Source organism: Ailuropoda melanoleuca, chromosome 1 (assembly GCF_002007445.2).
Source record: "Ailuropoda melanoleuca isolate Jingjing chromosome 1, ASM200744v2, whole genome shotgun sequence".
NCBI classification, from domain to species: domain Eukaryota; kingdom Metazoa; phylum Chordata; class Mammalia; order Carnivora; family Ursidae; genus Ailuropoda; species Ailuropoda melanoleuca.
Window position 1 is genome coordinate 93803295 of NC_048218.1, and position 127762 is coordinate 93931056.

The following is a 127762-nucleotide window of genomic DNA, read 5'->3' on the forward strand; positions in this document are numbered from 1 at the left end:
GCGCCCCCCACCCCCAACCCCTACCACCACCACCACCACCACCATGCTCCACCCCCAGCTTTAAAATTGCACACCTTCTACTGCTTTTTCTCACAGTCCCAGTTTATCCTGGGGTGAACTAGCCTGTCTCTGGTCAGTCGCACAGAAGATTAGAATCAGAAGTATATGATATGTCATTTACCAAACTGTAATCAAATATGATGGCTCCCTGGAGATGATCAAATGTGAAACTGGTTGAGATTTTCTGCTTGCAGTATAAATTCAGTACAGAAATGCCTATCTGCTGGTTTGTATCTGGTCACTTGCCAAGGAGCTATTTTTTTCTCAGGTATAGACAATTATTCTTTCCACACAAAATCTTTTATTTTGACACATTTTAAGCGGAAATCCTTCTAAAGCGCATAACAAGTTTTCATGACTCTACCAGTAGGGCAAACAAAACAAAATTTAATTCGTTACCATTCTCAAGATTATTAGAGTGCATCCTGGTCTTTTGGATCAGGATGTTTTCTCACCGAAGAGCTGCATGCCTCTCCTAAGTGAATTGTGCCAAGCCAGGCAGCTGCTAGGTAGAAAGGACTCCTGAGTCGAAGGCTAGGGGTGGTCAGATACTTGACCTCAGGACCTTCAACTGGGACCCCGACATGATGTATTCTCAGAAGTTCTGGGAAAGAGTCCTATTTAACTCCTCCAGAGCAAAGACTTGGCATGCGGCTGTAGCTACACCCAGAATTACAGATGGGGCTATCTCGTGATTCTGTGGGAAGTTTGCTTCTTTACTTGGCTTGTGCTGCACAGTATGTCATTTTCTGCCCACAACTTGGTGAAAGAGAACTTTTCTGTGCTCCTCTCCAAGCATGTGTGTGCAATGCAAAGCAAGCCTTGTGCATTTAGATAAAGGACAAAGGAATAAGATTATCTATTCTCCAAAAATACCTTGAGCAATACAACCCAAAGAATGCTATCTTCAAACCTATGCCTATTTCAAGTAAATGTAATCATCACCACTCTCAAATTAAGTGGATAATAGAAGGTTCTAAACATTATGTTTTAAAGTATTAAAAAATAATTCAAACTCAGTCATAGTAATGATTGTTGTATAATTTGGGCGAAGAGTTACTCTTTGAAGAATAGATACTATAAATAATTAAAATATCTAGAAGAGAGATACTAATTAAAACCCATTCACATACTTTGATACAGTTGCTAGAACTATGTTTTGTTGCTAGATGTTGATAATGATATTTAAGAAAACATTATGAACAAAAAGAGATTTACAAAGGTTACAATTCATACCATCTAACCCTCCTTTCCCAACTTCCTGCATTTTAGACAGACTTCACTTTTATTTTTTGAATACTAGGTGTATTATACAACACTTTGATCTGGTTCAAAATCCTGTCCAGGATTTTGGCTCCCTTTTTCCTAACGAAGCTCATATTCATTATCTAAGCATTTATTACTTTATCCCCTCTTTGACCCCAAATTATCTTTCCAACTTAGTTTCCAACCCTCACTATACAAACCTATGCTGTCACATTATTAGACATTTCATCATTCCTTAAGAAAGCTTTTCACTGATCTTGGGCCATTTCTAATGTCATCTTCTCTGTGAAGCCTCTGTGATCCCTCCAAATAAGAGATCGGTCCTTTATCTGAACTTCTGTAGTCCTTTGTACTTCCCATGTGGCATCCGTCACATACAGTGTTGTAGTGTTATCTGTATCCATCTTATCTCTCTTACTATATTGTAAAGTACCTTAAAGGCAGAACAGGAGTTAATTTCTCATAGGACTATCACTGACAATACCTAACATGGTGCTTTACACATACACAGTGCAGGATGATCGAGTGATATTACATATGTATGCGGCAGGTCACTTTCAGTGACAAAATAACAGAAACCTAATTCACACTGGCTTGGTTTCTAAAAGAGGAATGTATTGACTCATATAAATGGCCAATCCAGGGATGCAGCTGACTTCATGTATAAAAGGATTGAGGGGCTCAAAGAATGTCATTACTGTTCTCTCTCCTCAACTCTCTGCTTTTTTCTATATCTCTTTGTCTTCATTTTTCAAGGAGATATTTTCCACATGGTTTTCAAGAAAGGCACATACAACCTCAGGTCACATACCCCAGGGAAGAGAACTATTGGCTTTTCCTGGGTTTCATAAAGTTACACCAGATATAGAACGAAAGCATAGTTTTTAAAGGGACTCAAAGACAAATGATAAGAAAGCATGCTGAACAGTAAAAAAACTGTGAAATTACACTAAAAAATTACAAATCAACTCGCTATGAATCTTACAGACTAACATAAGGGTTAGCTTTATCATTTTTAAATTTTAGTGAAATATCAAACCAGCAAGCATAGATTATACAACTGTCTATTATACTCAATAAACACAATGATATAAGAGCCAAACTTAACTACCGAGGAAATGTAGTCTAGTTGGTGGTTAAAAAAATTTTGATGCATGACAAATAGATGCATATAAGACATGGTATTAACTAAATGTGAAAAATTGCAGCACAGGGGGTCCCTGGGTGGCTTAGTTTGTTAAACATCTGTTTTCAGCTCAGGTCATGGTCTCAGGGTCCAAGGATCAAGCTCTATATTGGGCTTCCTGCTGAGTGGGGAGTCTGCTTCTCCCTCTCACTCTCCCTCTGGGTTCTCTCTCTTTCTCTCTCTCAAATAAATAAATGAAATCTTTTTAAAAAATTGCAGGAGATGATAACTTTAATAATAATTCAGAGAGGTGCCTGGGTGGCTCAGTCGGTTAAGCATCCGACTCTGGTTTCGGCTCAGGTCGTGATTCTGGGGTTGTGAGGTCGAACCCCTCGTGGGGCTCTACATTGACCTCGAAGTCTCCTTGAAGATTCTCGCCCTCTGCCCCTCCCCCCACTCATGCACCCACTCTCTCTGTCTCTAAAATAAATAAATAAAATCTTAGTAGTAATAATAATAATAATAATAACAATAATAACTCAGGAAAGATAGGATGATTGTGGAATAGAATGATCTTTGAAGGTTTTATAGAGGTTGGGAAAACTGTTTTGTTCAGTGAAAGATGGATTGTTTTTGAATTGTTGGAAGAGGGTAGGAAGAAATTAGGGTGGAAGGAAAGAAAATTAAATGGTCCAGAGGTAGGCATTCTATTTGTAGAGACATAATTGTAGACAACAACTCAGTTATACTGGAGAATTCATGTCAAGAATGAGGTGAAATGGCTATAGTGAGGTTAGCTTAAAGCAGATTTTGAATACTGGATCTCTGAGTTTGAATTTGATCTAGTTCTTATTTCTACTATATGTAGGTTTAAAGAAGAATTGAGAGGGAAATCTGGCTGCAGGTCATGATAAAATTGGAGTTCAGCCTTTGGAGTAATATTTCTACTGTGAAATAGAGGTCAACATTTCCATTTATGCGGGTTATGAGCTGCACAGCCCTAGTGGGCACGAATCACATTGTAGTCTCTTGGGGTTGTGCAGTGCACAACACTTGAAACAGTGTATGGCTATTAAAAAGAAACCCACAAGCCCAAGATGGAGTCATCTGACCCCAGAACAAGGGACTTAGTTGCAATTTCAAATTCTCCAGGAGCAGAGTTTTAAGCCAGTCAATTTAGAATTTTGTGGTCAGCACCAATGAGGTAATCTGTTACACGGGCCCTCTCTATCCTCCAAAGGAAGATGAGGTAATCCCCCTAATAAATCCCCTGCCCTTCTCTGTAAGGGAAGGTGACCTTGCCTGGAACAATCCCTTCTTTTCTTTTGTTAATAACTTCTTGTCCCACCCCTCCTTCCTATAAAAACCTTCCATTTTGTACAATTCCTCAGAGCTCCTCTACTTGCTAGATGGAATGCCTCCCGATACATGAATCAATTAATAAAGTCAATTAGATCTTTAAAATTACTCTGTTGAATTTTGTTTTGTTTTTTTTAACATGGTCAACCTGGATGACTTTCAGGAAACAAAAGAACATATCAGTTCAACACTGGTGGAACACAGGTAGGTGTCAAGTAGAACTTAAAGAGAAGGTTAAAAAGTGAGGACTAGATTATGGATTGCCTCAAATTTCAGGCTAAGAAATATGGACTTTGTTCTGTGTTTAATGCAGGGGAGAAATTGGGGAAGCCATTGAACAATTCTGGATAGAATAGTAAAGTTGCAATCAGTGTTTTAGGTGAATTAAATTTAGGCTACAGGTTGGGGACGTATTCAAGGAGTAGAAATTAGCAAACAGTTAACAAGTAAAAGATCATTTGAGTAGTGCAGATGAAAGTGGACCGTAAGCTAGAAAGCAAAAGGGAGATTTGGGAGGTGTTTTATTTTGGTTTGGTTTTGGTTTTTAAAGAAAAAGAAGGAAAGGCAAGAAAGAGGGATTTTATGAATCTCTTATGAAAGAAATATGCTCCCTGAGACCTATTATTATTATTATTTAGGTAGAGAATGAAGGACCAAAATTACATTTCTTTCAGGTCCCTCCCAATGACTCTACTGCTGGCAGTTGTACAGCTTTTTACAGTAATTTCAAATATATTCTTCCATTTGGGTATAGATACTTCTTGAAATCATGAAATTAAACAATGTCCTAAAAAAAAATCACATCTAAAATATATAAATAAAATCACATCTAAAATATAGAAATATAAAAAATATATAAAAAAATCACATCTAAAATATAGAAATTGTGATTCATTACCTACAATAAAGTACAGTTTAGAATTCTAATGACAACTCTCCCTATGTTGATTTGAACCAGAAAAGAATGAATGGGTGGTGGCATCAGCATGTCAAAATCAGACTTTTCATGTGTTTTGGATCCCATTCTTCTTCAGGGATCTTGTTCCCTCTCTTTCCTCCTTCCATCACTGAGTTTCCCTTCAGCATTTCAGAAAAACATTCTTTAACCATCCTGGGTCATCTCCTCACTTTCCATCAGTCCAAGCTGCTGGTAGAGCAAGTGTACATTTCTTGTCTCTATCTCCTTTGCACTCAGTCACTTCTCCGTTCATCCCACCTCTGCAACTTTTCCCTCTGAAGATAACACAAGCCTCCTATTTGTTATTTCTCTTGGGCAGTTTTCAGTATTTACCATCTTTGACCTCTACGGTGGATAATAGTTTTCCTTTCCTTCATTCTTGAAACTCCTGCCTTGGGTTCCTGGTCTCATTCTGTCTGAACTATGTTGCCTCTATGCCCTTGACTTTCTTTTGTCCTTTCATGTTAATAATCCATCCTTCACACTCTACTCTTTCTTATTATACAAGCTTTATCTGGGGAATTTCATTCACTCCTTCTACAGTTTGTATACTGATAGCTGTCAATTCTGTATCTCTAATCCAGATCTAAAGCCGTGTGTTTACAATTGGACGTTCCATAGATGCTCCACAAAACATGTCCAGCACTGAGCTTCTTACCAGTACCTCCAGTCCATTCTTCCTTCCCTATTCTCTTCCAAATTGATGGAACCACCATTTATGCAAGGAACTATGATAGAAAACAGAGAGCTATCCTTGATTCTTTTCTTCTCCATCCTCCATGCAATAGTTAATTTTATGTGTCAACATGATTGAGCCACAGGATACACAGATATTTGATTAAACATTTCTGGTTGTGTCTGTGAGGGTGTTTCTGGATGAGATTAACATCTAAATTGGTAGACTTAATAAAACAGATTGCCCTTCCCGTATATAATCTGTGAAAGGCCTGAATAGAATAAAAGGCTGAGTAGGAAAGAATTCTTACTCTTTGCCTTAAGGTCTTCAAGCTGAAATGTCAGTGTTCTACCTTCAGACTCAAACTCAGCTTGAGACGTACATCAACTGCTCTCCTGGTTCACAGGCCTTTGGACTCAGACTGGAAATTTACCCTCAGCTTGCTGATTGTGGATCTTGAACTTCTCAGTCTCCGTAATCACATGAGACAGTTTTTGGAGTACATCTCTTCCTTTTGGTTTTCTTTCGCTGGAGAAACTGACTAGTTCAGATTTGGGTACCAAGAGTGGATCTACAGGACCACAATTCTAAGGATGAGTTTTCTGAATTAGTTCTGAGGTTTCCAAAATTGGCTCTCTAATCTCATTAGATTGAAAGAGGGTAATGACCCTATTTCCAGTAGTGAAAAGAGCGCTGATGGTCCCTGGCAAGATCTGGCAACAGAGATATGCAAAATATCTTCATTAGATATTCTAATCAACCACTTATAAGAAATAAGGAGTTTGGTGACTGCATATATGATACTTTCAGACATTTTTGGAAATCTAATGAATTTAATGAGGTTCGTTGATTGCTCCTAATGTTGCTGGAGAAGTGATGAAAGAAAGGATGAGCTCAGGGATGTGAATTCTCAGTTCAAGTGTCACATAAATGACCTAAACACGTCTGTGTGTGCCCTAAAGGAGACCCTCATCTCCTGTAGCCTCAGGGCTGAGATTGTTGAAAATCAAACACAGAATTTCATCCTGCAGTTGGCTGAATTACAACACTAGTTGAACTCCCAGCTCTACAGGGTGTCTACTGTTCAAATGAGGTCACTGATTGGGAAAGAATAGAATCTTGTAAATTGGAATGGGGACCTGTAGGAAGAGCCTGATGAGGCTGGGGACATTGAGCCTCTAAATTCTGGCTAGTCTTCTTTCCCAGTGGAAGTGGCCTCCTCACTCCCAGTGGTACTGGCTTCTCTAACTCGCCCTTCCTCCCCATTGGAGGGAATTAACTCTGCATTGCCTGAGGAAACTGCAATGTATGCAAGACAAAGCTTATTCTCCTTAGGAGCCACATCTACTGCCCCCCTTTGCTTCTAGATCTATAACTAGACTCAAATTCCAGAAGGTCCCTAAGGATGAGATACGAAGTGTGACCTATGAGGAGGTGTGCTACACTCCAAAAGAATTATATGACTTTCCTAACTTATATAGATTAAAATCTGGAAAACATGTATGGGAATGGATACTGAGGGCATGGGATAATGATGGAAGAAGCAGAGTTGGATCAGGTTGATATTATCAATACGGGCTTACTAAGCAGAGACCCCGGATTTAACGTTGTAGGGAGTTGGAAAGGGTTTTAACAGTTTTAGCTGATTGGATGAAACGTGGACCAAAAGGTGGCCTACTATGAGCACTTGACCTACCTTGCTTAAATGTAGAGGGAGGGATTCAAACACTTAGGAAGTTAGGAATGCAGATTTGTCAAATTAGTGGATTTGTCAGTTAAAACTTACCCACTCTGAGAGTCCAGGTGACATACCAGAGTCCAGAAGACACCTTTCACCACTACTCTGAGAAAAAAATTGTGAATAGAGCCCTAGTATCCTTAAAGAGCTCTGTAATCACTCTTCTTTGTAGGCCAGTCCTTATAGTGGGGACTACAGTCACAGAATTAGGAAACCTAAATGCAATGGGAGTAATTGGATCCTGGGGTAGCAAGGGGCAAATGGTAGCACTCAACTACCAAAGGCAAGGTGGGCATGGTTACCATAATGGATAGCAGTTAAGCAGCAATCAGAATAGTCTGACTTGCATAAAACCGTGGCATTGGCTGGTTGATCATGGTGTTCCAAGAAGTGAGATATGTAGGAAGCCTGCTAAATTCTCACTTGATCTATCACAACAGAAAAGTTTTAGGTCAAGTAGCAAAAATCTAACCTGAATCATAAAAATAGAGTCATGGCTTCTCAACCAATTCCTGGACTTGATCAGTTTTTAAACCCAGAACCCCTTGAATAGAGAAGCACTGAGTCCCCTTGAGACAGAGTCCCTGTACACCACCAAAAATGTATAATCTTTCTTTAACCCTTCACCCAAAGGACCTCCAGGCTTTTACTAGGGTAACTGTGCATGAGGAAAGAAAATAATGAAAACTTTTAGGGACGACTAGACACTGGCTCTGAACTGACACACTAATTCTAGAAGACCTGAAATATCACTGTGATTCACCGGTTGGAGGAGCGGCTTATGGAGGTCAGGTAGTCTGGGGACTTTAGCTCAGTTCCCTTACAGTGGGTCCGTGGGTCCTTGAACCCATCCTGTGCCTATTTTTCCAGTTCTGGGATGTTAACTGGAATAGATATAATTAGCAGCAGGTGGACTCCCCACACTGGCTCCTTGACCTGTGGAGTCAGGACTATGGTGGTAGGAAAGGCCACGTGGGACCCTTTAGAATTGACTCTAACTAGGAAAATAGTCAACCAAAGCAATATTGCATTCGTGAAGGGGCTGCAGAGCTTTGTGCCAGTATCAAGGATGCAGGTATGGCAATCCCATGACATTCCCATTCAACTTACCTATTTGGTCTATGCTGAAAACAGATGGATACTGGATCATAACAGTAGATTTGTAAGCTTTAACCAGGTGGTGACTAACTGTGGCTGTTATACCAGCTATGGGTTCAAATTGCTTGAGCAAATTAAAACACCCCCTGATGTCAGATATGCAGCTATTGATTTGGCAAATGCTTTTTTCTCCGTACCTGTTAGGAGAAACCAGCAGAAGCCACCCTTCATGAACTGGATGTTATCTGACCCGCCAAGCCATGAAGTTAACATGTACAGCACTCCACCAACAAATAGAAATGGTATGTATGTGGTGTGTTTTAAATGTACTGAGACTCATTTTTATCTCAGAATATGGTCCATTTTGGTAAATGGTCCATAAGCACTTAAAAAGAATGTGATTCTGTTGTTGAGTGGAATGTTCTATAAATGTCAATTAGGTCTTGTTGGTTGATAATGCTGTTCAGGTCTTTTATATGCTTACAGATTTTCTGGCTACTCCTTTCATCAAGTACCAGGAGAAAAGTGCTGAAGTTGTGGATTGGTTTATTTCTCTTTTTTCTATTAGTTTTTGCTTCACATATTTAGAAGGTCTACTATTAGGCACATAATCATTTAGGATTATTAGTTTCTCTTGATAAATGGACCCCTTTATCATTATGAAATATTTGTCTTTATTCTTGATAATATTTTTTCTCTAAAGTCGACTTTCTCTAAAAAAATTAAAAAGTAAAATAAAATCTCCTTTCTCTACTATTAACATAGCCACTCCATCTTTATTTTGATTAGCATTCTCATGGTCTATTTTCTCTCTTTTTGGGATTTTAACACTTTTTATTTTGAAGTAGTTTTAGACTAACAGAAAAATGGCAAAAATCATTCTCACGTACCCTTTACCAACTTTCCCTAACACGGAATGTCTCTTCAGTCCCCTGGGGTTGTCTCCTGTTGGGGAGATGGCCGCACCCCACCTGGGCTCCTCCTTCTCTGCGGTAGCCTTCTCTTGCCAGACAGTAAGCAGTTAGAGCGGCCATCAGGTTCACCTCGTGTGTTTCTTCTCTCTCTAAAATCACTCGTTCCAGATGCCTTAGGGCTGAACCATTGTGTCATGTATTTTGTTTAGTTTTTTAGTTATTTCAGGCCATGGTGTAAATCTGGACCCGTTAAACAGTACTTTGCACCTTGTTTTTTCGCATTCAGCACTCATCTTATTACGGGGCATTTTTTACAAACACCAGTTCAGCAGGTATGTATGTCACCGCCCCACGCATATTTGCTGGAAAACCTTCGCCATCTTCCTTCCCCCGGGCTCTGGTGTGCTTCACTCCTGTGGTAGCCAGTACCTGGGACTCGGGCTGCTGTGGCCACTTTGCTATTTGCACAGAGGACAGGGAAATTTCTGGGACTTTATGCCCCTCAACCGAACCCTTAATTAATGACTCCGTGGAGCAGTAATATAAATATGCCAGCTCTCTTGCTCCCTATGGGAACAACTCTGAGGTGTGATCTACGCTTTTTCCAGAGCTCTTCTGAGTGAGCAAAAGTTACCTTGGGACTGCTCATTTGCCATCCTTCCTGCTATCCTGACTTTTCATGAGAATTCTTCCTAATAACCTTCTTCCACATGAAAGCTTTCTTCAGGGTCCCTTTCTGAAGATTCCAAGCTAAACAACTAGTTTTGGTATCTGCTTAATATTTCTTTGAGAGATTTGGGACCCAATTCCAGCATGGAGGTATGCTCCTCCCAACCACAACACCAAGCAATTCTTGGACACCAGCAGGCAATCCGAGAATTCAACTCAAGTCTGATCCTATCTAGGGGTGCCTGGGTGGCTCAGTGTCTGCTTCCAGCTGGGGTCATGATCCCAAGGTCCTGGGATCAAGCCGGCATCAGGTTCAGCGGGAAGCCTGCTTCTACCTGCCACTCCAAATGCTTGTGCTCTCTCTCTCTCTCTGTCAAATAAATAAAGAAAATCTAAAAAAAAAAAAAAAAAAAAAACTCTGATGCTATCTACCCAGAGATAGTGTCGGATTTCACAGGTTGAGGGCTCAGTCCCACAAGACTGTACCCCCAGTCCCAACCCCTTCAGATACTTGGCTCAAGCCTCAGGCTATTACATGTGTTTCTGAGCAACCTGTTACAAATCGAAGGTTCCAACAACCTCCTCCTTAAATTTGACTAATTTGCTGGAGCAGCTCAACAGAACTCAGGAAAACACTTAGGTTTACCAGTTTATTAAAGGATATGATAAAAGATACAAATCAACAGCTAACTGAAGAGATCCATAGGGCAAGGTATGAGGAAAGGGTGGGGGGCTTCCATGCCCATTCTGGGTATGCCACTCTCCCCAAAGCTCCACCTGTTTACCAATCAGGGAGCTCTCTGAAATAAAGGACCAAAAAGCTGTCTTAGGTTTTTCTGGAGGCTTCATTACATAGTCATAATTGTCTAAGTCATTGCCCATTGGCTGATTCAATCTCCAGCCCCTCCCCCTGACATTGGGGATGGGATTGAGAGTTTCAATACTTTAATTACACATTTGGTCCTCCTGGCTACTAGTTCCCTACTTTTGACCTTGGGTTGGGCCCAAAAGTCACCTTCATTCTTAACAAGACACCCATTTCACCTTTATGGCATTTTCAGAAACTGTGGATGGAGACCAAATATACCTGAGAAATATACTTTGGTCATCTGAATGACCAAATGTATATTTCTTATAAATCATTATATCACAATAGTCTATTCTTTATATACCATTTATACTATAATTTATTTAACCATTTCCAAATAGTTCAGCATTTAGTTTGTTTCTACTTTTTTTGCAATAACTAATTTTGTGATAATTACCTTTGTTTCATTGTTATTGTTGTTGTTTTAAGTTTATTTACTTATTTAAGTAATCTCTGCACTCAACATGGGGCTCAAACTCAGGACCCTGAAGTCAAGAGTTGCATGCTCTACCAACTGAGTAGGCCAGGCACTCCTTGTGATAATTATCTTTGCATGCAAAAATTTTTTCTTGAGTTCTAGATTACTTTCAATGGATAGATTCCTAGAAGAGAAATTATTGAAAAAAGGTATGAATATTTTATGGTCCTTGATCTGAATTGCCAATTTGCCTTTCAGAAAATGTATCAATTCATAGTTTCCTTTGCAGAATATCTTTGTTTAAAACATTTTTGAGGGGTGCCTGGGTGACTCAGTCAGTTGGGTGTCTGCCTTCAGCTCGGGTCATGATCCCAGAGCCCTGGAATCAAGTCCCGAGTCAGTCTCCTTGCTTCGTGGGGAGCCTGCTTCTCTCCCTGTCTATTGCCCCCCATGCTTGTGCTCTCTCTCTCTGACAATTAATAAAATCTTTAAAAAAATATATTTTTGACTACATGAAGCCAATCTTAATGTAAACTTTTTTAAAAACCTTGCTTTTTTTATTAGTTATGAGATTATTAGTATTGTTTTCATTTCTGTGATTACTGAGATTGAATCCTTTCTCACATATTTACTGGTTGTTTACCTGCCCATGAATTATCTGCTTATGAACTGTTTCTGAACTATTATTTGTTTATGAACTTTGCAACTTTTTATTATCTTAGTGTTTTAGCAATATGGATACAATTATATAAAGTTGTTAGATCTGTGTAATTTATGCAATCTATCTAATCTATGCAAATATTCTCTGTACGTGTCTGCTTTTAAACCTCTTAGTAATGTTTGAAGTGTGACAATTTTGAATTTCAAGTAATCCAATGTATTTATTTCTTTTCATTTCTGATTTCTCCTAAGGCTTCCCTACTTAGAAATTACGCTACATTTAAAATCAGATAAATTTTATTCTACATTTTTCCCCAGATTTTTTTCTTTCTTTCCTATCTCTCTATCTTATAAATTCCTCTGTTACGTATTTTGATCTTTGTCACAGAACGACAATAGACAACATTGTATGCTAAGTTTATTCACTCACTCAGTTAAAACGTGATCAGTGTTTACTAGGTACTAGACATAGTGCTAGAGACACTGTTGGTAAAGGCAGATGTTGAAAGGGACACTGAAGTCACATCTGAAGATGATGCAGGCTGGCTGGGTCTGAGGACCCAGAGGGCTCCTGCAGGACCAGCCAAGAACATCCTTGACTTCTCAAGCAGAATAAAAATCAACATAAGCTGAAAGGAAGTGAAAGCAGATTTTATTAAAGATAGAGAGAGAGTGTAGAGACAGAGCATCTGAGAACCTCAGAAAGGAAAGAAGAATGAATTTTATCTCTACTTGGGGCCTGGGGTTTTACTGAGGATTGTGGTCCAGTGCACAGTATCTTCTCAAGCATCCAGGAACACAGACGAGGGTTTAGGTCCTCTCCATAAGTCACATATGCCCTGGACCCAAGGGTCTTGATGGGTGGGTGGTCTTGGAAAACATTCATGATGACCCCACCTAGTCACTCCTTAGATGTTATTTATTGTGCTGGAAGACTCAAAAAAAAAAAAAAATCATTACATCCTTGACTTTTACAAAGAGGACGTACACTATCTGTTTTATAAGGCACATGTAAGGTGGGGGTGCAGGTCCTAGCAAGAATAGAAGCAGAAAAAGAAGAAAGAAGCAAAAACAGTTTTCATGGGGTTGCTTTAGTTTCCCTGTCCCAAAGTCACTCAGTGAGACAATTCACTTAATTCATTACTGACGGTGGAAGAGAAGGAGGGAAGATGTGTGTGAAATGGCTGCCCAGGGCTGGGTATTTTACCCACCTTTTCCATGGTATATCAACTCACTCCTTAATAGAAAAACAGATCTTATGATCAGGGATATGTTCAACAATGTTAAAACCAACAAATGAGTGGAAAGCATCATTATCCTGAAGCAAATAGATTTTCATGAATTATTGAAAATATCCACCTTTTTTCCCTCTTTATCTGATTACTTAAAAGTAGCAATATACAACAAATTATTTTTTCTATAAACATTTTTACGTGATTGCAATAATATTATTTATGCAATTTCACATTCTCCTTTGTGCATTTAGTGTTACAAAACATTTGTAAAAGTCATAAACTACTTAGTAAACATATCTAACGGTTATACATAAAATGTTTTAAATGGACCAATTACTGTTATTCAAAGCAGAGTCCATTTTTCTTCTTAAATAAATACATACTGTTTTACAGATTCTCTATTTGGGATATTATCATACAATCATGTCCATTTTGGGGGGTGTGCACATTTAATCAGAGTGAATTAATACAAGGACACACCATCTTAGGCCTTCAAACAAATTTCTTTTTCAATTAGCCAGGCAATCCTTTCAATTTTCTTCCTCTTAGTGACTCTTAAGACCATTCATTCCATAATTTATTGAGCCTCTAAAATGGAAAATGAACTATAATGGGCATTGCCTTAAGAAATAACGTTCCAGACATTCCAATGTATTTAATGTGGCACTTCAAATCGTTAACGTTTTCCTCTCTACTAGCTCCTTGAAGAAATTCTTGTGTGTGCTAATCCAAAAACAAAAGCCCCCACAGCAAACTTTCCCTCAACCCCTCCTCAGCTCCACCCAATCTATCTTCCTTTGCAGGCAAACTATCGAAAGCAGAGTTCACCTTCCTACTCCTCTTCCCTTATTTACCTGGCACCCATTTATTCCCCAGCGCACTGTAATCTTCCACCCCAGCCCTTATCAGTTCCTTCTATGGCCTCCTTGTAGGCTTTATTTCAACGTCTTTTCAGTAGTTGTATCAACAACACTCAAAGTTCTCTTCTTAGTACCTTTGGTTTCCCTGTTACTTCTCTCACATACCTTTTCTTGACCACCAACTCCTCCTTTTACCTCACTAGTCATTTCAATGTACGGTAGAAGCCCATAACTTCATTTAACCAACTCACTGGATGACTGGATGACAGGAGACTTTCCCCTCTGTCAGTCAGCCTCTCCCCTGTGCACTTCAGGGCTGAAGACTCCTGGCGCTTACACTCATCTCTGCTCGACCCGCGACTGCCTACTGAACTGAAGGCCTCATAGAGACTAGTGGTTTGTTCTAAAAGCAGTTTATGCAATTGCACTTGCTATTTTAATTATGTAATTTAATCAACTGCTATATAAACTAATGAAATATGAGAGTGAAAAAAATAAGAGTTGTTTCTATGAAAATTGAGATAAGTGATTTGGAAAAGCTCCATAATGGCTGGTATCAGAAAGAAAAATCACGGTCAAATTAGGTGAAAAACAAAACCAAGAAAAAACTCCTTCCAATCTAGACATACTGACATTGAATGACCTTACCATACAAACATCCTGAAGATCTTGCCCCACTCACAGAAGCTGAAGCTGGAATCTGAATGATGTTCTTTGGCTTAAGTGGCTGAGCTGAGCTCCAGCCAGCAACAGATCTGCACACAAATCAAAGGCCTTGCCCTGCATCAAAAGAGAATGAAAGCAAAGTAACATTTCTATGTTTTGAGGGGTCTATGCATCCCTTTTCTTTTTTCCAGCTTGAACTACCTCTACTGATTAAGCGATCCCATTGCCTTGTCTAACAGGCCTCCTTCTCTAGAAATCATGATTACAACATGAGGCCTCTTGTTCTCTTGCTCTGCTCTCTCCTTGAGTAATTGAATTTCCAACCAGAGCTTCGATTTAGCCTTTAAATAAACAAGTACCAGATCCATGAGCTCTTCACCAAAAGGGTCCATTCATCATTATAGCCTCCACCATCCATTTCCCTCCCCGCATTGTGCCTTGCACACAATAACTGCTTGAGAAAATTATTGACATATAAAGCATAATGAAAACATTAGTCCATAAATTATAACCCAAGAATTAGAAATCTAGCTTGAATAAATGGATTACAAGAAAAGTCCTTTGTTTTAAGGTCATAATTCATCCCTTCTCAACTATTAAAGAAGCTCAGTTAATAATTATGATTGGAAAATTACCATTTTAAACTGGGTAGCTGATTTTTTTTTTTTCTTAATCAACTGTTAGTTTCCCAGAAATGTACAAACAAATTTAGGTCAACAATGACAAGTATCACTACAACATTCAGTTTTATCTAAATGAAGTCCAAAGTTTGCCTTCTCTCTTGAATCCCATGGGCTTATTCTCTCCGAAGCTAGGCAGCACAGATATGATTACCCCTTGCATTTTACAGATGAGAGAATTAAGGTCCTAACAGTTACTGATTTACTGTGGACCTCATCGACAGTTTGTAACTTAAATGGGATTTGTATCCTGGCCGTAGGTTTCTTGAGTAACCTCTTGAATGTTCCTGAACACCTTTACAATTGGGCAGAAGAATCAGGAACTAACTAGCAGAAGGTGAAACTCTTCTGTCCATAAGTATGACTCATCTGCTCACCAGCCTGGATTATGCCATTAGAGTTCAGTCCTTCGGCTTAACATATTTTCTCACAAAATTCTTGAGAGTAATATTAAGTTAATAATTCATCCTCTAATATCTTCCTATTAATTAATGTATCCAATTCATTTTCCTTTGAATAACTGATTACTTGAAGGACAGTAATAGGTATTTTGAGGAAGATTATTTTAGGTTTTTGTCCTTTGTCTTCAAGAGGGGAAGGACAATGTTTCTGTGTGTAGGTGGATGTTAGGGAGTGAAGGGCATAGTCCTACACAAGGATCCTGGGAAACAAAAGGAGATTACGAGGATGTTGGATGCCAAGATTTGAAGAGTTGACTAGAGAATAGAATGAGAAGGGGCGGAGTGAGGGAAGACATGTGTTTTTATTTTACAATTTTAATGTGAGTTGAACTTAATGCTGAGGTAACTCGGCTCTTAATGATTCCTTCCTTCCTTCCTTCCTTGGTAAAACCATTGATAGTATATCCCTTTGTTTTGACTCAAAACATCTCTGTAACTAGAGCATAAAAAACATTTATGGAGCAGATTATGATTTCCCCTAGGAACAGTTCTGAAATTGAATGTTGAATTTCTGACCCAGGACTTCGCATTGGCTATATCATAAATATGATCAGCCATGTCTCATGACAATTAAGAAATTACTAAACATGCCTATCATATAACGTTAAAATTTAATTACCAATTTTATAAAATGGTCATGGATAAACCAAGCACGTCTTTTATACAAAGCAAACCAATACACTATGCATTTTGGGGAACATTAAAAACGTCATGTTTCACTGGCTGCTGATCTTCCCACGGTCTGTTTGTCTGAAGTCTCTGAGTTACCGAAGACAGTGAGCTGGCGAAAAGCTGCCTGAACGAGCCAAAGGAAGATTTGGGAAGTCCACCAGAGTCTTACATGTGGTCCCTTTCCATATATTCTAACATTCTATGCAACTATTTTCTTAAAGTAATATGTTAGCTATAAAAACATTAAGCAACAAATTCAAACAATTGCTTTTGCACCTTAGAATTTTCAAGAGTTTATGGTATGCTAGATTGTCCTGCTTTAGAAGGATATTAAAGACGTTTGAAATGATAGCTCTTATTTCTTTAGTCTAGCTACACATCTACACATTTAGGGCCTCCTAAGTAATTTTCATTTTTTAATTATGAAATAATTTTCATACTTTGTTAGTCCGCTAACAATTACTACCTGGTCATTAGCAAAATTTTGTGGAAATGGAGTTTCAAAACATCTCTCAAAGGATCCTCAAAAAACAGAATACCTTGAACGTAGCTTCCTTTACCTCTCAAAACAAAGTACATACAGGTGGCAAGCAGGAAGCTATGTGTTAATTAGGTGATAGCAAATGGGTGAAGTGGCAAAAAGGCAGAGATGGAGAGTGTAGCTTTCTACAGCAGAAAAAGGATAGTTGATTTCTGCAAAATTTACACAAAAAGGTTAAAGCTGTGCTTTATGAATACTGAAAGGCCATTTGCAATTTTATTTTTTTATTGAGATATAATTGACATATAACACTATATTCGTTTCAGGTATATGACATAATAAATGAACACCACAATAATTCTAATTAACATCCATTGCCACAGTTACAAATTTTTAAAAAAAATTATTTAACATTTACCACCTTTTCTTAGGTGTTGATGTCTTTTGCAAATTATTGAATTCAATTTGAAGTAAGGAGATTTAATTGAAAAATTTCACAGACAATAGGAACTCCTTACTCTAGATCATCTATTTTTACAAATTATATCCAACTATGTGTTTCTTCCCTTTCCCTATTTCGAAAATGAACAAATTTTATTGAAATGACAAATTTAGTAAAACTGGAAAGAATGCTAAGGTTCCCAAATATTACCTTAGTCACTCTCAAATGTAAGACCTCGAATCTTCAAGTTAATTTCTGCCTGCCTTAGAAAGAAAATATTAAACTGGTGAAATACCTCAGGATATATAATTTTTAAATTATATATATTGTTAAATATATGGCATATAGAAATATATATATTTTAAAAATGATAAATAAAAATAAAATAGAACTAACAACGGACCTCACAGGACCAGTAGAAATAGCTCATCTATTACAAGTTCTACCCAAAGGCAATGTTATGTAAATTCAATTTATAGGTCCTGGGTAGCTTCCCCAATGTCGGCCTCTCAAAAGCTTTATACTGATATTTTTAAGAAACTAGCAGCATACTTCACCTTGGAAAAGTAATTTTATAAAAACACTGCCATTAGTGATTTTATGTACTTCTACATACCCTTCCTGAATTTGAAATAATGGATAAGTCCAGGTAATAATTTTTGTTCTCTTTCAAATTTTATGACTAAAATATTGAGTTGTGTTTTATGGCCTACATTTATTATATTCTGTAGAGTCAGCCAGCAGCTTTAGGCAAAGAATACCTTTGGAGTCTGAAATCAGTTGCAAAGGAATCAGAGGTTTAAAATGAGTTATCATGTATTCCAGAAGCATAAGAATTTTCCAAAGATTTTGCAATACAACTAAATGCTGCATACTGTGTTATGTATGAAATCCTCTGTACAATTTCTTCCTTCCTTCCTCTCTCTCTTTCCTTCCCTTCCACCCTCCCTTCCTTCCTTTCTTTTCAGTTAAGAATTTTCTCTCCTAGTATGGGCCAGGATTATTGCTATAAAACTTCATTTCCACCAGAGTATTTTTGGTAGTATTTTTGGAGGAAGAGTTTATTTAGCAAACTGTACATTGATAATGTTAAGGACTTTTTATAAAGAATTTTAACAAGATCGCAGGAATTATCCAGTCTCATTTTTAAGAGTAAAACTGAAAGAGGGAAATTCAAACAGTGGTAGATTGAATAACAAGTGAGGCTGTATATCTGCATGACAGAACAAAATTCTAAAACTTCCTTAAATCTTTTTCTTTTTAAACCAGGTTCTCATTTTAAGGGACCAGACACAGTTGTTAATATCACTTATTTAAAAAGAATGAGAACTTGGCTTCCACAGGAGAAAGAGATAAAAACAGCAGGATTCTAACCTAGATCTAACCCTAACTTTCTTCGTGTGGTAGGTCCTAGAGCTATCACAGTCCCTTTAGTAAACTTTCATTTTTTTACCAAACTGTGAGGCCAATACTTAATCTGGGTGTGATAAGTGTATTTGTAAATAAAAGCATTTTGAACAATATAATTATTGTTATATTGTAAGTTATTACTTATTAGGGAAAAGCAGATGCCAGGCAAACTTTGTTTTCATGGTACTGTAAACGTCATAGGCTAGCTAGGTTATAATGAGGCTTACTTTATGGTTTTAGCACTCTCTAATTTCAGAGTCTACCTAAAAAAGTTCTTCACCAGGGACCATCTTTATGTTTAATTTGGCTATGCAGATCTACCCTCATTTGGAGCGCTCATTGGCTTTTATTGATAGTGATAACTAAAGTCTGCTTAGAATATCATAAAAATTATGCAGTATAAAATAAATTCCAATGGCACTTCTGAGGCATTTGAGAAATAATTTACTTTCTTAGAAGTCAGGTCAAGAGCAGAAACAAAATTATCATTTATGCCTAACCTCAATTTTCCCCCTCAAGTACATAAAAAGAACAAAAGCACTGTTTTCTTTGAATTTGATTTTCTTTGAAGAGGGTTGTGGTTATGACGTTTTACTTAGTTTTACATAGGAAACCTTTGTTGGCCTTCAAAATAACTTAGCAATGTAACTGATGTATTTTTGCTACCAGTCAAGCAAATACATATGACCAAATGTACGCATACTTATTTCAGCCTCTGAGATTTGTTTTTAAATTATTGTTTGGAGCCCGGGGAAGAATATGAGATCATTTCTTTCCCCTCTGCCAAAGGCAAGCTGATTTCCCCAACCCATGTGGACAGTTGAGCAGTAAGTCTAGCGTGTTAGCGTGCCTGAGTCTCCTGACTCGCGTCCTGCCATCCGTGAGCACACACGCATTCACGCTAGCACGCGGGATGGGGCAAGAGTCAACTGGCAAGACATCTCCGGTCGGGCTAGGCAGATTATGCTGACGGTGTAGCCGTCCCGTGTGTCTGCCGCATCTGCCCACCGGCTGGGGAAAGAAAGAAAGGGTATCCGGTAGAGTGTAAGCAGTTGCTTCCACCCACTCTCCCGCTTACGTACACTGTACTCCTCTCCCCACGTGCATTCCGAGTGCTGGATCACACACACACTCACTTGCACTCTCACACACGTGCGCACCGTACCTCGCCCAGCCGCAAGCCGGGACACGGCGCCCCGGCACCCCAACCTCCCCGCCCCCAGCTTCGCGGCCTCGCCCCATCCACCCGCGCTCCACGTGGGCGCACCCCGGCGCCAGGCGGCCGCCCTGCCCACGGAGCCCCTCACGGGCCCCCGCGGTGGGAGGGAAGGCGCGGCCCCGGGGTCGGACGGACATAGCGGGCGTCCAATCGAGCCCCGCACTGCCTCCCCGAAGGGAGGGAGCGGCGGCTCGGACGGGCCCAATGAGCAGGGAGCCCGAGTGGGACTTCCTCCCGGAATCCCGTTGGCCAGAATAGCGGGGCCGTGGGTGACACGTAAGTTGGGTGGGAGGTGGCGGCGGCCAAGGTTCGGCAGCCCCGTCAGTGACACCGGCCCGCCATCCCCCAAACCCGGCCGGGCCAGCCGGCCCCCGCCTGTCCACCTACCCCGGCGGGCCGCGCGCGAAGGCGCCGCCTGGAGCCGGGACCCTTTGTTGGGCGCGCACCCCCTCCTTCTGGTGGCAACAAAGTCGCGCAGTGGGAGCCGCCGCGAGGGGGCGGGGAGCGGCCGGGGCGGGACTCCGAGCGCCGCCGGGGGCAGCCGAGCCAAAAAGTGGGGAGGAGGAAAAAAGGCAGGCGGCGTCTGGGGACCGGCGCGGGCACAGCCCGCTCGGAAGTATGCGGAGGGCCCCCTCTCGGGCCCGGGCACTCGCGGAGAGCCAGCCTCGCAAAAGTTTGGCGGCCGCTGCCCGGGCGGCGTCGATGGCTGCGCGCCCCTCGGCGCGCGGGGGCTGAGCGGGCGCCACTTCCCCTCGGGCCCCGCTTTTGTGTCTCGCGTCTCCTCCTCATGCTGCGTCCGGCCACCTCCTGCGGCGGCCGCTGCTGAGGCGCTCGCTCCGGCAGAGGGAGGAAGGGACGGCGGCGGCGGGGGCAGCCGCGGCGCGGGGTCCAGGCGGGACTATGGGAAACGGGATGTGCTCCCGAAAGCAAAAGCGGATTTTCCAGACGCTGCTGCTGCTGACCGTGGTGTTCGGCTTTCTCTATGGCGCGATGCTCTACTACGAGCTGCAGACGCAGCTGCGGAAAGCCGAGGCGGTGGCGCTCAAGTACCAGCAGCACCAGGAGTCCCTTTCCGCCCAGTTACAAGGTACGGTTAACGGGACGCGCGCGGCCGGTGGCCAACTTCGCCCCGCGCCTCCCGCCCCGGCTGGAAAAGTGGCTTTGCTGAGACGTTGGCACTGCGGGTGCCTCCTCTGACCGTCACGGACATCAGAGGCGAGCCCTGCAGGGCCGCCGGGTCCCCGAAGCGTCAAGGGCGATGACATCCCCCCCTCCCACTTCCTCCGGCGGTTACCTTTAAAATTGGTGGTACCAGCCGCCGGTCCGCTGGGCGTTGGGTGGGCCGGCGGCCGCTGAGAGCTTTACCCCAGCGCTTGTCAATGGCCCGGCTGTACTCTGGGCAGGCCGACCAGTAGCCCTTCCCCCGTTTCTGCCAGCCCATCCCGAAGGGGCATGGTCTCGGTTGCTGAGTATTCGCTTTGCAGTTGACTTTGCCAATAGCATAAGAAATGGAGAGTTTGGCAGTGATTTCTCAAACTGTGCTGTTTTTTAAGGGAAATTTAGCCCTGACCTAGCTGCCCAAACTAATGGCCCAGTCGAATGGAACCTAGACCTGCTAGTTTCTGTTAACTTAATAGGGTGACTTTAGAGATGTTGGGAGTGTTGGAAAAGTCCACACTACTACTGTTCACCATCCTGCACGTATGTTTTTTGGGGAAAAAAAGTTTGTCTTCCTGAGGAACTTTTAGTTTATCACGGAGGTAGGGGTGTATGTGTGTTGTGAATTTTACAGTTAGCCTTGAGAAGTCCAAGAGGAGAAACACAGCTTTTCATTCTATCAGATACAGTGAACACAACTTGAGCAAGACCTGCAGAAAGATTTAAAGTTCTTATCCTTCTATTTTAGAATCTCATTTAATGCAAATTTCAGAAACGTAAATGATGCATGATTGCAAAGTAAGCACCCTGTGGTCTTAAGAGCACAGTCATCCTATACATATTTTTTGAAGGCTTTTACTTGTACTTGTGTCTAGTTTTCAACACTTATGCAGTCCTCTCCCCAACCAAAAAAACAATACTGTGAGTAGTGAAATGTTGACAGTCTGCTGATAATGCAGATAGAGCTTATTTCATATTACTGGGAAGATACAAGCTGGATGCATGTTTGTGTCAGTGTATGTGTATACAAATAGAAAACAGATGCCTTTTCTTTGGTTCAGCTATTTTGAGTGTTTTCTAGTAAAAAAAAAAAAATTAAAATGAGAGAAAATGACATGCGGCTGATTGCTTGGTCTTATTTTCTCTTCCCAACTTAGAAGAAAGGGAAGTATTTTTAGCTTATTGAAGCTGCATAGCCACAGGCAGTGAAAATATGTGAGCTGGGTTTAGTTCAAAAGGAAAACCTGTTTTGATACAGACTTAGGTTAAGAAAATTTTTCTTTAAACTTGCTGAAATTTACCCATGACTTATTGTTGGTATACGAATTCTGGATATTTATGTATTTACTTATTTACTTAGAAGACATTAGTGGTTTCCCTATGAAGTTCAGTACAGTTAGACAAAGGGGAAAATTTGCCATCTAATACTACTACAAGGGCAGAACTGGGTTTTCACACATGTGGCTGGAAGGGGCGTGTATGGTGGATTATATGAGGTTAGTGCCTTGGTGTCTTAGTTTAGGAGACCCATGCAGACAGACACCGTCCAGTTCTCCAATACATCCTCAGCACTGTACAGTGACTGATACTCATGAGGGAATCAATATATATTTATTCAGTCATCAAACGAGCTGTTATCCTGAACTGTGGTGAGAAAATTAATCCTAGCACTTTTGTCTGCTTTCTCAGGCTTCACTTCCCTGTCTCTGCTTTTTGAAACAAAACAAAACAAAACAACAAAATATTTTGCCCAAGTAGAGGTTTTGCCTCAGGAGCCAATGCTGGAACTGATTGACTGAGGCCCTGATTTCTGAGTCATGGCCTGTATTTGCAGTATTTCATTTTGAAAATCAATCTCAATTTCTTTTCTTCTTTTATTTGCTTTCTTTTGGTGGTGGTAGTGGGGGAGAGTGGTGGTAAGTGGTAATACAAGGCCATTAAAATATACGACATTTGTTTTGTAGCAGGAGATGAAAAAATGTAGCTAGTTTGAGTGGACTTAAAGTCCGTTTCTTAATGTATTTTGCCATTTCCTCTTGAATTGTGGTGCTGCAACAATTATAATATGGTTATGCATGAAGAATTATTTCCTAAGCAGACAACAGTTTCTTTTTTTAATGGATTCATGATTGACTTCTATAGCATTTATTTTGGCTTTCACATCTGCAGGCCATTTAATGAAGACTTTTCTGATGGTACGCAGCTTTTGCTCCCCTTTGCCAATGACAAATGACATTTTCCTCAGCAGCACTGTGTTGTACCACCCGCACAGATTTGTTTCGAGGGCATTAGGCTCTCCATTCTTAGGACTTGTTTAGTTAAGTGAGATCTATTGACCTGGCTTGGATTAAGATCAGAGTTAATTATGAGTGGCCTCTTTAAAAAAAAAATCTGTGACTCTTGAAATGTTTAAGTAGTTTGGCCCCATAATCTGAAGGTATGCATTTGTTAAGTGAGCATATTTAGGTCGTCTTCAGTTTAAGAATGGGTTGTACTCCAGAGATTATTTTGCAAGTAGGTTATGTCTAACTCCAAGGGCCTTTTGTAGTAGACCCGTTCCATAAATAGGAGACAGTGAGGGGTGACCTGAGGAACATTCCAAGACTAAGCAATCCCCTCTCCAGTAAAAACAAATGTCTGTGTCTGCCAGCCAGTGTACCTGTTTACTTCTCTCCCACTTCTGCTGCACGTTAGTTATACAGAGCAGTGGGGCAGAGGTGACATCTTGGTGGCAGAGGCAGTAGTTACAACCTTTGACCAGCCCAATGTTTACTTAACCTCTTAAATTTTTTTGAAACTGCTTTCAGGTGGGCCTGCCCCATTCTCTGTGTCTACACACAGTGGTTCTTAGCTCCGACTGCCCATTAGAATCATGTGGGCAGCTCCCAAACCAATTCAGTCACAGCCTATGGCGGTGAAACCCACATGGTGTCCTATGCAGCCCAGGGTGAGAACTACAGCCCTGTGATCTCAAGCCACTTCACACATTTACTTTATTTGCTTGGCTGCAAAGACATCGAAGGGTTTTGTTGTTGCTTTTACCCCAGCATGTGATTCAAATTCTAGACCTGCAACTTTCCAGGTGAACTTGGCCCTCATTTTTCTTATCTATACAATGGAGATTAGAATGATCTATTTCATAGGGATAATGTGAGGATAAAATAATGAATACCTATGAAGCTCCTCGCACATACCTGGCACATAGTAGGTACTGCTCATTAAAGATGATCTGTTATTATCATCATGGTCCCTGTTTAAGGTGAGGTATTTCATGTCTTTCTCTTCCCAGGTTTGTTATGGGTAAAAGTCTTAAAATTGACAAAATTTGTTTTTATAATTGGCTACCTCCTTTTATTGTACCTGATTGAACATCAAAGGAAACAGGTGAATGGACATAAATGCAAGGACTTTCCTCTGGAGAAGGGACCTTCACTGACAGTTTAAACTTAAAATATTAAAGTAGGATTACTGATTAACTCTCTTCTGTGTCATATCAGATAAGAAGAGGGTGTAACTCCTAGTGGTAGGCAATAACTTCGTGTAATAGGATCTGGAATAGAGATAGAACTGTTCAAATTTTTTTAAAAGTAGGGACAGATAGCCCCTCATTCCTGAAACACTGCATTACATTTTTGCAGTGCTTTTGGTCTTCCCAGTGATGTCCAGAAACCATTAAGAAAACATTTATATAATGTTTCCTCCGCTCCTGTTCCAGATAAGTTTATTACAACTATTTAGTAGGCACCTGGGTGGCTCAGTCGGTTAAGCATCTGCCTTGGGCTGGAGTCATGATCCCAGGGTCCTGGACTCATACTGTTATTTAAGTTAGTTGTCCCTTGCATTGTGTTCTCCTAACACAGGATGCCACGCTAGCCTGAGCATGAACATATCCCATTGGAACTGGCGACTCGTTTTTTTCAGCCTACCCTGAATCTGCTTAAAAAAGAATAAAAGTCTCCTTCAGCTCAGGGCCAGGCTTTCCTTCATCTCCAGTGCCTGGCACATAGTAGGCGCTCAGTAGAGAGTCGGCCTATACCTTTGTGGTATTTTCTGTCTGCTTTTGGATGTGCTTCTATGCAGTGGGCAGTGAAGTGTGGTGGATGCAGGCTAAGGAGAGAGAGCACTTGGGCTTCAAGTCTGGCTGTGTTTTGTTTTTTTTTACCGGCTGTGTGGTCTTGGGAAAGTTACTTTTTTGCGACTCCCTTTTATCATATGTAATAATCAGAATAATAATGCTTATAATAGGTTGTCATGAGGATTGATCATGTTAGCTGTCATACAGTGCTTCTAAGTATAAGGCTTACATTTTGGACTGTACAACAGAGTGGTTCACAGAACTCAGTGATTTAGACCCACGAGTGTGGGCTGTCTGTGGTTAGGTATACTCATCTTCAAGTGCAAAGTTAGGCCTTATAAACATCACTTAGATACTGCTCATTAGATGAACATTTTCATTTACAAAAATAGAACAGAATTAAATACTCTTTCAGTTCAGTAGTTTTTATTTATATGTAAATCCCTGCCTTTAAAATGCATTCCTTGAATAAAAGATGAAAGCTTCTAGGTACTTTGTGAAAATCTGACTCAATTAAGCATTCTGTTAAATATATATGATTTGCACAAATTTGTATGATTCTCCATATTGTGTCTGCTTTAGTCATCCCTGTAAATTGGAACATATGCCCATTTTGGTTGACCACATAAGAGAATTTCTCATTTGTGAGCCTCCAGTTTAAGTCCCAGATAAATTGGAAGCCTTACCTTGACTTTATTCTCTTCTGCCTTTCCAAGGACAGTTTCTTATAGGGCTGGGGCACCAGACAGGTTTCAGCGACTTAACGAATGGACTTGGAGTTGGTGAACTGATATGCAACCAATTTGAGAGAAACTAAAAGAAGGAAATAGGGAACAGGGGACTGCTATCAGTTTATGACTTTTCAAAGCATTGAGGAATATTCTTGTTCACATGTTTATGTCTAAAAAAAGAGAAACAGGGACTAGGGAAAGGACATTGGTTTTGGCATCGAATACTGTTTAAGTACAGCTCTGGTGTTCACAGGTAGAGACCTTGAACAGGCAAGTAACACCTGTGGACTTCAGTTTCTTCATGTTGAAATGAGGATAACAATGTCTATTTTGCACACTTGTATAGATTGTAAATCACATCCAAAATGACTAGCACGGGTCCTGGAGCGCATTACTACTGCATTCATTAGGTGACCAGGACTACTGTTGCTGGACTGGCATTGAGCTGCTTTTTATTTTGCTGGCTGTTTACTGCATCTAGTAGGCAATAGTGTTACTAGTTGTGGCCTACATGTGGCTCTTTTCAGAGCTAAGTGCCAACGTGGCTGAAACTTTTATCTAAGACATTCTCACTCTGTTTTTCTACTGTACTGACCCTCTTTTTCTTTTCCTTTTTTTCTTTTTCTTTCTCTTTTCCTTTTTCTTTTTCTTCTTCTTTTCTTTTAGAGAGAAAAGGCCTGTGTACGCTTAGGTGGTATTAACTAAGAGTTGCTGTTTTTCATTTTGACAGATAAGTGTTTTTATTTTATCATTGAGGACAAAATGTTTTTGCTACTTTTGCCAGTCAATGCTTTGTGGATTTTGTAGCTTTGGAAGTAAAAGTTATATATAATACAACTTTATTATAAAAGAGGAGTGGCAAACTATTTTTTCCTTTCAAGCCACTGTTATTTAAAGTGAATGCCTTTGTATTTGTATGTATTTCATCAAAATTTGTTTGATGAAATTGAAGTATTTTAAATACATAACATTTGTTGACTGTCTACCGGGTTCAGGTGCCGTGTTAAGCATGTTACGTGCATTTTTTCTTGTAATAGTGACATAAGCACGTTAATGTGAGTGAGCAATCTGAGGCTCAGAGGGGTTAATTAACTTGCTAGTGTCAAGGTCAAATCTAAGGAAACGGAGCTTAGAACCCTAATGCAACTTCCCAGCTGTGTTCTTTCCACAGTACTCCATTGCCCTCAAAATTATTTTAGTGTGTCTCGTGACAATATAGATGGTTTTGAGAAAGTAGGTTATGTGGGCCGTATGAAGAGTCAAGATAAAATTTAGAATCAGGGATAACAGGGTGATTATTTGATGCAGCATTTCCAGAGTATAGGACATTTGCTGCTGTTACAAAAGGTAATTTTGGTTGATATGGAGTTGATTTTAGGTGGTGTGCAAATGCTGCATTAAATAACATTGAATCATATAGTAAAAACCTTAAGGCCCTTTGAATTCCCTTTCAGTGTTTTCTTGACAAGTCAAGGAGAACCTCTCAGTCTGATGCTAGAATCTCTCATAGTTACTCATTTGTTTTTCTCAGAGAACTGAATAAGGGCAGCCACCAGTTTGATAGCTAGAATTTAATAATTGTTGTTTTATTGCATTTAAAGTTTACAGTCACTATATCCATTAATAGCATGTAAATCATATTTTCCATTTACAAGGTGGGAGTGTACAGGGTGTTTTTTAGAAGTTGATTTTAGGGGAAAAAGTGAAATTTGGCAGCACGCGGTACCTGAGCCGGTTTTGCACGTGTAAGTTGAGAAGTCGTGTCTGAGCACCTGCCTGTCTGTACTTCAGCAGTGCATTAACTGATTGACTCTGATGCAGCCATCGAATCCTCCAGTTAAAGAAACAATCCTGAAGCGGATGAATCATGTATCATGTATCTCAAGTCCACATATGCTGACTTCCAAAACAACAGAGCATTCCTCTGCTGTCTCTGGAGACCAGCACCCTCTTCTCAGCGGCAGCAGAAATGCGCTCTGCTATTTTTAACAATGCTGTGTATTTCTGAATGGCATATTTGTGTTCTTTGTTTTTATTGGCCAGGGAGTGCTTATTCAGAGGACATGCCAGTCATTGCCCTTCACTAATAAACCTCACTAAATAGGCTCATAGCCTGGAGGGATGTGGGCATGAAATAAATTTGCTCTTTAAAACAGTATGACATTTTAAAAAATATTGCCTTAACTATTTTTTTATATATAAAATGTCACAATATGATAGATTGTGAATAGAAAAGTAAAAGATGGGCTGTCATTCTGAAAGATAAGGCATTGTAGCACATTTGAATGACACTATTTCCTTTCTGTTGAGAGCGAGTTTAAGAAAAATATATAATCATTTTAGGAGAGTTGAACATTTTATTTCCCATTTCATATATTTAAACCCCTTCTTTAAGTGGAATTTTTGTCATAAATTACAAAAAATCTGCAAATTAAGATACTTAAGAGATCTTTGACATTGCTTATATGATCTCAACAATAGCTATGATGCTATATAGTAGATATTCTAAGTAGATTAAAATTGAGCAGCTGTTAATTACTTTTTTACTTGTTTAGTGTAGAATCGTTTATTAAGTTTTACATTAGTGAGATTAAATCTATAATCTCTCAATCTATTAACACATTGATTTTTAAAAGGATTTTATATCCTTTTTTTTAAAGATTTGATGCTATAAACACATTAGTTTGCACTGATGTCAAACATCACTTTCATAAGAAGATGAAAAACAACTTGACTTCACTATGTAGGTGAGCACCAGCTGTAAATCCAGACGTCATCTAAGCTTGGTCTGGGCATGGGTGAGGCTCCTTGGATATCATTCCTTAAGCACAGTTCCTTGTCATCTCTGTATCTGTGAAACTAGAGTCAAGATACTGACCTCAATACAACTGACATACAACAATGAGGCAGGCATACGATATCTATGTGTTTTGTTCAAACGTGGGTAAGATGCGTGGTATGTAGGAGTCACTGGTCCACAGCAATTCCGAAATCCAGCCAGGCAGATGTTCCCTGACTAGATTTCCAGACCTGGGGATAATTCTCCATGGCTCTCGAGTCTACTCCTTGGGCTACTGGCTTCACTCTCTGAGTCATCTTTCCTTTTTCATGAAAGGTAGCATGTGTTTTACAGCTGAGTTTTCTCAGCCTGCTTCCTGACAGTAGAACTTGGGGGTATGTATGGCCTTTTTTCATTTAGTACAGGCTCTGTTCCTTTCATTCTCCCTCTCTCTCCCTCTTTTTTTTTTTTTTTTTTTAAAGATTTTATTTATTTATTTGACAGAGAAAGAGACAGCCAGCGAGAGAGGGAACACAAGCACGGGGAATGGGAGAGGAAGAAGCAGGCTCATAGCGGAGGAGCCTGATGTGGGGCTCGATCCCAGAACGCCGGGATCACACCCTGAGCCGAAGGCAGACGCTTAACCGCTGTGCCACCCAGGCGCCCCTTCCTCTCTCTCCCTCTGCCCCTATTTGTGCTCTCTCACTCACTCTCTCAAATAAATAAAATCCTTAAAAAAAAAAAAAAAAGCTCCTAGACTTCTAGCAGGGTTTCTGGTGATAAAATCCTCTCAAAACTTTTGTCAGTCTGCTGTGAAACTTGGGGTTTAACTCTATTAGACAAAAACCACACCCACATATTTCTTGGCGATAAATCCTTCTCTACTTGGGGCTTCTGCTGAGACAAGGGATAGGCAGTGACCTTTTACTTTCGAACGGTATGTTGATAGGATCTCTGTATCATACCCTTAAGCTTTTAGGAGACCCTACGGTCTGACTGAATAGCTCTTTAAGAGGCCACATTTCTGGGGCTCCTGGGTGGCTCAGTCAGTTAAGCCTCCAACCCTTGATTTCAGCTCAGATCATGATCTCGGGGTACTGAGATCGAGCCCTGCGTCGGGCTCCATGCTGGTGTAGCGCCTGCTTGAGATTCTCTCTCTCCCTCTGTCCCTCCCCCTGCTTGCACATGCATGTGTGCTCTCTCTCTCTCTCTAAAAAAAGGGGGGGCGAACCACATTTCTAAGGTCTTAACAAGGATTTCTGAAGCCACATCCTCTGCCTTATCTTTAGACCCTGTTTTCTCTGACGATTCTCTGGAATTGGTCTTTGCATGGAAGCTATTTCTGAATTACAGCCTTGTTTGCTGTCTGGAGATGCTGAGAATTTTCAAAACTATCAAGTCCTGCTTCCTTTTTGTTTAGCAGTTCTTCCCTCAATTTATCTTCTCAGTTTACTGTAATCAGCAAGAAGAAACCAGGTAGCATCTTCCAACATTTTGCTGGGAAATCTCAGCTAAATTGCCCAGTTTATTCAGCACATTTGTTTTACTTCTCGTAACTGCAAGTGACTGCAGGTCATGTAACTCTACATAAGTGGGGGTATTGTTAAACCTTTTGCCACTACGTAATTACAGTTTCCAATAAAATTTTCCTCATTTTCATTTATGCTCTTCCTACAGTCTCTTCAAAGTCCAAAATTCTGCAAACAATTATGTTTAAGGCACTTTCACACTCTTCTTAAGGCCCATTATACAGTTCCGAAGATGTTTCCCTTTCAGATTTTTGTGGTGGACACACCCTACTCCAAAAGTCTGTATTGGTTATCCTATCGCATAGCAAATTATCCCCCAGCTGAATTGGCTTAGAACAACAAATGTTATCTCACAGTTACTATGGAAAAGGAATCAAAGAGAGTTCTCTCCTTGTCAGTGAAAAGTTGAAGTTGAATTTCTGTGAAATTCTGTGAATTGTTACCTTCTGTGAAGGAAGGTGATGCTTTTACTGCCCCACTGCTACCTATGTGAGTGCCAGATTGCTGCCATAATATTCCCTGATACTCTGGGTTGTGGACGTCTTTTCTTTTGTGATATTCACATGGTTACCATTAAGTCCCTTGTGATATGTGGTCATATTACAGGATCTCTTTTCCTTTAGTGCCCGCAGTTCTTGGTCACGCCACTTTGAAGAATGAAGAGGTAGACTAGACAGAGTGGTGGGGAGCAAAGTTTATTGAATGATAGTACAAAACTCCTGAAGAGGGAAGGGACCCAAGAGGGTTGCCATAGGAGTTTCTAAGTCTAGGAGGTTTTTTGTTTTTATTTTATTTTATTTTATTTATTTGAGAGAGAGCGAGTGAGAGAGCACAAGCAGGGACAGAGAGAGAGAGAGAAGGAGAAGCAGACCCCCTGCTGAGCAGGGAGCCTGACGTGGGGCTGGATCCCAGGATGCTGGGATGGAGACCTGAGCCAAGGGCAGACACTTACCTGACTGAGCCACCCAGTCTAGGGGCTTTTATGGGCTTGTTGGCAGGCTGTTTTAATCTGATTAACCCTCCTGTGAGCCTGTTACCCAGTCGGGTTTTTGTCTTCTATCATGTGGGAAAGGGTGGAGTTCTTCTTCCAGGGTGTTGTAAAATCCTTTTAAGGGTGGTTTCCTTTTAGGGTTCAGGTAGAGAGAAAGGGTAGGGCCTTGTTCCTGCCTGCCTTTTCATCGAGCTGTCCTTCACCAGTCTTTATTCTATGTCCCAAAAACCAAAATGTAAAAAAATTCTCTACACATTCTGCAATGTAGTATTAACGGGTGCAGTGTGGTTCTTAGGGAGGCTTAATAGGTCGCATAGTTTTTTTTTTCTCCTATATCTTTTGCTCCATTGGTTGACTAGTACCCATTCGGATTAAGCTAGAGGATGTATTCTGATGTTAAACTGTCCAAAGAAGCAGTAGCTACTAACCCAGTTAGCTAGAATGATGCTTTTGTGAGTGAGTATCCGACTCCTTATTTAGACGGCAAGACCTCTTCATCTGAGGCAGCAGTACTTTGAGTAGAGGCTGAATCTTTAAAGAAAGACTACTTGGTTTTATTGTAGCCTCTAGCTGTTCTCAAAACTGCCTCCTCCCCAGCAACAACTCCTTCTTAAGGCCATATTGTGTGTCTCATCTGTGACCCTCTCTTCTTTAAGGGTGGCGTTTTCAATTTGGGATCCATGGGGGTCCATGAACTTCCTGAAAATATATGTCAGTTCTGTGTATGTGCCTTTTTCCAAGACAGAAACCGTAGCTTTTCTCAGATCCTCAAAGCATCAGTGACCTAAAAAAGGTTATGGTTTAGGGCAAATTCCTTCTTCCGAGTGAGGTCTTTTTAAGTCCATCTTGGAATTTGACTTCCCTTGGTCCTACCCCATGAATCCTCTAGAAAGTGGCTGAATTTGTAATGGGGTAGTCAGTGCTCAGTGCTACTTCCCTAAAGCTGTAACCCACTCCACCCCTCTCAAATTTGAGATTCCTGATTAGGGACTTAAGTGGCACTTTATAAACAGCATTCCTAGAATCCACTAGTAATTGCTTAGTAAATAATAAAAAATACCTTGTAATTACATGAGAAATTTATACCTTCCAAATTTATTTTCCTGATATCATTTAGTCCTGGAAGCAAGATATAGAGAAAAGCAATACCCTATATTATTACCATTTTAAATTTGAGGAAACAAAAGTCACACAGCATGACAGTGACATACTTGGGATTAATGTTCAAATTACTTGAATCCTAACTCAGGGATCTTAGTTATCCTCGGTTTCCAAGGTCCCCTCACCCTGGAACTAAAATGAGGTTTTAACAATATTCACAAAACAGAGTTTCTGACTTTACCTCTTCCGAGGGAACTCTATCCTTTTTGGATTCTGCCAAGCAGTTAAGAATATTCCCAGATGGTGACTCACCTGAACTTGAGAACTGATCTTCTTGGAGTCCACCTGCCTCTGTAACTGAACAAATGAGAGTTTGCCCACCCGCTGCATAGCAAGCTGGTACAAACTGACCCTGGGCTTCTGCAGTGAGGAAAGGCCATTTATTGGCATGGCACCACCTGGGACAATGGGCAGCTAATGCTCAAAAGCCTGGAACTCCCTGATGGCTTGCATGTGAGGGTTTTGAAGGACAAAACTGGGGACAGAGGTCTTCTGAGAAGGTGGATGCTGATTGGAGGCCCATGGGGTCATGGTAGCAGATGTTACTTAATAACTTCTGGTGCCACTTCATTTGGTTCCCCCCTCCCCCCGCCTTGGTCTGTTCCATCTCAAGAGACTTGGGATCTGAGAAATATCTTTGTTCCATATGTGAGAGCTTCCCTTAGTACTGATTAATTACTTGTCCTACAGGTTTCTTTGAATGATAAGCAAGCATTCCTAGCCCTTGAGTCTAGGCCTGTGTTCCTTGGTTGTCAGGTCCTTCCTGGGGGTGACATGACCCCTAGTGTTCATTCGTACAACTGAACTGATAAGTTCCAGCTCCACTCCCTGCCCCCACCCCCTTTTTGTCCACCGAAGGTACCAATAGCTGCCCAAGCTGCTACTTCCTCCTTCACCTCTGCAGCTTTCCATTGTCAGTAGCAAGCTTACCTTTCTCAATTTTGGATCTTACATGCCCTGGAGGATCCAAACAGGCTCCATAGGGACTGGGCCCCAGGGTGAGAAGAGTGATATTTGATGTGGTAAACTTGGCTTCATTACCCTTTCCATCTATCTCTGGCTATTGCCCTTGATCCAAAATTAGGGTCTAAGGCTGTCCCTTACCTTAATAATAATAATAATAATAATAATAATAATAATAAGTAATTCTTTTTTTAGACTCCACTGCATCCTGGGGTATAGACAGAGCTTAATTTCACCCTGGGACCCTGCTAACTTCCATCAGAGGCTGTCACCTCCTGATACCATCTGTAGCTTCACCTTGACTTCACAGGAGGGCTTTGAATCTCACCACCCAACTGATTCTCCAGCTGTGCTTTTTAGCTTCCAGATGTAGAAGTCAAATCACTCCTTAATAAATCATAGATTGGTAGAGCAGGAAAGAATGTTTATAGAACCCAGGTTGCAAAGAGTAGCATATGGGTATGTTTTGGTTTGGCCCGCACAGTGCTCTGAAAAATTTCACAGTAGTTGTCTACACGGAAAAAGAAAGATATTTTATGTAAGCATCCAGATTTCTGACTTTATTTGAAAAGTCCAAAGATCCCTTGACAGTGGTCTGCATTCCTGAATTGTGAGTGGCCCACATTTTGATTGGGGCATGTGGGCTTCCATTGGCAGAAATTCTCACTGGGAATTCTGTATCTCAAAAATAACTTCTTTAGCTTATCAATGAAGAAAGTGAAACTTTAAGAGATGGAATGACCTGAGACCTGTGCTGTCCAGTATGGTAGCCACTGGTCATGTGTGGCGGAAGCATTAGAATGCATCTGGTATGACTGAGGAACTGAATTTCAAATTCTAACTAATTTAAATTCAAAAGTTAAAACTAAAGCGTCGTTGGGGTGCCTGGCTGACTCAGTTGGTTAAGCATCGGGCTCTTGATTTCTGCTCAGGTCATGATCTCGGTTGTGAGATCGAGTCCTGTGTCAAGCTCTGGTCTCAGAGTGGAGTCAGTTTGAGATTCTCTCTCCTCTGCCTGTGCCCTGCTCCTTGCTTGTGCTTGCTTGTTCTCTGAATAAATAAATAAATAAAATTTTTTAAAAATCACAAAACTAAAGCATTGTGAAATATTTTTCTCGAAAACATGACTTTATTGTTTTGGTGGCACTATGTTTGGTGAAGTGCTGTGTTGCATTAGATATTATTGGTATATTATAGTACACATATACTTCTTTTTAAAATGTGGCTACTAGAAATTTAAAAATCACAGATGTGATTCACAGTGTGTTTTTCTATTGGACAGTGCTGATCTGAGAGTTCACAAGCTTGCTGGTGGCAGGTCTGGAATTTGTCAGCCAATATCCACAGTTCTAACCATATTTTTTCTCCATTACTAAAGTAGTGTCCTTTTTTTCTCCCTAATTCTCAAAACCTCTTTTCATTATAACATATTCTCTCACAAACTCCTATGGGAATTTGTTTTTCCTAATTTTAACATAGTACATAATGCAGAAGTGATTTTATATAAAAGAAAATTTAGCTCTGTATATTAACAATTTTATAATAAAGCTAACTTTAAAGATAATAAAATGAATATTTATGACCTATAAAGACTATTTTAAATTTTTTTCTCATTGTTAGTGACACTGACATTCTCTCTGAATTATTTGTGTTAGAAAACTTTTAGAGAACAATTTATAAAAATTCAAAGTAACATTGTTTGATTTTGGCACAGATGTATATTAAAATGTAGTCTAAAATTAGTTACCTTTTGTAACTTTAAAATTAGGCAAAATTACTTTTAGACCTATTATATTTTCTTATATTCGACATGGTAAGAAAGGATCAAATACTTGGCACATAAAACGTTGGGCATGTGAATAGCTCAATCAAATCTAACACTTTTTTTTTTTTTGACACTTTACTTATTGAACCATGAATTGTAACTTTTTTTTTTTTTTTAAGATTTTATTTATTTATTTGTCAGAGAGACAGAGAGAAAGGAGTGAGCACAAGCAAGGGGAGTAGCAGAGGCAGAGGGAGAAACAGGCTCCCCGCTGAGCGGGGGGCTCAATGCGGGACTGGATCCTAGGATCCTGGGATGACGACCTGAGCCGAAGGCAGATGCTTCACTGACTGAGCCACCCAGGAGTCCCTGAATTGTAACTTGTATACATAAAAGTGCACAAATTTTAAGTATACAGCTTCCAAACTTTCACAAACAAGTTTGCGTAAGGGCAACCAGCTCAAAACACGTAACAATATCAGCAGCCTGTAGTTTTGTCAAGTCACTGACTGCCCCTCCCTCTGTGGATAATCCCCATGGATTAATTTGCCTGTTTTTATACTGTACATAAACAAAATCAAACAATATGTACTCTTGTGTCTGGCTTCTTTTGTTCGACATTGTTTGTGAGATTCATCCAAGCTGTTACATGTAGTTACAGATTGTCCATTTCTGTTAGTATGCCATTAGAATTTATTCATTCTTCCGTTGATGGACATTTGGGCAATATCAATTCCTGCTGCTATGAATACTCTGGTTCTTTTGCCTTTTTTAGGACTAACAGCTTCTTGATGTGCTTGATGACTGTATTGAGTAAGACAATGCCACTTAAGGACTATTTTGAGTGTATTTATAAAATCTTTATTATTGCCCCTCTACTAGCACTAATTTAATATTCTTACGCATCCTATCTACAAGTGCTAGTCTGTTATCAGTACAGATTTAAAAATATGACCCAAGTAAGAACAACTATAACTTGTTCAAGACACAGGCAGTGGTATAAAGTTGTTCCGCCAAGTATACGCTGCCCATGGGACTGCCTGGATATGAATTGGCTTATTGGTTGTCGTGTTAACCATCATTCATGCTCATTTGGTACGTTTTTTTTTTTCCATTTGTATTGTGTAAAGGGGTCATTTAAAAGTAATTATTTTTTTTTCAGAAGTAGAAATTACAGCAGGCTGGATTACTGCCTTTTGCTAAAGTAATTTACTGAAACATAGTGGCAATCCCACTAGTTTTGGAAACACTGCCTCTCATTGGAAAGGTCCAAAGTATAACCGAGCATTCTGATGGAATGGTATGGAGTTAACTCAAGTATCTGGTGGGTAATTGAACTAGCCTTAAGATTCCTTCTAAGCTAAAATTTTCTGATTTTTAAATTCTGAGATGCTAGCTTAAGTGAATAAAAATGAAAATAAAAATTACCTGTAGTGACTTTTACTTATCAACTTACTAATACACAGTTTTCACAACATTGCTTTGCTTTATTATATATAAATGGCAGAAAGGGCAATGATATTCTTGGAATTGATCCATGAAAATCTCATTAATATTACTTTTATAATGTGATAAGTGAACTTGTGGTAGGTTATACTTTATCTTCATTCAAATTATGGCAGAAAAAATTAATAAAATATCTGTGTAAACAAAAATCTACCCCATTTTTTTTTAAAACAACAGGTTTCTAAATCCCGTAGGAATATGAAAAGATATCCTACTAACCCAAGAATTAACAGATGATTCCCTTCTAGTTTCAGGCAGACCCTGAAAATATTAGTCCTCAAAAGTAATAAAATTGCACATATCAAAAACTTCTTCAAGACCTTTGCTAATTCATATGGGCTTCTTCTTCCAACATGAGTTAGTTCACATGGGAGGCTTCGATGGGAAGCTATTCAGAAACTGCTCGAACGAAACAAAACAAAACAAAAAACAGGCAAAAAAGTTCTAGAGTGTATCAGACGTTCAAGGAGGTGCTTTATGTTCAGTTCACTTGGAGGACTGCTTGGTAAATTATAGAAACATCTGAGGTTACAAAATTATAACTTGGAGGTCTTAAAATATAGTTTATTCAGTATATTATAGTTTATTTCTGGAAATTACACTGCAGTTATAGAACAAATGTCTTTCTATGACAATGTTTTTCTTAAAAAAATTCCTTTTTTAAAAAAATCTGATTTTCTGAAATGGAAGATAGCCAAAGAAAATGACTGCTTGGGATAGGTAATCAAGAAGGTGTGTTTCGATGCCAACTTATGTTATGTGAGTCGCCATATAAAGATACCGAGAATCAGTACACGAGTTTTTGTTTTGTATTGATTTCAAAATCTCAGTGTCTTATAATAACAAACACACTCATGTTCAAGTTCTGCAGTTCGGCTGCGGTTTGGCCATTGGGGACTGGGCTTGGCTGGGCCTGACTTGCCTGAACTTAGGCCTGGGCAACAGGTTTTTGGTTAGTTTCAAGTAGACTCTGAATGCCTCCTTTCTACTACCTGCTAAAAGGATTCCATCTACCTGGGGGTTCCCTTCTCAGTGGATTACAGGAGCACAAGAGGGTGAGTGTTAACATATAATGCCTCTCGAAATCTGGGCTAGGAACTGGCAAGCTGTCAGCTTTGTCTGCATAGTGGCCAGACAAGTCACATGGTCAGTCCCAACATTAATGGATTGGAATGTAGAAGAACCCTCTGCCTGGAGCAGTTAAATAGTAGGGTGTGGATATGATGCAGTAGTAGGGGATGAAGGGTTCGGAATAATGACTCCATCTACCCCATCAGTCACTTTCAAAATTGGTACAATGTGAGATAAAGGAAGAAAGCTGCTTTTATTTGAAGAATCATTTTACAGTGATTTGATGTAGACTTTTTAAAAGAGTAACATTAGATGACAATTTTAGTTATTTTTGTGTATTTCTTAGAAAAGGATATGTTTATAATGAACAAGCACTTAGCAGAAATTCTAAAAATGCAGCAAGTAAATATGTTCTTTTAAGCGGCAAACTTTTCCTGAAGCATCTACTGTCCACAGGCTTTCTTGGGGGATATAAATTTGATTATACAGGTGCTGCCATCAAGGGATAGAATGTAAATGAAGTGTCCAGTAAAGTTAAAGCTTTTCTATTGGATTTTTATGACTCTGCTCTTCCATTGACATAGAGTAAGTAGAACTTCTCTAGCAAAGCATTTCAACATTTAATATAATGATTTTAACAGCAAAAGCAGGTATGATAAAACAGAATTACTAATTTATGTGGGTTAAAAAAAAAAAACTAAGGCAATTTAGAGCATGGGCCCATGAATAGGATTGGGCATTTTAATTTTTTTTGTACACTTCTTATGAACATTTGTAATACTTTTTTAAAAAAATTGTTGCATATTCACTGAGATTCTTTTGTAAAAAAAATTAAATGAGAAAATATTCAATTAGTATTTATTTGAAGGTTCTGGTACCCACTATGGTAAATATATATGTTTATACCCAAGGCCTTGGGAAAAATCTATGGAAAATCCATACATACAGATGTTCTTTTTGTCTGTCTGTCTTTTAAAGAACTTACCTGATTTTACACATTTCTTTTAAAAAGTTGCACATTCATGGGGTGCCTGGGTAGCTCAGTCAGTTAAGTGTCTGACTCCTGATTTTGGTTCGGGTCATGATCTCAGGGTAGTGAGATTAAGCCCTGAGCCTTGTGGGGACCTCTGTGTTGGTCTTTGTGGTGGGCATAGATCCTGCTTAAGATTCTCTCTCTCCCTTTGCCCCTCGTCCTGCTCTGCTGGCATACACGCTGTCTCTCTCTCTGTCTCTAAAAAAAAAGTTGCACATTCTTTCTATTTAATGTGAGATTGTATGTGTGTATATGATTGTATATATATGTGTGTGTAATTACTTATTATATTGGCCTCTTCAGTAAGCTAATCCTAATAGCAATTTGTTTAGATTTTTACTTTTTAAAGCTTGATTTTTCATGTCTCAACTTAAGAATAACAGAACTCTGTACTTAAAAAGGGAAGCTGAAGGCTGGTCCCTAGGTACACAAATATAGCCTTGATTTGGAAATGGATATTTCCCGTGAGTCGTCCGGACATGCTTTTTGTGCACATAATAGAAGCAGCAGTAAGAAGAGGCAAGGTTTTTTCTGACAAGTTCATTTATGTACTTTTTGTGAACATTGCCTGCTCAGAAAATTTGCGGAATAGGAACATGTAGATTCTTGTTAAGCTCTAATAAATGACGCTCTTAAGTGCTATGAAACCACTGAGCAGTCTGCGACTTACTAGCGTAAGTATTCTCTAACTTAAATACTTTTCGTCATTAACTTTGTTCCTTTGGAAATATGTTGACGTCAAAGGAAAATCAGGCTTTATTTTTGGTCTTCCTCATCCCTGTTTTATTACTTTTTTTTTTCTTTTTAACTTCAGTAGTTGATTGCTTAAACAAATTTTTTTTTAACAGTCTGGTTGGCACCAATCAGAATAGACACTGAAAAAAACATTTCGATTGACTGCTTTATTCTTTCCATTCCTCACTGAGTTTTAACTCCAAGAGGTTAGTTTTTAACTACCCAACCTAAAATTATTTCTTGAATTTTGAGTTATACTTCAAGTAGGTCATATCTCATTTCCCCTCTTTCTGGGGTGGTTCTAGTTTTATCCAGGTCACTCAAAAACCAGAACCTTTTGGCATGGTGTAATTTACATGGATAATTGTTTCATATAATTGCATTGACTCTTCTTTCAAAATATATATCCTGAATTTTGGGGCGCCTGGGTCAGTTGAGCGTCCAACTCTTGGTTTCAGCTCAGGTCATGATTTCGAGGGTTGTGGGATCGAGCCCCATATCAGGCTCTGAGCTCAGTGTGGAGTCAGCTTTGGACTCTTTCTCTCTCCCTCTGCCCCTTCCTGCTCATGCTCTCTCTAAAATGAATAAATAAAATCTTTATATCCTGAATTTCACCAATCTAGAATATTTCTGACATCCTAGTCTGACCATCATATCCTGACTGGTCTAATGGTAGTAGGCTTCCACCTGGTTTTCTTGCCCCCACCCTTAACCTCCCACAAAATGGTCCAGGAATTTACAAAGGTTATTCTTTATAAAATATAAATTAGGTAATGCTATCTTCCATTTCTCTTTGGAGGAAAATTCACCTCTTCTTTTACTACTCTGTTGTACTTTACTAACAAAATTCCAGCGACGTGGGCCTTTTAGCTATTTCAAGTGACACTTGGAACTCACATTCTAATTCTTAGAGTCTTTATACTTGCTCTTTTCTCTGTTTGGAATATTTTTCCCTGAGACCTATTCTTCACTAGCTCCTCTTTATTCAGGCCTTGGCTCAGATTTCAACTACTTGAAGGGTAGCTGTGTTATCTGTTGCTACATAACAAATTACCCCCAAATTTAGCACCTTCAAGCAACGAGCATATACATATTAACTAGTTCACACAGTTTCCTGAGGTCAGGGATCCAGGAGCAGCTTTGCTGGATGGTTCTGGCTTAGGGTCTCTCCTGAGCCTTAACTAAGCTGTTGGCTGGGCTTCAGTCATCTACGACTCAGCTACGGGAAGATCTGCGTCCAGGCTCACCCGTGTGGTTGTTGGTAGGCCTCAGTTTCTCCCTATGGAATACCCTTCCATCGATTGCCTGAGTGACCTCATGACCTGGCAGCTGGCATCCCACAAGGTGAGGGATCCAAGAGAGGAAGAGCCCAACAGGGAAGCCATAGTCTTTCATAACCTAATCTTGGAAGTGAGATAACATCATTTGTGCTGGATGCTATCAGTCACACAGACCAACCTACTACAGTGTTAGAAGGGAGCACACAGGGTTGGAGTACCAGGAGGTGGGGATCACAGGGAACAATCTGAAAGACTGGCAAATACTGCAGCCCTGCCACCCATTGAGATTTCATTGGTTACTTTCAATGAAAGTAACTGCACCTTTTATATTTTTTACCTTTGACCAATCTATAGAAGTTGTAACTACATCTCTTCCTTGATATAAGGTAATATAAACAGAAGAATGGTAATAGTTTTTCTACCCAAGTACTCTACCCCATTATCCTCCATGATTTTCTTATTTATGCCGATGACTATCTGAAATGTTGTGTGTCCAAGTTGTCTGTCTTCCTCTGTGAGATTATAGGACCTTGAATTCAGAAAACTGGTATTTCATGTCCACTGTTTTAATCCTTGAGTCTAGAACAGTGTCTGAAATGTAATAGTTATTTGATAAATGAAAAATAGGTTTGCCTTTCAAGTTTTTTTTTTTTTTAAGATTTTATTTCTTTATTTGACACAGAGCGAGAGAGAGAGTGCATGAGTGGGAGGAGGGGCAGAGGGACAAGCAGACTGCCCGCTGAGCATGGAGCCCAATGTGGGGCTCAATCCCAGGACCCTGAGATTATGACCTGAGCTGAAGTCAAATGCTTAACCAGCTGAGCCCCCTAGGAGCCACTCAAGCTCTAGAAGTTCTGTGTTAACCATGTTATATGGAAATGTTTCTACACGCCTCCCTATATTCTAAAATTGAGTACATTGTGCATAAATTTCATTAGTTTAATAGTTGTTGAGTTTACCTTATGTAGAAGGCACTGTGCTCGATACTCTGAAGTTACAAACAGAAGTAAGACATGGTCCCTGCCCCCACAAGAGTCCCATTAGGAAGGAAGGGCAGACTGTGGTGTGGGTCATATGAGAACAAATAAACTATAGGAGAGGGAAGAACTCCAGGACTTGGGGAACAATGGCACTTGGAGGAGGCTACACAGTGGAAGCCCTCCAGATGTCTTAGAGTCAGTACAGTTATTTTATGCTGTAATCCTGTGTTCCTTTTAGCACATTCAGAAGCTAAGAGGCAAAGAGACCATATGTTTTAAACAACAACGACAACCAATTAAGAAATAGAAATAAATAGAAATGGTAGATTAATTTAGTGATATATTTGTAACAGTCATCTTGCTGAAATGACTAAAAACGTATGGCATGGTGTTTCATTGTGTGTGGTCGTGGGTGGAGCAGTTTGCCAGTGCATCAGCTAGCTCTAGACCAGCGTGTCTGTAGAATTAGTTCTCTGAGTGGCGATTATTTTTTATAGTGTTCTTCTCGGCTGTTAGCGTGTTCCTGTAGTCCTTCTGTCTCCCTGTTCTTAAAGTTGCTTCACTTCATGGCTGTGAGTTTGAAAGCCCAGTAACCATGGGGCGCCTGGGTGGCGCAGTCGTTAAGCGTCTGCCTTCGGCTCAGGGAGTGATCCCGGGAGTCCTGGGATGGAGCCCCACATCAGGCTTCTCCTCTGGGAGCCTGCTTCTTCCTCTCCCACTCCCCCTGCTTGTGTTCCCTTTCTCACTGGCTGTCTCTATCTCTGTCAAATAAATAAATAAAATCTTAAAAAAAAAAAAGAAAGAAAGAAAGCCCAGTAACCAAACTTGATAGAATTATATGTAAGAAGAATAAATAAGGCACTTAAAGTTGGTTTTTTTTTTTTTCAAGTAAGTTTTCAGGGAGGTGTTATTTGTAGTTTAACCATTTGTGGCCCATTTTTACATCTTTGTAGTACTCACCTATTTGAGTACCATTTCCCTTAGAAGACAGGTTATTTTACTGCTGGTTTTCTATTAAACTTTGTCTCATGCAGTATATCAAGTTGGCTTTAAAGTCAGACTGACTCATAGGTCTGCCAGATTTTAGTTTTACGTCCTTAAGTGAGTGTTGGATCTCATAAAAAAAAAGAAAAGGAAAAAGTCAGATCTTCCTCACAGTGGAGTGTGAAGAGTAAATGAATATGGCAAGGCCCTAGTATGTGACCTGACAGTCTGTTTCCTGCTTTCCTCCTTTGCCAGTCATTCCCCCGCAGGTTGAATGGGCTTCACACTCCATCACCTAGTGCCTAGTGACAGTAATCTTGGTAAGCAGCATCCATAATGCATGATCACTTTGACAGGGATGTCCTGGCTTATCTCTGGCAGTGTAGGGCTGGGCCAGGAAGACCAGTCCTGCAGACACCTTTGTTTCCTAAGATTGGCGGCATAACTCAGGGAGTGATCCAAGGTTGAGTTTCACTGCAGGGTGGTACCAGTGATGTCTTCCCTATAGAAAATCCAGCCCGAGACTGGCCATAAAAGTAAACATGCTCTTTAGGTATCCATCGGAGATTTGATACGCACAAGCAGGTTTAACGGCTATGTGGGATTTCATTCCCTACCCTGGGCTTATAGCAGTGGAACTCAGAGGCATCTCAGCCTTTGAGAGGAAGAAGGCCGTGGAGGTTTCATGGGAGGATGAGTCACTCAGTGTACATACTCAAAGTTAACAAAACTTTCAGAGCAAGGAAGTTTTTTAATTAAAGTAAGTTCTACAATATCCTTGTAATTACTTACATTTTTCTACTCCCTCACATGTTTTCTCAGCTTACCCACCCTTGTGACTCATTCAGCAGCAAAATCAGTGAAATCAGCATTCTCTTCTAGTCCTCAAGCAAAAGTGGGTCATCTCCCTAGCCTACTGGATTGCCTGGTATTCCCCAGAGAGTCTCATTTCAGCTGGGCCTCTTCTTGCTTCCATGTTTCCTTGATTTACACTTGGACTGGCTTCCACCCACCATCAGGAACTTCTCACCATGGCCAGCTCCTTCACTCCGGGTTGCTCTTGGCTGAGTGTTGTATTTCTTGTATTCATTTACGTCCATGACCTGAGAAAACTGTTAAGATTCAGCCTTTTTCTTGTAAATTCAGCTGAGGTTTCTTGAATACCTGTTATGTGCTCATAAATGGTAGAAGGAATTTGAATGCAAATCTGCTGACTCCAAATGCAGTTTTACTTCTAATTTAGCACAGTCCCCCCCTTTCCTCCAAGCCAGTGTTGAGAAACACTGATGATGTGAGCTGGAAGACTTCATTAGGTCATGCTTGAGTCTGTACCATTGGCTATCACCTCTTCTCCAGGTGGGTGACTGCTGTAAGCAGCGTGTGGCAGATGTGCAGGGCTAGGTCTATAGAATGGAGAAAAAGATAGCTTCACCATCGATTAAAAAAGAAAATAAGATTGGTCTTAAAAGTAGATTTAGCTGGGCGCCTGGGTGGCACAGCGGTTAAGCGTCTGCCTTCCGCTCAGGGCATGATCCCGGCTCAGGGCGTGATTCCGGCGTTATGGGATCGAGCCCCACATCAGGCTCCTCCGCTATGAGCCTGCTTCTTCCTCTCCCACTCCTTCTGCTTGTGTTCCCTCTCTCGCTGGCTGTCTCTATCTCTGTCAAATAAATAAATAAAATCTTTAAAAAAAAAAAAGTAGATTTAGCAATTCAGGATAGAAAACCTCCACTCACTAAGGAGAGTCAACTTACTAAATGTAAAGAAGTTGGGAGAACTCCTTGACTTCAGTTTATTCAGAATATGGATTTAATCTTTAATCAGAAAAGTAGAAAGGTGTTACCTGTTACATTGAGTAAGCATTCCAAGTTTTAAAGATATATTCCTCTGTCTAGACTGGTAACAGAAATTGTTTTTTCTTTTTTTTTTTTAACTTCTTACATAACCTTCATGAAAATGAAGGTGGCTTCTATGAGTTGAAAAATAGGTAGTTATTGATTAATTGTATTATTGGAAGGCAATATTAAAATTAATTCATTTTGGGTTTCACAATGTGATTTTAGAGTTTGCCTTAGAATCTGTATTTGATGACATAGAAGATTACATTGGAGACTTTAATGAAGTCACAGTGTGAACACCCAACTCAGAGAGATGAGGAAGCTATGCACTTGCACAGAATTTGGAATGAATGTAAACCTGGATTGAAATTTGGACTCCATAATTAAATATTGGATGACCTTTGGCAAGTTACCTAGCCACTTGGCCTGTTTCATTTGCCTATTCAAATAAAGACTACACTTGCTTGCTTTCTGGAGTTAGGAGTCTGATGAAGGCATCTATCTTGTGCCTAGTACATGATAGGCATATTGCAAAAGTCCACCGTTTTGATCAGTTGATAAATTACAATTACTAGAAAAAGTTATTTGCTTTACCAATGGTGAGTTGGTAACGTCATCTTGAAGGAAAGCCTTCGTAGTTCAGAATTTGCTGCATTATATCAAAGGTTTATATAACACTAACTTAGAAAGTGAAATAGAGATGGCCTAAAGCTCTAATGACACCCTTTTAAGATTCCCATTAAGGAAAGTAAGCTTAACATATTATAAGACATGATGTTTTTAACAGGCATTTTTATTTTTCTCAGGAATTATATTTTGGAATGATCTTTGAAAGGCTTCCATTTCAATCGTTAATTCATTTTACTCAGAGACTTTGAACATCAAAGCGGCAAAACTCTATTAAGTGAAATTGTCAGGAAATAGAATATTCTAGTGGATTTAGTTGTCAGTGTTAAATAGAAAACTTATTACATTCTCCACCCATATGGTTTCTGGTCTCTGTATTTAAATCATTCTATTCAATTTGAGTTTACATTGAAAGGTCTGTGCCAAATTTGTTTGTTTCTTTTTCTGGACAAAGGAAGGGAAATCAAAGAAAATCCTTTTTGTTTCAAGTTATATTACTGAAGAGCATTAGAAAACACACTGATTGCTTTACTTCATTGGTAAGAATGGTCACCATTGGGAACATCAGTTTTCTTCCAGTGTCGGAAATGTTGATTAGAAGATTCAACTTAAATGAGCATAGCAATGAACTGATTTATCAATGGACTTTGATCTTCCTTTTCTCCTGGAATTGAGTGCAAAAAAAAAAAAAAAATCCACTCAGTTAAGTTATGGTGAAATGAGCATCAGCATAATGAATTGATAGGATATAGACTTGAAAGAGTAGCTTATGTTTGTGCAGAAATTTGGAAAGTGCAGAAAATTTTTAAGAGGCAAAAGAAAAAAATTATTGATAATCTCAACAACCAGAGCAATCATGTAATACTTCAGCGTTTAGTCTTTTTTTTTTTTTTTAAAGATTTTATTTATTTACTTGAGAGTGAGACAAAGCAATCGAGAGAGAGAACACAAGAGCGGGGAAGAGGGGCAGAGAGAGATGGAAAAGCAGACTCCCCATTGAGCAGGGAGCGTAACTGACCCTGGGCTCATGACCCGAACCAAAGGTGCGCATTTAACCAACTGAGCCACCCAGGTGCTCCCAATGTTTAGTCTTTATTTATAGAATCAGAGGCAAATAGATGTGCAGTTCTTCTTTTTAACAAGTTTAAATTTTTTTTAAACCTGCTTAAGTTGGTGTTTTGCTTTATATATTCTTATTTCTGAGCTTTGGAGAAATTGTAAGAAAAAATGGATGACAAGAGCAGAAATAAAGCTTTCCTTTTTATGCTTTAAAAAAAAAATCTGTCCTTAACCAACATTGCTGTATGTTAATGGGTATACAGAAGAAGATAAATTATTTTTAAAAGTTTTTTGTTCTGGGGCACCTGGGGTGCTCAGTCCCTTAAGCTTCTGACTCTTAGTTTCCGCTCAGGTCACCAGGTCACGATCTCAGGGTCAGGAGATCTAGCCCTGCATCAGCTCTGTGCTCAGCAGGGCGTCTGCTCCAGATTCTCTGTCCCCCTGTCCCTCTGCCCCTCCTGCTCATGCTCGCTCACTCTCTCAAATAAATAAATGTAAAAAAGTTTTTTGTGCTACAAGAAGTTGATATGTAAGTAGTAAATCACATACCCCTTTCAAAATTCAGTGGGAAAAAGATGTTCTAAAAAAATAGGAGCATTCAGAACCCAAATTTTAAGAGGTGGGTTTTTTCCCCCCTTGTTTTTTTCCTTGGATGTTGAATGAATAGTTTCATCATAGTAATTTTTTGTTGGTTTACTTTCAGGTTTTTTTTTTTTCTTTTTATGATAGTAGGAAATGTAAGCTTAACCGGAAAATGCATCCATGAATTATCAGTGTATCTTAACATAGATTAATTCCTGATCATTGACTTTGTGAGAAAATTTTCGTGAAAGTTATTCTAATTCTATAATGCAGTATTATCAGATATGCATTTTCATCATATATATATATATATACACACATATATATAATGGTATTTTATAAACTCATTTAGATTTAGAATAGAAATTATGTTCATGGTATCCTTCATTTCTTAGTTCTATAGTTAAGGAATTATAAAATTACTTTTGTATATTCCTGGTGAAATAGCAGGCCAGAAAATAATATGCTCTGTCGGATTTCATCTCTGTTCTTTTCAGATTCATGGAACTCTGGAAGACAAGATGATAGAAATACTCCTTACTTTCTACACCTCAGATAAATATCATGTATATTTCCATATTGATAATATGGAATTGTCCTTTCTGCCTTAAAGCAAACTTTTTGAGAGTCCTGGCCTTTTTGTTATTTCTGAATGGCTGTGTTGTATTCTCTGGTGCATTTAGTTCGGGGGACACTTAGTACTGAGTTCTGTCGGTACCTTGGCAACTATGTTTCAGATCAGAGTTGTTTGGTTTTGGTTTTGGTTTCGGTTTGTCACTGTGTGTGTGTGTGGGGGGGGTAGCCTTGGAGGAAAAGCTAATAACTATTTAGTTCTATTTTTTGTTTGCCTACATATACTCTTAATTATATATTTCTTTAGGTAACAGCTCAATGTGTATTCCTAGGCTTATTGCTTTGGATCAAGGGCTAGAATTCTTAGGTAATAAATTTGTGGTGCCAACGGGATAGGCTCCTTGTAAGTAGTGTAGTTTTTAGCCCACCATTGAGTTAGTAATAAAGTAGGCACACAATTATCTTCATTGAAAGTAGCACTCAAAAGTGGGTTCTTTAAAATGTTAAACAAAAAATTTACCTAGTGTATTCTCAAGATTCTAAAGCAAAGATGAGAGAACCAAGAATGAATATTAATTAAAATTGTCCTAATTTTTCTATGATGATTAGTACTCAAGAGTAATTACAAAATTTTTTTCTTTTATCTGTATACTTCTATTCATACAGCTTGATGGGGGCTATATTGTATAAATGATTTTAAGGTAAATTTTAAGATAATAGTCTCTTTTCTTTCTCACAGTCTCTTGAATGACACCCACAAAATTACCATAGTAAGTGGATTCCTTTTCTAATGAAGTAACTCTTAAGGAATTCAGAATAATGGAACAAGACTATACTAAATCACAAAAAACTTTAATGCTTTTTAAGTAAATGCATTTTTAAATACTATAAATGTAAGATGAACTAATGGCTAAAGAAAGGTCACTATATCCTCTAATGAATAGATGGAAGTAATTTCTAATTAGTACCTTGTTCCCTCACAAATTACCCGTGAATTGGATGTAAAAGCTCTTTGTATATAAACTGTAAAGGACTATAAAAACACAATTTATTATGATTGCTATGAAGGTTGGTTTTAAGGGAGCCTTTTTCCCCCCTGAATATATGAACACTCATCTACAAATATTTTTAACCTTTTAGTGACAGTTTTATTTTTTATTTTATTTTATTTTTTAAAGATTTTATTTATTTGACAGAGAGAGAGTCAATGAGAGAGGGAACATAAGCAGGGGGAGTGGGAGAGGGAGAAGCAGGCTTCCCGCTGGGCAGGGAGCCCGATGCGGGGCTCGATCTCTTAGAACACCGGGATCATGACCTGAGCCGAAGGCAGATGCTTAAGGACTGAGCCACCGAGGCGCCCCAAGTGACAGGTTTATTTACAAGATGATAAAGAATAGAACTGAGATCTTTCGTAAAATTGTTTGCTCTTCCTGAGAAATTCTGATTTACACTTTGTCAATGGAGAAATAACAGAAAAATCAGAGGCAAAGTGTCTAGTATGCTAATGAATCTTATTTTAAGGGCTATGGTTATAATTAGCTTTGTTCTCTGTTGCTTGAAAAAAACTATGCAGTATAATAATAAATGTCAGTTACTTAAGTCCAAATTATTATGAATATTGAATTGGTTGAATCTGAAACTAGTGAGGTTATTCTATGCCTGAACTTCCTGTTTTCACCTACCTCCCAATTACTTGCAGCTGTCAAAATAATTTTAATCATTTTCAGATACTTGCAAAAGAAAAGGGCCTTAAGCCCTTCAGCCAAAAAGGTGTTGCCCCTTCTCTTCTCATCTTCCTTTGTAGCCCTGCTGGGTCTCTCCATTGTAGTCAGGCCATCATTCTTTCTGAACATCACCATTACGCTCTAAGATCTTAAACATTTATCCAGGTCATTCTGCAGTTCTGATTCCGCATCCTTGCCTGCTAAACTACATCAGAGAATCAGAATTTTAGAACTAGGAGAGGCCTTAGTAATCAGTTAGTAAGCCCTCTCATTTTACCAATGATGGAACGTTAAATAAATACTTCTCAGATTAAAAATTAAACCCAAATTTCTGGACTTCTAGCCTTTGGCCCCTTCCACCATCATATGTTGCCTGCAGATATATGCATGTAGGCATGAGCAAAGGAACCCCTAACACTTGCACTCTCTCATCTCTGTGTCCAGGCTGTCCACCAGATATGCCTGCTTATCTCCCAGTGTATTTAAGAGTTATTATGGGGATTTAAAAAAGTTATTATGGGGAGACCACATTGAAACATATGTTAGGGGAAAAATGAGCAAGCACACTTCTCAGATCCATTTGCGGTTAGAGTAGAAGTTGTACTTTGCTGCTTTTATTTTTCATTCATTATTATTCATTCAGTGTCAGAAAAGGATAGCGTGATTGTATTTTTCACAGCCACACCTATAGAAAAGGAGAGTCCCACTATAGGACACCTTAAGTACGGTACAGGGTCTTAGCTTGTATATACATTTTCAACTTTTTGAAAATCATGGGAGACAGATAAATCTGAAATACTATTCTTCTGTCAAAATCTTTTTCCTAAAAAAGTCAGAGCCTTTCTCAGCATTCTGCTAAACTGGGTCCTTTCTCGCTTGTATTTAAATTTAATATATTGAAAATTCACAATACCAATTTGCAATGATTTATGTATTGTCAGTGTCACCATTCTTCTAATAATTATTGCAAATATGCATGGTTAGAATTTTAGCATTGGAAGGACCTTGGCCACTCAACTGTTCCACTACATTTTATTGCTGAGGAAACAGAAAGATGAAGTGTCGTGGCTGTAAGCACAGAACTGGTTAGTGTCAGACAGCATGGAACTCAGAAATCTTGGCTCAGGCCAGTGTTATTTTCCCTAAATTATTTGAAAAATTCTCTTTAAATTATCTCGTCTCCATCTGATTCTGTCTGCCAGCCTGTCTTTTTCTTTTTTGCTTTTTTCTTTCAGTAGACTTCATCTCAGTCCTATTTAAGTTATTTTCAATGGATTTAATCTGAATTCTAACATGGAATAAGGTTGAGAAGAAAAATCAGAAGTCTGACTCTAATTAGAATGCTGATACCATCAAAGATTTTTTCTTTTTTTCTTTCAGCATCCAGTCATGCTCCTTTCTACAGATCGGGGCTGTTTATTGATTTTTCTGTGCTTTCAAAAATCCCCATGTACTTTGTTAATTTAAGCAATATGGATATATCGTCTCTACCTTTGATAGAGAAACTTTAGAGGTTGCCAGTGAATTCCCATGCTTCTTTTGGTTCAAGTCAGCTGTGTCAAATTTAAAGTGTCTTAAAACAGGACTCTTGGAAGTCCACCGTGATATGTAACCATTAAAGCTTTACATACATACATTTTATGGAACAGTTGATATGAAGAGTGAATTATTAACATTACACGCAGCCCTTGACCCTGGCATTCATTTGTCTGCATTAGTTCCATCACTTAATAAACATTTAGGAGGTAGCCGTTTTGTACCAGACCCAGGCCAGTGTGCAAACAGTAAAGAGACCAACTCTCTCATAAGTAATCCACCGCGCAATACAAGTGCCAAATCTATATTTGAAATGATAATAGGACTGTGCGTAGAGCTGTGCCTAGCGCCCTGTGGGAGGGAGGGGGAAGGGCAGCCACACTGCTCAGGGAGGCCTCCAGGGATCACGGGGAAGGCAGATGCTGATCTGGGTGTCAGGTCGTGCATGACCTTATTGACACGACGCCAGCCAGTATAATGGAAGTATCCCAAGGACTGCTCACCAGAATATGCTTTCACAAAACCTTCTGTATCCTTCTTGCATAATACCATCATCAAAAATCTCTCACTGCCGCCCTCAAGCCCACAGCTCCTGGTAAGTAGTGTGCCCTTTCTTAAAGGATGGAGAAAGGATAACAAGCTTGTATTTGACCTTTGAGGGTCTCACCCAGTGATCCCAGCCTTCTAGTTGGAGGACTTCTACACAGTGTGCAGTGATTAGTGACTAAAAGGTAACCCCCTGCCGCAGGTCGGGAATCACGTCTCAGTGTAGAAGATATTCCTGTTTAGGGCTACATGTGTGCTTCTTAAACCACTAGGAAAATATTCATTTCTATAGCAGAAAATATAAAGAAATATACTTAATTATGTTTTTATCCCAAAGGAAAACTTAAAAATGAATGGCCAAAGTGAAAAGAGAATGTAGGGTATCACTAAGAATTCCAGTGAAACTGGGTGAAGTAGCTTTTAGACATTCAGTGCTGACTTTATTCCCACAGCCTCTCTCTCTCTCTCTTTTTTTTTTTTCTTTTTTTAAGTTCCCTCGGTTGTAACCATAAGTACTCAGGCAGTTTGTGGCGGTAGGACAAAGATGTGTCAGGACAAGTAAGAGTGGCTGTGGGGAATAGGCTGAGGTTCGCCTCAGAGGGGTCCTTGTGTTGGTCTTAGATGTGTAAGAGATGGTGAAATGGCTCTTCCCAGCAAGGACCTTCTTGCTGCCAGCAGCACGAATGTTTCTTAGATTACTCTTTAAGTTTCTCTGTGCTACCTGGACAGCCTTACCAAACGTTAAACATGTCCAACATGGGATGCGTGATTTGCCCCACCCCAGGCCTCCTTGATCCTTGATCCATCTTTCACACGGTAGCCCAAGTCATAAATATTTGTACCATCCTTGGATCCTCGCTTATGGTGCCCTTTGAATCAGTCACTCAGGCATTTTGATTTGATTTCCTCAAATATATTTTGCTTCTGGGCATTCCTCTCCCTCAGTCAATGATTATTGCATATGCTTGAATATTATAACGCAAGGCTCCCTTCATCCTGCAAAGTTACTCCTCAGAAGAAGAAGGAGTCTTGTTGTATTGGAGTCAACACAGAGCCCCTCCTATTTCTGGGTGCTTTCCCAACTGCTTTATTTTAAACAGCAGAGTACTGTGTGAGGAAGACCCATTAGCCCAAAATGACCTTGTTTGATGTGGTTAGATATTTATGGAAGGCACCTGACCAGTTTTTTTTTTTTTTTAAGGAGGGAAAAGCACTTAGAATAGTATATTTATTCCCAGGAATGTGTCCTCCAATTGCAAATGCAGAATGTTTTTATAAATAAGCCTTTTTACCACCACCTCCCCAAAGGCACCCTAGTACATTCGAGTTAGAGATACAGAAAGCATGAATCTACACCTACAGGACAAATGAAACGATCAGCTCTCTTAATTTTTACCAAATGTGTGCACCTTGGGACATTTCCGGTGATAGCATCAGACAGAGATTCCACAAATGCTGTTATCTCCAGCGAAGATGGGTATGCTTCAGAAAACTCGAGGACTAAAATCCTGCCTTGTGGTGATGCAGACACAGACGTCAGACACGTGCGTGAAGAGTTTGAATCGTGGTGTTTGGAGAGATGTGGATCGAAAAAAAGGGACATATCTAAGTGTGTTTTATATTTCACTCTGACTTGAACTGAAAATAACAAATACCTTTACATAAACAAGCATACATTCAGAAAAGTAGAGGAATCGTAAGTAGAGCGCAGTGGATTTTCACAAAGCAGACAGGGTATCCAGCACTCAGATCAAGCTCCGGAACATTTCCCTCACCCAAAAATGCTCCCTCTTGTTCCCTCCCAGTCACTGGCTGCCCGCCTCCTACTGCCATATGCACACTGCGAACGGCCTCCCATCTCCCAGCACCACGGCTCAGCTTCGCTTGTTTTTGAGCTGCTTATAAGTAGAATTATTTAGTAAGTACCACTTTGCCGTCTGGCTTCTTTCCTCAGCATTACGTCTGTGAAATTCATCTATGTTCTTACGGTTCCATTTGTTCACATTGCTGAGTGACACTTCATTTTTTTGAACAACCACAACCTATTCATTCTCCGATGATAGATGATTGTGTTGTTTCCAGTTTGGGACTGTTATGAGTAGCGCTGCTCTCAGGACTCTCCTTTGTGACTTCTGGTAACTAAATGAATGTATTTGGTTGGGTACATGCCTAGGCGTGGGGTTTATTGGCCACAAGGTCTGCGTTCGTCAGCTCTGGCAGGCACTGGCAAACAGTTTTCTAAAATGGTTGTACTGACTCACACATCCATCAGCAAAATCTTGCCAACCTTTGGTATCGTCTGTCTTTTAAAATTTTAGCCATTTTGTTGGGGGAATGGTGGTATTACATTATGGTTTTAATTTGATTTCCCTGATGGTTAATTTAGTTGACCACTTTTTTGTACATTTAATCACTGTTAGAATATCTTTAAGTGTCTATCTTCCTTTTTACTTCCTACTCCCTTTCACTGCTCTAAAATTTTGTATATTCCATTTGGGAAAACAAACAACTTTTTTTAATTGGATTGTCTTATTGGCATAACTGGAGATCATCTTACATTCGGGCAAAATGGAATTTTAACCTTCATGTTACTTTATTTTAGGTTTTTGCAGTGACCTCCTAACTAATCCATCAACCTCTATACTCTCTTGGATTCTCTATCTCCTGCACCACCCATAAACTTAATTTTTGGCAACCATGCAGATCTGATCAAGTCAAATGCAGCCTTGTCTCACTCGTTCTCTCCCCCCCTGCCCACTTTCCTATCATCCCTATGCTAAATAAACAGTGTTTCCAGAACTCCCTTATAAAAGCACATGGAAGGGGGGCAGGTGGTGCACACTTGCTCCATATTCAGATTCTCAGGTATCTTCCCTGGAAATTCTGATTGAGTAGATATAGGTTGGGCCCCAGGAATCTGTGCTATTAACAAAGTTACTCTTATTCAGTTTGAGTAATAACCATAAACCGATTTTTTAAAAAGATTTTATTTCTTTGTTTGAGACAGAGTGAGAGAGAGAGCACGAGCTGGGGAAGAGGCAGATGGAGAAGGAGAAGCAGGTTTCCCACTGAGCAAGGAACCCAGCAAGGTGGGACTTGATCCCAGGACCCCGGGATCATAACCTGAGCCGAAGGCAGAGGCTTAACCAACTGAGCCACCCGGACACCCCCAGATTTTTTGTATTTGCCTCAGTGCTCTTGCATGTTCTTTCTCCACTGTCTGTATTTTTCTGTTCTTTCCTCCATCATCATCTCTTAACATCCACACAAGATGTTACCTGTAGGAGTCTATCTTAACTCCTGCAGGCTGAGTAAATCACTCTGTAATCAATAAATTGCTTATTCCAGGTCTTCCTCACAAACCTATTCCACTAGTAGCCTTCCCCATCTCAGCTGATAACATGCACTGCTTTTATCCTCAGTATGAATGCAGAATCTGCCATAGCCCGCACATTGGTCCTAGTCTGCTGTCACCTCGTGCCTGGATTACTGCAGAAACCTGCTAATAACTGCTTTCCCTGCTTGCATCTTGCACCCATGCGGTCAGAGTGATCATTATTTTAAGATCTAAGACATCACTCTATATTCCTGCTCAAACCCTCCAAAGAGTTTTGGAGTAAAAGCTAGAGTCTTCACTAGGTTTTACGAGGCCCATCCCAATTTGTCCCCTTCCCCACCTTCACCCTTTGATCCTCCAGGCCACTCTACCTCAGCTACACTGACTTCCCTACTTTTCTTAGAACATCCCAAGTATGCTTGCCCTTGTTGTGTTGATTTGAAGGAGCAGTCAGTTGTAGGCTGGCTCATCGTGCCCTCCTTTGGTTATTCTCTGCGATGTAGGCTTCTACAAAGTAAAAACCTCTTAGGAGTCGCTACTCGAGTACAGGATTTCAGGTTGTTTCCTCTTTACTGGTGTTGGTGGAAGTGTCCATAGAGACAGGTTCCCATGAGGAAATCAGATCACCTAGAAAATGAAATAAATGTCTTTTCTGGTTGGTTCAGACACATCAGTTTGAAAAGTATATGCATAAATGCATAGTCTTTATAAAACCAATGGGCTTTTGCATATTTTAGCCCATCGAAAGGGCATTCTTTTACATCCTTGCATCAATTTGGGGTGACCAGAAGCCTCTCTCCCTCTTTCTCTCAGGCATTATTTCCTGAAACACCGTAATGCTCTCCTTTTAAAATCTGACTGCTAGATTAGAAGAATATTACTGTACAGGGTCTATTTATATACATCTAATTTTAGAATAATTTTGCTTCTATTACTGTGAGTCCTTAAGTTTCTAATATATATGCATATGTAATTTATATATATAATTTTTGCTTTGTAGAGTGCAGCATTTTCATGGGACAGAAGGATATTTTCCCTCTCTTCTTACAAGGAGAGGCTGTTTAAAAACCTGCTGGCTCGGCAAGTCATTATGTCAGTTCACCTAACCTTTGGTGAACTCTAATTGTCTTCTGTTCTACCTGACTTTGCCTCTTCTCACAGCCCAAATTTATTGATTATAAGCTTTTTATAAGAATCAATCCTACAGTTTTTGTGTTTCCCAAGGTGCCTGGAACACTGCTGGACTGTAATATAATAGCTCTGAGCAGCTAAGAGAAGAATCCTTTCATGAGAAGTGAATAGATTTCATCTATTAATATGAATGATTATTAGTAGCTCACCACTTGAGAGAAGACTCGTATGAAGAAATATATCTTAAGTCAGCTAATGTAATACTTATTTGAAAAAGCCAAATCTCAGATAGTGTCATGAGGGAAAGCCTGGGTATAGTTTTATCCAAAATAGAAAAGGCAGTTAAGCACCATTCAAATCATGGTTAAAATTTCCATTTAAACGACTTCATAAACTGTATGCATTAGCAAACTTAAAAATAGACACTGTGTGAGCTATTATAGGAACTTTATTGTGCATCAAAAAAAAAAAAAAAGATACTTCAATTGCCATGCAGTAGAAAAATACCTAATCAAACTGTCCTTTTTTCTCTCAGCATCCTGAAAGCGTCTATATTCCAGGGCTATGATTTAACTAATGCTAATCTTATGAGCCTGCACATCAACAGATAAATTTATATTTAATCTCTATTCTGTTACTTCTCTCTTCTCTGTGATATGCAAGTACTAATGAGCCAACAAATGTGGAAATTTAGTTTAAAAGTGCCTGGACATAAAGGATGGCAGACAAATGAGCAAAAGTATGAAATATCTTCTAAATGCACTCATTCATTTAACAGCTGTTGAATACCACTAGATATAAGGAACCGGGGTATTGGGACAGAAGTAGTAATGAAGGTTTGGGATATAGAAGAGGAAGATTAAAGAGATAGCCACTCCCAGCCTTCAAGGCACATGTAATTCATTCATTCATTCACTCATTTATTCATTCATTCATTTATTATCTATTGAATGTCGACAATCCACTGTGCCAGGGATATAGGAGTGAAAGAAGGCAAACCCGGAAATTCTTGCCCTGACTAAACTTCTATTCTAGTGGGATAGAAAGGCAATAAATAAGACAAATAAGTAAAAAAAATATTGTAGAGTGCTACGTGCTAAGGAGAAAAAGTAGGAATGGGAGACCGAAAGTGTTGAGGTGGGGAGCAGGTTACAATTTTTGATAGGTTGTCCAGGAAAGGACTTGGTGAGAAGGTATCTTTTCAGTAAAGATCTGCAGAAAATGAAGGAGTCAGTCGTGCAGGTACCTGCAGAAGGAGCAGGGGAGGCACCAGGAAGAGGCAGTACAAGGTGCTGAGGTGAGAGGGTGCCCAGCCTGCTCAAGGAAGGACGGGCTGGAGCAGGAGGAACAATCTGGTGAAGCCTTGAGGGGGTTGGGTTCCACTCAGAGCGTGATGGGAAGCCACGGCAAGGTTTTGCCCCTGGGCCTGCAATGTGAATATGTAATTTAGTAAGGGGAGCTAACCATAGAAAAAGGTTAATTAATAATTGAATTCAGCTATAAATTGTCAAGCAGACTGGAAAGGTTAAATTGTACTGGAAGATGGAAAACTAGGATGAGTGAGAGTCAAAGCTGGACTTAACTGTGAGAGGTCATAGCGCAGTTATGAAGACGGTACAGGAGTGGGGGAGACTTTGTTGGAAGAGCCGGGCTGAGACACTGACAACAGCCTTAGGGTGCCCTTGCCTACCCCTGGGGGCTGGAGGGAGGATCCAGTGAGATTCTCAAAATGTCACCACGTTGTTCTTTTACTTAGTTGTTTTATGTGGGTTATTTTCCAAGGAGATCTCCTCTGTTCTTTCCCAGACTCCTTATGAGGTAAAATTATGAAGGAAGGAAAGATACTGGAAAACTGTATCTATGATGTCTTCATGTTAATTACCAAGTCCTTGTTCTACAGAAGAGGGGGCGGCTGTCCTCCACCGCACAGCTGGTGGGTTAGAACCACAACAGAAAACTGTTCTTAAAGGCTGTTAATAAATATTTGCTATTTTAGGCCTAAAAACAAAGACAAACAAATCTTCAAAAGTATTATGTTCTGGGAACCAAGGTGATTTCAATTTATCTTCCTTTTTGTCATCCCTCTTGCTGCCCTACTTAAAAATCTTCAACCACAAGGGGCATCTGTGTGGCTCAGTCAGTTAAGTGGCCGAGTCTTGATTTCATGATCCAAGATGACCATAATCTCGGAGTTGTGAGATCGAGCCCCGCGTCCAGCCCATCATTCAGCACAGTCTGTTTGAGTTTCCCTCTCCCTTTCCCTCTGCCCTTTGTCCTGCTCTCTCTCTCTCTAAAATAAATAAAATCTTAAAAAAAAAAACCACTCAGCCACAATTGTCAAAAGCACAGATTTGTTCATTTTAATCTTTATCATCTGTAAAGTGATAAAGGTACTTGCAATTCTTAGTGTTTTCACAAGTTGAATTGTGTGACTTTCTTACAGTTGTTTGTTTTTTTTATAAAGATAAAACATTATGTTATCGTCAAGACTGAAAGCAAAATTTTATGGGCTGTTGCTTCTGCCAAAGAAACATTGCCCTCTCTTGGCTTAAGGTGTTAAAACACTTAGCAATGTTCTCTGTCTAATTTTGGGGTGTTGCTTTTTAATTCTGAATTGGAGCAGTTTGCCCTGAAATGTCATGGATATGTGTTTTGCCCATAAGTGGATGTATACAGCTAATTAATTTCTCTTGTGACTTTCAGAGGAAGTCAGAATTAAAATGGAAAATTGCTGTAGGAAGCTGGCATGATTTTAAACTCTTGAGTGCTTGAAGGAGGAGTAAAACCTCTTTCCATTCTCCACTGCATGGAAAATATTAAACTCCTTTTCAAGAAGCAGGGGAGATGATGAGTATTATGCATTTTCATCTTTTTCTCGTGGGTTCTTGTGATTCAAATCCTATCCCCATTGCAGTGTTGTGCTGCATTAAAAATCTTGAGTGCCAAGATTGAATCATTAATTTTGTCCTTATTTTTCCTTAAACTTGTCTGGTGCTTTGAGAATATTCATTATGTACCTTTTTTGTTGTAGAGGTTCTAGCAGTATTAGTTCATCTTGACTGATGCCCTTGACTTCAGAGTATAAATAGAAAGATAGAGATAGGTGACAAGGATTGATTAGCGAGCCTCCTTCTAAGTGAAACAGTAAACCTATCTAGATAAATCACTAGCTCCAAAGCCTAGAGAATGCATGTTAAAATAATTAAGGGTAGTGTGGGTGTATGTGTGTGTGTGTTTAGCTGATAGGGAAATTTTCTAGAAGAGCTACAAGGACACAGAAATTCTATCTGGTCTGTTTTACTGTCTTTTTTTATTCTAAAAAAAGGCTTCTGAGTTTTGGAGCTGTTGGACTGATTATTTACTTTCTTCTTTTTTTTTTTTAAGGGAAAAGTTTCTTTTAAGTAAAAGGGAACCGAGATTAATATTTTATTGCCTTTTTGAGTCCCCCGCCCTCTCTCCATATATAATTATATATATATATATGAATATATAATTACTTCATTATTCTTAGACTTTAATTGTAGGGTTGAAAGGGCTCAGGGAATCCTCTAATTCCTTCTCTGGAGATTTTAAGCCACCACAGATAGGAGAAAAACATATTTTAGGATTTTTCTAGCATTTACTCTGTGCCAGCTAGTCTTCTAAGCACTTGGCACATATTAACTCATTTAACCCTGACATCCACCCAGAGAGATAAATACTGTCATTATTTCTATATACCGTGTCAGGAAATGGAAGTACAGAGAAGTTCAGCAGCTTGCCCCATAGGGAATGGATCTGGGATTTGAATCCAGAGTCTGTGCTCTCAGCCTTTATGTTACTGCCTGCCTCTTTCCCTCTCTCTTTCTTTCTCAAATTTGCAATTCCAAGGGTGAATTTTCACTCTGACTTTCCCTTCTCTAATGTGGTGTCCTCAGCTTATCTTTTAAGGCTCCTTTTGGCTCTGTTTTCCTTTTCCTGAACTTGAGGAGGGAACGGTGCTTCTCCCCCACCTCTCACCTCCTTCGGTCACTGCCGCCCCTTCTCTCACCTCCCCTTGCTCATATCCTTCCATGCTGAAACCATTCCTGCATTCTTAAGTTATTTTACGTCAGGACTGGAAACTGGTGCTATAATAATGGCTTGACCAGTTCTGAGTGAGATAACATTAATAGTACAATTACCTCATGGTCTGTATGTATACCTCTGCTCCTGTTTACCACATCTTTTTTTCACTGCCTTTGCAAAACCACATTCTTCATGCCTTAGATCTTGCTATTAGGGAGGCCAACTTATTCATCCGTGAAGATCTCGGATTTCTCAAGACCTTTGAATTTTGACTGTAATCCACAAACATGTCCGTCTCTTTGTGGACATGGTGAAGCATCTGTTTAGGTGATTTATGAAAGTTTATAACTGCGTATCCTAGGATTTTCTGGCTCTTGAGACAACATTGCCATTAATGTGTTGAATGTGTAAAATCCCATTGAGCATAAAACTGTCAAAGACAGTTGTGTGGTTCAGTCTGATAAATGGGTACTTTGGACCAGCCATTGGCACATTATCTACCTGACTGCATTTCAGGGAAGAGACGAAAGAATGGCGCACCATCTCCCACCCTCTCATTCCATTCCCTGTACTCCCTCCCTACTTGGTGTGATCTGGTGGACCCCCACTCTTATTGCAGATGAAATAATTCTGATGATTTTTCTCCTTCCCAGTGCAACGACAGTCATTACCCGGTTACCAAGTCTCACACAAGACTGACTTTGCAACAGCAAGTTTGCAGTGATCGCTGCTGTATATTAAGTAAAGAATTTCACCAGATTGTGATTTGCAAATACAGCATTCCCCCTTTATTATTTCTCATCTATCATGACCGTTCCATAGTAAGGTTTAATACTTAGAGTCTGAGGTGGCTGGCAATAGGTGGTGAGCAGTCCTCTCGTTTGTCTTGTTGACTATGCTGGTGTCTTTTAAAATCGTGGATGTTTCTAGGCTGGAGTCGTTTTCCTCTACTGATCCTGCCCTCCTTGGGAGCCCCTAAACTCGGGCCCTCCCCACCCCCACTGCCAGTTCAGTTACATTGGAAAAAAGATCTTGACTGCTCCTCCTGTTCCTTTCTTTGAAAGTGATGCATGTGCTTGCTGAAATCATTTCATCTGTGATATATCCAGTTTGTGCACTAAAACTTTGTTTTAACTGGCATGTTTATGTGTTCCTGAACCTGCACCCAGACCGGGGAACTTTGACCAGTGGGTGAGAGGAGAGGGAGTGTATTTCCTTCCAGTTGGGGGGGCTCAGGTGTTCCAGTGGCATCCTGTTCTTGCCTCTGGGATATCAGGATAGCATTGTAATATACCTGGTTCCCTGTACATTTTCCCCACCTGACCGAAATTCCCAAAGACTGTGAGCATGCAGTTTAGGGCTTGGCTTAGTGACATCCTGTAGTGCTAATCTTTTTTTCCTCTGCCTTGTTCCAGACATCATTCCAGATGATGATGTTAGTACCAATTCAAGGAACTTCTGGGTTTTAATAGGCTTTTAGAATTGGCCTTTGTCCCTGTGATGTCTTCCACAGCTGCCTTTCTCCCCTGGCACCCTTTTCTATCCAATTGCTCTTCGTTCTCAAAGCCAGCCAAGAGATGACTACCTCTGATGACGGCCTCACCCTTCTCCCATCCAGAGCTCACCCTTGTCTTTCCTTGGGCTTAAAAGTACTTCTGTTATGCTAACTGTCTCTAGCTCTAATTGTATGAAAATTACCTCACCGATCTACTGTGTTAGACTTGAGCTGCTTGTGGCCAAGGCCCACGTCTATTCATTTTCCGTTTCTACTCATAATGTGGTTCCAGATACATAGTAGGAGCTCAGTAAATGCAGAGTTATCGGATGTGTATACTGGATCCCTTATCATAATAGCACTGGGGGGAAGGGGTCATCTGGCAAAGAAAATAGAACCCAGGTGGAGAAAAAGACTGGGGCAGGGATTGCAATGACTTGTGGGAGGCTGAGGGGGAAGCTGAGACTGGGGCATACACGCTGCCAGGGGAGGACACCATGCCACTTTGGGTGGTGGCAGGCATTCTAAGGGTTGTGCACAGCGATGTTAGCAGAAGCTTGTGAGTAGGGGTAGGGGCTGTAGTAGTTGGAGAGAGAGCCCTGGAAATGGAAGGTTTATATGGGATGCCAAGATGAGACATGCAGCGTGGGGAGAAGGTGGAGGACCCAGGAGATGATGGGGATGCTGGAAGGAGGGCAGCAGTAGCTGGTAACCGGCAGCTGTGACACTGGGGAAAGGGCAGGAGGGACAGGGCATCCCTTCAAGCAGCAAGGAGTTATAGCAGGTGTGAGGGAGGGAGTGGCTGTGACCAGGGCACTTTTGGATGGCCAAAAGTAGTGTCAGGCAGTTGGATGTGTTGTATCTGGCGAGTCAGTGATTGGTGATTAAATTGTATCTTAGGTAGCCAAAGGCAGCTAAAGACTGGTAGAAGAACCACAGGACAGCTTTGGCCTAGTTTGGCAGAAATGAGATCATATGTGCCCATGATGCCGCACAAAGAGGATTCAAAGCCTACCTCAGAAATTCAGCGTTTGCCTTCTTTCCCCTTCTTTGCCTTTTACAGACCACTCTGTGAGGCTGGGTTTTCTGTCTTGGAATGAATTCTTAACACAGACCTGGATACTTCTCAACTTCTCTCAGATTAAAAAAAAAAGTATTAATAACTTTTATCCATACACCCAGTCTCGGTCTAGTTAAGTATTATGCCTGGTCTAGTCCAGATACATACATTTTATTATATAAATAAAATATCTATTTTATTATTTTATTCATTCAAAGGTAGAGCTTTCCCCACTCTTCCAGCTCCTGTTTGCTGTCGATGTGAAGCCAGAGCTGGGGAAGAGAGTTCTGATAAGCTCCCCCTCCCTGTTTCCCTCTACGACATCTGCACTTCCCCTGTACTCACCAGGCAACATTGGCTTCTTCGGAGTAGACAGGGCAGGTAGGGATAACCGAGGACAGGAAAGTCGTGCAGCATGGCATCAGTTTGCCAGGGGCTTCTCACCATGGCAGCTGTGAACCTGACTTACATAGGTTCTCTGTAGTCTCTACTCCCTTCATTTCTCTGGCTCTCTCACCTGTGTTTTCCTTCATGGGGGGGGAATACACCGTCTCTTTCATGCCAGTGAGGTGCTGAGGTTTTCTCACTGGTCTGATTCAGATCATGTGAACATAGCAGTACTTGAGGGATACCTCGGTGGAAAAACCCTGGAGTCTTTAGGACATGCTGTGTTGTACCTAAGAGAGAGGTGGGAGCTAGAAATAGAGATGTGGGGCTAACTACGGTGGTACAAGTCAAGAGAGTGGACACATTTGCCCAGGAAAAGACATGGAACCTCACAGAGAAGGTTCCGAGAAGCAGGAGCAGCAGGAGTTGGCAAAGGTGGAAGGAAGCCCCTTTCAGAGTATTGATTCCATGAAGGCGCAGACTGTGCACAAGTCAGCTTAGACTTAGGTCGGTTGTGGCTATTTTTTTACCCAGAATGTGGAACTTACAAACATATACATTTTTATTTTAATTGTGAAGACCATACAGTGTTTCCCACTGTTTTGAAAATTGATGTTCATTTTACTTTAGAATTTCTAATTCTTTGCAAACAAATTTTAACTTTTTTTCTTTCAGTTGTGTATGAACACAGATCAAGATTAGAGAAGTCCTTGCAAAAGGAAAGACTTGAACATAAGAAAGCAAAGGAAGGTAAATATAAAATGCAGTTTGTGTTCTGTGTTTTTATCACACTCTTCTTTGAAACATCGTGTGCTTGCTTTACTTTTTTTTTCTTAAGAAATTTCTCAAATCAGGGGCGCCTGGGTGACTCAGTTGTTAAGCGTCTGCCTTCAGCTCAGGGCGTGATCCCGGCGTTATGGGATCGAGCCCCACATCAGGCTCCTCTGCTATGAGCCTGCTTCTTCCTCTCCCACCCCCTGCTTGTGTTCCCTCTCTCGCTGGCTGGCTCCCTCTCTGTCAAATAAATAAATAAAATCTTAAAAAAAAAAATTTCTCAAATCAACCCTAAGTCACTTTCATAGGTAGACAGAGAAAGTCAGACACCGTGTTATGCATCGTACAACACAGTAATTCCTGTATAAGCCTGGATTCTGAATCTTTCATTCAGTGTGCCGCCTTGAGGTGTTCACATTATTGGTTACACATATTCTATCAGAAATGAACAGCTTTTCATATGAATATCACACACATATTGTTACTCATACCTGAAAATTCCATAGATATCCAAGACAAACAGCATGTGTTGTCCAGAATATGACAAATTTTATACATTAATATACATACATACATATACATACATTTACAACATAAATTGATCACATTGTATGTATCTTTTTTTTGGTATGGTGTCTTTTACGTTATGCACTTGTTTTCATCTTGTGAAGGCTTTTATTGGCACAGCTGATCGGTTCAATTTCAAAAGTTAACATTTAGCATGGGCGTTGGGCAATGCTATTGATTTTTATCAGAATTTTTCTGTAAACCACTAGCTTTATACAGCTTGTGGTTTGAAATGATCCGCATTCTTATTTTTATTTATTTGCTCATGTTTTATGAAATCTTGTGAGGAAATAGAAGCCAGGTATTCTGTCTGATTATGTTGGTGTGGGGTAGAGGGAGGGAGAAGGGGAGGGCAGTATGGGTTACGGTGTTTTACTGACCCTTGGATTAGGCCTGGATGAAGAACAGGAGGTTAACATCATTAAAATGTTTTGATAGGATTTGGATTTTTCTTGTCTTTAAATGCGGAGTGATTTTATAGAGCCATCTAGTGGATAATAAAGCTTTAAGAGCATCAAAGATGGTTTCTGTGGTCCGAGTTCTCTTTTCAAGTCCTGAATGATTTTAGTGTGCCATCTAGTGGGTAGCAATAAATCATCTGTCTTTTAGGTGTGCTTCATTTTTTTTCCTCCTTAATTTCAAGGAGAGTTAATCACAGAGTGCACATTTTAAATTCACTTCTAATTAATTGGTTATAATGTATATTTTCTTTACTCAAGACATCAGCTTTAAAATAAAGCTTAAAATTATATAATAGTTTTCTTCCAACTCTTTTTAAAAAGGCATTAAGAGGAAAAATGAAGTATGTTTTCAAGCGGATTGTTTTTAAAGCTAAAATATTTTTCACAAGTCTGGATAAAATTTGCTTAATAATCTTTTAGAAATTTAAATATTCCATAATGAGTTAATTACACTCAATTTTCTCTATTTTTTATTTTCTAGATTTTCTTGTTTATAAGTTAGAAGCACAAGAAACACTAAATAAAGGAAGGGTAAGTTTTTAATTTTTTTCTTAATTATTTTATGAAACTTGAGGGAAATAATAGTGACAAAGTCTTTTACTATGTTGGTCATTCGGACCACAGGGCTGAAGTACATACACATACACATATGTATACACACACACGTGTGTGTATGTATGTATGTACTTAGTGCTCCCCAAAACTCCCTGCAGTGTTGCTGTCACTTGCACGGTCCAAACCAACTGGAGAAAAGCAAGTTTTCTCTTACTCTAAGAAGAATACATATCTATAACCATTAGTTGAATGAAACATTGACATTTTGGGGTATTAAAACTGAGAAGGGTCAGTGCCTCGGACAGCTAGAAGGCTGTCAGCTTTCAACTCTTACCTCCTCTAAAAGCCCCAGCTAAAACCGTGTGCTTTCTGTTGTGCATTTCGTGATGTAGTTTCTTTGTAAAGTAAAAGAGTAAAGCACTAAAAAAAAAAAAAAAAAAAGCAATAGAGCAGAAACGCAGTTCATTTTAGAAATTGTAAAAAAAAATGAAAGAAAAAATGGTTGTGGGCGTACTTGAGCTGGAGCCAAAGTAGGGGTGTGGCATGTCAGATAGAAGAGCCCAGCACAGGGAGAGAGTATGGTCGAGCGTCTTGTGCACAGACTGCTACGGCTGCCCAGGACGTGTGAGGTCCCTGTGTCAGGATGTTCAGCCGGGACACACACATAACCCACTGGAACATGGCTTAGGCTCAAGTTTCAGCCCTGGCTCTGCTACTAACGGAAATGTTTGCCCTCAACTTATTCCTTATCCTTCCTCCGTTTCTTCACTCCGTGAAACGGGAGTCTCATTTGGGTAAAGCAATACATAGAGAATTCCTTACACTGAAGCCCAGAGAAGGAAAGCACCTTTTCTCTCCCCTTTCTTAAGCCTTGCAAAGCTTGTGTGGCTTGGACCTGGTTGGTTTATCCCCACGTCCCCTCGGAGCACCTGGCACAGTGTATCAGCTGTGCACAGTGACTGTGTCTCAGGACAAGTTCCTTGTGCATCAGAGCCTCGGTTCTTCTCAACTTGAAAGGGGGAGTAAACCATTTCCAGGGGCCCTGCTAAGGTGCTGTTTTATGATTCCATGTCTTGCTTTTTCTTCACTAAACTCTAGCAAACTTAGAGGAATGGTAAGACTTCATTCCTGCCATGAAATAAAGAGATGGCCCGAGAGACATCCTGGTTCAAGCATAGCATTCATTGTAGCTTATATAAATGAAATAAATGGAATTCTTCTATTAAGTGCTGTAAGATATGTTTAGCAAGACAGCCAGATTCGTTCTCTCTCTGTTAACTATTTTCTTTTTAATTTACAGCAAGATTCCAATAGTAGATACAGTGCATTGAATGTGCAACATCAGATGTTAAAAGTGAGTAATTTAAAGTTTTTCCTCATGAATGAATGAAAAAATTAACTAAGTAACTTAAGTGATTAAGGAAAGCTTACAGAAAATCGGTTTATATGGTAGGATGGTACATTAAAGTCATATTTCACTAAAAATGAAGTAGAATTGTAATGTTCTCCCATCTTACCACCCAATTACAGCAATCATAGTCATCTTATTTTTTTTTTAAAGATTTTATTTATTTATTTGACAGAGATAGAGACAGCCAGCGAGAGAGGGAACACAAGCAGGGGGAGTGGGAGAGGAAGAAGCAGGCTCATAGTGGAGGAGCCTGATGTGGGGGTCGATCCCATAACACGGGGATCACACCCTGAGCCAAAGGCAGACGCTTAACCACTGTGCCACCCAGGCGCCCCCATAGTCATCTTATTATACATTTTCTTATAAATCAGTCTGTCTGGTCACCCAATTTTTAATTTTATTCTTCTTTTTATCCTTTAAGGCTTTTTTTGTTTGTGTTTGCTTGCTTAGTTTCTCACAGTGGTTTCCCTTAGATGTTTCTTTTATCTTAGGCACATTGGAGGCAGTAGAACAATTAAACGCCTCCTTCGTGTTACTAATATTTAATGTGTCCTTTTACCTACCACAGGAACACAATGTATATTTAAAAATTTTCCTTGGTTCTTGGGTAAAACTCATTGTGTGTCAAGAAGACTTAGAAAGAGAGAGGGACTGGAGGGGAGAGAGTCATGATTTCTGTCAAGCTAGAAGAGAGGAGTGGATTCCATCAAGAGTTCTGCACAACAGGAAAACCCAGCCATGATCTCCATGCCTCCAGCCTCCCTCCCTTGCCTGCCTCTCTTTTTGTTTGGTGTTTTCTTTCCTCCTGTATCAGAAGAGCAAGTGCTTTTTATCGAAGCCAGAACCCTTCCTAGTATCAAGAAAGCAGTGCTTGGATTAAAGCAGACCATCCTTTCACATTAGCATTCGGCGACTGTGGGATTTATCTAGATTGTGATAACAGTGTAGGGTTATGACTAGGAGTAAGGTAAGTAAGAATCATTCTACAAACAATGTATGACTTCCCCTAAAGGGAGAGAAATCGTTTTGTTTTTTTTTTTTTTTTTGACTAGGTTACCAGGAAGGCTAAAAATTAAAGAAGGGAAATAAAAAAATGTTGCTGGAAAAACATCAGATTGAAAAAGGAAGTCTGGAATAGCCATGGAGGGATAATTTTTCCATTAGCTTTACCTTGTCTCCACAGCAATTTGAGTCCCTGGGAGTTTCCCCAATCCTTCCCCTTTCCATCTCCCATGGCTAACTTCTTACTTCTTGTTGTTTTTACCAACGTTCAAAATTAAGGAGAAAATTATTTTTGGCCATGATCCCAAATCCCTGATTTGAAATGTAAGGGAAAGGCAGGGGAGCTGCCCCAGTGAAAGCAACCTGAGGAAAAGAGAGCCTCCTGCCTCCCCTATTCTTTCTTAAGAGAGAAAGGCTATAGACTGTGGTGAATGTAGAGAATGTACGTCTCTGCTCAGGTTCTCATCTTTGCAGAGTCAGCACGAGGAGCTGAAGAAACAGCACAGCGACTTGGAGGAGGAACATCGCAAACAAGGAGAAGACTTCAGCAGGACATTTAACGACCATAAGCAGAAGTACCTGCAGCTACAGCAAGAGAAGGAACAAGAACTTTCCAAGCTAAAAGGTATTTGCAAGTCTGATTAGCTAGTTTATATGAAAATAACTGCTCATTGTAATGTTTCAGTAAAGCAGTAGAACTGTGTTTGCATGACGATTGATTCACATTTACCATGTGGTGCTTTACGGCCACTTACTTTTCTGTAACATTTCACAATTATCCTTATCTCTTTGGGTTTGTTTAGGGAAACAGAATAGAATACTTGGTGTTTCTCAACGGAGCACGTTGGCCACGTTGGGCAAGATAGTTCTCTTTTGATGTGTGTTGTAAGATACTGAGTGCCCCCGTCCCCTCCCCACAAGATGCCGTCAGTGCTCCACATCCCAGGCGACGATCGAAGTTGCCCCTGCGTTTCCTGATCTCCAAGGGGCCGGGAACACTACCTGTTGACCCCTCCTAGTAGCTCTGAAGTGCAGGATCTAGAGGCAGACTGCCCTGGTGAGTCTTGGCCTCTTCAGTTACTGGTTATATGACCATGGACAAGTTGTAAGATCACCACAGGCCTCATTGTCATCATCTGTAGAACCAGGATATTCTTAAAAAGTTACCAACCTCGTAGGTTGGTGCAAGGATTAAATAATTTATGTTAAGCCCCTAGGACAGTTACTGACCCGTGATCAGTGTCAGCAGGAGGTGTTTTCATAGTATTGTGAAACAAAATATCACTCTGAGTGTATATAAACTCTGAGAAAGGGAAATATTCTACAGGCACCTATTCAGGTGCTAAATAAGTTTGACCTGTGAGAATTGGCTTAAAAAGTCACAGGATGCTTGTGAAAACAATGGTGAAATCCAAGGAAGGTCTGTGGTCCAGTTAATTATACTATGCCAAACAGTATTTTTATTTTATATAAGATATCATCGTAGAGGGAAGCTGAGTGGTAAGTACTTTGGTCCTCTCTGGGCTTTTATTTGCAATGTTTTGTCTATAAGTATTTCAAAATAGTAAGTTATAACAAAAAAGCACACAAGAGTTAAGTAGCCATCGAGGCAGATTACAGAGGGTGAAGGTGGTCTTGAAAGAGTTGGGCCGGGTGTCAGGGGGTGACACCCAAGAGCTGTGGATGTGCAGGGCTGTTGGTTGGCTTGTCGGTGATATGGCGGATGGTGGGGGTCGTTCAGATAACAGACAGAGAAACGTCCTCACAAAGGTAACATAAAGCATGTTTTCTTATGTCTACTCTATTTCCTTTCTTTGAAACAAAGTGTGTTTAGAGTAAAATTTTAACAAATTATATGTCGAAGTAATAAATCAGAACCATGGGAAATAGGAGGCCACATGTATATGAGTTCTGCGCACTAAGATAATTTCAGCCTCATAACCTGGTCTGAACTTCATGGAGCCAGGACAGAAAGGGAAATGCAGTGCGTTATGGGGCTTTTATCATCAGGAAGAGAATAGACCTCCCCTGTGCGTGGGGCAAGGGAGGGAGAAATAGAGAACGGAATTTCTGGTATCAGTTAATTTTTGGAAGAAATTTCTCAGAGGCCTTACACAATAGGGCGTGACAGTGCCTTTGATGACACTTTATGAGCAGTTTGTCCGTCAGCACTTTTGTTTGAGGTTGATCCTCTGATAAGAGCTTCGGATAGTGAGTTAAAGCAAATGGTGACACACAGCTCAGTAGTGGCAGTCAGACGTATAATCCAGGTAGTTTCTGGTCGAGTTCAGTGTGACACCAGGAGAGAATTCAGAATTCCTGGGAGGTAAACTGGTAGCATAGAAGCTTAAATAATTATTCTTTTCATTTCTGTTGTAATAATAGCTGACACTCAGCAAATGTTCACCATGTGCTAGTACCAGGTGGAACTCTTCATGCAATTATTTTATTTAATTCTCATGACAACCTGTAAGTGACGCATTGTGTTTAGCCTAATTTAACAGAGGAAGAAACTGAGCCTTCATAAAGTTAAATAACTTACTCAAGGCAATACGGTTAAGGCACAGAAGCAACTGCCATTAAGTTTATAATCTGAAACTCCTTCAGAAGCTAGCAGTTTGGGTATTTGTGTGTGTATATGTGTATGTGTGTGTGTGAGTGTGTGTGTGTGTGTGTGTGTGTGTGTGTGTGTGTACCGAAGCCCCATCCAGCCGACATCCACACACTGACAGTCCCCTTGGATTGCCAGTGCTGTCCTATTTTGACCTTTGAGTCGAAGCCTTTCCCACCTTACTCTTGACCTGTCCTCTACACCCAGTCAGCCATCCAGAGATCAGGGGTGAGGCAGGGACGATAAGGGCGTAAAAGGGGACAGAAAATATGGTGAGAGATGGGGACGGACGCTTTTCTTCAGTGCTGAGTGCCACACTGGAGAGCTAGGGTTTTGTGTGCAGGACGCGACTGCCACTCAGGGATAGTTTGCCCAGCACAGTGTAGACTCAGACCTGCTGTCTCAGCATCATTATTAACAGCCTCCCCCTTCCCTTTCAAAGGAATCTTCCATTGAAAAATGAATTATATTGTCACCTGCCACCATTCAGCTTCTGCTGAGTCTTGTCACATGACGGTGGGCCTCATGTTGCCAGATCTTAGTAGACCCAGATCCTTGATTTTTAAGTGGTGCCAACTGTTCATATGTAGAACCCTTTCACAGGCCAACGCTGCAGGGCCCAGGGGGAAAGAAGAGAGAGAGAAAGAGAAAAGAAAAGAAAAATGTGAGTTGGATTCAGCCTCAGGGCTGCCAGTTTATAACATCTAATGTCCAGTTAAAGCAAAAGTAAGAAATTCACCAAGAGGGTAGGAGAGGTGGGCCTGGAATCTTTAAGTCATTGAGGCTGTTCCCTGAACAGTAGTAGGCTTGAGATTCGAGAGATTATAGGACTTCCCTGAGACAACCATAGTCTCACGTGGTAGCCCTGGAAAAAACTGTCCTATGACTATCGGAAGGGGAATTTGTATCAGGCAAGAACTCACTGGTAGGAGAAAGAAAATATGCTTAGAATTTTTAAGCAGGTAAGTGGGGTTTTCTGTCTCTTCCTTTATTTCTTGAGTTGTCTTTGTAATTGAAATACTTCTGGGGATCTGTGGAAATTATTCATGCTATGAGAAATAGGATTTGTACTTCTTGATCACTTTCTTTTTAATTTGTGGAGAGACTCAAATCTTAAACCGTCCCTGACTGTTACATTTTATTGAGGACTTGCTTACTACAGAAATACCTCATTTTTAACTCCTGAGTAATTAGAAATCCTTAACTGCTATACTGTGTAGCTTCCTTAAAAGTATTTAAGCTACCGAACCAGATTGTATTGGAATGTCAAGCTGAATCCATGCCACATCCCAAAATGGTCGAATTTTTGTTGATTTGGCATACTATACTGTCAAAGTTCAAAATGAATCCTAAAAATAGTTATGTGAAGTTTGAGATATGAAAATAATGGAATCAAAAGCCAGAAAATCTCAAGGCTTTTATGCTTGTTTTTTTTTTTCCACAAATAGAAACCGTGTACAATTTGAGAGAAGAGAATAGACAACTAAGGAAGGCACACCAGGACATGCACACCCAGCTCCAGGACGTCAAGGTAAAACAGAACCGGGCATTTGCCTGCTTCGTATTGGCCTGCTTTACTCTGTAAATTAGCTTTACAAGTCATTCCCTAGTCGACCTGCATTACAAATCCACATTGTTATTTTGGGCTTCGCATAAACTGGAGTGTGCCCACTACTTTTACCACGTCTGCATTGTAAGCTAAAAAATGGTCTGAAAATCCAAACATTTTCATTAATACTGAAAGGATTCTTTGGCTGAGTGGTTGCATTTTAATACACTTTTTTATTTACAAAGCTTTATTAATAATGAAGTATTGGTTCATTGTAAGGGATTATGGTATTTAGGTAGCACGTTTTGGATTTCAGATACTACCTTTTTATCGTCTTCTCTCTACAATGATTTTTCAACGTAGCAAGTGCTGCAAGAACAACAAGCAAGCAGGCAAGCAAGTTGCGTTTGGGTGCTCACACCACTGTCAGCCGAAGACGAATCTGTCTTAGAATGTTAAATCTCAACATGTAAAATTCTTTTTCGTGTAGCAACAGCATAAGAATTTACTCTCCGAGCATGAACAACTTGTAGTGACTTTGGAAGACCACAAGAGTGCGCTAGCCGCTGCACAGGTTAGAAGGGTAGCAGCCTCTATCATTTCTTGTTAGAATCTGCTTAACATTTCCGAATTCCTTTGTGCATGGAGTCTCTTACAAGCCAGCCTTCAGTCAGTTCTTGGTCGGAGCTCTCCTGATCCTGAGGATCATGCATGCTTTCGAAATTCAATCAAGAGAATATTAAATAAGCCTTTGATTATTTTTTGCACTGCTAGTGTGGTACCTATGAGTATTTCTGCCCTCCACCAGCCATTACGTGCAGTGGTCAAATGCTTATTTAAATCACAAAAATTATTCCATATATATGGTCTTCTGCCACTCTCTGACCTGTGGTGACTCTTCTTATAGGATCTATAAGATTTTATGATGCTAGCTACCAAATAAATTATTGTCAAGACTTTTTCTTCCATCCCTCTCTCCCTTGCTTCCGTATCCCAGCCTACACACACTCCTTTTAGGACTACCCTTATGTGTTCTTGGCCAAATTACAGAAAATAAGAGATCTCATGTCGATGGAGAAGGAAAAACAAGAGTCGTAAGTTCCGTTTTTCAAAGCCTTAGAGCAGTCCCTGGCACAAAACAGGCCCTCAGTGGTTATTTACTGAATGTACAAACGAATGAATACAAGTGTTGGAGAGCTTATTAAAGCAATACCATACTTTGTTTTACAGCTTTCTAGGAGAAGCAAACAAACAGGAATGGCTAGCTTAGTCACTGGGTTTGTACTTTTCTTCAGTTGGAAGAATTAAAAGGAAAACCAGTTATCTGTCCTCATCAGGAGACGATGCATAATTTTTTGTCTTTATAAAATTATGAAAAATATAACATGTTAGGCCCTGACCCATCTCATAGGCTGTAGCATCTGTGTTTGTGGGACTCCTTTTCAAGGTAGTCATTGATTATCTCCCTATGAAACTGTAGCTGTGTGGTAATTTTTTACAGGTGTACAAATTGAATTGACTTTAGGAGATTATTTCATTTAAAACCTTCTTTATAAAATTTTTACCAAATATTATTTTATTTGAGGCTGTTTTTCATGCTGAAAAATGTGACAAACCCATTTGAATATTCTGTGTGCTATGATTGGCCACAAATATTAGACTAAGCAACAATTTGAAAATCCAGAGAAATTTAAGTAAAATAATGCATTTAATGACCAAAACCAAATTCTGCAGTAAGCACGCTGGCAGTATTACGGACAAGATTTTGTAATAGAAAAAAATATTTTTATGTAACTTATATATGGTATTCTATTTCTTTAAAAATATTTTCTTCTCCTTTGAGAAGTGGCTCAAGTTGTCCTGCCTGCCACCCCTTTAAATTGTTATGTCAGAACTAGGTGTAGTACTTGAATCCCAGCTCAGATCCCCATATTAGTACTTTCCTTGGATCTCCTTAGCAAATAAATGCTGCTTCAAACATGGACATTTCTTCTGTAAATCATCTCATGAGACTGTGACTTGACATCCTGATTTTTTTAAAGATTTATTTATTTATTTGAGGAGAGAAAGTGCATGGCGGGAAGGGCAGAGGGAGAGGGAGAGAGAATCTTGAGCAGACTCTGAGCTGAGCATGGAGCACAACTCGGGGCATGATCTCATGACCTGGAGATCATAACCTGAGCCGAAACTAAGAGCTTGCCAGGCTCAACCAACTGAGCCACCCAGGTGCTTGACAACCCAATTTTTAAATGTAGTTGAGTGGGGGAACAGCAAGAACAGAATAGAGGGATGCCTGGGTGGCTCAGTCATTAAGCATCTGCGTTTGGCTCAGGTCAGGATCCCAGGGTCCTGGGATTGAGTCCCACATCCAGTTCCTTGCTCAGTGGGGAGCCTGCTTCTCTCTCTGCCTGCTGCTCCCCCTGCTTGTGCTCTCTCTCTCTCTCTCTCTCTGACAAATAAATAAACGAAATCTAAAAAAAAAAAAAAAAGGAACAATAGAATTTGAGTTTACAGTGTGTCAGGGATCATTATAAGAACTTTTTATACAGGATTTTATTTGATGTTCACATTCTACTGAGTTATATAACATTGTGTCCTTTTTATAACTAAATAAAAGGAGGTCAAAGGAAGATAAAATAGCTGGCCCAAGATCAGCGATGAGACTGAGCTTAGAATTTAGGTGCTCTTGACATCACGGCCATGCGTAGCTCTTAAGCTGGTGTTTTTGGAGACTTTCCTGCATCACAGTTACCTGGGTCTTGCCCCAGACCTACTGAGTCATATTTTCTAGGGTGGGGGCCCAGGAGATTGCACTTTTAACATGATTCTTCCGTGATTCTCAATGCACACTAATATTTGAGAACTGCAGCATAACTGCTTTCAAATATATATCTAGGAGGAGGAAAAAGAAGAAATATTTATTAAAAGTATCACTATGTGGATGTCTTTTTTTAAAAATCTTCTTTGACCTCCAAAGTTAGTTTGCAAATGTGTTGATAGATTTCTGGGATGAGGGCCACTGTTAGCCATATGGCATACCTTTGTACAAATTACAAGGACGCACTCCTCTGAGACAGATGTAGCAAAAAAACTTCTTCACCTTTGTGTGAATTGGAAAAAAATTAAAAGGCCTCCCCCTTCATTGGGGTGGAAGAGCATTATGCCAGGGTACACAGCTGGGGCGATAGGAATGCCAGCTGGATTCCAGCCTCCACTCACCCGCTCTACTGTGCCCACTGGCTGGAAACTTGTCCAGAAAAGATTTCTGTGTTTTTTGTATGTATTTATGTAGATGTGTGTTTACACACACAGCATTTCTGTTTTAGGGTAACAGTGTTGGTGCATGTAATGAGCTAAGTATGAGCAGTGTCTGTTGATTTTTTTAGTTAAGGTATTTGATTTTTTTTCTGTCTTTCCAGCTCCTTGTATTAAAAATATTGTGCATGCACACACACATACACACCACCACCACATATACACAGATACACCTGGATGAGTAGATTGTAGTTTAATACTTACATTAGTGCCTTTAGCACCTTAGAAGAAAGGAGGTTCACGATTGAGGAATAAAAATCTAGGCTCATTTCATGCCTACGCTATTGCTTTCCTACATCTGCAGAGCGCAATACAGGAGCATTCTGGAAAGTTAAGGGCCCTATTTGACCACAGGTTGATGGGGGCGGGGGGAGGAGGGGGCCTGAGTGATTTTATAAATGAATAACTAAATATATATAGATATACTTAGTTACTTATTTTAAACTTATGATTCTTCTTCACTGAAAAACGTTACTCAGACCATATTGGTAAAAGATATCTGCACTTGTATTTATATAATTGTGTGAATTTTTAAACAGATTTTTTTAATGCTATAAAACTGATTGTGAACTGTCTTTTAATAATGATACTTCTACCAGAAAGTTGTTTATAAAAATTCTGACTGTTTAACATAGCATGAGAAACTAACATCTGTCTTAGATATTTTTTCTCCATTCCCTTTATATCTAATTCGCATTTGCATGTGCTTAAAAATGGTTAAGCATGAACAAGTAAGAATAGCTAATGCATGAAAATAATCTGCATATTTTTCCTAATTGGTACTTAGGTACAATATTTTAGTCTGGTCTTCCATGCAACCCTAATGTCCATCCATGAACGATATCTCTTTCCCTCCTCAAATTGTACAATTTGCAACCAATTGTGCAATTTATACACAGACTCAAGTTGCGGAATATAAACAGTTGAAAGATACTCTGAATAGGATTCCAAGCCTTCGAAAGCCAGAACGAGCAGAGCAGCAGAACGTTACCCAGGTGACACATTCTCCGAGACGTGACCACACAGCGAGGGAGGACTTGGCTGGAGAGCCACGGGAGGTAAGAGGCGTGAGCTGGTAATTCTGCGATGGGGTCCCTTTCCCCGTCAAGCTGTCATCAGGTGAACTGCTCTAAATATCGCCAACTCTTCCTGCAGAACAGTGGTTCTCCAATTTTAGGGTATATCATAGTCCCCAGCAGAGCTGTTAAAATGCAGATCGTTGGGCCCTAGCCCAGAATTTCCAGTTCAGTTATTTTGGGATGAGGCCTGAAGATTTGCATTTCCAACTGATTCAGCTGGTCTGGGGAGGACACTCAGAGAACTACTGCTATAGTATTTTCTGGGAAAGACTTTACTGGCTTTGTTTACTCATATGGGTTTATTTTTTCTGAAGGGGCTATTGTGTCTGAGTTGGTTTTTTTGTTGTTGTTCTTGTTTGGTTTTTTGGGGGGTAGAGTGAGAACATTAAATGATAATGAGGCTGTTCCGTGACAGCCCACTCAAGTGTTAACGTTGGTAGTACAGTTGAACTTGAGGCAGTTCTAGGTCCACACAGAACAAGCCAAAAATTGTATTTAAGAGGTCTTTAGAAAATTATCAAAGGTGAGAGTGCCTGTCTCTTAATCCACTTTTTTTTTTTTGTACTCCCCCTCTTCATAAAAATTGAGCCTTGCTTAAGAGTATCTCTCATAAGTGAGACATTAAAAGTAGGGTCGCCCTCATCCTTAATTCTAACATAGTTGTTTTTTAATCACATGCATAATACAAATGGCAAGTATGGCTATCTTTCTCCCTGAGAAAGTTGTTTTTAACAATGAATGTTTGAGAAGATGTATCCTGAGTTACCATCTTATGGGAATAAATAAGTCGCTATGGATGGACTTCATAGAAGTCTTCAGTCCTGCAGAGCATTGCTTTACGGACGGGACGTTATGTGTCTTCATGGGCCCTTCTCTGTTACTATTAAGAAAACATGACCAAATCTCTGTCCTGGGAATTGGTTCTATTCCCTATCCTAGTCTGACTACCCGTTTACTGGATTAATTAATCTTTTAATGACTCAGACCTTTAATTTTTTCATCTGTGAGGTGGAGATAGTAGTTATCTTCTATAACCTTTTTCACAGGAATGCTGTGGAGATAAATGGCAAGTATTTGAAAGCACTTAAGGCCCTTTAGAGAAGTATTTCATATATAAAGCCAGGGCAGTATTATGTCAAACCTGCCAGGTATTTGAGGATGTTGGTAAGACATACATGTCCAGGAGTTGTCCTCAGATGTCTGAGAGAGGACTTTTTTCCTTCCTTCCTTCCTTCCTTCCTTTCTTCCTTCCTTCCTTCCTTCCTTCCATTTCTTCATTCTGATTTCTTGGTTATAGTTCTGCTAATTTAAGAAGAGAGCCTCACATTTATTTCAATTTGGAGGAGCAGTCTGACCAAATAAGTTATTTTTTCCAGTAAATAAGGTTGGGGGGGGAAGAGTGATAAATTTTCTTATGATATTATATCATCTTTTTTTTTTTGCCCCTCTTTTCTAAGTAATGAAAATCACATGGAAATCTCTGAAACTTTAAATCCAGTAAAACCAATTTAAACCAACCAATTTTAGAAGAAGAGTTCTCTGTAAAAAGACATGTCTTTTTATGTTGAATTTATGTATTAACAATACAAAATATTTACAAAGAGTTTCCTCTGATTTATGAAGAAATACTTTAAAATGTTAAAAATATTTTATTGTATCTGGTTTAATGCACACTATTTTTAGTTAACATGGTTGTCTATTAGTAATGGCATTCTTTTTTTTAATTAGAAAAAAGTAAACCCAACTCATCCTCAATTTGATCTTGTCCTTGTCTTTTCAAATCATTATATTTTGTTAAAGTTGTGTGCATTTAAGTAAGTTCTACACTCCTCCCCCACCTGTGGGGGCTCGAACTCATAACCCTGAGATCAGGAGTTGCACATTCTTGTGACTGAGCCAGCCAGGTATCCCACTTTTCAAATCATTATTGAAAATAAAATTTACATTGAAGAAAATTACATACACCCTTCATCATTTGAAGGTTGCAGGGTTTTTCCATTTTGTTTTAAGGGACAACAGGAGTTAGTTTGCTTTTGAGGGAAGGGTCCTCTGAGATGTGGTCACGTGTATAGGCTTTACTTTTAGGTTACTTACTGTGTTCTTCCTGGCGTGAAATTGTGCTTATGTTATCTGTGTTTTATAGATGAGATTGCGGAGTGAGAAGAGTTAAGTGACTGCATTGCAGCCATACTTTGCAGTCAGGACTCTGTATTTCTAGACTCCAGGATTTTGCTTATGCTATAACGTATACGTGGTAATAGATTGTATCAGTGCTTTCAAAATAGAAGAGCGTCCTTCCCAGTGATGTGCTTGGCCTAGGTGTCCCCGAGCAGTGATGGGCGGCAGACGCACGAAGCGGTTCCTGGAAGAACGGAAGAAACAAAACCGGACCCTCCCACCCAGGAGGAGCCGAGGCAGCACGGAGCCGACGCCAGAGAGCCCGGGGGCCGGCAGGTGGAGGAGGAGCACCGGAAGGCTCTGGAGGAGGAGGCAATGGAGCAGGTCGGGCAGGCCGAGCGGCTGGAGCAACAGGATCGGGAGTGGAAGGACCAGCGTGAACCGCGGGAAGAAGCCGACCTTCTGGGCGGGCATGCTCCCGCCGCCGGTGTACGAGGTCCTCTGCTCCTCGTCCACCAGGGTGGTGTTTTGTGGGCTGGGGCGGGGGCGTGGCTTCGTTTTTGAAGATTGAAAAAGCCTCCCCATCGATGACAATCCCTAAAAGAAAATCTGAGTGAGTTCACTCAGTGTGATGTGCATGTATGTAGATTTTCTATCGTCATGCCCAAAGCAGAGCCGCTGGGTACCTCAGAAAGATGCCTGGGGGAACGAGAAGGCTGTTGGTGTGCGTGTTTTCTGTGTCAGCGGCGCCACACAGGGGAGCTCTGTGCTCCCCTCCCTTGAGCAGTAGGAGGAGAGATGGGCACCTGACTGGGCACTGCCCGGAATGTGCTCAAGTCCCACGGGCATCGTGAGGCCGAGAAAGGTCTCATTTTCTGTGATCAGAGGTCTCCTCCTCCCTGTTCACTTCCTATCAAACTGTGGGTTGGCTTCTGCACATTCGTCTTGAAGGTGGTTATTAAGTTGTCAAAAGGCTGATCTTACCGCTTAAGGATGCCCCCCCTGGGGAGTATGTTTAACCAGTCTCTGCTTAGGCTCCCCCTACAGATCGCTGCTCTCTCACATAAATAAGGTTTTCTCCCTTTAAAAAATCCATTATTATTAGGAATCATACTTTGAAAGAACTTGAAGCAACACTGAACGCAGAGAGGTATCTTTCTTTCGCTGTCTCTATGCTGATACCTAACAGCGGGCTACTTGGCCTTTACATAGATGCTGATCACCTTTTATTTATGACTCTGAAGCTGTGTTTGGCCTCAGACTCTCTAAGACTTCAAGCTGGTTGAGGCTTTGGGCTGAGTAGATGTAAAGGCCTCTATTGTACTGCTGTATTGCTGCAAACTTAGCTTGGAGAAGCCTCTCCCAGTCTTGTGTCCCTCGTAGCGTTGTTCAAAAGTAATCCCCGCCGTGGGTTTGATCTCCCTCACCCTTGCACCTTCTTTCTGTTGGTGAAAATTGTGTGTGCTTGTGTTGGTTGGGAGAGAGGGTGGCGGAGGAGAGAGCGGTGGGCAGCTCAGTGAGAAGCAGAGTTTTAAGAATTCCTATATCAGTTTTTCCTTTCATCGGGAGGTATTGTGTTCTCACTCAGTCTCTTTTTCTTTGAAGAAATTGGTTCTTTGCCTCTCCACCCTTACCTGAAATTTGGCTTTTTTTTTTTTTTTTTTTTTTTTTGCTGTGGATAACCTGAGACTAGTTGTGTGTTCCTAGAATTAATTGGTATCCCTGCATCTTAAACTCTTAATGGAAAAGCCTTAGCCACAGCTTCAGCTCACAAATTGCCCCAATTAATGTGAGGTCACCAAGTGCCCACTTGATGTCGGAGCCTTTTGAACATAACATTTAATGAAGGTCCGAAACTGATTTCTTCTGTTGTGCCCCCTCCCAGGTGAGAGGGAGCACATTGCAAATCTGCCAAAATGCCCGCAAATCAGGAAGATCGGTTACTCAGAGAAGCCAAGGGCGGCTCAGAGAGTTGGGAAATGGGTGACCTTGGGTGGCCTTGGATGGAGGGTGTCATCACGGTCCACCTGACAGATAGGGATTAGTTAAAGCAGCCAGCCCTGCCTCCTGAGTTTGTCCTGAGAAACAAAGGATGAGAGAACCCAGAGGACCCAACCGTTCTTGCTCGGCACCTGCTCGTTTTCCCTCAGGTATATCCTTCAACCAAGCCAGTCACCAAGTTCCGCTCGGCGTACGAGGAGCAGCTGGAACAGCAGAGAGTGGCCGCGCGGCGGACGGAGGAGGCCCGGCAGTTGAGGGAACGCCAGGCGGCTCTGCACCAGCAGAGGCTGCAGGGACACTCGTGGAGGCAGCGGCAGCGGCAGCAGCAGCTTCTCACCAGAGAGGGCGCCCGGCAGAGGCAGGCCAGCCCCGAGGAGGGGCGGCCGCAGCCCCCAGAGCAGCTCCAGTAGCCTCCTCCTGATGGGTGTAGATAGCCCCTCCTCTTGTTCTCTTTATTTTTATGTATTTATTTGTTTTTAAAGAATATATTTATTTATTTGAGAGAGTGAGCACGAGTGAGGGGAGTGGGGGTACAAGCAGAGGCAGGGCAGGCCAGCCCCGAGGAGGGGCGGCCGCAGCCCCCAGAGCAGCTCCAGTAGCCTCCTCCTGATGGGTGTAGATAGCCCCTCCTCTTGTTCTCTTTATTTTTATGTATTTATTTGTTTTTAAAGAATATATTTATTTATTTGAGAGAGTGAGCACGAGTGAGGGGAGGGGGGGTACAAGCAGGGGAGGGGAGCAGCAGAGGGAGAGGGAGAAGCAGACTCCCTGCTGAGCGGGGGGCCTGACGTGGGGCTCCATCCCAGGACTCCGAGATCATGACCTGAGCCCAAGAAGGCAGATGCTTAACCGACTGCCCCGCTGCTCTTGTTCTTATAAGCAAGTGGCAGGCAGCTTTGTGTGTTTATTACCCATGAGTTTGAGCATCTCCTGTGGCTGGGGCAGAACAACGGCTTGAGAATTAAATTTCTAAATATTTAATTTCTAAAATAATCAACATTTCCCCCCCTGATTAAAAGTGTTAGGTCTCCAAGCTTAGTTTAGGTCTCAAAATAACCTAGCAGGTTTTGTGTTAACTTTATTTTACTTTATCATTTGAAAGGTGTTTTATCTCTTTTAAAGTATCCTTTGAAATTGTATCTGGAATCTTTATGAAACCTAATAGCACAAGGTTTAAAAAAAATTTCCTTATGACCTTTTAAAAAACATTGAAAATTTGTTTATTACTGCCTTTAAATAGAAATGACTTATGGCCAGTTGTGCCGCTTAATTTGTCACTGAATTGTTAATGTTTGTGTCCCTTACAGGCAGCATGCTCCTTATGATGCTATGGATCGTGACATTGTTCAGGGAGCCGAGGACCAAGGCATCCAAGAAGAGGAAGGAGGTGGTGAGACTTCTTAGGTGGTGGATACGTTAATAAGGTTACTTGGTGACATGTAGTATCAGCTCAGAGTAGTGTGCACATCTGAGTACACACAAAGGACATCTGTGTACTGCTCTTCTTTTTTAGTTGTTGTTGCTGTTATGTTTGTGGTAATCCTCCCAAACAGTGCACGTTGGTGGCCCAGACAGCCCGAGATTTGTTATCTCTGACACATTATCATAGGGCTGTCATACTCTGGGAAGTGGCTCCATTTTCGCCTTACCTTGGAAGCCTTTGGATCATTGCCTCTAAAAGTTTCTCAGATTAAGGCAATAGTAGCTTTCACTTGTGGTGAGCATCTCCTGTGTAATTTGTCAAATATCACTTACTGTATAATAGAACTAGAAAGTAACAGTCTCTCTGGCAGCTCTAACACTCAGATATGTACCCTTTTTTAAAGAGTCTAAAAGAAGGTGATTACCCAAACTCCCTCTATAGCCTGTTCTGATATTTTATAGCCCTTCTAGTCAAGAAATTGTTTTCCTTATGTCCCCCTGTACAGCACTTTAAGCTTTTTTGTTCCATTATCAGTAAGACGATGTTCTCTTATTTATTTAATGAATCCCTTGGTGCACTTGAAACCTGATGGTTGGTTACCTTGCATCCCTATTTTCTATAAACTAAATACTCTCCATGTACTTAACCTTTCCTCTTACATCTTACTTAAAAAGTTGTTTGTTCTTCTCTTTGTATGCTCTTATCTAAATTCCCTTTATGGAAATATTTTATTCCAAAAGCAGCAAGTAAATGTCTGTGAGCTGCAATGTGAGATGTATCTGTGTGGTGGCAGCCCTCCTCACTGCCGTATCAGACGACCCAGGATGGGCTGGATTTGATTTGAGCTCCACAGATGGGCTTGTTCTTTCTTTCATTTCCTGAGACGTTAGCGGTTTCTTCTTTTGGTACCTTGCTATTTCCTCTGATACTACAAAAAATTAGCTGATAATTTTAGCAGTGTCCAGTTGACTGGGCTTTCTTTTATTGAGAAAGTTTTGGTGGTTTTTTTTGCATAACAAGGGGGAGAATGCAGCTGCTGTTATAAACGTTTGTTTCAGAAGGTGAGAATGATGTCACTCACCCACGCTGTCTCCTTAGACACATGGTCTGGGAAAAGGACATGGTTTTATTCAGAAAAGCTGAGATGTACACCGTGTGGTGAATTAACCTCTCTGGAGGAGAGACTGGGGGAAATGGCCTGGAGGAAATCCCACCGGTGGCTTTTCTGTGAGTGAAAGGGCAGAACCCTGTCCGGTTCATCTGCACTGATTGTAGTTCCTTTGATTTGCCAGCCTACGAGAGAGACAACCAGCACCAAGACGAGGCAGAAGACGACCCAGAGAATGGACGTGAGCCCCAAGATCAGGGGCCCCAGGAGACCGATCCGGAATCTGAGGCAGATGTAAGTGTCCTCTCTTTCGGTCACGATACTTGGACACCCCCCAGGGAGGAAAGGAAACTTGAAGGTTTGCCTGACGCCACGCCTCTGGCTCCAGCTCTGGCTCCAGATGGGGCTGTGATTTCGTCAGTGCGTAATTACCTCAGCGATGTTGTTAACTGTAACGCGGGGGTATGTGTGTGTGATGTGATGAGACTGGCCCACAAGTTGTTCTGGGAAAACAGAAAAGGAGTTTTTCTCTGCCAACTTTTAGATTAATAAAATTAAAACTGAGAAAAGCAAAATTGAGAGGCATTGAAATATGTAGACATTCTGAAAGATGGTGGAAGAAAAAAAAGCAAGTGTGGGAATTAGAGAATCTGAGAAAGGAAACGGACCAGCGTGGAGCCTGCTGACAAGTCCCCAGAAGGTCCTGTGTGTCCTGTGACCACGTCACCTCCCAGCAGTCGGGCCGTTTTCATCAGTCCACGGACGGATGAGGATGTGTGGCTTGAGAAGCAAAAGAAGAATCTGTACCATGGTGCTATAGAAAAATGAGAATATATATGGGTACAGACCTACCAACCAGGAATGTTCCTTGTGTTTACTGAACGGACCCAGACTCTCAATTCCGCTGTGTGGCCCGGGGCCTGAGGCAAGCAGGGGTCCAGGGAGCGTGCTCTTGTGCAGATGTGTAGATGAATTTTATAACTTACTTCGGCTCTCCTGTCATCTTTTACTAGTAAATCAACCACTGCGTTGATGAAATTCAGTCTATACTATCATATGGGTCCTGCTTGTATGGAAAGGAGGATCCATATCCTTCCTTGATAATCATTGAGAAAGGCTTCCTGATAGCTGCCTGAAGTCCCTTGGATGGCAGTGGCTTTTCTCCTTGCACAGGGATGTGGCCATGGGTCAGCATTTGTCCAGGTATGCTCAGGAAAGAGCAGGAGCTCCAGAGAGAGGGGAGCGGGAGGGAGCTAGAGACTGAGAGAGGGCAAGAGAGCGTCTTACAAGAGGAGCAAGAAAGCAAGTGCACACCTGACAGGTGGAGGGGCAGCAAAAGGATGCCCGTTCCAGTCACCCCCCGGGAGGTGCTGTGTACTTTGACACTGGACTGTGGAAGGAACACTTCACTCTTCCCGTTAGCGGTTTACATGTTCTCCAGGGCACACTGGTGGCCTTCCTCCCATTCCTTCTTTTAATTAGAAATTGTTAGCCTACTTGTCTCTCTGTCTCATCTAATTATTTTACTTTTTTAGTTCCAGCTTCATTGAGTTATAACTGATTGTTTTATTTGAACGTAACAACCGTGCCTATTAAACTTTACTTGCTACTTGGCTAGAGTTGGACCCAGTGTGTATGTTTTATGGGCTTTTGCAAAGGCTTTTGGTACTTTTTTTTCTGAAGAGAATGTGTTACATTTTTCCTGTGTTTCCACACAAATTATTGATAATGCACAAAAAAAAATCTATATAACGAGATTGTGGAGTAATTGGCTTTGTGTGAAGGCAATGATTTGTCACTCTGTAGTCCCAAGAAAAGTGTCCTCTGCGTGGAGTGTATAACCAGGGGTGTGCACATAGTAAGTCAGCTGAGACCACGGTGAGCCCTTGACTGTGTTCAGGGCCCCGAAGTGAATCGAAGTGGAGTCCTGTTGTCTGGATAGCACCGATAGAGACTAAATCTTACTCTGAGGCCTCATCTCTGGGAAACATTTGCCGCTTCCGTCAAGTGTTCTGTTGGTGACCCTGGAGGCATCGGGAAGCTCGCCCTGCAAGCATTACCGTGTCTGCCGAGCTCAGGCTTTAAAATCTGAATCTTTACGAGGACGTGTATTATTTTGAAAGGTGCTTTGGGAGTTTGAGTGGCAGATAGAGATAATTCTCAAGTTGATCATGTGAAGGGCATTTGTTGAACACCATCACTGAGAGCAGCCAGAGTGGGGGTTGGGGGAGAGATTTTTCAAGATATACTGCCGAAGACTGGGTCAGCTCATTGCGTTCTCTCCTGTCCCTAGCCAGGGCAGCTCTCTTTCCTGGTCGTGTTCGTTCTACAGAAACGTGTTCCATGCTAGAAATCGAGTGCTTGCTTTTGGGTTAGCCCCTTCTAGTCTCCTTCACAGCCCCTTTCTTAGGTCCTTTCTGGTGGGGCCTTCTCACTCTCAACGGCTGTCCACCCACTAAACATGTGAAAAATCGCTGGCAGAGGAAAGTTTGTATAAAAATCAACATACTCGTGAGACAAGTTACAATTTGCCTATCTAAATCTCTCATTTTAATGATTTCTCCTACTTGGTCTTTTAGCTTTTATTAACTATTTTTCTTGTTGTCTAGTTACACTCACATTTCTTGTGATAGAATTTGGACGACTGTCTCAGAATCGCTTGCAGAAAACAAGTGCTGTTTGTACTGCATTCTGATTCATTCAGCCTCTGACAAATAAAGCAGGAGTTTTATCTTTTGACGGTGGGATGTGTACTTGTGAGTGTTGGCAAGGACGGATCTGAACAATCTGGTGAAGGACGATTTCATTTTCTGCCAGTGTGTGGCCTTTCAAATGAAATTAAATTTGATCCTGGATTTTGAAGTAGTGGTTGCTTTTTATTAAAATGTTGCAGAGGGCAGCTGTAGAGGATATAAACCCAGCAGATGACCCTAATAATCAAGGCGAAGACGAGTTTGAGGAAGCCGAGCAAGTGAGAGAAGAAAATTTGCCAGATGAAAATGAAGAGCCCAAACAGAGTAATCAAAAGCAAGAGAACACAGAAATGGAGGAACATTTGGTGGTAAGCAGACGCTAGTGCAGAGGCTGGTTTTATCCCGGGCGTCTTAATCCCTGCCTGGTTTGTGCCCAAGGTGGTTCCTAACGCATGCCGACAGGTTTGCCTCTTTGGTGGGGTTTTAGGCCATCATGTGAAAGGATATGCCCACACTTAGGGAGAGAGGTTAACACCCCTCCTAGGTTTTTTGTGTTCATCATTTCCTGGCCACCGATGCATTGAAAGTACCTTTTTTACAGCAGCAAGCTTGTTCTTTGTCCCTGCGCCTCCACCCTTCAGTAACTTGAGCTTCCCCTTTTGTTTCAACAGATGGCAGGAAACCCGGACCAGCAGGAGGATAATGTTGACGAGCAGTACCAGGAAGAGGGAGAGGAGGAGGTAGGGAGGCGGAATGCAGGAAACTGGTCAGGATGCTTCGCGCATCGCACGCCCCTTAAGTGGCAGCTTTGGCTTTGACGGGCCTTCTGTAGACGCCCTCAGAAAGACATAGGTGGGCTGAGAAGAGGTCCTTTCAAGAGGAAATGGACTGTGGAAGTAGAGACATTTGGTTGGTTAGTAACAAGAACAGGGTCATAGAATCCTTCCTTGTGGTTCTCACTAGAAATTTTGAACTGAAAGAAGACATTCGGCCTTCTAGGAATGGTGGACATAGGTCTATGTGATCTTTGTAAGAATATTTTCTCCTGTTTCTTTCTCTCATAAAAGAGAGAAGAACAAAGCTTTGCCTATTGAGGGGGTCTGGAGTAACCCCCATAACTTGCTCTGTAGACATTGCCATAGCTCTCCCTCACAGGGGTGCCCTGCCCCACAGTGCCCATTAGAATACACTTAACGCCCTCCAAAAATTTTTTTTAGAGTCTCTACTTTTTGCTTCTTCCCTCGTAAGAACTTAGTGTCATAATAAAATTTAATGATAAAGAAAAGGAAAAATATGTAAGAAGCTCAGTTGAATAAAATGCACTTGGGTGGAATTTTTTTTTTTAAGATTTATTTTATTTGAGAAAGAGAGAGAGAGTGAGCATGGGGTGGGGAGGGTCAGGGGGATAGGAGAGAGAATCTCAAGCAGACTCCATGCTAAGTGCAGAGCCTGAGACGGGTCTCAGTCTCACAACCCTGAGATCACAACCTGGGCCAAAATCAAGAGTTGGACACTTAACCGACTGAGACACTCAGGTACCTCATGGGTGGAATTTCTTTCTTTTTTAAAGATTTTATTTATTTATTTGTCAGACAGAGAGAGCAAGAATGTGCAAGCAGGGGGAGCAGCAGGCAGAGGGAGAAGCAGGCTCCCCGCTGAGCAGGGAGCCTGATACAGGACTCGATCCTAGGACTCTGGGATTACAACCTGAGCCAAAGGCAGACGCTTAACCAGCTGAGCCACCCAGGTGTCCCTCCATGGGTGGAATTTCCTGAATTTCATTTTAGTTTCCTTTTTATTGTTAACTTCTGGCCGATACTTGTTAATTAGTTTCAAGGAGCACCTGTCGTGGTGGCCCATCTGTGTAAGTGATGGATGAATGCACTTGGTTGGAGCTGGTTAGTCACTGTGCTCTTCTGTGGGGACCACTGCAGCTCCATGCCTGGGGTTATGATACGAATGAGCCAAGGCCCTATATGTAGTGTCTCTCTGGCCCAGTAAAGCTCTGGTTCAGAGGGGCTCCTCAGCCAGGCTTCTTGCCAGTGTGGGGCTTTAGCCTAAGGAGAACTGCATGAATGGAATGGATGGCAAATATCAGCCCAGACAGATTCCCCCCACCCCAGGGATCCTGCGCAGAGCACATGTGCCGCTATACTCCTGTGCATAGTTCCTCAACTAGCCCCGCTCTTTCATTTTTGTTGCATTTGTTGTCCACTTCTCAGAGCTAATGCTAAAATTTGCACTCACACTGGAAAAACAGAAAGGGTTGTTGCTCTTTACAGCCGTTGGCAGCAGATAGCTCTAGTCGTGTGCACTCTGGCTCCATCTCTTTATTCTTTGTTCTCATCCTGCTGTTCATCCTGATCAAGACCCTGAGCTGTGTTATCACAAGAGAGCACTAGCAAAACCAGCAGCCTTGAATATTAGGACATTGGGCAAGAAAAAGGAATTCATCTGGACTTCTCTTGTAACAGGGTGTCTGGACAAATATTATTCGGTTTCATTATGTCAGATGCCAGATATCTTTGAGGGATTAAAAGAGAGGAGGTTCACCTTGGCTTATTTTTAAAAATGCAGAAGGGTAAACATTAAATTTTAATCAGTATTTACTGATTTTTTTTTTTAATGTTCATATTATGTCGGTTAAGGTGGAGAGAGCACTCCTGTGATCCAAGCAGGTTTAAGGATAGGGAAAAAAGAAAGAGACAGGAGGGGAAGAGAGTGGTGACAGGCCGAGGTGAGGACCTCTGCTCTTCGACCCTCAGGTCAGCTGAGCCCACGAGAGCCCTTTTCTCTCCCTGCAGCAGGCCCTGGGTCCTGCTTCTCTTTCTCTGGTTCCCTGCTCTAAACTCCTGTCTGGCGTCTCTGTCCCTCTTTCTGGCCCTGTCTTGCGTAGGCTTGAGTTCTTGCATCCTCCCATGTCAGAGTGCTCTCAGCCTGCCTTTCCCCTTCCCTGGGTGACTCTCCTCTCTGCCCCGAGCAGCCCTTTCAAGGCTGTGGTGCATTCCTTGGTCAGTTCCTGAGGTGATTAGTTACTAGATCTTGCTACCTCTTCTGGTTCTTCCCAGTTCTTCCCTGGAGGAGGGAGAAGAGTGGTTCCCAAATACCATTTAAGGACTAGTAATAGAGACGAAGTTCTCACCAGACTGCAGCAAAATGAGAAAGAGAGGAATGCAGTGTGTGAGAACCCATTTGATGTTGTTTATAAGTGATCCATGTGAGACATTTGTGGGGCGCTCTGTGCCATGCAGTGCCGTGTCCTACACGTCCTTCTCTGCATCGAGCCTCGCAGTCTTCCAGCTGCCCCAACTGACTACAAGGATGTATGGCCCATTGCTGTCATCACTTCCCCTCCCGCCCATCCCTCGTCACCTGACGTCCATTAGCATTTGCTCCTAGGGAGGAAGTGCGTCTTGCCAGGGCCCTCCCTGCTCAGAGGTCCAGCCCCTCAGACTTGTGACTTGAGCTCAGAGAGTGGGACCCAAGACAAGTGCGCTTTTCGGAAATTTGCACTGTCCCTGCCTTTCTTTTATCTTAGTACGACAGCGTTACCCTTCTACAACATAAAAACGATGGTTATGAACAAGTGATCATGGCTTATTGCTTGGGACATTCGTGTGGGGATCCCATCCCCGCGTTGCTTACTTTTCAGATTTTTTATTTACTTATGAGCAAACAAGACAAGTTATGTCATTGCCAAAAAAGTGCTATGGGTGCTTAAAAGTGATTTAAATGTTCAAAAAAGTATATAAGTTAAATGACCGCTTGAAAACTCTGAGTGCTCATTTTCGCCGAATATAATTGAAAACAGATGGATCTGCACACTCGTGGGAGAGTGCACACGTGGTTATTAGGCTCCCTGTCATGGGACTGCCAGCCTGCGAGTCTCCACAGTGTCGAGCTGGCCAGGCGGCACAGCCCCCTGTTAACCATGACTCAGCCAGCTGTGGTGTCCCTCACAGGAGCTGCTGTTGCCCAGGGCCTTTCCTTCGTCCTATTCCATGCACATCCTTGGATCCTAACATTCTGGACTACTTCAAGTTCAGCCTTCTGGGTCCTGTCTCATCCCATGACATCTTTGATGTGTAAAACCAAAGCCCGTTTCAGACTCAGTAGATCTGTCTTATTTTGGTAATTAAACTTTGCTACATCACATAGGGACCGTTTCTAAAATGCCTAAGACATTAGGTTTTGGTGAATAAAAATGAGTAATGAGGAGCAGTGTTGGGGAACCTTTGACAAAATGTTTGCATCAGCTTTATCAGGATACTAAAGAAGGTCGAATGTGGAAGACATAACTGGTGTGTCTCCATTATAAAAGAGTAACATTTGGCTTCTGTTATTAGTCTAAGCATATTTGAAAATTAGAAACTCCATATCATTTTGTTCCTTTTCAGTAATGCCTTTTAAGATGAGTTCACATTACTTTTGTCCCAAACACGAAGAATATATTACCAGAATAATAATGTATATCTATAAACTTGAAAATTGCAAAATTTTCATTTATGGGTTCCCTAAATTAAAAGAGTAATTTACAGCAGGGCTTCTTCTCTCAGATTCTATTGACAACTGATAAACAACCCAAATTTTTCTACACTAGATCTCCAGGGAAGAGAAGAAAGAATTTATGCAAGGGTGTTTATCTCTCTAGCCAGAGACACTCTTAACCCTGCACTCAGTCACTCAAGCTAGTAGCTCTCAGTCTTTGCTGTGGCTAAGAATCACCTCAGACAGAGTGTGTGAAAGTACAGATTCCTGGATCAGACCTTACCCTTGGAGATTCTGATCTTACCTGTGGTGGGGCCTAGGAATCAGAGCTCCAGGAACACACTGTTTGGAGAAGTATTCCTAGAACAAGTGGCCACAGGTGGACTCCGGGAAGTCTGAAACTCCTGAAACTTTTGTGTCAAATGATGTGTATCTGTGCCTATTTGCATACATTTGCATTTCTTTCCAAAGTATTAAAAGGGCCCATGACTCCTGAGCCCCACCACACAGAAAATTAAAAATCACTGATTTTTATCAAACCCTTTTATTGTACAGATAAGAAATTTGGGCCTCAGAGAGGTTAGCTAAGATTTTGAAGGTCGCACAGCTTGTTATTGTTGGAACCATGATTAGAGCCCACCCAGACCTGATTTTAGAGGCTATTGTAATTAAGTATACCAAGGACAGTAACTAAAGAATTGATATGGGCAAGTTCTTCTTTATAGAAGTTAGTGAATGCAGAAGGAATGATGGAATAAGAAAGTTACCATTTTTGTAGCCCCTAATTAAAACAAGTGACCTAGGCGCCAGTCGTCAATGGATGACATCACTAGATGAATGGTGGTCAGGGAATTCTATCATGGAGGGATCAGGCAGGGACCTTCTGAGTTTGCTGAACAACTTCAGCCTCACAAAAAGTGGGGTGAGTGTTATGTGCCTCCCAGTGTGATGAAAATACAAAATCTGCAGCATCACCTTTGAAAAACTCTTGCTTTGCAAATCAAATCTGAATTCATGTAAGTCTTTGACTTCCTTTTATAAGAAATGTGGGAGCTAGAGGAATGAGTTAATTGATACCTTAAAGAAGCCAGCGGATCCAGAGTGTGGGTCATTCTACAGGAAAACAAGTCAATAGCATTAAAAAGCAGAACCGCTGTTAGGTATGGCCTTTGTTTGGATGATGATTAGACCAAACCAACTGTAAATAGACAGTTTGGGAATTTTTTGTTTTGTTTTGTTTTTGATTTTGATTTTTAGTTTTTATTTATTTGACAGAGAGACAGCATGAGCAGGGGGTAGGAGTAAGGAAAGAGGGAGAAGCAGGCTCCCCACTGAGCAGGGAACCTGATACAGGGCTCAATCCCAGGACCCTGGGATCATGACCTGAGCCGAAGGCATTTAACCAACTGAGCCACCCAGGCGCCCGACATTTTGAAGATAATCAGGAAACTGTCAAGTCAGAACTAAACATTAGATGATACCATGGGATTATTTATCAGGTGTGATTATATAAGAAAAATCCATTGTTTTTAGTTGTAGATACTGAGCTGGGTAGGGATGAAATTACATGATGTCTAGAATTTTTAAGAAAGGGTCATCAAAAAAAAAAAATAACACTGGTGATGCAAGGGTGGCACCGTTGAGCTAACTTTTGAACCTTGGTGATGGCTGTAAGTAGTTCCTTGAATTATTTGCTTTATTTGTATGTGCTGGCAAATTTTCATAATAGAAACAAGTGACTTTATTTTTATACAGCCAGTATTTGGGAGCCAGGGTTTTAATCCAGGTCTGTCTGACTCCACAGCCCGTGTTAGGGTTTGGCAGACTACAGGCCTCGGTCCATTTTGTAAGTCAGGTCTCATTGGCACATGCCTTTTTGTTTACATCTTGTCCAAGGCTGCTTCTGCACCCCAATGGTAGGGTTGAGTAGCTGCTCGAGAGACTTTATCGCTGAGTAAGCCTGAATACTTACAAAATCTGTCCTTTTACAAAAAACAATTTGTGGACCCTGATTTATATTCTTTCTCACCATATTGCAGTTTCAAGGCCGGTCCTTCCCAACCCCAACTAAACCAAGTTTGGTGTTCTCTAGTATATTTTCATTATTAAGGCTACAGAAGACAGGCAAACAAGGTTCACTGAAATTGATGGGGATACTTTGGCAATTTAACGATGTTTCAGTTAGTGAGACTTTAATATATGTAGCCTGAAATTAGTAATTCAGTGTTTTCATCCCAAGTGCTGTTGTGAGATTCTGTGGTGAAGGGCAGAAGAGATGTCACGGACCACTGCTAAGAGCCTGTAGGTGAGACGAGGGTGTCTTCTTTTTAGCTCACGCCACTGGGACATGTCAATACAAAAAAAGCTCTATGACTCTGTCCCCAGAATGTATTTATTTGGTCCCATTGTAGTATAGAGGCTGTGAGTCTGGCTGACGTTGGGGTGATTAGAAGAGGTTCAGGAAAGCTGGGGTGTCGAGGCGTCTTTGAAAGATCATCTTTGTCAGCTCTTAACAAGCCAGGTTCCTGCCAAAGCTTGTATGGTGGGTTGTGGTTCATTCCTGTCACACCTGGGCTGGACACTTTGAAACAGCCCTTAATTTGTTCCTCTTTCAGTGTTAACACCTGTGTGCTTCCCTTCCCTTGCCCATTTCTGGGATTTTTAACACCCCCTTCCCCGTCCCCAACCTCACTCTGGAAATTCTGTGTTATTCAGGAAGACTGCTCTTACACCGCTGTCCTAGGACAGGTCAGGTTTTCTTTCAGTCCCAGGATACTGCATGATGCTTAATGGATAAGGCAGGATTTTTTTTTTTTTAAATTCACGCAACTTTAATCTTTTGGTATGCATATGGTTTTGAAAATAGTTAAGCTAGAAAATATTTTACCTTATATTTTTGTGGAATGTAATCTTTAAATAGAGATTATTTTGCAAAAATATTTGTGTACTTTCTTTGATTTGCATTTTGAAAAAAATAGTTGGGATCAGTGACAAACAGATAATAGTAATAGTGCACATAAGAGAAAACTACTTAAAACAGAAATAGCATGTTAGAACATTGAAGAGATGTAGGGATTTGGGGCAGTATAGTAACTATGTCATGAAGAAATTGAAATGATTGTGTTCCATGTTCTAGGTATTTTAGCCGGAGAACTTTATTCTTAAATTATAAGATCATATATACACATTTCGTCTGTTTTCTACTACATCATGTTTGGTAACGGTGTCTGTTTTCTGTGCTGTCCCAGAGCAGGTACTTTGTGCATTGATTCACGTATTCATTCATTGACTCTTGCATTCATCAGTACTTAAGCAATTACCGTGTGTCAGGTACATATCTAGGTATTGAAGACATTTGAGTAAGACAGATGGTTCCTGTCTTCCTAGAACTTACATTCTGTCAGAGTCTTCAGACTTCTGCAATTCCCCCATTTTGAAAAGGGGAATTTTTAATTTTATAAGCTGAATTTCTTCAGGTGTTATACTTGTAGGGTTAACACTTACTCAAAGAAATGAGAAATTCAAACACAAAGGTCCTAGGCTCAGAATCAACGGCATTGATTTTTTGTAGGAGGTATATTGTACATCTCTTCATAGCTAATAGACAAGTTAAATCTTTGACTCAAAAAGATTTTGTCTTTTTTCAAGTTTACTTTCAGTTTAATTTTGTTCTATCTTTAATGAAATGTTTGGAAATCAAAATATGTTGTTGCAAGTGTTTAAATAATAAAAAGGGTCACCTACTACTTCTGGTTTCTTTCAGGTTCAGGAAGATTTGACTGAAGAGAAAAAAAGGGAATTGGAACATAATGCTGAAGAGACGTATGGTGAAAATGAGGAAAACGTATGTATAGGACCGGCATGGCGACCGCGCGTGCGCACGCGTAGGAGAGTGGTCTGGCTGGTTGGGCAGATACGGCGCGTCTGCCCAGGTGCCGTGCAGTTTCCACAGGCCAAGCCGGCGTTGGGCTAGAGGAGACTGGCGCTGTTGCCTGTCGGACGTATTCCAGCAGTTGTTTCCTTTCTCTAAAACTGAATAACTTCATTTTTTTTTTTTTAAAGAGGGAAATATTTATTTCACTAACTTTATACCCTATGTCTTCGTTTTCCCTTTTCCTTTTACCTGTAAGGGCGATGAAAAAAACCATGATGGCGAAGAACAAGCAGTTCGAGATGACAACCGCCCCAAAGGCCGAGAGGAACCCTATGAGGAGGAGGAAGAAGAGGAAGAAGACGGCGCCGCGGCTGCGGAGAAGTCCCAGCGCCGAGCGGAGATGTAGGGGGCCCGGCCGCGGACGGGGCTCAGCCATCGGCCTTTTCACGCTGCTCAGAAATCAGTCTGCCTACTGAACTCTAGGATATTTAATTACAAAAATTAGGAACTTAGACCTTTTTTTAACTTTTGTATTAGAAATGCTCATACATTTATATGAATATATTTTGATAACCTAGGTTAGAGCTTCTTTTATATTCAAGCTGAACACAAGCAAGAAGAAAAACAATAAAGCAAACCTTAGCCGTTGAATCTCGTTTTTCATAGATGATGTGATGTTGGAAAGGGCACCGATTTTGTATATTTCCGCTTGTTACTTTTCTATCTTCTTGTTTCCAGGTGTTCCGTTGTTTGCCTTTAATAAAATACGGGATTTCAAATAGGGAATACTGCAAAATGCTGTGTAGCCTTTAAGGAGAATGGCCAGTTTATTAACTGCAGCCTTTCTGAGGTTCTTGTGTATAGTTCTGACGGAATTTTCACCCCTCTGTATGCCTCTGGAATAAGATCCACATACAGACATACAATTGGAAAGGCATTTTGGTTATAAAGACATTTTTTTTTTCAGACTTTTCATATCAGTTAGAAAAATGTTTGGCTTTACTTCAAATCACTGCTGTTCTCGAAAGGAATTAGATTTTAAAATGAGATGGTACTAAAACTCCTGCCTCAGTATTCTGGACTTTGATATTCCGGTATTCAAACAAGGTAGGACGCATCAGTGTATTAACCTTCTTGAAAGACTGACACCTTGTTTAATAACTAATTTAGTGTGTGTGGGTGGTATTTTCTATGAGCACCCATTCAATTTTTTTTTCTGAAATCGTCTAGTGATATCCTTGTTTCAATATCTAGTTCTCTACAGTAATATATATTTCCCCCATAAACTGTGTTCCTCAGTATGCAATCACTTTGATGACAAGTATGAATATGAAGGCATTCCAGATTATACAATTGAATAGGGTTAATTTCGGTGATATGATAGACCCTCATGACTTTTCTGTGTTATGCCCGTATATGGCATTTTAATAACTACAAAAGTGCCCTAAAATAAAAGAATTAAAAATCAAAAATTTCTTTTGGGATCGAGACATATTTGTCTCTCTACATAAAGATTTTTAAATATATAGAATTAAGTAATATAATTCATATGTGTGTGGTTTTATAATACTCTCAAATTAATAAAGACATTTAATTTCTACCATTTTTGTATGAATGTAATGTTAGTTTTTAATAACCACACTCCTCATGTAAGATTTTGATTATCCCACTGGAGTGATTGTGTATGTATGCATAGGAATGTTTTGTTCAAATATATTTTGGATTTTCAATAATCATAAATCAAATTTTACTTTTATGTATAAAAACCCTTTATGTAATGTAAAATGTATAATATTGTACATAATATTCAGAATACAATTATTTTGGTAAATTAGTTTGTATTTTTAATGTCCCAGTTGCGGTATTTAATTATTTGAACCATATTGAAACTTGGTAATAGTCAATAAAGCTATAAAAAGCAAGTGGTAAATCTTTTAAAGTCTGTGATTTCTTATTAGTTTCTGATCTTATTCTTCAGTTCTTTTTTATAAAAGGAGAAATTTTAGGAGGTACAAGTATAGATTAATGAATTATAAAATGCCTTTCCAACCTGTTCCTACTTTCCTTCTCTCTCTCTCTAATTGGATTGGTACTTGATTTTCTTTCCCCCTTTCCTAAAGAAAGAACTAAGAATTGTTATTTTATTTGAGCTAGTTTTGGGGGGAAAAATATAAATAGGTACAGAAATGTAAGAGACTGTCATGTGAGCACCTTCAAAACAAAGAAACATGTCTTAAATCCCCCCCTAGGAAAGCAACCAGCTCAAACCATTCTACTCTGTATGGCACCAAGTTCCTGTCCCATCCTAGCTAGTGTTTGGAAGAGAACTGATCAGTCGGAGTTGAGCTACATTAATGAGATGCGCAGAAATAAAATGTCACTTGTATTTATCTCTCCAATTAATCTGTGACTATTGGTGCAGCCAATAAATCAAAGGATTCGGTCCCAGTGACATAGGAGGGCAGAAAAGGCACATTTATTAGGGACAAGTACAGTGGAACACAAACTACATTAGTACAATGTAATGACTATATATTTGTAAGCGTGATTTTAAAAGATCCTTGAGTAAGTGTATATTCTGAACCATGGGTAAGTCACAGCAGCTCACGTTCGTAAAGGAAAATTATTGACATTTATTGAATGCCTTCATAATGCAGGCAGTGTGTGAATGGGACCCACTTTATCCCCACAGCAATCCTTTAAGGTTGACGGACTCCCCCTTCTCACAGCTGAAGAATTTTGCCCTCCTGGAGCATCTGACATTATTTAACTGCTTTGAGTTCTGTTTTGTCTGAGTCCTCTCATGACATCGTGGTACACCCATACTGTGGCGTGTTGCACAGCCGTTAAAAAAAAAAAAAATAGGTCTATTTCTATTCTTGAATCCTCTTTTGTCTTCTATTGTAGTATCTCTTCCTAGTTTTCTTCTTACCATCCTGGCTGCTACTTCTCAATCCCCCCGCCCCCCGCAAGATTCTCTTCATGCCCTTAAATATTAGTGTTCTTTAACTTTTGTCCTATAGGTCTTTCCCCATCTATGTCTTAGATGCATGGCTCCTGATCCATTTCTTCAGCCTAACTTTCTATGACCCATTCCACCTCAAATTTATGATTTTCAAAGCTGAATTTGCCCTTCTTCCCCACCTAAAACCTGCTTTTAGGTTCAGTATCTCAGTTCGCTCAGCTTCCCAAAACAGAAACAAAGTTTGTCCTTGATTCTGTCTTCACTCCCTACAGATGCTACCAAAATGCCTTTAAATTTGCCCATTTTTTTTCCATCCCTACTATGCTGATTCAGGCCGCTGTTACCTTTTACCTGAACTATTAGAACAGTCCCTTAACTTCTCTCCTTTGCTCTTTCCTACCAATCCCAAAAATCTGTGCCGGTGTGATCTTTCTAAAGATAACAGTAACACTCCCCCATTACACAGTTATTTAATAAATCGCTATTCCACATAGGGAAAATTCCAAACTCTTTAATATAACCTACATAATCATGATCTGGCCCCATCTTATCTCTTCAGCCTTCTGATTTACATTTTAATACTGAATCATGATAAATCTGGCTCCTTTTTGTGAGGCACATTCCTCTCTTAATCTCTTAGTAACCAACCTTGACCAATGCCAGAGCTATTGTGTTGTTAATTTAGGATAGCTGGTGTCTATTTTCTCAGTTGAGTGGAGAAAACAGTCTACAGAAGTAGAGAACAAAGCTAACCCACAGAGAGAAACCAAAAGCACAGGCAGAGGTAAGAGTTGTGTGAGTTTTTTCAGTCCCTATATCTTGCCATCCTTGATGCCAGCCAAGTCTATCCATAGCTTGATGAGTGAGCAAATAAATCCTACTTTTTCATTTGAGCTAGTTGGAAATGGATTTGTCACTTGCCATCTGAATGCTCCTGACTAATACTTAATATTCAGTTCCTTCAAATCATTATGCTCTCTTGCATCATGGTAAATTCACTACCCACTCTCTCCAGAAACACTGTTCAATCCCTATTCACTCTCTTCTTGGCCTGACTCATTGCTTTAGGTCTCCCTCTGGGATACCTCCCACTCACCCCCTGCCCCCCAGTCTAGGCTGCATACCTTTTCTGTGTCCCTCTATAACAACCTGTATTTCATATCCCAGTACTCTCCACAGTGTATGGAAACAGCCTATAAATTTATCTATACTCTTCTTGACATACATGTTCTGTGAGGGTGGAGACCTCATTTCTCTTGTTTATTGTTGCAACCCAAACACTGATACCTTCAAATAGTCAATATTTACTAGGTGAATATCTTACAGTCCTCATCTAAGAACGTTGATTATTTCAAGATCATACAATGAATAAGTGGCAGAGCTGGGATTCCTTCCCAGGTGAATCTGATTCCAATGTTAATTGCAAATATAGCCAGGGTTGAATGGATCATTATCCAGTGTCACATTCTGAGTTTCATATATTAAGGTGTCCTTTAAATTCTGCAGAAACAAATCTAGCGAGAGTCAAAAATTTTAAAAATGAGCAAAACCTCAGCCATAGGGTCTTAAGGAGGAACCAAGAAATTGGAATTATTTGGTCCGAGAAAGATACATGGTCAAAGGAAAATGTAACACTGTTAATGTCTATCTTCTTAGAAGCATCGACTACAGTGTGAGGAATAAAGAATTTTTTGAGAAACAGGTTGGTGGAGTTATGAAATCTAGAGAGGTTTTCAAACCAGAATGCATTAATCAATTAAGACTCACAAGAGCCCCGCCCAAGCCGAGGAAGAGATGTAATATTCTCTAGAATGTCCTTGGGTCTTGTGACGGCCTGCTGTGGGAGGGCCAGTTGGTGTGGTGGGGTGGGCCGTGTGTTCATCCAGCAGTTGTCCTTTTGTCTGCATCCCATCCTGCTTCTGCTCTTCATTTGGAGAAAGGCCTAATCCTGAAACCACGGAATTCGTCCCCAAACCAACCATTGGGCTCCATCTTCTGGGATTTCTTTCTTTTTTTTTTCTTTTTCCTTTTCTTTTTTTAAGATTTTATTTATTCATTTGAGAGCGAGAGAGAGAGAGAGAGAGAGAGAGAGATCAGAGAGACAGAGCACAAGCAGGGGGAGAGGCAGAAGCAGACTCCCTGCTGAGCTGGGAGCCTGATGTGGGACTGGATGCCAGGACCTGGAGATCATGACCTGAGCCAAAGGCAGACGCTTAACCATCTGAGCCACCCAGGCGCCCCCTTCTGGGGTTTCTCTATGAGGCTTGAGAAATGCTCTCTGCCTGCTCTGACAATGGCAGGAAACATCCATCTGGAGCTTCCAAGAGTCATACTCGTGACTCCTCGTAACTCTGCATGACTCCTCCTTGCAGCAGGAAGAAAGGAAGCTAATACAGAATGAGGGGCAGGATTGGGATATCAGGGAGGAAGAAGAAACGTGGGAAAGGGAGAGAGACAGAGACAGAATGATAAAGAGAATGGTATTCAAATTCCCAGGTTCTGACATCCTTTGGTTTCCTCCCTTTTTTCCCCCTTTGGTAAGTTTGAGGTTCTTTTCAATCACATACAACCTAAAGAATACTGATTACTTCAGCATTACATATAAAGTACAGTATTTTGTATTAGCTTCATTTCTTCCTGTTGCACCTGGCTGTTCTTCATGTCACAAGAAGTAAGACTCCTAGAAGCTCCAGATGTATATTAGATAGATAGATGATAGATAGATGATAGATGATTGATAGATAGATAGATAGATGATAGATAGATGATAGATAGATAGATAGATGATAGATAGATGATAGATTGATAGATAGATAGATAGATAGGTAGATGTTAGATAGATGATAGATGATAGATGATAGATTAGATAGATGATAGATAGATGATAGATAGATAGATAGATAGATAGATAGATAGATAGATAGATGATAGATAGATTAGGCTGAGAGGAAATCCTTGGCATTAACTTTTAGTCATATTGCCCTAAAAGTAGCAAATTTTAATAAATAATGACATACTTTTTGCCAATCTCTTGATCTTCTTGTTTTCTCTTGGGTCTGTCTTTAAGGCCCAGAGAGTCTGTGTTGAATGCTTAAGGATTATTTTAATGAAGTTAAGAATACCCATATATCCTCCTTCTTTAATCTACACCAAAGATTGGCAAACTTTTTCTGGAAAGGGCCAGATAGTCGATGTTTTAGCCTTGTGGACCATAGAGCTTCTCTTGAAACTACCCAACTCTGCCATTGTACTGTCAAAGTAGCCAGAGACAATACATTAAGGAATGAGGATAGCTCTATTCCCATAAAACTGTTTACATAAACAGCAAGCAAGCTAGAGTTGGCCTGCAGATTGTAGACACCTGTTATATATGGTCTGAATGCTTGCTATAAAAACAATTATGTCAATAGAAAACAGAGCATTTGGGATTTTCAGGTATCATAAGGCTTTCTATTTCTTTCCTGTAATCCTTTCTATTTTAAGTTGGCAAGCACTCAATGGTATCTCAGCTGCTGCATTTGTACACTATTTTAAGTAATTGGAATGAAATACTTTTGTCCTTCACCATCTTGGCTGCCCTTGTTCTTACCATTCCCTATATGTTACTAATGGAGCTTGAAATTAAATGTCATTTCTGTTTGTCTCTTAACACATACACAGAATTCCGTATAAGGTACATCCCTTTTAAAGAACTGATCCTTTGGAAAACATGGGTTTGAGCAAGATGAGATGACTTCTTTTGGTCTTTTGTGTGTTCTTTCTCCTTTTAAGACTTAAGGAATGAGAACCAATTACCACAACTGCCCATTAATACATTAATGATAATCGAATTTGTGATCTCAACTCCAAAGGTTTTTGGGGGTTCTGTAGGTATTCTGATTCTTGTTAAATTTATGTATCCTAGTAGAATTAGACTTTTTTTTCCCATAAAGACAATTTGAACACCTTTGTATTCCTTTAGCTCTGGTCAATTACCTCCTGTGTTAGTTTTAAGGCTTATCCACAAAATCTTTAATAGTCATCTCTTTAAGAGGTGAAATCTAGTTCCTGTTCCCCTGAGCATGGACTAGACTTAATCACTGACTTCTAACAAATAAAATTGAAGGGAAGGGACGGTGTGTGATTCAGAGATTAGGTCACAGAGACAATGCAGCATCCCCCCGTTCTCTCTTGGAAGCCAGCTATCATGCCATGCGGGCATTTGAACAGCCCTATGTTGAGACCTGCATTCGTGTGGCAAGATATTGAGGCCTCCAGCCAGCCAACAGCCAGTGAGAAACTGAGGCCCCCTGTCCACAGCCACCTGAGTGAGTTTGGAACAGACCCTTCAGCCCCAGTCCAGCCATCAGACTAGGCAAGTGGAGTGTAACCTCAGTGGAAACCCAGCACCAGAAACACCCAGACAAGTTGCTCCCAGATTCCTGGCCCACACAAACTTGAGATAATAAACGTTTATTCTTTTAGGGTTTGGAGTAATTGGTTACACAGCAGTAGATAACTAATACATCTTCTAAGGAGTGTTTATAACTCCAAGTAGAGAGGCCAGTGGTGAAGATGATGGGCGGCTGTGTGGTGGAACTGGGCATCCAGCCAGTTGCTTTGCTGGAAGCCAAGTCTAGATGCAATGGTGTCAGAAGATGAAGTTCAACTTAATGAGTTAAATAAATTTAACCCAATTTGTTTGTTCAAATTATTAGATTACTTTTAACATAGTGTTACTCAACTTGGATTGACACCTGAGGAATTTCTAAGCTAGTGATACCTGGGCTCAGTGCTGCTAAGATTCAGATTAAGTTAAAAGTAGGAAAGGGTAACGTTCCCTCCCCAACATCTCCCTACCAGATGATAAATTACAATTTAAATTCTGGTATTTCTATATGGGGCTTGATAACAGAAATGCTCTCTGGCTGCTCTGATGATTAACACAAGTCTCAGACCAGACCTGCAAAGCACACATTTATAGGCACGTAGACACACACATTAAGCTTTCCTGAAGTCTCCATGAAGCACAGATCCCTATCCTTTCAGGCATTCTAGGCAAAAGATGTGAACGAGTTGCTCAGGACAGCTCCTATAATATTCCAGGCACAGAATTCAGCTAGGTTTCTGGCCAGATCCCGTGTCTGACGGTCTTCCTTAAGAGGCCCGAGTCCTCTTGCAATGGGTGCTAGGCTTACCAGGTGCTCGGACCTTTCTTGGGGTGGAGGGAGGAGCCAGTACCTGTTCAAGACTCCCTCCATCTCACCCACCGATTTTGAATACAATTCATTCATTTCTAGAATGAAAAAATGTTTTTATTACTGATGGTACTATCTAACAAAACAGTGCTGATTTAAGGGAAGAGAGTAAAAGATCTTGTGATAGTGGCCCTAATGAGACCACCTGTTTCTCAGTCCTGGATGCAGATTAGAATCACCAAAGACACTTTTTAAAAAGAGTCCTGTCCTGCCCAGTCTAATTAAACCAGAAACTCTGAGGGCAGGGCCTGGGCATTGGTCTTTTTAAAAGGCCTCTTGATAAGTTATCATCACGAGGGATTAGGGTGGCAGGGAGCTGTGACCCTAAATGGAGCGTTTTGGGTGCTGACACTCTTCTCTGTTCTGACTGTGAGAGTGGTATGAAAATCTGTACAGGTATGAGGGCTCTCCGAACTGTGCAACAAAAGAGAAGGTCAATCTTATTGTACAATTTTAAAAATAAAATATCTCTTAAATCCTTTTTTTAACCTTTTTTTCAAAAAAGATTTTATTTATTTATTTGAGAGAGAGAGCATGAGCAAAAGAGCACAAGCAGAGGGAGCAGCAGAGGGAGAGGGAGAAGCAGGCTCCCCACTGAGGGGAGCCTGATGCAGGGCTCCATCCCCCGGACCCTGGGATCATGACCTGAGTCAAAGGCAGATGCTTAATTGCCTGAGCCACCCAGGCCCCCCACTATTAAATTCTTTTCGAAAGCCTCAGATGATTGTAATGCACAGCCAGCATTGGGAGATCACTGGATTAGATTCCTTCAAGGGCTGATCCACCATCTCTGGGACATGTATTCATAGTTCAGGCACCAGCAGTGTGAACTTCCCGCATTAACAAGCTGCCCCTACCCCACAAATGCACATATCCACGTAGACAAGCGCACCATACTGTCTATCCTGAAGTATTTGCAAGTAAATTAAAAATGCTATAATACTGAGATATAGCTGTCTTTCCCACATTCACACTGGGGAATGTCAAAACATTGCAGTGGGGAATTGTGTGCGTCAATAGTTCTATTAATCTCTGCTCTTGGAGAAAAAATTCATAATGCGATGGCTTTGCCTCCAAAATCACTGTTTCTCAAACCCGTAAACTGTGGTTTTTAAAGAATAACAAAGAATCCCAAAAGGAGAGTAGTTTGGCAGTTGCATTAGTTTCATTTCTGAGTAAGATCATAGGAAGAAATAAATACATTTTATATCACGAAACAGTGTGCATGAGTATGTGTGTGTAAATCAATGACATAAAGGTTTCAAGAAACAGCTCGTGCCTTTTCTATTCTATTCTATTTCATGGCAGTGTTGGTCATGACTCAGTATCTTGATATCATGATGCATAATGGTGAGAAAATCACACAGTTAAAATACTCTGGGAGAAAATAACTCTGTGTCTGTGCTCCTTCCAGCCACGTGACAAGCAAACAGACAGGAATCTGACCCCAGGCTGCACCATTCTCTAGGTTTCCGAAGTGAGGCAAGTTTCTCGATCTTTGCGTGCCTCCACTTGCTCACTCGTAAAATGGAAACAATTGCATCGGTGCTCCGGCTGTGGCTGGGGCCACCGAATCCTCATCCGCAGCACTCAATTCCGAAGCTTCTCTTCCCTTCTTTACATCTATGACTCACTGAGAAAGAGACAAGACATGGAAGCCCTGAACTGTTTCTTAGCTTAGAGGCCAGGAGACTAAACCTACAATTTTTTTTAAGGTTTTATTTATTTATTTGAGAGAGAGAGCTAGTGAGCATGAGCAGGGGGAAGGAGCAGAGGGAGTGGGAGAAGCAGACTCGCCGCTGAGCAAGGAACCCGATGCGGCACTCGATCCCAGGACCCTGGGATCATGACCTGAGCCAAAAGCAGATGCTCAACCAGCTGAGCCGCCCAGGCGCCCCCAAGACTAACCCTAGCCTATTGGTTTTTTTTTATGTTGAAAATCAATTTTTGTTTGTTTTTTTAAATTATTTTTAATTATTTTTATTTTAATTCTGGTGTAGTTAACATAGTGTTTTATTAGTTTCAAGTATACAATATAGTGATTCAACAATGCTATACATTACTCAGTGCTCATCATCATAAATGTACTCTTAGTCCCCATCACCTGTTTCACCCACCCCCTACCCACCTCCCCTTTGGCAACCATCAGTTTGTTCTGTATAGTTAAGAGTCTGTTTTTTGGTTTGTCTCTTTTTTTCTTTGTTTTAACTTCTACACACAAGTGAAATCATATGGTATTTGTCCTTCTTGGACTGTACTGTTTTACTTTTTTTTTTTTTTTAAGATTATTTATTTGAGAAAGAGAGAAAGAGAGAGAGCGGGGGCAGGAAGGAGCAGTGGGAAAGGGGGAGAATCTCCAGCAGACTCCTGCTGAGCACAGAGCCCGACACAGGGCTCGATCTCATGACCTGGAGATCATAACCTGAGCCGAAACCAAGAGTCAGATGTTTAACCGACTGAGCCACCCAGGAGCCCCTTAATGTTCTCCTTTAATGATAGTATGTGGCAACTAGGACTTATCAGAGCCTTCAATATATGAAATATTCAAATATCTTAGCAACAGTATACACGCTTTAGTCTCCAATGATTCAGGGCACTCTGGCTGGAGTCAGAAAAAGAAGTTAAGCAGCTGTTCTGTGGCCAAAGAGGATTGAGTAGTTAATAGAAACTGAGTAGCCCCATCTACATCCTTACTTTCACCAGAAATGTTTCACTTTTATGGGTTTGCCTTATGGAAAACCAGTAGTACACGAGGGAAAATGAGATGATCATTCTAGCTAAGGAAAAAGTTGTGCCACGAGTCTCAGTAGAAGTTCTGGGAATGGGGGCGCCTGGGTGGCGTCTGCCTTCGGCTCAGGGCGTGATCCTGGCATTATGGGATCGAGCCCCACATCAGGCTCTTCTGCTATGAGCCTGCTTCTTTCCTCTCCCACTCCCCCTGCTTGTGTTCCCTCTCTTGCTGGCTGTCTCTATCTCTGTTGAATAAATAAATAAAACCTTTAAAAAAAAAAAAAAAGAAGTTTCTGGGAATGGCCACACCAACAGCCTGGTTGAATTCCTCACCACCGTTAACTCACCTCCACAGCATCCCTGGGCATTCAAGGACCTAGCAAACTAAGCAAAGTACATTCAAATATTCCCAAGGGCACTTCCTAAAACTTTAGAGATTGGAAACACATACTATATGTATGGAAATATACGTCATGCAAAATGCAAGTTAGTGCCATGAAGTAAACCACAAGGCAAAGCAGCTAACGAGAGGTTCGGCCTCTCGTTTCTCCTTTTTGGGTCAGGGGCAGGGCAGGGGCAGTGGCTATTTATTCACAGTGTGGACTGCAGTACTAACTCGTGAATGTGTGCGGTTTAGCCCCGTGTCTATTCACGCCAAGGCCAGAAACCTTTCCGAGACAAGGAGGAAAACATAATGACCATCCAAATTTCATGGTTCACTCAGGGTAGTTCAGTAAATTTCAATCTCCAAGCTGGGTTTTAGATAACAAAAGCTATTGAAAAGGCTGCTGATCCGAGAGAAAAGCAGGTGTTGGTTCATGACCTCGGGAGTTCCTCGGTGAACTCTGAACGTGAGCCCCGCATGGGGAGCGCAGGGCGGGGAGGGCCGCGAGAAAGAGGCAGGCCAGGTTGGTAGGGGCCGGCTTAACAAGAAAGGGAACCTCCACGGGAGGCTTGTCTTAGGCGCCGCAAGAGAAGACCTCCACACCTGCCCACCAAATCCTAAGCGTGTGTGCAGAGGCCTTCACGGTTCAGCCCCGCACACCGCCCAGGTGATCTCAACAGCACATCCCTGTCTCCCCGATGCGGACTCGCCAGCGGCTTGGGCGGTGCGAACCGCGGGCAGAAGGAACATTTCCAGGGCGGGGACGGGGCGAGGAGCCTCTGACTCCCTGGGCCCAGCTCGAGGGTCAGCCGTGGTCACATCCTCTCGATGACTTCATCCAACAGCAGGTGAAATATGTTGTCTGAAGTGCAACAAAATCACTGAGGTGGCTAAAGAGCACGATACGTGTTGAATAAGAATGAGACTGGATTGGGGGGAAAATCAGCCATTGCCATACACGTGGAAGGGGACGCAACCTGCAACCGGTGTGTTCAATCTGCTTGGAGGCTTGCAGGAGGAGACGGCAAAATGAAACCTTGGCTTCTCTCTTTGAAACACATTTGAATTTCACGTGCACCTACGCATTGAGGTTTTGACTTTCTCGTGCTACCGGTCGGTTGCACCACAGGACAGCCTGCGTCAGGAGCGTCTCCGTGTGAATGTCCTGGGAACCTTCTCCTGGCCTGAGCCTCACCTGCACAGTATCTCACAGGGTTCCTGTTCCTTTGGTGAACCACACCAGGTACTCCCCCATCGTTCTTCCTTCTCGTTGTTTTCTTCTTTTTGTGCTAATCAGCTTACTAATATTTGAAATGCCTTCACCTAGGACTGAAAGATGAAGTTCTCAAGGAGGAAGGAACGATTTGGCTCAGGGCTCTGGATGAAGTAGCTTATCTGCCTGCAGAGAAGCTCAGGTAATTAAAATGCATATCACATGTGTATGTGAATCTTGGTGGTTTGGGGCTGGGATGCTCCTGGGGAATGAGCCAAGAGTCTGCTGGCCGCCTCGAGTCTGGGGGAAAGAGAAAAGAGCACTGCAGACCCATTTGCCTAGAGTCTGCCCACCTTTTTTGTCTTTAGTGCTGAGTAAAGTAATGAAAGTATTTTTCATTCAAGTTCAAAGATTATGACCCTTTGCAAACTCTAGGAGTAATTACTTTCATCCCAATGGATTACTGGCTTTGATTCCTTCAATGGTTTAGTAATTCTGTTCTGTATCTCTCCTTTGGAATGAGTTTTAAGAGCCCCTGGGAGCCTCTGTCTTCCCTTTTCATAGCGTCTTGGCTTCCATTACCTCAGAGCTGTAGGAAGGCACAGAGGTACAATCAAGGCTAATGGTATGGAGACCATGATTCAAATTCCTTTTCTCTGCTTTTGCTTCCTTCTGCTCCATGTCTATAAATATTCTTGGTTTTGGAGGACCGACAGCTGAATTAATAAATAGTGCATCTATGCAGATAGCGCAACAAGGACATATCTGGGCTTTAATCCTTTTAGCATTTCCCTGTGGTCTGGTTTCAGCTTTGAATTCACGTGTTCTGCCTGTTTACAGGCAGGCTTGGCTGTGGCCCCCCCATCCTCTCTATCCCGCTATCCATCCTTCTTTCACTAGTAGTCTGGTGAAGTCAAGATTTTGTGAGTCAAGTTTCACTGCAAAAGACCAGCTGGCCACTGGCCAACATCCCATGGCTTCCCGGCCTACTTTTTTGTTTTATTTGATAGCATAAGAGTAACAAATAAGACAAAGTTTACACTAAGCCAGGAACTGGCTTCTGGTAGGAATCTTAATGTTATACTTTTTCTTTTTAGATAGCTTAGAAAAGCAGATATTCTATGGCTAGATATCAGTACTCATTTTTTTTTAAAGATCTGTTTATTTATTAGAGTGTGTGCAAGTGTGTGTGGCAGCACACACACACGTGTGGGGGTGGAGGGAGTGGGAGAGGAAGAGAAGCAGGCTACACACTGAGCAGGGAGCCCAAAGGAGCAGTGGGGCTCGGGGCTCGATCCCAGACCCTGAGATTATGACCTGAGCCGAAATCAAGAGCTAGATGCTTAACCAGCTGAGCCACCCAGGCGCCCCTCAGTACTAATTTTTATATAATGTCTGTGTTCCAGAGAGTATCCTCATTTAATATAAGATAGCCATAGACATTAGTAAATATATTCTATGAAAACTTCAAAATACAGCATTAATTTTATGTATATCTGAGAGCCTGATTAAGCATATGATCTGTTTTAATGAAGAGGTAACCTCATCCATATGTAGAATTCATTAATTAAGGGGGAATACAATATTGCGTATATTCCCTACCCCACCATTCAAGGGGAAATCTTTCAATTATTAAACTGCCTCTCTAATACTGTTTTCCACCTAGAAATTATAATTATGCCTTTACCTTAAATATGAAAAATTAATGAACTGTCATTTATATTTCGATGGCTAGGGTAAAGAGCTAGTCAGCATCCTTATCTCCTATTCTTCTCTTGTAGCCTTCTGTTATTTCCCCAGGGATATAGTTTCAGCATATCTTTAAATCTATAGGCAATGCCAACAGCAAGTAAGCTTTTCTGGTGATTCAAACACACTTAAGTCCCAAATGTAAAATTTGAAAAAAATTCCAACTATAAATATTACTTTTTTGCCAACTGAAAATCATATATGTCTCCCTGCTGCTTAGAAATGTACTTAGCCTCTTAGGTGATATTTCTTAGCGAAGAAATTGCTAAAATTTAAAAAAAATAGTAGTTCAAGGTTCCAATTAATATTGTCATTATTTTTAAGTATATTGGACTTGTGTTTTCACAATTTAATGTACTTGCCAAGTGATATCGGAAACAAAGTCTACATGAATAATTTTTCTTTGTTCTTATTTCAAACTGAAAATACTCTTGGGGTTAAAACGGAGGGACATGTGTGAGGAAATAAAAGGTTCATGGGTTTTTGTATAATCACAGATGGCTTCATATAATTAGAACTGACTTTAGCAATTTTTTTCTTTTGTCAACTTAGTAAAATAATTGCCAAATTCATCATTCAACAATTTAAATTTTAATTAATGAATGGATTAACTGTAGCTTTTGAAATTATTTCCAGAGCTATTGTATATTTTTATGAACAACCAAGAAGGAAAGGTCATCATTTCGAAAAGATAATGGGAGAAGGCCTGACTTGTCTTTCACTAAAGGTTCTATCAAATTAATTTTACAATATGAAAAGCCTAAAACGTCATCTGTCTGGCAGGAATGAAATGGTCTATTGTAAATGGAGAAAATACAGTAGTAGTTTCACCTCACCATAAAGCAACAAATAATTAACCAGCAGAGATAGTTTATTCAAAAGCTTAAAAAAGATATTCACACACTGCTTTGAAAAGTGATCATTTTAGATCAACGAAGATCATGTATGTTTACCACAGAAAAGAGTGATATTGTGAAAAAACAGCTTTTCTGGTTAATGTCAAAACAATTGAGGCATCAGCAAATTTCTACCTAACAACGAACCCATATGAAATTTGACATTAGTGTCTCGGTTAGCTTCCTACGGCTGCCATAACAAATCAGCACCGGCTGGGTGCCTTAGAACAACAGAAATGTTTTCTCTCACGGTTGTGGAGGCTACAAGTCCAAAGTCAAGGTGTCTGCAAGGCTCCTTCCTTCTGTTCTGAGGGAGAGTCTGCTGCAGGCCTTTCTCCTGGCATCTGGTGGTTGCCAGAAATCCTTGGTGTTCCTTAGCTCGGAGGTACGTCGCCTTCACACCTGTGTCTGTCATCACGTCCGTCGTGTCTTCCCTGTACGTCTCTGTGTTGTCACATGACCTTCTGGTAAGGGCATGCGCTGTTGGATTCGGGACCCAGTGTGATCTAGTATGATCGTGGCTTAGCTAATTATTTCTGCAAAGACCCTATTTCCAAATAAAGTCACACACTGAGGATCTGGGTAGCCAGGAATTTTGGAGGGACAGTCCAATAAGGAGTCTTCATCACTGGAAAGAAAAAAATGAACAGTTTAAAACAAGTGGCTCAGAATATGTTTTTGGTATTCACGTGCTTAAGCTGACAAACAATTTTATTTGGGAAATACAGTATTAAATTTTTATTCAATTTTATCAGACTAAAGAAGGAGGAAATAACTTAATAATACTATTTGTAAGAAATGTTGGCATAGTCCCCATACACATTATCAGAAAGAATCAATAAATATTTATTGAACATTTACTATGCCCCAGGCACATCTTTGTAGAATATTGGTCTTTCATGAACTATCTGAAACATAACTACTATTGATTAAAATATTTATTATGTCCATTCTTGATTGCTTGTAATACATAAAATAGGGCATGAATTGTTGGAAAAAGGAAAACAAGAAAGACCTAGTACTTTTTCTCAAAAGCTTTCAAATAAAAACCTACTCTATTGTAAAGAAAGGTGCAGTTTGGTAAGCGAGGGCATGACAGGCTGTTACCTACTAGCCAGGTAATCATAGGCAGGTTAGTAAACCGCATCACGAGTTCTTTATCTGTAAATAGGGATGGTGACATTTGTATCTCAAGATTGTCAGGACGGCTGAATGAGTACATGCATCAGAAGTGTTCAGAACCGGGGCGCCTGGGTGGCACAGCGGTTAAGCGTCTGCCTTCGGCTCAGGGCGTGATCCCGGGGTTTCGGATCGAGCCCCACGTCAGGCTCCTCTGCTGTGAGCCTGCTTCTTCCTCTCCCACTCCCCCTGCTTGTGTTCCCTCTCTCGCTGGCTGTCTCTATCTCTGTCAAATAAATAAATAAAATCTTTAAAAAAAGAAAAAGAAAGAAAAGAAAATTATTTTNGTTCCCTCTCTCGCTGGCTGTCTCTATCTCTGTCAAATAAATAAATAAAATCTTTAAAAAAAGAAAAAGAAAGAAAAGAAAATTATTTAAAAAAAAAAAAAGTGTTCAGAACCATGCACGGACACAGGAAGATTTATATACGTGTTAGCTACTATTACAAAAAGAAAAAAAACTGGTGCATATCAACACTTAAGGATGATGTGGGGCAATATTGCAAAGTCTTTTTTGGGACCCAAATATTCTCCAGAAAATGGTTACAGAGAACACTGGGTGACTTGGTAGTTATAAATAATTTATTTGAAGTGGCAATTGACTTTCTTATTGGCAGGAGTCATTTGTCTGTTTTAATGTAATGAGTGGGTTTTCCTTGGATAATATGGTGATTTATTCTGCAATTGGACTTGCTGTTAAAAGTGAATCAGGTGGAAAACTTAAAATTCTTAAAGAATTTTATTTCAATTGGTGTGCTTTTGATATATGTGGGTTTCAATGTTTCCTGCTGAGAAGTCCTGGGACAATGGTTGTGACAAAAGTCTGTACTTGCCCTCGTTCACCCCATAAAAAGAAACACTGGCCCAAGCAAAATAGGACAGTCACCTTGAGTACACCCTTATCATGGGTTCCTGTCTCCAAAGAGGAATCTTCTGCTGTTCACCTCTCAGACCGACTACACTTCTGGAACATGTATTGCCACAGACAAAAACATACTACCCCAGAGCAGTTAAATTACTCTGATGCTGATGTCTCCTTCTGCCAGCCCGCCTAAGGCCAGTAGGGGAATCTAATGGAGACTTGGTGACCACAAAGCTTGTATGAGTGCATTCGTACCATTGACTATTAGGCAGTGGTTTTTGGTTTTTGTTTTGTTTTGGTTTTTTTTGGCATGACCAGCAATATTCAAGGGAGTTTATAGGTGGTAAGTAGTGGGAGGAAGTGAATTTAGGTGCTTAGTATAGCGGCATGCAAAATCTAAGGATTGCAGCTCGAATCCACCCAGTGTATTCATTAATGTGCGGCTGAGTTGAGGAAGCTGTGGGAGACCTGGTTCCACGACCCCCTGGAGGACGGCAGACCAGCTGCTGCGGACCTACAATTTCACAATGTCCGTAACCTGAAACAGAGGCTGCACACTGCATCCTTCTCCTATATATTTAAATGTGTTACTTCCAGCAAGTGATTTTTATGGTTCCTTCAAAGAGAAGGATAAGAATAAATTTTTACAAAATTGAACTAATGTCAGATGCTGTCTTAAGTATTAATTAGGAAAGGTGTAAAATATCATTTCCCAGGGGGTTGACACATGTTCTAGGTTAAACGGATTCCACGGTAAAGTAAGTTTGGGAAACAGGTTAAACTGTGTTAACCTAAAATTGTTAGGGTAGCCATATAATTTATTGTCCAAACGAAGATACTCTTGAGAGAGAAAGGGAGTACTGTTGATAATTATGCCAGAACAAAGGCATAAACCAGGATTGTCCCAGGCAAAAATTGATGTATGGTCACCCAACTTATTGTACATCATGTTAAAACCTTTAGTGTAATAGTAAACATTTGCTTAGGAAGAAAATAATACAGGGTATTTCCAAAAAAAATATGTACAGAACATGTTGAGGGTCTGGGTGGAACAACATTTGTGAAATGTCAGTTTTAAATGAGTACTTAGAAATAGTGGATTCTGTATCCCCAGCCTCATTTCAAATTTAAAAAGAAGCTACATAAAAACCAAAGGGAATTACCATCTATATATAAATTTAAATGTCTATGGATGATGTTAAATTCTTTAATGAGGACTTTAATTGTATAATATAAATCCTTGGGATTAAAGGTTTCTAAGGATGGCTGATATCCTATTAACTTTTTAATAATGTTATAATACCCCAGGAGGAAATTAGGTCTGTCCCTAAAGAGCATTAGAACAGTCTGCCTATTTTGCCCACATTTTTATCATGGTGACTTTTGATTCTAAGAGTCTTTTTCGGGTGTTTCAGGAAAACGCTTTATTGTAAGTCCCATTCATTTATGGGCATAAGACCATTTAAGTGCAGATTTCCTTGTTGCTGGAGCTATCCCTCTTATAATCCTATCAAATGTTTCCAACTTTATAAAATGATAATGAGAGTTTAATGGCTTTCTTCATCCTCCAGGAAAAATGGTTTCTAGCACATTAGAGATACAGGATTTTGCTTTCTCTGGAAAGACAAAAAACCAAAATTGACCCCAGTTCTCAAGCTTTAATTCTCCAGTGGTTAATTGGATATTAGTCTTAGCATGTTTCAATCTGTTCTCAAGGAGCCCCAAACTCACTGATTAAAAACTAGCAAGCGGAAGGAGAGAGCAGAGAATCATGGCCTGAAGCATGAAGAAAGTAGGACACTGCAGTTCAAAAGGAAATCATAAAATTAGTCTTTCAAATAATGGACAGCATGAAGAGACTTGTCTATTAGCCATACCTAGAACACTGGCTTAAACCAAGGTAGGCAAAGGAAAGCCACCAGGGAGGTGAGAGACAGAAGCATGGGAAAAGTTAGAGGGTGCTGGGGTCAGAGTAAAAGTTACATGGAAACTCAGCCTGCCTTCGATTAGCAGCTGGAACATGGCAGGCACTCCAAGAATAGGTCAATATTCAGTGAATAGTTGTTGAATGAATGAACGGCTCACAGTAAATCAGACCTTCCCTCAGTGTTTTGCTAATGCTAACACATTGATCAGGAAATGCTGTTTGAATAGAGAGATAAAATGATAGTTTAGAACAGTTATTCTGACTCTCTTAAGATCCTGAAACAGAGAAGATAAAATGTGCATACCCTTCTTTTTCCCTGTAGCAAATTACTGGGATTCAGGTTCTTTGCAATTTTAGAGATGATAATATTTGCTATATCTTCCTCAACCTGTTTGTTTGAGGATCAAATGAGATAGTTGTAAGAACGTGTTATGAAAGCATATTGGACTTTTACTCTGAGGGAATATCCATGATTTCCTTTAAAAAGCCGTTTCTCATCCACGTGATCACGTCTCTGCTCACGGAGGAGATGCAGGGCGGAGCTGCGTGGTTGCCGCATGCGTGTATGCTGTTAATGGAGCGGCGTGAATCAGTGGTTCTGAACTTTCCAGCAGGCATTAGATTCACCCGGACAGCTTTTACAGCATACCTGTGTCTGTGTCTTGCTCCAAGAAATTCTGATTGAATTAGTCTGGAAAGGGCCCAGGAGCTGGTATGTTTCTAAAGCTCCCTAGATAATTCTGTATGTAGGTAGAGTTGAGAACTACTGTTTTAGAGCAAAGTTGGGGGTGGGGAGAGGGAGAAAGGAAAGGAAAATAGAACCAATTGTTTTTTCCTATATTAATTCAGCAAGTATTTACTGACTATTATGTGCCAGACATTGTTCTAGGCAATGGGCACTATTGATGATTAGCACAGACAGACTCCCTACCTTCCTCTTGAGTTTATGTTCTAGCTGGGGAAGGCAGACAATAAATACATATTTCATTGATTTTAAGACACATCTATTTCCCATAATGTAAAATCTCTAAAATTATTATGTAGTTCACAGTGGATGTGATAAAGCATTGTGAAGTATAGTTACTAGATCATTTTTTTCTTAGTGGTAAGTAGAATATTTACCTCTTACCATTTTTGAGATCTTAGTTTCAATGGAATACAATTATAGAATACAATTTTAGGTAGAGTCAAGGAGACGAACCTCTCTATAATCAACAAAACATCATCACTTAATCCAAAAGTTGAAAATCTTAATTAACATAAATAAATAATCTTAATTATTAACAAAGAAATCATTAATAAATTATTAACCTAAATAAACACTGTGATCCCTTCAACAAGGCTTTACTTCCCTGGATCAGCACTATAATGCTTTCATAAATCTTACATATTTTACTGAACAAATACTGTGAACCTTTTCAACATATGTAATCAGTTTTGGGACACAATTATCCATGGGTTTCTCATGTTCTCTACATCTTCAGAAGTGAGGCACTGACTTCCTCTTGTTTCAACTATCTTTTAAAGGATGTTTGTATAGCAAACAGCCTTGGAAGATGGAGGTAGCATTCCTCTCCAAAACAAGGGGCAGGCATGCTTACTGTCTAGTGTAATAAAGATAATGTCTCCCTCTAAAACAAGAAATCATTATCTTATTTTTCATTGTAAAATATTCAAGTTCCCTAAGCTCAGGGTTCCTCTCCTGGAACATATCCTGCTGCATGTTCAGCTTCATCCTACCCCTTTTGCATTCCCTTTTGGGAGATGGGGCTTAAGGAACCAGCACAGAAAATGCTTGTACTCTGGCTACTACTACTGTTGCTATGAGTAATAAACCATTCTGTGTCTCTGACCAAGAAGTCTTACATCTTCAATAGACACTCATGAAATTGTGATTGGCTGACTTATTAGCATGCAAGGAAGATAAAATCGCAGAATTTCCTAGTTCTTATCCATTAGTATCCCTTTCAAATAGCCTTTTTGAATTTTGCTTATTTAGGATATGGAGATGATTAATAGACTACAGTATTCTATGGGGCAAGACAGAAGGAAGCCAACATAGCTATTGCTAAATGTACATAGTCAAAAGAATTCAGAGGAGACTGAGGGCAGTTCCCCCAAGAAAAAGTCATAATCTCTTGCCTGATTTCCAGAAATGAGCCAGCTTTCAAACCCAGAACCCACTTAAGTGAAATGAAGGTTGAGTTCCCAGGAGAAAGGGCACTGAAGGACATGGGGTAACAATGTTCCGGTTTTGCCGCAAAGGGACCCACAAAGTAGCAACATATAATTTCCCTGTTACAGTTGGGCTAGTTGGAAGTCAGATAATAAATGGAACGCTGGCCCAGGTCCTACTCTTAATAGTCTCTAGAATGACACGTGGTCATTTTCCCATTCCCGGATGAATAATTACAACAGGCATACTCAGCAGTTGGGAGAACCTCCATATTGATTGCTTGGTCTGTGGAGTAAGAGTTGTCATGAGGGAGAAGGCCAGTTGGAACTCCCCTATCCCCTGCCAAAATAGTAAGTCACAATTATTTTAAGTTTCAGGGGGAAGGCAGGGAATGCCTTTCAACTAAAGATGCAGAATTGATGGTCCCCATCATATTCTATTTAAACCAGAAACATCCTGAAGAATGAGAGTACATTGTGCCAGATGTGTGATATCTTTGTCAAAGCAGGATACCTGGCCTAAGGTAGATAATGTGCAGCCTTTGATATGGTGAATTTATTCTTCTTCAGTCCTTTAGGAAGAGGATCAGAAATGGTTTGCATTCACTTGAGGCGGATAAAGAGTATACATTTATGATCTTGTTCCAGATCTACGTTAAATTTTCTCTTCTGTCATGATATAGTCAAAAGGACCTGGGCTGTTGAGATGATGTGCAGAACATCGCATTGGTTCATTATATCAGTTATATGTTATTTTGATCAGATACACAACAATCAGCAAATACATCCAAGACCAGAAAGGGAGGAAATAAAACTCTTTAGGGTCTTGTCCTCAGCAGTGTAGGATATAAGACTCCTGTGTTCTGGGGCATGTTGGGATGTCCCCTCAGAAATAATGAACAAATTGTTATACCTCCAACCATTTAGAAAGAATCACAGTGTCTGGTAGGCCATTTCAGGTCTAGAGAGAGTATATTCCAGGGTTGGAAACTGGTTCTAACTTAGCTACCAAGTGACATAAAGGCTGGGAGCATTGAGACTGGCAGAGGAAACACTTCAAGAAAGGAAGGGAAGGAAGGGAAAGGAGGGAATGGAGGGGAGGGGAGCAGAGAAGAGGGAAGGAGGAAGAGGAGGAGAAGGACCCCGAAGAGGAGAGGATCTTACACTTAGATGTTTCTCACAATGTATCTTTTTCTCTCAAAGTGTCCAAGCACTCTCCTCATCATGGCTTTGCCAAGGCTATCCTTTTACAAATTAAAACAGTCTAATATGGACATGTGACAGCATTTCCAGAGAGGTGAGCTGCTTGGCCCTCAGGCATAGATAGTCCAATTAAATATGGTTGAGAGAAGGAAAAAAGAGTTAGAGTAGTTTTATTAAGTAGATTTTTATGAGATATATCACAAAATTTTCTTACAAAAAATTTTTATTGCAAAAAATTTAAAATAGCTTAAATGCCAAGGGAAGGAGAATGGCTAAGCAGATTGCTTTGACATACCATGTAGTAATTAACAATAGTGTTTAAGAAAAATGCTCACGTTATAATAAATCTCTTTATATATGTATATCTATATATACACACACATACATACATATCACACCATGTATACAGAAAGTACATAATAAATCACTATCAGCAGCACCAACATATTCATAAGAGTAAAAAAGGCATCAACCATTTATTTATTCTACAAATAGTTTATTGAGAGCACTAATAGACAATATAATATCCATGAAAGCAGGGATTTTTCTTTTTCATTTCCATATTCCCAAAACCTAGAATAGTGCTTGGTCCATTTTTAGGAACTCAGTATTTATTACGTGATTTTTTGAAAAATGATGGTATATGACATAGTTTCAATTGTTCATAATCTCTTTAAAATACTTTGTCATGGGGCTCCTGGGTGGCTCAGCCAGTGAAGTGTCAGACTCTTGACTTTGGCTCAGGTTGTGATCTCAGGGTTGAGGGATCGAGTCCTGTGTCTGCTCCGCACTGGGCATGGAGCCTGCTTGAGATTCTCTCTCTCCATTTGCCCCTCCCTGCTCTCTCTCTCAAAACGAAGCTAACTTAGTCATGGACAATGGGATATAAATGTGTGTATATCAGTTTTTATTTATAACCCATTGACATTTGGTCAACAATTCAAGGATTCTAATACACATTCCAGAGGCAATTGGTAATATTTGAAAGACATTGACCCATACTCCAGGGGTATCTATACCACTGTTTCAGATATCACTATGTGATTTGGTATTGGAGTTCATTATTTAACATAAGGGATGCTAACAGTACTTTCTCATTGCCGGAATGAATGATGTTCCAACTATGTTGATCAGATAGAAATACTTTATAGGCACATGCAAATTTGCCTGAATGGTGTATTGAATCTTTCTTCCAATTTTTATTTCAATTTTAGTTTAACATACAGTGCAATATTGGTTTCAGGAGTAGAAATCAGTGATTTGTCAGTTACATACAACATGCAGGGCTCATAATCACGAGTGCCCTCCTTAATCCCCATCGCCTATTTAACCCATCCCCCCACCCACCTCCCCTTCAGCAACCCTCAGTTTGGTCTCTGTCTTTAAGGGTCTCTTATGGTTTGTTTCCCTCTCTCTTTCCCCCCCCTTCCCCTATGCCATCTGTTTTGTTTCTTAAATTCTACATGTGAGTGAGATCATGGTGTTTGTCTTTCTCTGACTGACTTATTTCACTCAGCATAATGTACTCTGTCCACATTGTGAATAGCAAGATTTCATTCCTTTTGATGGCTGAGTAGTATTCCAGTGTGTGTGTGTGTGTGTGTGTGTGTGTGTGTGTGTACACCACATCTTCTTTATTCATCAGTCAATGGACATTTGGGCTCTTTTCATAGTTTGGTAATGCTGCTATAAACATCGGGGTGCATGTACCCCTTCAAATAAGTATTTTTGTATCCTTTGGGTAAATACCTAGTAGTGCAATTGCTGGGTCCTAGGGTAGCTCTATTTTTGACTTTTTGAGGAACCTCCATACTGTTTTCCAGAGTGGCTGCACCCATTTGCATTCTCTGAACGATGTATTCAATCTTGAGAGCCCATCAGCCTGATGCCTCTGGAGGAGGGTTTTAGACTTCATGATCTATTCTAATTTGAAAGATCACTGCTCCCCTCCTTAGAGTAGGGTGGCTATCTCTGCCTTGGAGTGACACTTCCACGAAGATTGCTGTGAGGTTTCCTGGAGATAGAGAACTGATGGTCCTGAAGGTCGTGGAATGTTTTCGCATCTGGCAGAAATCACTGAGCCTCACTGTCATTGTTACAGATCCCCTGGCGGCAATGCAGCCTGAGACGAGTCCTGATTACTCTAGGTCACCAGTATTCACCAAGAGCCCAACCACTGTGAGGGCACACCTTCACTCAGGTTAGAGCACAACAGACACTCATCGGCATTATCCTCATTTCATAGATGAGGAAGCTAAGGCTTAGAAAAAGAAGTGATTTGTCAATGTGATAAAAACTTGTCAGAGGGAGAGGTGGGATGGGAATTTGAGTATCATTCTAATATCCCTTTCCTTGTACTTAAAGCCGTTGGGAAAAAGATACCAAATTGTGTCCTTACCATGGGAGAAAAGTAACACCAAATAAAAATTCATTCATTAAAAAACCTAAGAGAAATTACAGCAAAAATGCTACTAGCAGCGAGTGGGATAATGGGCAATTGTATTTCTTTCTACTTTTTCTGTATTATATAAAATCTCTGTAGCATTTTTACATTTATAAAGAGAAAGGAAACCTAAACTTTGATTTCTCTTGAAAACGTTTTTGGCTGAAGCAAACTGTTCTATCAGTGTTCCTCAAAATAGAATATGTAGAGATAAAAATATATTTATAGGCCAAATAAAGTTCTCATGTCATAGCCCTAAAATATATTTATGCTGTTGACAGAATTTTTGAAATACACAGAATCCCAGCCAATGTATTACTTTTTCTATTAGTAGAGTATTTTTTAATTTTCTATAATTCATTTCTTAAAAGCAGAATATTGGTTTTATTGACTAAAATATAGTGTTACTCATTATTTTAGAGTCACATCAGAAGAAATGTTGAAAAGGAGTAGAAATAAATCAAACCTCTCTGTTTTGCTGTAAATTTTCTTCTGCATTGTTTATGTGAATATAATAATAAAATGCATTGCAAATCTTGCTAAAGTACACTGGATGAGAGGAGGTTATATTTATGTTTCCTGTTGCTAATAATGGGAGAGCTGTTAATATGTTTCACTTATATGCTGGCTGGGTTTTTTAAGCTGATAAATTGGTACATTACAAATATGTATACGACTGACACCACAGATGAATGACTCCAGTAGAGTGACAATCATTATCCGAAATTTTCATTAGAGCAATTGCTCACTAAGTTTTGTGTTGTTACTTTTCAACGTGCAAGATATTTTGAAACTGAAGCTTTCAATATGCTAAGAACAAAAATGGAAGCCAGTATGATAGTGGGATTTCATCTGTAAAGGCAGGGGGATGGAATGACAACCTTTGATTCTCTGACTCCTCTCTCTACTTATTTGTGTTCATCATCCTTTCGGTTTACACATGTGTGCTTGAACACCGTTCAGAGAATGCAAAAGTGATACACACTTTTGTATTATTATGATTAATTCTGGTAAACATACTGTCTAATGTTTGAGACATGTTCTGATTTTGATAACAAAAATCAGCAACAAAAATGTTTTAACACCAATGCCAGGGTTGCATTCATTATGTTCTTATATAGTGGACTATGTCTATTTCTTTTATATAAAAGTAAATTAATACATTGATTCTGTTAACAATGTCATATATTAATAGGTGTATGAAGCCCTGTGTTTTTGGTGGTGACGGTTATAAGATATGAAACAGCTCATTTGAGACCGACAGTGAAGTGAATTAAATTGCCATTTAGCACTGCCAGGGAAGGAGATTTTAGCTGCAGTAGTGGTCCAGCTGCCTGATGGGGAGCGCAGCACTAGCCTAGAGGGGTCACTAAAGTCTCCATCATAGCTTAGATTCCAAAGATTTTAAAGCCACCTACTCTACAATGTGGGACTATAAACCAGGAAAAAGATAGTCATTTGGCTTGTTAGGGTCAAAAATGTGTACTGGACCACTAGGTCTGCTAGATAACTTCTCACCATTTCACTAGTGTTCCCTTTTAAAAGCTCTTCCATATAAGGCAAACATCACCTTATAAATATTGTCCTAGAGCCCTTGGGGTCTGCTACAATGCTGCGTAATACCCATCCAACCTAAAATAGCAAACTAAAAAAATGAAATAAATTTTATGCTATAAATGAAAGTTAGGCTAATTTTTGCTTCAATAACTACAGAAGAAAGTCACTTTATCTTTTCCATATAAATGTAACTGATTAGTTTTTGAACAACAATAACAATGGAATTTGTTTTCTGTTTTATGAAAGTTGGAAGAACTTTCCAATTATAACTAATTTGTATCTTGGGTTCTCTGTTAGAAAAACTAATAATATTTTTTAAATGTTATGTTTCTTTAGTTTGTTTTTAATATAGCTTTTGTGTGTGTGTGTGTGTGTGCGTGTTGCATTATTTGTTTCAAATGAAGATTAATCTCTAGTTCCCTAGGCATTTCTTAGACTGCATTGTGTCATCATTAGTTTTTGCAGATTTCTTTCTGACTAGATTGCCAGTTCCTTGAGGGGAGAGATTGTTCTTGATTTTTTTTTTTTAATCTCTCTTTTTTTTAAGATTTTATTTATTTATTTTTGGGAAAGAGAGACAGCAAGCACAAGCGGGCCAGAGGGGCAGAGGGAATAGCAGACTCCCCGCCGAGCAGGGAGTCTGATGCGGGACTCCATGTGGGACTCAATCCCAGGACCCTGGGATCATGACCTGAGCTGAAGGCAGACACTTAACCAACTGAGACACCTAGGCACCCTTTTTTTATCCTCTCTAATGCCAATGACAGAGTTCTATAGATAGCTGGACTTCAACACACACTGGCTAAATTGAATTGAAATTACACATTAAAAAAGAATGGAAGAAAGAATGAGAAGGAGGAAGAAGGAGAGGAGAGGAAGGAAGTGGAAGAGAAGGAAATGAGGACAAGGAGGAGGGAAAAGAGAAGGAAGAAGGAGAGCAAAAGGAATTGAGAGGGAGAGAAAAGTTGGAGAGAGGCAGAGAAAAACAACCAATGTATTTAATAGGGGGAGAAATGCCGTTTTAGGAAAGATCAAAGTAACCGGGGATTATTTTGCATGTTAAAGAAATAAACCCGTTACAGGCTTCACATATAAAAAAGTCAGCTTCCAGTGTACCAGACAAAACTGACCTGAGATCATGAAAAATTTCTTGGCCAGAAAAATAGTTAAAATGATAACACAAAATAAATAAAATGGCAGTGATCTCTGTGCTCTTGACTTCCATCAGCGTTTAGGGAAAAAACTAAACCAGGTACAGGAAAGAATACTTCCAATAGGGGAAGAGGAAAGAACAAGGGAGTAGTCCTAGAAAGGAGGCAATTAAAATGGGACCTGAAGAATATTATAGCTTTGGGTGCTTAGAAAGGGAAGAAGAAAGTATTGAAGGCAGAAGTTTCTGCATGAGCAAAGGCACAGGACCGTGGTGATGGCAGAGGCCATGCCGGAAGGGTGTTGGGTCAGGAACAGCTAATGTGCAGGGCAGCCAGGAGCTGAACCCAGGTCTGGATTTGAACCTTGGTCGGTCAGACAAATGTTTGTTCTCTGCTGGAACTTCAACTCTTGATCCGAAGTGCTCAGAACTCCTTCTCAGCTGTGAGATATTTTCCCTGAGTCTTATAGCATCAGAATATAAGGGGGTGAATAGAGATTTCCCTGGATGGAATTTCTAAAATGAGAGAAGGGACAGAGTGGGGAAGTTGGGTGGTAGAAACTCCCAGAATTGTCAGTGTTTTTAGAGACCATCTGGTTTTCCTCTTTTCTCTACAAATGTTGCCACGAGAGCTCAGAGAGGTTCAACAACTTGGACAAGACAAACAGCCGGCTAGTGCCAGAGCTGATCCAGGCCCCGGTGGTGTGCCCTGTGCTTCAAGGGGTCACTCTTCAGGGAGGGGCACAGTGGTGTCATGGGAAGAGCCCAGCTTGTAGAAGGCAGACCGGCCTGGATTCAAACCCTGTCTCCATTCCTCCTTACTGTGTGAACCAGGGAATTTCACTGAGCTACTGTCTGCTCTTTAAAGATGACGATAGGGATGCCTGGGTGGCTTAGTCGGTTAAATGTCTGCCTTCTGCTCAGGTCATGATCCCTGGGTCCTGGGATCGAACCCCACATTGGGCTCCCAGCTCAGCAGGAAATAAATGTTTGTTGTTAAAGTCACCCAGAATAGGGTATTCTGTTATAGCAGCTGGAACTAGGAAAATATCCGCATCTATCTAATGGGAGGATAACAGTACCTACTCGTAGAACTTTCGTAAGGATTAAACTGGTCAATCCCTCAAAAATTAGTTAATCCATGGAAGTGTTTAGGGCCGCGCCTGACACGTAATTACTGTTCACTAGATATTAGTTACTATCACCATCATCGTGGGAACAGAATCTCCTTCCATTACTTCTTATCTACGTGACCTTGGTGAACTCTGTGCCTCAATTTCCTCACCTGTAAAATGGTAATAACAGTACCTGCTTAATAGAATCACTGTGATTCTTTAACAACCAAAAAACAAATAACAGCAAAGAGCTTAGAACAGGCTTCGTGTATACCGAGCATTCCACAAAACTGCCAGCTGCTTTCAGTTGTCTGAGAACCACCAGAAGATTGCTTTGTGCTTGTCATTTTATATCCAAGTGATATGATTTTCTAGAATCTACAAAAAAGATAGAATGATAGTTTAGAATGAGTCTTTTTTTTTTATTTAAAGTTTTTATTTATTTGTCAGAGAGTGAGAGAGCACAGGCAGGGGGAGCGGCAGAGGGAGTAGCAGACACCCCGCTGAGGAGGGAGCCCGACTCAATGCAGGCTCCATCCCAGGACCCCAGGGTCATGACCTGAGCTGAAGGCAGACGCTTAACTGACTGAGCCACCCAGGAGGCCCTGGAATGAGTCTTAATGCAAATATTGCAATAAGCCAAGGAGAAACACTTAAAACACAAAGGTCTGAGTAAAAAATGCTGCAAATCCCAACTATTGACCTTATGTAGAGAGATGGCATTTTTAAAACTTTAAATTGATGTAGTTAAATGCTAGTTACCGGTAATTGCTTATTCGGAGGAGCTAATAATTGCTTCTCTGCTCCCTGAGGTTCTTCTTTCATTAAAACTGAAACAATTGTAGCTTCTGGAGAGAGAAGGTCTTTCAAAGAACAAACAAATAATTGCTCAACTTGGAGCAATTTCTAAAATATAATTATATAGTTTTTTATGTATACATATTTTAGGGGAAAGGTATACTTAAAAAATTAAGTGTATTTTTTAGTTAAAAATGTATTTATAGATTTTATAGTCACATGGTTCAGAATCCAAGAAGTATGAAAGAGTATCTGGTGAAAAGTCTGCCTTCCTCTTCTGAACTTTATTTACCCACTGCCTTTCTGCATAATCCATATTACTGATTTTTAGTTTAATCCTCCAGATACATCTTGGAGATCTTAGAGATCAGCACATAAAGAGCCACGTCATTATATTATATATAACATCTAGTCCACCATGTGAATTTACCATAATTTTATTTAACTAGTTTTACTGATGGATGTGCAGGGTCTGATCTTTCACTATTACAAATTATCCCACATGAATAACCTCATTAAAAGGCCATTCTATGAGAGCATGATCATACCTGCAGTATAAATTCCTAAAGGTAGAATTGTTATTCAAGGCCATGTGTATTTAAAACTTGGCTAAATATTGCCTCCATAGCGATGGTACTAAATTACACTCCAACTGGAAATGTATGAGAAGTCTTCAAACTAGATGTCTTAAAGTCTATACCAAACATCAGATTTTTGGCTTCCCCAGCTTGAGTTGAAATTCTGGAAAAGGACAGGGTGGAGACAATGGAATTATCACTCAACCTGAATACCTAGTTTGATGTGATTAGTCACCGGAAAGTTCCCAGTTTGACATGGTTCTGCGTTCCACATGTCATGGTGGCCATACTTAGCAAGGGCAGAAAGAGTTTCCAAGGCCGTGGGTCTGAGAGCAGCTTTGAAAGGGCCCCCTCATACCAGTGAAGCGTGGAAAAACTACCGGAGAGTTTCTGGGTACACACAAGGCATGGGCCATGCCCTTTGTGGACTCTTTTATGCTTCAGCCTAGAAATGACAGAGAGTTGCCCACAACTATTGGTCAGATCAAGTCACATGGCTCCACCTTACTGCGAAAGGGCTGGGATGTGTGGAAGAAAATTTGGGGTAGTAGCACTGTTTACGCCCCGGATCATGTCAGATGGGATGGAGGAAATAGCCTCCCTGGTAAAGCCTTTCAGCCCCACCCGCCTTCCTTTCACACACCCTTACCAGCATGGAGTCGGAGACCTGTAAGGTGTGAGATTCAGACAGCCTCTCCATTTACAGATGAGGAAACTGAAGCCGGGAGAGCACTGGTGACACAAGCAGCCCCCTGCGAGGCCATCTCTGCCAGCCGCTCTCCCACGTAGCAGTGACCCTGGAGCGCCATTCCTCTTGGTCCCTGCTGGTTTGTTTGCTCACTCTTTCTCCTTCGTAATTTTTATTGCATTATTCTGCCTCACCACATATTTTGGCTGTGACCTTTATGTTGAAGAGTTCCAAATATATATGTGTGTATCTGAGTCTCAGATCTGCATTTTCAACTTCCTGCTTCTGAACTTCTCTTGGTGGTTCAGCTGCTCCAGATTAGTTTTTTAAAATACATTTCTATGTGTTGAAAGCAGGAAGCGAACGCGCATTGCAATGAAAGGAATCTTGTGAGATGTAGGTGTAAAGGGAGCTTTGCCCATGGGGCTGGACCATAGATTCCTAGTCAGTGTGCCTAAGAGCACGATTAGGAGAACCAGCAGAGAAGGTATTAATTTAAACAAACATGGAAATGCCTTTGGGTGGGAGAAACGCAGTGGCTTATATTAGTGGATGTTATGCATATCTTTGTCTCCTTTTTCATTTTCTTTTCTCCCCCTTTTTCATTTTAACAGATACACACTTCCAAAGCACCAAATGTGGTTGAACTAGAGGCTTAAGGGACACAACCTAAAGGCTAGTGGTGGTTAGGAAATGATGGGGCTCCCCTCCTTGCACTTCATCTTATTTCCATTTAAAGAAAATGTTGTGTATCTTTTCTTTGGTTTCCTGCCGGTAGCTTTTGAAAAGCTTATTCTGACTACTCCATTGGCATTTTGCCTGCTTGAAGAGAGGTCTTCAAGAGAAATAATACTTGATGAATTGCCATTCTGTCTCTTGCTTTTATTTTTCTTGGCTAACATCTACTTCAGTTGTGACTGTTTAGTAAACTTTGTGAAGAGTTGTTCAAGGCTTTTGGGCGTTAGGAATGGTGCATTAATTATTTCATTTTCAAGAAACAAGTGCTTAAAAAAAGTGGAACATGAGTAATTTTAACTTCTCATTATTCTTTGAAAGCTTCTCTAGAAAATTCCCTTTTTTCCTTAGGCACAGAAACTCGCTGTTTAAAGCTACAAGGGTGAATGATTTTATTTTCACTATGGGATTGCTCCTGCAAAAACCAGATATTGATTCTTTTGTTAGATGTACAGTAAAGTCATTTTTTAAAATTTGTTCCTGCTTTTTCTTTAAAGGTGAGCATTTTAAATGCATGTTCCTGCTCTTTCTGATAAATCACTGCCTAACTTAAATTCTCTACATCATTTCATACTTTTTTCTATGTGTGGCAATAATGAGATAGAAAAGGAATTTGGAGAAGTGAATATATAAAAGATTTCTCTTGTGTCAAATCTTATGAATTTTTTCCCTAAGGGTTTAAGGGAAGCCATTTTGCACAAAACACTCCTAGTGAGAATAAAGAATTCACAGAAGAGATTTTTAGTCAAAGAAGGCTTTTCACTTAATGAAGCAGTAGCATCCTGTATCTGTCCTGTATTTATTGAGGAATGACAGAAAACAATATTTCTCTCAAACAGAACAACAACTTTAGATTGCTATACGATAAGGTGGTTATGCATTTAATTACAAATGTTTACTTCATTTGCCACTGATAGGAAGGCAAACAGTCATATTTATGAAACATGACTTGGCATTTTCCATCAAAATTTAAAATACACATGCCTTTAGATGCAACAATTCCACTTTTAGGAATTTATTCAGCAGGTACATTTGCACATGTGGGAAATGACCAATGTGTAGGCTGACCACTGAGCATCCCTCCCAAGTTGGAAAACAATGTACATGTTCATGTTGGATTAAATAAAAATTGTAGCACATCTGTAGAATGGATTACCTTGCATAAAAAAATGAATGAGGAGCAAACACCATATGCATCACCACAAAATGATCTCCAAGATAGTTTGTTAAGTGAAAAATGAAGGGGCAAAACAGCATGTAGGAAATGTTACTATTTGGCTCCCAAAGGGAGAAATAAGTGAATATGTGTTTTTGTTACATTTAATATACGGCTGACACATGCCAAAAATATATTTGGAAAGACATTCCGACAATCCTAAATAATGTTAGTTGCAAATAGGGAGCAAAATTAGGCTGGGTAGAAGAGTGAGGGTGGGGGGAGAACTTTCTCAGTGGTGCTCTGGTGAATGTTCAGTAACTTGGTAGGCATGGAGGAGAGACTTGCTTTGTAGTATTTGCAAATTTCCATGGTGTCAATACTCCCAACACGTCCTCTTTCAAGATACCAATGTGGTGTCAGTGGACACAGAGTTGGGAAGAGATGTGTACAATGGCCCTTGTGGGCCAGGGCCAGCCATCTCCAGCACAACCCTGCATTTCACTATTTACCATGTTGCAGCTTTTGAATTTTGAGCTATATGAATTTATTCAAAAAATAATAATTAAAAAAATAAGTAAAATTTAAAAATCTAAGAGTTCTTGCTGAACCATTTGTTATCTAGTAACCAAATTATTTTAAACACCAAAACCAAGGCTTTGTAATAGAAGAATAATGAACATAAGAAAAAAAAGTGTATCCTTTCAACAAATTTCAAATATTACTATTAGTGCTGGAAAAAAAAATAAATCTGAGCGTAACTTCAGAAAGATTGTGAGATTTCTGGTTTTAAAATATTTAACATTATCTTTATTAAATTACTGCAGTATTCATCACTGTTTGATGTAAACAATCTCTGCTCAAATGGAAAGAATTATCTTAGTGGGTACACCACTAAGGAGCTCTTTCTTGTGTATTTCCTATTCCATTTTTAGGCCTGAAGATTGACACTTCCTTTATCTATCTATCTATCTATCTATCTATCTATCTATCTATCTATCTATTTATTTTAATGTTTTTTTATTATATTATGTTAGTCACCATACAGTACATTACTGGTTTTTGATGTAAAGTTCAATGATTCATTAGTTGCATATAAAACCCAGTGCACCCATGCAATACGTGCCCTCCTTACTACCCATCACCAGTCTATCCCATTCCCCCACCCTCCCCTCTGAGACCCTCAGTTTGTTTCTCATAGTCCATAGTCTCTCATGCTTCATTCCCCCTTCTGATTACCCCCGCTTTCTTCCTCTGCTGATCTTCCTAGTTCTTATGTTCCATAGAGGAGAGAAATCATATGATGATTGTCTTTCTCTGCTTGAGTTATTTCACTTAGCATTATCTCCTCCAGTGCCGTCCATGTTGCAGCAAA

The 127762-nt window shown here is 40.4% G+C and overlaps 1 protein-coding gene and 1 long non-coding RNA gene across 6 annotated transcripts; one reads left to right on the forward strand and one right to left on the reverse strand.

Moving 5' to 3' along the window:
• Positions 1–12355: 12355 nt before the first annotated feature.
• Positions 12356–21354, reverse strand: LOC117802768. The gene is made up of 3 exons (XR_004626297.1): positions 21231–21354; positions 14554–14685; positions 12356–12745 (listed from the first exon to the last, which is right to left on the reverse strand). It is a non-coding gene; the product is annotated as an uncharacterized LOC117802768 (long non-coding RNA).
• Positions 20695–95587, forward strand: GOLIM4 (golgi integral membrane protein 4). 5 transcript variants are annotated; one of them, XM_011222630.3, is made up of 16 exons: positions 20695–21023; positions 63295–63369; positions 64903–64952; positions 66277–66330; positions 67864–68014; positions 71449–71531; positions 72040–72123; positions 75764–75922; positions 78263–78550; positions 80212–80468; positions 81370–81452; positions 82778–82887; positions 85487–85654; positions 85958–86026; positions 93538–93618; positions 93905–95587. In XM_011222630.3, exons 1-16 carry the CDS (start codon positions 20837–20839, stop codon positions 94052–94054), a joined length of 2049 nt encoding a protein of 682 aa, XP_011220932.2. In that variant the 5' UTR covers positions 20695–20836; the 3' UTR covers positions 94055–95587. The 5 variants fall into 5 exon arrangements, with proteins under 5 accessions (XP_011220932.2, XP_002917475.2, XP_019653281.2 ...); XM_002917429.4 differs by having other exon boundaries at positions 81370–81449; XM_019797722.2 differs by having other exon boundaries at positions 78263–78445.
• The last annotated feature ends 32175 nt before the right edge of the window (positions 95588–127762 follow it).

What these genes read in the sequence shown, in the direction of transcription:
- GOLIM4 (XM_011222630.3), top strand. Translation starts at nt 20,837, where the DNA reads ATGGGAAACGGGATGTGCTCCCGAAAGCAAAAGCGGATTTTCCAGACG. An exon ending in AAACACTAAATAAAGGAAGG is followed by an intron (nt 64,953 to 66,276) that starts GTAAGTTTTTAA and finishes TTTAATTTACAG; the next exon opens with CAAGATTCCAATAGTAGATA. An exon ending in AGGAAGAGGGAGAGGAGGAG is followed by an intron (nt 86,027 to 93,537) that starts GTAGGGAGGCGG and finishes GGTTTCTTTCAG; the next exon opens with GTTCAGGAAGATTTGACTGA.